We start from the raw sequence: 134,112 nt of genomic DNA on the forward strand, positions 1-134,112 counted from the left end.
CAGCACGCATTGAAGTGACGGGTGTTCGCATTAATCTGACACCATCCGTTAACAGACTTTAATCAGACATACATAGCCGGATGTAAGTAAGCGACTAAAATTAAAAGCAAGAAAGTCGTACCATTCGTCGTCAATCCGACAAGAGAATAAGATGACAGAACGTTACAAGCAGCAGTAGACATCCTGCTGGATATTGAGGAGTTACTCGAACAAGTAGAGGCCAAATGGCATACGCCAAGCTGATTGAGAGGGGAAGCTGCTGACCTTCAAAGAGCTAAGAACACCAGCAAAGAAGCGATGGAAGAGGAAAAGAAGCAGATGAAGGCCATATGAGATAAGGAGGGAAAGGAAAAGGAAAATGAGAGGAAATAACAGGATATCCAAATGAATGAATTCGAACTAGATCAAGGCCCAGAAAAAGGTTTAGAGCCATGGGTCATTCTGGCTGGATCCATGGGGATGAAAAGAAGAATGTGAACTCCTAAACAAACCGAGGAGATGGTAGCAGACCTTTGAAATCAGGGAGGGAAGAAAAGAAACTCCTACGACCCTTTTCAGCCCTCCCCTTAAATATACTCTTTCAATCTTGCCACAAATATGTGTGTGTGCGTGCGTGTGTGTGTGTGTGTGTGTGTGTGTGTGTGTGTGTGTGTATGTGTGTGTGTGTGTATGCAATGGAGTGTTGTCCCCATAAGCGCTTTTGTGCCCATACAACTGTTCTGTCCATATAAACCCATTTGTTCCCGTAAAGCCACTTTCTCTATAAGCCCGTTTTGTCCCAGTAAACTCTTGTATGTCCTTATATACACTTTCCCACAATATAAACATGTGGGGAAATTTAACATAGGATTTGTCATACTTACCTATAGTAACACTTACTGAAGTCCCCCGATAACCTCTTCCATGTTAAATACCCTGGTCCCCCAAGAGGTTCTTTGTCCCCCATTTCGCTCATGTTACTACTGCTATGGCGCGAATAACGTCATATAGTGCCGAGCGGCCTTCCATAACTGATATAACCCACATGACCATGATATCGCTCCCAAGGAGATATGGAATAAGTTCAAGGAATTGGTCATGGGGTTGATAATTTATATTTTGTTCAACTGATTGCACAATAAAGTTGTAACAAGTTATGCGATGAGCTCGAAGGCTTATACATCTGCGTATTGTGGTGTTTGAATATTTTATAGGCGAATGAACACGGGTAAACAGAAGTAAACCACCAACCTTGAATGCGTGAGCATAATTTCATAAGACTGAACAGGGGACCTGAGAGGTACAGTGCGAGTGCGTCACTGTTGTAAATATACCCCATAGAATTTGACTGCTGAGTCTTAACAGGCCCTACCAATTATTTTGGTCAAAATCAGCCACTTTTAGCCCCTCCCAATCTCTAAATTAATCTGATATAAATTCGACTTTAAGACTCTTATTCTGAATTCGTGAGGAAGCGAAATAAATGTTTTGCATACACTAATGAAAGTTACCCAGTCTTTTCTCTGCCTTCATCAGTATGTATGTATGTATGTATGTATGTATGTATGTTGTTGTTGTTCTAGGGTTTAACGCCATTTTCAGTACAAGATAGGCTATACATGGCGGCCAGTATAAGTGGTGGAGGAAGAACCCTGGAAAACCCAGGGAAGAACCACCGATCCACGAGAAGCTACTGGCGCGCTAGCCGAGCCTTGGACTCGAACTCTGTATGTATGTATGTATGTATGTATGTATGTATGTATGTATGTATGCATGCATGCATGCATGCATGCATGCATGCATGCATGTATGTATGTATGTCTTGTTGCCTTTCTGCAAGGAAACCTAATAGTAGTTTTTGAATGAATCAGATAGGATGGACATTCATACTGGCGAAGAAATCGTTTATTTATGCACTTAAGCGCTCTACATTCTTAGGTGTGCCCATCGCTCTACTTTTTGAACTGTCTGATAAACAAATATCATGTTAGAAACTAGGACTCATCGGCCGCGTACTAAACACATGATTCACTAGGATGTTATTAGAGGGTTCCGAACAGAATCAATCTCTGTCGTTTGTGTTCCAAAGGGGCGTACTATTTACACGCTTTCCGTCTCCAGTTTGACGCTTGCCATCTCCAGTTAGGGAGAGAGAGAGATGAATCATTTCTTATATTAGTGGTGCAAGTTGAATGCTCTTCACATATAAATACATGACGCTTGACTTGAAATGTGATTTTCAATATTAACACTGTCAATATTAAAATAGCATATTCGCTTCTCAAAAATAGGGGAAAACCGCGAATCGGCATAGCATAGTCACGAGCTTGCAGTCATGCCCTCAGCCTAATTGGCATTTCTTTACTTTCATGCACTAGCATACAACTTTGATACCTTTCTTTAGGCTGACTGAAAAAACAGTTGGTCCGAATGTGACGTTCGTACCATACTTATCGAAAACCCTACAAGAATGATCGTTAGGTTTTTTATTTATAAATACTCATATGTTTATTGATTCAAGATCAAAAACTGCACTAGTGTGAACGAAATACAGTTTGTTATCCTCAGCTATGTTATATTTTACTAAGTAAACTCTTTTCCATGTAATAATTTTATTTGCATAATTCACCTATCAGATAATGTATAAAATTGATTTCTGGTACCAAGGGGCAAGGTGATGGGCACTTCCCCCCTTCCCATTTCACCTCTAAATATGTTTTGTCATACTTCCGTAAAACTTAATAGCTGACCACTACATCCCCCCCCAACTCGAAAATAGCTCTCTGGCTAGTAACAATTGGTTGGTTTTGGTTGTTCAAAAGGCATTATAAATTAACTTCGGATCAAGTTATAAACAATAGAGCTGGATGGTACTAAATGCAGAAAGGACCCGTAATTAAACAGTTTCAATTACCAGTTGTTTCCCCTTTTATCCTTTACTCTCTCCTTTTTTACGTACTCTCTGTCTCTGCGTGAATATACAGCTAGTCATTAGTTTGAACCTGTCTGGCTGTTTGTCTCAATGGAGGTATGTCGAGCTGCCTTCTAAACATGTATCTTATAGTTATTCTGACTGAATCAGGAAGGAATGACATTCAGACATTCATACCGGCGAATAAATCACATATTTATACATTAGTCTGTTCTACTTCCATAGGTGTGTCAGTCATTGGATTTCTAACTTGTGTGATAACACAACGCGTGTTAAAAAATAGGCTCATCTTGTGACAAGTAGTTAATAGGGACGGAATTCCAAAGTGGCTAGCTGAAATGGTTCTTCTTAGCCTCCTAAACATGTCTAATTTGGTCCCTAGAGGCTGGACTATTACGGGGTCACTGAATATCGGTGTGACCGTTTTAGTTGGATATATTATTTATAGACTGGTACGGTTCTTTTTATGGTATCAATACATCAAGAAGGTTTTCAAAGACGTTCCTGGACCGAAGGACACTCACTGGCTTTATGGGAATCTTCACCTGGTATACATCTCTCTCTCTCTCTCTCTCTCTCTCTCTCTCTCTCAGCTTGAGGCGGAACTTTGTAGCGATAATGATTATTCCAAGATGCCGCCAAAGTTATGTATTTTGCATTGGAGTGCTCATTGAATATTTTTTGCCTGGGGTGACATATTTATAAAGGAAAAAAAATGTATTCTATAAAACAGCAAGAAGCTGAAGTACACAATCAAGCTAACATCGACTTACCGCTTTAACACAGCGTAACATATTTGCGAACACACGGTAGCATTTAATTGGTCAGCCAGTGCAGTAGGCTGGTTGCTGACTCCTAGTCAAATTGCAGAACTGCTGAGATGAAGTAAGAGTAAAAACAAAAGTGATCACTGATTTGAAATGCTATCATTGTATTTCAATTTGAAAAGATCGAAAAAATTAACCCGTCAACTAAAGATATGTGATATTTGCGACATAGAGAAAAAAGAGGAGTAAGTGAAAAAGCGGTAAACAACAAAAGCGATGTAAGAATCGCGCATACAACCCTGAGATCTGATCTTGGATACTCTGCGACATTTTCGTAGATAGCAAAATTCACGAGCGATTAAAAATGTAACACTGAATGAATTGCATACAGAAAACTATGCATGAAAAGGCAGTACTCGCTTGACACACAATGAACGGGTTTTAACGTCAGTATTTAATAATTATCAGGCTACTTCATAACGCATTAAACTATATTATTACTACGGCTTGAGAACAAAAAACAAAAGCACTTGTCATAGAGAAATCTTTACAGAATGATGTCACATGGGAACACATTGTTGCATGATTATACAGCTAGTCAATTTAAAAATGTTTTCGAATAATGAGAATATGGATTGTAATACATTCTTTCAGAATATCAACATAAATTAAACACAAAATTTTAAATGCTATAACCAGTTATCAAAACGCCAAGCAAAAATAACAGTATCGGACCAGCTGTGCTAAAAGACGGAGATAAATTATGCCAGGTGTGACCAACACACATAAGAATACCAAAGACAAATAAAACTAGCCACTCAAAAATTATATTGAAGGACATATATTGTGGCATTTTGTAGGAGAAAATAAGACCAAGATGCTTGCTGATATTGCAACATTTTTGTAATGAGAAGAGAACAAAATCTACGTCATCACCAAGAATGGGTAGATTGGATTGTTGGATAACTGTAAGCAGATAATGATGGGTTTTGGAAAAGATAATTTAAAAATAATTAGAACAAAAACACAATAAAGAAGAAAGAAAATAACCGTTACAAATATTGTCGAAAAATAGCCTTATTACCTTGACAGCTTATTTCAAATGGAACAATTGACGAGTTAAAAACTTTCAATGGTGTGTATGAGACCATGATTGTACAGGGCAATAACACCATCAAATTTCATCAGTTAAAAATAGAAGTAGTAATTACGTGATTAATATCAGATGTTACATAGGTTGGAGGTCTGGTTGGGGAGTCAGAGCACAACATGGGAAAAGTATATAATACCAAAAGGTGCAAGTTAGTGAGATTATTTGGTGAAAGCAAACTGTAATGGAGGATATGTTGAGATCAGGATAAACAATCAGAAAGTAATTACTTGTGGGTATTGACAAATTTTAAAAATGGGATCTATAAAAAAAAAAACAAGGAGAAGATGAATTTCATACTAATTTTGTTTGTACTGAATAAATAGAGCCATAATAAATGACTGTAAAATTATAGATTCTGCAGAAACAAACCTGAAAGAAGATAATTACACCCCTTCTTATTCGCATTTCAGTGTTTAGGGGAATTGATAAAATGGAGAAGAAAAAAAAATGAAATACATGTTTAACCAGATGGTTCATTTTAATGCAGTTCTAAAGGAATGGGGGGGGGTATAATTAAGATTTAAATTTGTTAGTTTGCTGGCCACGCATAATTAAATAAGATAATAAGTAGGGCATTTCTAAATTTTGTTGTTGTAACTCCATCTAGATTTAGCGATTACACGCGTAAATAAAGACCCACCGTTACTTTGACTTTATTGACCGCACTTTTTTGTGCAGCATTTGAAATAGTCTCTTAATTACCTTCTGAAATTTTTATTTCGTTTTTGATGTGTAATAGTTTAATACCATCCAATGAATTACCTAGAATTAATAAAACGGATGAATGGCAAAATTGTTTGTCTCATCGTTCAAGCAATAGATTTTCGGTACACGCCGTTCAAATATAAAATTGACATACATAAATAATGGTTCATAGCTCACCTATAAAATATCAATTTAATATATATATATATATATATATATATATATATATATATATATATATATATATATATATATATATATATATATATATATATATATATATATATAATCACATAAGACTCCTCCGGCCAGTTGTATTTGATAGAAGCAAATGCAGTTATTGTGGAACAAAGGATTTGTTACATTTTAGTCTCATGTATGATAAACAAATATACCGACACTTTTGCAACAAGTACTTGAAACATTTTCATTTTTGCACCAAATAAATTTATATGACAGTCAGGAAAGATTATTATATAATCAAATGAGTACTACAATATATTTTATTATGATTTTACAAAATTCCATCAATCACTAAATGTCTTGATGATCTTGTGAGAGATTTCAAATGAAGTTAATGAACACCAGCACACAGACAGCCCAGCATATACCGTCAGAACTACATCTTTACATTAAATTCATGCACAAAACTAAGAGCCTGTTGTAAAGAGAAGAGATTCATAAGGATGTTCCACCAGCTTTGCAAACATGTGCGGGAACAGTATACAACTACTTTTGTTGTTAAAATATTATTTATAAAAGTAGATAAGAAACATTTGAATTTCGGCCACTTTCTAACATAATTTTGAAACTTAAATTGTCGAAAATAAAACAGGGCATCGTTGTCAATAAACTGATATGAAGTTACTGCAAATAACAAGTGTAATTTGATATACAGGCTTCCAAGGAATATGCAACTCTTGATTACCAATGTACCATTCTACGATTTTCATCTATGTGTGACGACCTTGATGAAAAAGACTGGGATCAAGAAATTACGATAACTCAAATTAATGAGGACAAATACATTTGTTTAAGAGAGGCTTTATATTTAATCATTTTAAAAAGTATATTGAACAAATTCATTGCACAGAAAGCTACCAGGTCTTACAGAATTTCTGGTTTTCGTTACAAACGTTAGAACAACTTGCAAACAAACTCTCAATAAAGGCAAATACACTGAAACCATTAAACATTGAAATTATATGGAATATAAATGCTTGAGAAAGGTATTTACCCGTAAAAAGTACGTCAAAATCCCACTAAGGTATTATAAATAATACTGCATATCCGACACGCTGAAGGTGTGCATTAAAATTTAATTACAACCGAGCCCCCCGGTCAGTAATGCTGACACACTAGATCCAAAGACTGAATAGCTAACAATTTTGTGAAATATAAAATCAATTCAAGTTGTTTCCTAAATATAATTTTTCAATATCAATTATAAGTTAGACGTAAAGCTTTAGTACAATTTTAACACAATGACTAGCCTGGTTAACCAAATGTCACTTTATGCTGAATTCATCAAATGAAGGTTAAAGTCCTATTGTGAGAGAGTACATGTTCAGTACGTTGGCTCTGGTATTCATCTGCTATTAATCTTCTTCCTTCCTCCTTCCTTCCTCGTTTTCCGTCTGTATTTTGTGTATGTTGTGTGCACCCTGCGGGTTTACTCGGCATCTTTCGCCGGTCGTCCTCCACCTTACTCCTTCTTTTCTTCTTATTTTCCCTGTGTCCTCACTGCGTGTACCCTGGCAATTTCTCAGTGCAGTTTCTCGCAAACACCATGCGATATGCGTGAAGAAATATAAGGGACGTACACTCTCGTCTCCCTACCCTACTCTTCAGAATTTGCACTCTCAGATTTCCCAGGCCTTAAGCACGTACTAATTCCACTTATTTTAAACATACTTTGCTCTCTACGTACCATTAGTATTACTCAATGACTTTTTTGTAACACACGCACACATGATCGAAATGTTAATATGTTCGGACACAGCAATCAACCCATCGCTAATAAGTGATCATTCCTATTGCATGCGTCCTAAGCAGTATATAATTATACATATAAATATATATGTACATTAATCCAATCTATATTCTTATAAAGGTATGTATACTTCATAATTTTATTCTAATACATTCAACTATGCGTTATGATTCAATACTCTAATACATTCAAGTATACGATACGATTCAATATTCTAATAACGTGAACTTTCTATATGTTATAATTCAATATTCTAATAAAACGAACCATTTATAAACTAAAAGACAATGCCTCCGCCAAGATACCGTCTTCCTTTTAGAAGCTTGTTTTAACCAGTTCAAATTCCCTGCTTTTTACGAGTTAAGTCTCGGAGTGGCTTGCAGCTAAAACTCCAGGTTAAACACAAGCTTTCCGCTCAGCTTTCCGCTATAACACGTCTGTCTCTACCTTACCACAGTTAGCTACATTCTGCCCTTCAGTACATGGATTTTTTTTTCGGTTGAAGGAAAAAAATAACCACCAATAGATAAATGTTTTTCATGCCTCCAATGATCAGGTCTAAGGTATGTATTTGTTTATGTATATACACAGGTGGTGCTTCGCCATACCTGGGATATATATATAATTATCTGACTCCGAAATTATATCAGACTTTGACATTTTACATTTATATACTTCATGAAGTTTCTATCGATGTAATTTCAAATCTATTCTATTTTCTTCCATTATACGATGTTCAAAATTATATATAAATTATATTACTGGCAAAATTCACTTTCCCAAGGCACCAATTCCATGAAAATCGTAGACTACACTGTATGCACGCTCTGCACAAATTGTATGCAAAACCTTGACCCTGTTACGTTCCTCAACATGATAGCTGAAGTGTTTACGCTGGTATTATGTTATCTATGAAACGTGCCAATAGTTGCATCTCATCCTTAGCCAGTCACACAGTATTGAACATTAACAGCATATAATGCCCGATTCGAGGAGTGGCACAGGGGGGTCACTCGTCTGTCGTTTGGTCCATCGGTACATACATTCTCAACTTCCAATCTCTGATTCCTCTTAACACACCCATCCAACATTTCGATTCGAGTGCATGTTGAGATGAAACTACTTTGTATTACAAAACTAGCTCGCTATGGTAATTTCTGGAGTTTAAACTCAACATTGCCAAAAACGTTACTGCGTTATAAATTAGATAACTAACCATCGTTTGCCACCAAAATTACACTACCGGTGCTTATTGGAAAAGACGCGTCGGACACTCAAAACTGTATTACAGCGACTCACTGTTTATTCAAAACTAAAACATATAGCTGGACCCCGCCCCCTCATCCCATAACGAAAACCTTTGACCGCTTGATGTGGACATTAGCTCCGAGCATCTAGAAAAAGCGATCTGTTAAAGAGCTAATACATATTCAGCTAAAATTCTGACTGCGAAGGTGTCACTAAATGGGGGGGGGGGGGGCGGACTAAAAATAAACATTTCCTGTAGTCAATTTTAGTTATAGTTCTGTGGTTAAAGTCATATCCTAACAACGTTGAAAATGCAGTGGCTTCCATCCCTTGGTCCCCTCTCAGAGCTCTCTCACCTTTTCGCTTTGCCATGCACATCCCAATGACAATATGTCTGGAACTGCCACTGCAATAGTAAATCTATGTCAATAATGCACGAAGTATTGTAGAAGCCAATGTTGTTGTGTTTTTTTAAATATTCACAAATTTACAATCGAATTACAGTATACCTCATTATAAATCTTAGTGGGGTAAGGTGTCATAAAAAAAAGTATAATTTTTTTTTAAAGAGAATGATGCATTGTACCTCGCGACCATGGATGTTAGTATGTAGGGCCAGTTGATAATGTAAACCTATTTTATCACCTGATTACTGTGGCATTTAGGATTATAAACCCAGACATTAATTTTTGTCCAGTTGCAGTTAAGTAGTAATACAGCATGTCACAAATGACGCCATGCAAAGGAAAATGTCTTAGAACAACGGAGTTTGTTTCAAAGACATTTAATTTATTGTTTCTTTTTATTGAAGACAGTCAGCCGTGTGACAGATGGAGGTTTAATTTATAAAAAGAATTTAATGGAATTTATGAGAATCTGAAAAGAATACCTTCATTTGAAATGAGCAGTCATGTAAGTTCTTTCGTGTACGAATAAATTAACGTTTTATGTGTTTAAAAATAATTAATTCGTAGACGGAAATTTTCGTCCAAAATTAAATTTAACAACTATAATATCGCCACCTTAGCAATAAAGGTGAACGTGCTAACACTAGAAAGTAGTAATATACACACATATAAATCTCTTTAACATCCTCATTGCAGTTGCGAAAAATGGATGTCTGTTTCCAGAATCACCTTGGGAACGGTTTTCTAAACGTTTCTGAAAGACATAGATTTGAAAGCATTCTAAAATTTTCAAGATAAACAGGAATTAAGACCTACACTATTTAAGGTCATTCAGCGGTTTGGGCAAATAAAATAAATGTATGGTAGGCACTATGAAACAAACCTTTTAGAATATGTCCTCTTTACAGCTCCCAGATGACAGTGAGAAGCGTTTGATGTTATCCTACAGTTTTAGCAAGAGTTTTCCAAAGATGTACAAGTTTTGGGTTGGACCTTTTCGAGTTAATTTGGTCCTAAATCATCCTGATACCGTCCGTCTCGTGCTGAAGTCAGTCGGTAGGTAATACGTAGGGGTTGGGGTCAGGAAGGATATCCTTTTTACTTGAATGTAGCGCCAAACAAAAAATGTTGACATGTGTACAGCGTATACAGTTTTTTTTAAGTATCCGGTAGGTGGTATAACCAATCTGTTTCAGTACGTCTTATTTCCAGCTACCGGAGGACAGCGAGAAACGATTGCTCTTTGTATACGGTTTTACAAAGAGTTTTCCTAGACTGTACCGGTTTTGGAGTGGACCCTTTCGAGCTAATTTGGTGGTGAACCATCCTGACACCGTAAGAGTAGTCCTCAAAACAGCTGGTAGGTCGGATTAATTGAATTATTGTTTGACGGAACATCAATAAATAAATGAATAAATGAAATAATAATAATAACAAGGCAGTTGTAGTAAAGTGTATTGCCCATAAACACACCACGGCTGCCGAACTGGCATGATCTGGGCAGGTTTCGAATGACACCTTCCTGGTCTAACTTATAAAACTTATCTCATCTTCATTATCTACTCAAAATTTGGAACACTTCAGCTATTTATGCAAAACAGAAACATTCCTAGGCCATTTGTTGCCTTAGTAATATGTCGAAAAAGATGTTTTTCCCCCAACATGTCTTCGCGAAAAATGATACTACAATATTCGGACTACCTCGAGTATTTATACCATGTAATCACAAAACACATTCGAAACTTCTCCGTCAGTTCTACGCGGAGGTGGTCTGAATGCAAAAAGAGGTAAATGGATAGCCTGAATACTTTGGATTAGTAGTTATCGGCATATATTCGAGGATCCATATGACTGACCGAAAAGTCTCGAATGCCGACCCAATTCAGAGCTTCGCTTCTCTGTAAAACTAATTAAAACTCAAATGATAGCTTAGGATCTCAATGTTAAGCTCGAAATTACCAACTTGTTTCAAAACTTAGGTTTAATTTAATTAACATATTTTGTTAACTATCAGACAGCATGCAAAATTTAAGCTGAAATATTACTCAAAAAGACATTTTATAAAATCAAGAATTTGCCTCGTAGTCACGAAAATCAATTAGTTATAAAGTTGAACTCGTGCTCAAATTTAAAAACGTTTAATATTCTAAATCATATTTATTGTACCCATACATACAAGTGAAATTTCAATTAGATTGATAATGTCAGATTTAAAGTATATTGATAAATACCAATTATGACTTGTCAGTTTTGAGTCAGAACGTTGTCCAGTAGTCACAAAATATGAGTTTAATTTTTGTGTTTGGTTTTGAGTCTGAGTTCGTTTTAATGTCCTCAGTTATGTGACTTCAATGTCTGGTCACGAGTGTGGTAGACTAATTAATGAGGCACTGCGGCTTCTCCTTGTCCCCAATGTATGGAACACGTGCTTGGCCATGAGCACAGAAACTTAACCCATGCTCTAATTTTCATTACGTTGATCTTCTATAGTTAATATTAAATTTGGATAAAATTCGCAAAAATAGGGGTATTATCTTTCTGCTAGTATCTATACTTATTTTTTTAAGTTTTAACACTACTAAACGATTCTAAATATGAAAGTTTTTTTTATTTTAATCTGAGTTCATTTTATTTGTCTTCCGTTGCGTGACTGGGCTGGTTACCAGTGTGGGAGACTTTCTAATAAGCCACTGAGGCTACTACATTTCCTCAATTTCGGGAACACGCGCTTGATCTTGAGACTGACAGACTAATCGCTGAAACACCGCTTCTACACCGTTAGGTTGTAAAATAGAGCCTGGACACGTTCCATCGTCTATACTTTTATCACCAAATAGACATATAACGTTTCGGATGGAGTGCATGATTGTTATTTGAGACGTTTTTTTTTTTTTTGTCAACATTAACTAGATGTATGGCTTTAGAACACCGGAGATGAGTTTATTTCTTGACCACATTGACAGCCCAAAGTTTGTTGTTGTTGTTGTAGTTGTTGTAGGGTTTAACGCCATTTTTCAGCACACGATAGGCTATACATGGCGGCCAGTATTAATAGTGGAGGAAGAACCCGGGAAAACCCCGGAAAGAACCACTGACCCACGAGAAGCTACTGGCAATCTGTCTCAGATACCCACATTGGCTGAATCCGAGACTCTAACCCACGCAGACAGAGGTGAGATGACAATGATCCATAACGGAGAGCGCTTTAGACCACCCGGCCACTCGGGACCCCCGAAAGTTTGTAGTAAATTAACTTTAAAAGCTGACAATGCTTCAGCTCAGTCGCCTTAAAATTTTAACTATTGTCCGCGATAGAAACAGCTTTTGGTATGTTCTGATAAAACCAGTTGATGTGACGAAAGCATATGATACGACGAAGTTTATACACAAGTATTTGTCATGTCGATGGACTAGATATAACGTATACGCGTATATAGAAGCAAATGATTTGACCGTATTGCTCACGAGGGAATATTATGTTGCCTTCTGGGTCTTGCGTCTACACGTGCAACGTAACAGCTTTAAACCGGTTCTTTTGACTTACATCAATCATGCAGAGCATAGCACAGGACGGGAAATCTCTTAAAACCTTTTATGCAGCAGCGTTAATGTAATTGCTTGCTTCCGAAGTTTATTTGGTGCTAATGACGCTTTTTACCCGGTAGATTACTTTCTCTTTGTTAGATATCCCATATGCCCTTAATCCTTTGCACAGATCCCCACCCCTCTTCTCATTTTTTGTGTTGCATTTGGCTCTTATGCGAATCTGTAAGAAATAAGAGGTTGAAAAACATATTTCAGTTGCCCGGTAACACTGGTGAAGACTTCGTGGAAAGTAACATGAAGACCATCCGTGAGTTTCCGAGGTATTTACGCATGTGGAATGGCCCATTTAATGCCTTGTTAATCTCCGTTCACCCGGAAATCGTGCGTAAAATTCTTCACACTTCCGGTGAGTTAATTAGTGAACAAAGTCTATTTTTAGAGACTAGTGCTATTTATGTTTTCCTTGCAGGTTACAGTTACAGTAAGTATTTATATTCTTGAAACATGGGATAAGAAATCTGGATAACGACTGGACAAATCTCTCGATTTATACCCCAGCGATTCCTATATAGATTCCACTTGCACGTTAGACAGCGTGCCCTACCTTGGTCAATACGTATTTATGGGCTTTCCGGTTGCCAGTAGCCCATGATTGCTGACACCCATGTTTTAGAAAGTATCCAGCCTAAGCAGCTTTTTACTTAAACTTAGTAGACATCTAACGACAGCAAGAAAATCGAAAAGGACGGTCCAACATATTAGTAATACCGTTCAGTTTCCAAGAATAATGACTTATTGAAAAGGTGGTGTCATCAATTCGCATCCTTGTTACTATGGAAAATAAGCGTAACATTTCAAATAAAGGTAATTCCACAATTTAAGCCTATCCTAAAGATCCATCTGCATTCGAAGACTAAGTCCTAAAACGGCACGTGGTTCAGATAAGATGGTAATAATAGTTCCGAAAGATACGGAATAAATATTATCACCAGTTTTTGGATTCATCTACCGGCAGTCTATTGGCGCATCAGAGTTGCCATCCCGCTGTTAAATTTTTAGTATTGTACTTATCTTCAAGAGTGACGATAAATCCAAACCAGCGAATTATCGCACAGTTATCACTAACAGATGTTAAATAGAAAGTGTTGGAATACGACATGATCTTCCAGATGGCGGATCACCTGGACAACCGGAACATCCCGCATGCAATTCTGAATTGATTTAGAGTCTCACGGCCTCGCGAAACACAGTTTCTTATAATCACTGATGGCAATGCCTGAAACTGTAAAAAAAAAATAAAGAAAGAAAGTACTCAAGTTGATTTGACCTCACTTGATTTATACACAGTTTCATACTAGTGATTGTCACACAATGTATCCTATTATGGAATCACCCCACCCACCACCACTCAGTAGTGGATATATTCATTTATGTACAGTTGAAGGAAGAGGTTGTACTGGATAGTAAAGCATCACCAACCTCTTTTGTAGCGTTTGGGTGTACTATTGCTGATAACTTAAACGCAACTCTTCACCTCTTGTTTGATGACTGCATAGTGTATCAGTCAACCAATAACTGTAATAATCATCTGCAGAAAGATCCCGACGCATGGGCTTATTCATTTTAGCAGCAGGAAATGTGTCATTATTTATATCTTCAAAATATCGGAGCATCAGAATGCCGACACGACGGAGTACCAAGCTGATTATGCTGTGCACATCCATCCATAGCTTAGAGTAGAACTTTGGTCAACGTGAGCTGGATTTATCTTTCCTTCGGACAGTCTGCTAATGGAAACAACTGTCTGAAAATTCATTGACCACTCCGAGTTTGGATACCTTCGAATCTGGTATCCAGCAGGTAGCACCGGAACAAACGACTTTGTCAAAATTGTACAGTGTACATGCGTATTTTTTTCTATGTTTTAGTTGTTTACTTATATACCAAATCGTCCACCATGCACACAGACACAACGTTTGTCCTCGACAGTTGATGTTTATGAAGCGGATGTGTACCGAATACTGAAGCTGAAGTTGCTGAACCCTTCGTTTGTTTTAAAATGGTTATACAACTTCTAATTGATACAATCTGCATTCTATATGATGACTGGACCAAGCTAACATTGAATACTAAACCCGAGGCTATCGTTTTACGCCTCCTGCCATTGTTATTTAATCATGACATTTTATCAATTGCTGTCACGTAGACCCTCAGTAAAGTGTGTCTGGTGGGATGTAATTAATTCCGTTTATATTTCTTTCTTTTAAGAAGGAATATATCATTCTCAGCAACAATACTTGTTTTATCTTGTGGATGACCATAACTTAATGGATTCTCTTACATAAGAATATGGCTTTAAACTTTAGTGGACTCGTTGTAGCTTAGTAGTTTAGCAAGCATTTGATTCGTGAAGTGTGTTCATTCGATATCCACTATCGGATGGACGATATAGCTGCCTTAATGTGCCCTTGGGTAAGGTGTTTTCACTCACTTTGCCTCGGCATGATATATCCTTGAATGCAAACACAACTTTTCAAACCAAAAGCAATAGTTATCTTGACGCAAAATACGATGCACTGCTATTGATTATGCCCTGTGAAACAATCTCTAGCAACAACATCAGGTCAGGAAGAACAGCATAATCGTGCTGATACATTGGATCAAATTTCGTTTGCTTTATTTACAGATAATAAAGTGTTATCTAGACATTCGGCTATTTCTTGTTACTACGTTCGAATCCAAGGGCAAATACATTAGTTTTATGTATTTTTAATCGTCAATGTATTATGCATATGAATATTAAAACATATATTTCTAGATTTTTTGTTGATGCTGCGAGCGTGGCCTGTTCCGATTGGTACATACTAGCCTGGTACCCTTCACCGTGTATTATCATCAGGAATGAAATGAATGTTTGAGGATAGTACACCAGGCGATTTCCATATGCCGAAAGACTGTTTTGACAATAAATATACTACCTTATATGATATGTGGATAAAGGGGTTTAACATCTTTGTATGGCGCGGAGGATTTATTGTACCTCCGCAAGTGCAGGATGTTGGTAGGTGCTCGATTAACACCATACACAAATCAGTTAAACTAATGAAGGCAATGACTCCCGACCACTTCTTAAATGTTACGATAGCGACGGCGGCAATTGTCACTCCTCCAACGGTTATGGGACAGCTGATAAAAGTGACCCGCCAGCAAAATCACTAACGGTGGGCATAGCGGACTGTTGTTAATTTTAAATCATATATCTAGGGATAAACATTTTATTTTGCTTATTGTATATCTGTCAGCTGATAGTTAAATGCAGACACTTTACTTTTTGGAAAAATTAGAAAGCCAATTGAATTGTGCATGCATTTGAGTGTAAATTACGTTTATGTAGTGAGTGGTTTTTAGACAACAGGTAGATCTCGGTAGCGGTACTAGTAATGTCATAGCAAAAAGCGATCTACTTGTCGGTCTGGTGTACATCGAGTCGTTTGACACTTTTCCACTCACTTTGGATGATGTGGACAGGTCCGTGTTTTCTACAATTCTAAAGCATGAGAACTATGCGATAGTTGCCGTCACACACACACACACACACACACACACACACACACACACATATATATATATATATATATATATATATATATATATATATATATATATATATATATATATATATATATATATATATATATATATATATACGTGTATCCAAGCATACTATCGAGGGGTAAACACTTCTTTCTTTGTTTGGCATTTAGATATAGGTATCTGTTTACAATTATTAGTATTCCACATACCTTGCTTTTGTGTAGTAACTACTGTTTGTCAAGCAGTTCGACGTTGATGCATCCTTTTTCTCGGGGAAGACAGCATGATCCATGCGCTTTGTGCGATATCTGCAGTTGCAGTTGCTGGCGACATGGGTTCTGTTCCTGTTTTATATGGCATACCTTTCAGTTTAAAGCTTTCCCCTTATTGATAAATTTGCATTCATGAACATTGCGCTCATTGAGCCATAATTACTATATGAAAATACTAATTAGCAAGGTATCTTCATCAAATTTCAATTAATTATGAATAGATGCAAATTTCAATAAAATATCTTTTAAAGAACCTAAGCCGACCGGTCTTACTGGTGCGTACCGGTTTGGACTTCCATGGCTTGGTCGTGGCCTGCTGATTGCAGAAGGAGAGAGGTGGGCGCAGTCTCGACGTCTTTTGACTCCAGCCTTTCACTTTGATATCCTGAAACCTTACATAGACGTATACAACGATGCTGCAAACATATTGCTGGTAGGTAATGTCAAGAAAAAGCTGTTGAGTTCCAGCGTAATTTACATAAGTCAGTGAGGTCAGTGTACATTAATTGATTTTACTTAGACCAAAAAAAGACGTTTCTTCACACACACACACACACACACACACACACACACACCATTCTCACGAAGCACACTATAAAGGTACACATTATTCTGGCAAAAGAGTGTATTAAAGTACAGAAACATTTTCATTACAAAATTATCTTTATATATCCTCACGGAAATGTAATTCAGAAAATCTAACATTATACAATTAGATAATATGGGATTCGTTGACGTTTGATAAGGTGTTCTTTTTCCCTTGTCTACTTAGAACATCTAAATGAGATTTCTACCACGAAGATCTGATTGATGCACTTGACTATTGAAATGAATCTTCTGCAAGATAAGAATATTTCTGTAATATATAAAGTACCTTTTCGTCAACAAATTGCTCTTTATAGAAGGCACGTGTTGTTGCTTTACATTATGCAACTGAAGTAACGTTTTGGTTGTTTTTCTTCCCCGCACAAGGTTCTGTGTTTCTGTAGACTAACGTGACACTCCACCATGGAGAATATTAATAACTGCTGAGAAATATTTTTGAATTGGGTCAGGAGGATAAAAATCGAAAAGGAATTTTTCTGACTGCGCCACCTGAATGTAAACCATTTGAATATACCTACCCCTAGTATAATGAACTACCTGTATTTTGGAACGAATACATAGTATTAACTGATCTGGGTGAAAGGTGTATCTTTACGAATATTTACTGATTATCCTAGAATCATAAAGCCAGATAATTCTAAGTATATATATATATATATATATATATATATATATATATATATATATATATATATATATATATATATATATATATATATATAATGTTATAACACCATTACAACAGAAGCAGGTCGCTAATTTTTTTTTTTATACCTCCTTTGAAATATTCTTATACATCGTGGGAGGAAACATCTTGATAAGTTGCAAATTATATATAGAATATAAAATCTTTCCCAATGCGGATCTTGGAGAGACCTATCTTGTGTAATGGAAAAATTATAAAGGAATCAAGCGTGACAAAAATACGGACCAGCAAATATGAGATTCAGGTCAGCGTTTTTTTTTTTTTTATCTGCCGATGGTTTTCAAGGTTGACGACACAAAATAAACTCTTTTCGTTGTCTAGACTCTTTAGTTGTTTTAGTATGAACATATTTATAACACGATAGAACTTTAACTTGACACAAATTGTTTTTCTTCTGAGCCTGGACTGCAATACTAATTGATTACACTTCGCGCGCTAACCATTCGCAATTGTTTGTCAAATGATTTTTAACATTGTGTTCTTACTTTTCATTTTACATGAATGATATGCTGTATTATTCTTTCTTCAAGAACTGGATTTGCTAAATTTAAAATTCGTTGCCCTTTTGGTAAAATAGAGAATATATTATTATTTTTAGAAGACATTGAATATGATATTATTTCCATGCTCGCCGTAAATAAATAAACTGCGTGCATATATTTGACAAGTTACGTTATGAAGCTGGTAAATCAATTTTGCCATAAACGTCTTTACTGACAAATAAACCGTTGCCATTTCGAACTGAAAATGTGAAAAAACAATCGTGCCATTGTCTTACAGGACTAAGCATGAGGTAAGATTGTGTCTCTCATTAAATGATTTGTTAGCTGCAGAGTAATGGTACAAATGATTCTGGCGTGATATCCATGACAACTATGTAAATAACTATATGACGTGTCAATACGGATTACATTATGTTGATCCAACGTGATATTAATATGTTCTGAGGACATGATTTATCAAGTCTGAGCTCCCTGAATGCGACTTTTTGTTGCACCATTATGGCTTTAATAGAAGCCAGGGAAACTTTGTCGTGCCATGAGGTAAAACAACACTTAAAAACACACACATACACATACACACACGAATCGCATAGATGATATAATTTGTTATGCACATACACATACACACACGAATCGTATAGATGGTATAATTGGCTACACACATACACATCCACACGAATCGTATAGATGTCATAACTGGCTATACACATACGCAGACACACACATGAATCGTATATATGTCATAAATGGCTGTACACATACACATACATGAATCGTATAGATGACATAATTTGTTATGCACATACACATACACACACGAATCGTATATATGGCATAATTGGCTCTACACATACACATACACACACAAGAATCGTATAGATGGCATAAGGGGCTCTACACATACACATACACACACACACACACGAATCGTATAGATGTAATAATTGGCTATATAGATACATATGCATATACCCGAATCGTATAGATGTCATAATTGGTTACACACATACACAAAAGCGAATCGTATAGATGTCATAATTGGCTACACACATGCACAAACACGAATCGTATAGATGTCATAATTGGCTACACACATACACATACATGAACCGTATAAATGTCATAATTGGTTACACACATACACAAACACGAATCGTATAAATGACATAATTGGCTATACACATACACATACACAGACATGAATCGTATAGCTGACATAATTGGCTGTACACATACACATACATGAATCGTATAGATGTCACAATTGTCTCTACACATAAACACACACATACACACGAATCGTATAGATTACATAATTGGCGATACGCATATTCACACGCACACGAATCATATAGATGTCATAATTGGCTATACACATACATACACACACGAATCGTATATATGTCATAATTGGCTATGCACACACACACACACTCACACACACACACACACACACACACACACACGAATCGTATAGATGACACAATTGGCTATACACATACATACACACACGAATCATATAGATGTCAGAATTATCTATGCTTATACACATACACACACGATTCATATAGATGTCATAATTGGCTATACACATACACACACACCAATCGTATAGATGTCATAATTGGGTATACACATACGTACACACACACGATTTGTATAGATGTCATAATTGGCTATACACATACACATACACACACGAATCGTATAGATGTCATAATTGGGTATACACATACATGCACACACACGAATCATATGGACGACATAATTGGCTATACACATACATACACACACAAGAATCGTACAGATAACATAGCTGGCTATATACATACACACACGCACACACACACACGCGAATCGTATAGATGACATAATTGGCTATGTACATGGCTACATATTTTGTCATGTCAACACAACTGCTGATCCTTTCGTCACCAATCATCTTTTTAAAGATATTTTTCTTAATAGCTTAAGATGACTGGAATAAATAATTGATCCAGACTTGTGTATTTACATATTAAATAAAAAGAGGAACATTTTATCATAAGTATTATCTGATAAAAATGAATAAGATTTGATATGCTTTCACCAAATATTTTTGTTTAGCAAAATACCAACTGTTGGTAAGTAATTCCTTAATTCCAAAGTAGATTAAGACAAAAAGTTCTTGCATAATAGATAATGCCGTGTTACCAATGTTTTTTTAAATTTATTATTGTGCTCAGGAAAAGCTTCATCCGGTCGCCATGTCTGGTAAATCGTTTGAGGTCTTCCAGGTTGTAAGTCTCTGTACACTGGACGTCATTCTGAGATGTGCATTCTCCTTCTCTACGGACTGCCAGAGAAAAGGGTATGTAGCACATAGATATGACACCTCACAGTCTCTTCAAACATGACACATAGTTAGAAAAGACACCTAAGTCTCCTAAAACACGACACATTTATATCTCTTCAGACATTATATATATATATATATATATATATATATATATATATATATATATATATATATATATATATATATATATATATATATATATATATATATGTGTGTGTGTGTGTGTGTGTGTGTGCGTGTGTGTGCGTGCGTGCGTGCGTGCGTGTAAGGATGCTACTCGTATATTTTTATAACACCTGATCATCCATTAAATTAATTATATGCCAATTTGGAATTGTATTAGTCAGTGTAAATCATGATTTCTTGGTGAATATTATCAAAGATTCCCCGAAGTCAATTATAAATATTTTCCTTTTATCCATATATTTGAACGTTGACTTTTGTTTTACATTTCGGACGTGGATAACATGCTATGTTATTTTTCAATAAAAGACAGAAGGGCACCTTTGCATATGTATTGTTTCGTCATAGCAATACTTAGTTCTTGCTGGGATCCAACCGTTTACCGTTATTCGGTCTTAATCGTTGCCGTTGGAGTCTTTATCACCTGTCAACATAGTGGCTTCATGTTTTAACGAGCTATAAAAACCTTACATCATTTCCACCTAGAGTATGCGTCTGACTTGGTTTAATCATTTTGTTAGATGGTAGATTCTTACTAAGGAAGAAATTTCGCCCCTACCAACAAGACGTTCGTTTTCAAGCCATGTGCCATAATTCCCGACGAAAACCCAAGGAAAAATTTCACGCTTTTACATGTTTGCACATATAGGAATCAAATATAATACCAATTTTGTCCATGATTACACAGAAGGGGTATAATATGTTTGTCTTTTGGAGATGTAATTTTTTTTCTTTTTCATTGATATTCAGACAGCATTGGAATATATCCATTCTTATATTTAAAGTTTTAAGGAACATGTATGTGCATCTTATATGCTAAAAGTTTTCTCCGTTAACTTTACATTGTCAGAATTTTGACGTATATTTTCATACTACAAGAAACGTGCGTCTAAAATTTGCATCGAGTGTTAGGAACTACTTTTAATTGTAAACAATGTACGCTCATGTCGCTGAAGCAGGAGCTTACAGTTTACTAGATTAGTCTGTGAATAAACTCAACAAGCTGTTATGTATCCATTTGAAAGTAAAGATGATAAAGTTGACAATGTGGATGAGTTCACTTAGTCACAAAATAAACTTTCAAACAAGGAAACAAATGAACGTTATATCCGCAATGTCACAACGAATGTTAGACATGCTCTATTCAAATGTGAGACACGCACTATTCAAACTACCATTCTGATCATTAAACAGTTATTTACGAGAAACGTTCATAATTATTCGCGTATCGAATGATTTAGACAATGATCAGTGCTCTCTAAATAGCATAGGAAGACATAATACGGTCAAAAGTTATCCCCTCTCCCTCAGACACGTCCCATTTTACAAGTCAGTCGAAACAATGAATTCGAAAGAAAACGCAACTGAAGAAGATAGGTTTCGGTTGAAGACGATGAGCCTCAAAGGCAATAACTCAATATGACCAAAACCAAGTCTTATTGGCGAAATTGATTGTCACACCGGAGTTACTTTGCAATATGGTCAGTTTTTCCTTGCTAAGACTATACTTGGATTTATACTAGCGATATAAGTGATGTAGGCCATGCAAATAGCTCCAATAAAGAACATGCAAGTAACATAAACATATGTAGTCTTTAGATGATAATAACAATGGCAATACATATATCCATCATTCTGTGTCTTGAATTCCTCAGAATGTAATTTTCGAGCTCTTTGTTCTAATCAGAATTACATGGGTTCCAAACATTGATCCCCACATAGAAATGGTATTGTAATTTTGAGAACATTCCAAGAGAAATCACTGCACACAAAACGAAATGAATCTGATATTCACCAACAAACAATATTTAACCCTTTGTCTTCTTGAGAATTTCAATAAAAAGAATTCATACTTTTCACACATTATGTTTCCAGTCTTATGTACAGTAACTAAGAAAGATTGAAAACAACAAGCTTTGAAACATTTAACAAATAATTTATTTCCCTGGAAAAACACTGAAAAAAATGAAAAAATTAGAACTTACGGCTTTAAGAAATCAAATCCAGAAATAATCCAAGAAGAATCCACGAATTAAAGTTTAGAAATCAAAGTAGTGAAATGTTCTAATGAATTCAAGTTCGAATCTGGACGTAATGGCCAAAGATGAAGCTTACAGGGACTGAAAGAAGGAAAAATGTTTTCGAACAATGACCGTTTTCGTATGTTTTGACCAAATTTTTTAACATCTCTCGCGTTGGAGATAGGAAAAAAAAAACTACAGATTTGAAAGTCAAGTGATCAACGGTTCAAGTCACATTAACTCTACGTGCGAAACTGGTTTACGCACTTGTGATTAGTCCCTGTAATTGGTTATATTTGACAACTGGGTCAAAAGAATTCAATTTTTCGAGTACAAATACAAAGCAAAACGATTTTCACAAAACTGCTTAAATTTTCTACCGCGTTTTTTGACAAACTTTTGTGTGTATATATATATATATATATATATATATATATATATATATATATATATATATATATATATACTGTGAAGTCAATAGTTGAATGGGCTGGGTCATGGAACTAAAGAAAAAGTAATGGTGCTTAAAGGTACGTTTGTTCGCTGAGTGATGGCACATGGTTTGAAAATCGGCGTCCCTCTTATCTAACCATGTGTCATGTATGAAGTGACTGTCAGATGTCTTATCTAACCATGTGTCATGTGTCATGTATGAAGTGACTGTCAGATGTCTTATCTAACCATGTGTCATGTGTCATGTATGAAGCGATTGTCAGATGTCTTATTTAACCATGTGTCATGTATGAAGTGACTGTCAAATGTCTTATCTAACCATGTGTAATGTAGGAAGTGACTGTCGGATGTCTTATCTAACCATGTGACATGTATGAAGTGACTGTTAGATGTCTTATCTAACCAGGTGTCATGTGTCATGCATGAAGCGATTTTCAGATGTCTTATTTAACCATGTGTAATGTAGGAAGTGACCGTCAGATGTTTTATCTAACCATGTGTCATGTGTCATGTATGAAGTGACTGTCGGATGTCTTATCTAACCATGTGTCATGTATGAAGTGACTGTCGGATGTCTTATCTAACCATGTGTCATGTATGAAGTGACTGTCGGATGCCTTGTTTAACCATGTGTCATGTATGAAGTGACTATCAGATGTCTTATCTAACCACATGGCATCATGAAGAGACTGTCATATCTCTTTTATATGCGTCATGCATAAAAGGACTGTCAGATGCTATCCACTCTCAGATGCACACGCGAGGTGCAAATGGGGCAGGGTTTTATCGCTCGTTCAAACCAGAAATCAACGTGTCAACCAATGACTGTGATTTCACTGGCGGCAATCAAAGCCAACTACAATTAAGAGTGTAGATTCCATTATTGGCTACTCAGTCGTAAGTCTTGTAAGTTGGGTAATCTTACAAGATAACAGGGAGAAGGCAGATTAAATATCAATAGAACGGTTTATTGTGTTATTTCACACTATACTCAGTAGTCAATAAATATAAATTCTATATTATATCGCAGTCAGTCTCAAACATTTACATTATTTAAGACATAGCAAAAACGTCAAGACTAGAATCGATATATGAAAACAAGATCAGAGGTATCGGAAAAATGGCATATTTTTAAACATATCAAAACGGGCGTGACGGGATAAATTTAGTACACATATATAGGCAGTTTATTGAAAATCCCTTACTGTATGTTTTTTTTTGTACATATGGATATACACACTTGCATATGTATCATTACACATATATACGATCACTCATTGCAATTATCGGAACAAAACAAACACACACGCATACCACAAAATCAGGTTATCATATACAGCTCGCGTAATTTTCACGAAACCTCCGTTGATTGGCCTACTCTCTTTCTCTCTCTTAATGTATATATATATATATATATATATATATATATATATATATATATATATATATATATATATATATATATATATATATATATATATATAATTCCAGAGATACACATCCCTACGTGCAGGCTGTAAATGACTTGTCCGATACGTGGTCTTACAGGGGAAGGTATGTCTCTAGATTACCTTCGTTTTCTAACTTTTACCTTTTAGTCCTCCTCTTTCGTCATGTAGGTTATCCACAGGATGCAGATATCACAATATAATGCAATACGTTTCTGTAAATCAAGGGTGAAATTTCTACAATTTTAATTATATCATTACGCATTTACAACTTTCACATCCATGCCAACTATCTTAATTTCAAACAATCATATTTTATGATTCAATCGAATCTTTCAAAGTTTGTGTGCATATTATAATATCCAAAAATAATGTGGGTTGTACTTGGAAATTTGTCTGATGTGCCGGCGTTTTTCATGTATATATATGTATGTATATATAAGTATGTATATATATGTATGTGTGTGTGTGTGCGTATATATATATATACTTTACTTTTCAAAACCAGGAAACCGTACCTTTACCCAGACATAATATTTTATCTGACGTCAAGAGGACGGAGATTCAAAAGGAATTGTGACTTGGTGCATTCCGTAGCTGAGGATGTTATAAAAAATAGAAGGGCTGCACTGGTAAGACAACTTTGTACACACAGCCACCTCCACCCTATATATATATATATATATATATATATATATATATATATATATATATATATATATATATATATATATATATATATATACATCAGGCTGCTTGTGACACTTTCTATATACTACCGTTTGTGGAATATCAGATATGTCTAGTTATTTCAAAGATCACTGGTCAAGGTCAGGGTCACCATTTAGAAGGACAACTGTGTCACAAGTTTGTGTGAATGTTTAAGTCGTTGTGTTTCTTATAATTTTTCTTTCGCTTCTGATGTGTATTACATTAAATCGAGTTACTTGTGACTTACATTTGATGCCACTTTTATATGACCATGCATGACTACATATGTACGAAAATCATTTCGTAGGAGAAACAAGGACCATCAGCAACCTCAGCTAGGAAGTACCTTGATTTCTTGGATATTCTACTGACAGCAAAAGATGAAAATGGTAAAGGGATGACCCAGCTCGAAATCAGGAATGAAGTGGATACGTTTTTATTTGAAGGTGTATAATTTTTTTGCACAATTTAAACTTTTGCAGATATTTTCACATACTGTCTTATTTTGCACTTATGAGATGTATTTTACTTTTCCTTCCATCTATGTTCTTACTGCTTCTTGCCTAAAATTATATTAATCAAATAGAGTATTGGCACAAATACGCAATTTCAGCAAAACGGAGTATAAGGAATAGCTAATAAAACAGAAATCCGATAATAGGGAAGAAAGGTCTGCAAAAAGTTTTAGCTGTTTAATTTTGTAAAGGAATTACTTTGCTCCTCATTTGCCTGTTTTCCAAGTAAGGGTTATTTCTTCTTTTATTTATTTATTTATTTATTTATTTATTTATTTATTTATTTTCTTGCTTATGCGCACCAAGAAAAGGAAATAGTCCAAGAGTAAAAATCTAATAACATGTCTAAGTTAATGATCGCTGGATTGAAATATTAGTCTCAGGCATGAACAGTTTTCTTCTGGCCTTAAATTTATATTACTGTTTTTCAGGTCATGACACAACAGCCAGCGCCATCTCCTGGATCCTATATTCACTGGCCAAATATCAGGACATACAAGAAAAAGTTCTGGCGGAGTTGGACAGTGTCCTCGAGGGCAGGGATACAGATGATTTGCAATGGTTGGTCTGGGGTTTTGTGATGTCTGCCGATATGTGTGATTAGAAATTATACGCTAACAGATGGAGAGAACACGGTGTGTATGTAAGATACGGTTCATCATGGCGAAATGCATAATGGGTACTGAAATTCATTGAAACCACCAAACGAAAAAATTATGTCAACCTGGAATAAAAGTGAATACTTAGTTATTAGATATTCCTAAAGTAAGCAATCGACGCCACCATCTTTTTCTTTTGCTGCTGGTTATCAAGATAGCAATACTTTGCTATTATCACTAGTGTGATTTTAGTTTTTGACAACGATAACTAAAAATAATAACTAAAAATAATAGAACTTTTGACAAGTCAAATACGTTGTTTAATGGAGATGTTAAATTTGATACTGATCGTTCCTAAGAGATGGCCGGTATATATATATATATATATATATATATATATATATATATATATATATATATATATATATATATATATATATATATATATTACTGCTCAGTAAAATAATGTACTGAGCAAACAAAACAAAAAATAATTAAAAGAAATCCAAAAGAATAATCATGTAATTCATACCGTTCTCTAAACTCTTCACTAAATGCGAGCCCATTACTTTGTTTTGCGAACATAAAATCCCAGTGAGGAAGCCACTCCATTGCATTACTGTTGAGCTCGGGTGACATGTTGAATCAATCAGAATTTGTAATTTTATTAAAAGTAGTAATACGTTTGCTGCCAGAGATTTACCATTTGTTTATGTTTTCTGTATTTGAATTTGCAGTTGCAAAGAAATTCAGTCATGATAAATGCAGAAATGCTTTCAAACATCCAAAACTTGGCAAATAAATGCATTTCAGATCTGATATTTTCTTTATTATCTTTGGTTCGAACCCTACACGTTCAGCTAGTGAACCAATTGGTTTGTAGCTGATAGGTATCACATTGCAATTTGTCGATCACATAGCATAATACTGGCCGCCATGTATAGCCTATCGTGCGCTGAAAAATGGCGTTAAACCCTACAACATCACATAGCACGTTTAGATGACAAAAGGGAAATACACGTGTATTATTAACCCAATTGATCATCAAGCTTTCTTTTGAATTCGGCAACACTTCACAGGAAATAGAGGGATGCAGCAATTTTAAGTTCACCCCCGTCGTCACAGCACCCCATCTCTTCCATGATTTACATCAAGCATTAGTTTGACTCAAATCTTGAAAGTAGACATATACACATATTTACTATCATTTCTTTTAATTATAGTTTTCATCTAAATGTTTGTACAACTTAGGTTGATTTCAGTCAGTAGTTAGCCCTCTTTTTGTAAGATTAGCATTCAGTGTTCAGATTTTTGCTGATGCTATCTATATTTGAATTAAACAGGAATGATCTAAACAAACTGGAATACTTGACAATGGTCATTAAAGAGGGCATGCGCGATCACTGTCCAGTTCCCTTCATTCAGAGACAGTTTACCAAGGACTTCGAATTGGAAGGAAAAACTTTTCCCGCAGGAACCAGTGTATCTATCCATATGTTTGGGCTGCACCACAATGAAACAGTGTGGGAGAAGCCACTGGAATTCATTCCAGAGAGGTTTTCCAAGGAAAATACTGCAAAGATGGACTCCTACCAATTTGTGCCATTTTCAGCCGGGCCGAGGTAAGGATGCGGATATAATGAATAGTCCGTGTATGAAGAAACTGTTTCTCTTAATTCTTATATTGTCATTTGCCTAATTGAAAACTATATTTATCATTGCTACTATTTTATAAGACATGCAGTTAATAGCATACAACAAATTTATATTGGACATTATTTTGGTACGTGTGGAAAATTCTTTATAAACGATTGTTTCATAGTTTTGTAAAATCCGACTTTGAATTGTCCATTTCTGAGAAATAGGCCAATATTATATATATTGCGTACTTAGTAAGTTCCTATTGTGCTGACTGGATTTTAAAGTAGATTAATATAATCTGGTGATTTGTTTCGTGTCTGCATTTAACTATATCCTGCTCTTCAATTTTGCAAGTTGTGAATTTCTGTGATTTCCACTTGTGATAAGACAACAATATCATTCATTCTCAGGAATTGTATTGGACAGCATTTTGCCATGAATGAAGAAAAGGTCATCCTTGCCAAACTAGTTCACAGGTATTGTAGTTCTTTTCTAAATTTACTTTTGTAATTAACAAGTACAAAACTTATTTATCAACGAATGAATAAAATGACAAGAACACACTGGCGTACACACACACATGAAGGCATAATAAGCACTTGTAGTAATGGAAGATCATTTTGAAATTGCTTACATACCAGGGCAATCTTATAGGAAAGAATTGTCATATGCTTTCTTTCATTCTTTCTTTCCATGTAGACTAAGCTTTTAACACCTGCATTTATCTATATTTTGTACCCTGTCTTTATGTTCTGAATTCCTTTTATCTACAGAAGAATTTTCAGAGCTTAAGCCAAGAAACATTTCATTTCTCAACATTGTCTGCGCAATTAAACAAAAAAACTCTCAGATATGACGTTTAATACACTGTATTCAACAAGATGCTCTCGCTGTCAGTTTGGCACAACGTGTCTGTGGAGTCAAGAGTTTTCTTCTTGTGGACTGCTCTTAACTCCGATGAAAGGAAAAAAAAACTACTTTAAATTATTGAAGCAAATTATTCCCTATCTTTTAGTGTTTTGCATTTTGCATGTCTGGAGTAATAGGTCATTCGAAAACATTACTGTGTACACTTTGGAGCAAAGGTTGAGACAAAAATGACTGTATTTTGTGGATGCTCTGACCATTGAAATATCTGATTTGGATCACTGATAGGCCATTTTTACAACTTCACTGTGATTGTGTAACATCACTGATCTGGATAAAGTTTAAACGTGCCTTACCTCCTCCCCGAGTGGACTAGACCCTACAATTATTTTAATGAAAGATCAAACCGACAGAAGTGTATTTTCGCCCGCAGACAAAGAAATTAGTTCGCCGGTATTTTTTTTCAAGGTGGATTGGTAACTTAAGGTCATCAAACTATATGATTGATGTCAAAAGTTCATGTTTCCGGTCACAAGCATCAGATCATTCTTGTTGGCATTAAAACAAGACGTTGTAACATTTCTTTACTTGTAGTCAAGATGGCGTCAGACATGCGCAGCGCAAATCCGTAATATAGTATTTCCATATGATTTCAGATACAAATTTGAACTAGATCCAGACCATACGCCGAGAAAGAAAGTGGCAGCTGTGATGAGGTCCGATAATGGAATCATGCTTCGTATAGCCAAGAGATAATCATACTTATTGAACAAAACTGCTTATTTTCACATAAGTGCAATGCATATGGGTCAAGGTTTGCCTTATCCGAATTTGTTTTAATTTTATTTCTCCATTATTGAAGATTTTCATGTTTGCTTTCACAAGTTGGAATTTTCTATTCTTGGATTTTTTTAATTTCAGTTATGCATAATAATAAATCCTGTATTTAAGCACGATATAGTTTTCATGTCTTCCAAATCTTTTAAGAATTGCGACAATCAACAATCAAAGCGCCTCCAAATGTCTTAATGTATAAAATATGGTCTTATGCCATTTAAAATGGAAAAGAAAACACATTTGTTCAAATATGAACAGCACGTATAATCTAAACATTCAGTTTCAAAATGGTCAGACGAATCAGTTTTGAAATCCTATCTGTGAAATTCAGTATGAAAACCTGGCTGTGAAATTCGCTTTTAAAATTGAACGTATTTGATACCTTTATGTCAATGGATTCATACAATCACTTTTGTCGATAATTATCCGTAATCATACTTCTTTTCTTATTATTTAAAGATCTTTATTGTAAATCTTTAAGCTTCTACTAAGCTTTCCAGGTATTTTTTATTGTCCGTTTTATAGATTATCGTTTTAATGCATGGAAGGATTAAACAATTTTAAGACAGTTGAATAAATACAATTTTACATCTGACCACAGTTGTTATTATTATACGCTTTTGAAACTATCGACAAGTATTTTAAGACAGTTAAACGTATTTTTCACAGAAAAGATTGTCTTTTATGACCCGTTGTCAGCACAATGCACTTACCTACTACACCACTTACTTCTTTACTAAAAACTGTAGGTGCCTGATGCAAACTTGATATTAAAATGAGTAAAAACCATGACAGTAATATGTTCTAATACACGGTTACTTAGATAAACATATAATAAGAGACAAGTTTTGTAACTGGACTCGGGAAAACCACTCGTCCTTGGCCGGCTCAGAATTGGCAACTTACATTCGATACGAGTATTTCAAATGTCTTGGCCGATTCACACTAACTTTCACACAATGCATGCTGTTGTAATCTAGGACAACATTTTTCTTACGAAAAATAATTGAATACATAACTAAAATAAACGCTTGCATGCATCGTTCCTTTAGAATGACAATGTATCAATAAAGCTTCAGACCTGGAAATACTGATAACCTGACCTGACAGTAGCATTGCCTGACCAGATGAAAACGTTTTGTAATTCCCTTTCTCTGACTATAAAGAAGAAATTTGATCCACATGAAAACGACGTCTAGATTACTGAAGAGTGTCTCTGTAAATGCAAACATCATTAAGAAATTAAGGTCCAGGTGTGAAACTACAGCATTATCTGTTCATAATATTTGCCCATGTTACATGGACGCTTACATCTAATACCTGTGTTAAAAAAGGAAGTCGTTTCCTTTGCAACATGTTATAGACTGGTAACAAATAAGCAGATTAAGCGTGGGTTCTTTATAAATGACACACGACAAATATTAAGCTATGTTGAACTTCGGCGCTTGTTGTTGTTGTTGTAGGGTTTAACGCCATTTTTCAGCACGGTGGTTCTTTCGGGGAAAACCCCGGCAAAAAACAGCGACCCACGACAAGCTGCTGGCAAGCATTCTCAAGTACCCACATTGGCCGAGACCGAGACTAGAAACCACGCAGACACAGGTGAGATGGCAGTGATCCGTAACGGTGAGCGCTTTATTCTCAAGGTGCGAATCTGCATCTACTGGCCCAGAGACAAATACGTTGTAAAATAATAATCAGCCCTGAGAATTTTGTACCTGCCCAGAAGTAAGGACGAATTTTTTTTCTTCCCTGACCCAAGTAGTAGCAGTAATAGTAGTAGTAGTTGATGTTGTTGCTGCTGTATCAGCATCGGCATCATTACGTAGGTAGACAGCACCAGTAGTACTAGGAACAGCAGTAGTTGATGCCGTCGTAGTGTTGTCTGCAGCAGATGCAGCCACAGGGCAGAACTAGTACGTGCAATAAAACTAGCAGCACCGGGTGTAGTAGTAGTAGTAGTTGTAGCAGAAGTTGTAACTAAAATAGGGTCTTGCAGCAGTTTCTTGTTTAGTATAGTAACATATATGAAAACTCCTTTAGTAGTAGTAGTAGCAGTTACGCAGCGATAGTGGTGTGGTGTTTTGGTGGTTACCGAGCGTACTAAAACAAGAAAAAACCTACCACCAGTGAGATATTGGCCAAGGGAAGTACATCGGTTTAGCAAACACAGTGAGACCTTAGTTGTCTCCTTGACCTTTACCCACGTCGTTTTCCTACAGAACATATATCACTAAATAAAGGGATATTAAATCCAATTAAATCCAATAATAGAGAAGGAGATCGTAGACTGTTTAGCGGAAGATTGATCGACTTAAATTTAGTAGGAAGAAAAACTACATTGTTCGTTTGCTAGATTGAAAATCGATGAACAAAAGCTGTAAAACCACATGAATAGGCATAGGTTACTCGCGAACTTACAAGCAGATCCCCACCTGGTTCGTATTTCTTTTCATACACTAGGTATAGCTAAATCGCGAACTTAAAACCAGATCCACACCTGGTTCGTATTTCTTTTCATACATTAGGCATAGCTTGATCACGAACTTACAACCAGCTCCCCACCTGGTTCGTATTTCTTTTCATACATTAGGCATAGCTAAATCGCGAACTTAAAACCAGATCCACACCTGGTTCGTATTTCTTTTCATACACTAGCCATATCTTAAATGCGAACTTAAAACCAGATCCCCACCTGGTTTTTATTTCTTTTTGTACACTAGCCATAGCTTAAATGCGAACTTACAACCAGATCCTCACCTGGTTCTTATTTCTTTTCATGCACTAGGTATAGCTAAATCGCGAACTTAAAACCAGATCCCCACCTGGTTCGTATTTCTTTTCATACACTAGGTATAGCTCAATCACGAACTTACAAGCAGATCCCCACCTGGTTCGTATTTCTTTTCATACACTAGGTATAGCTAAATCCCGAACTTACAACCAGATCCGCACCTGGTTCTTATTTCTTTTCATACACTAGTCATAGCTTGATTACGAACTTACAACCAGATCCCCACCTAGTTCGTATTTCTTTTCATACACTAGGCATATCTCAATCACGAACTTACAAGCAGATCCCCACCTGGTTAGTATTTCTTTTCATACACTAAGCATACTATCTTGATACTTTTAGGCTGACTAAACAAGGAGTTCGTCAATATTTGACGTTCGCATCATCCACATTAAAAGCCTAAATAACAATCGCTAGTGTTCTGTTTAAAAAAAGTCCTCACTTGTTTATGAACTCAGTCAAAATCAGCACCACAGTGAACGAAACAGGAACAGTTTATCATTGTCCGCTATGTTATCTTTCTCTAAATACACTTTGTTCCAAATCATAATGTTATGTACATGATTCACCTAATGGATAAATGATTTCTGATAACACAAATGTATAGGTTTAGTTCTTTCCAAAAGCAATGACAAGTTCATTTATGTTCAAGTTATAAACAGCCCAGCAAGGCGGTAATAAATGAAAAAAGTAAGATAATACAACAGTTTAAATTACTTCATCTTTCTACCTAAAATAGGTCCTATATCGTTTCCTCCGTCCTTACATCCATACCATCAATCACAAACTCTCTCTCTCTCTCTCTCTCTCTCTCTCTCTCTCTCTCTCTCTCTCTCTCAATATAAACCCATACCAATTGGTATGCAACATTACGGTTTTTTTTGGGGGGGGGGGGGGGGGGGCGCAATCCGCTGAACCGGGCTGTGCCAGTTGCTTGACACACTTTTTCAAGATTTTTAAGTCCAACGGCGCACAGGAAGGACAAAGATGAAATTTTAAAGTGTTAACGTGACACTGTGTTTAATTGTATAACTAGACGATGTGTTCATTACCCACTGAATAAGTAACGCTTGAGATATATACATTTACAACTAATTTCCAAATATAGAGCAATGCACTTAATCCTGGATCACCTATTGTATATACCGGTACTAATGGATGTAAAGAATGACATCTATTTTCTGAATCGTGTTACCGAGGTGTAATAGTTATCAAGCAGGAAAACAAGCGACGGGGTGAATGATGTCACATAATGCCTAGTTGCCATGTACAACCGACTTAACCCACTTGACCAAGTCCTCTTCGTAAAGCCAGAGGAATGGTGAAGGGCTCGACACTTCATATTATGATCAGCTGATTGCTCTAGACGGCTTTGATATACGAAAATTCTTACACTCCTTGTTGAGAAGTACAGTCAGTTATAGCAATGGCGCGTACAAAGCAAACGGCAAGGACAAAGCAGATTGAAAATCTTTGAAGAGAGGTAGAAAGGGACATTTGTTTTGTTCATACTAACATCTATTTATAATTTAGATTTTTGCATTTACCATAACATTTCAATTATTCTGCACCGCTGCATATCATTAATCCCGGCTGGGATTATATGCGACAGCGCAGAGTGAGTTTGAATTCACTTAGTCTTTGGAGCAAACATTTTTGTTTGCACTTTATGTTACATGTATTTTGCATTATTGTAGTATCACTATAAGATTTAGAGAAAAAGTAATAGGGGTTGACCGGCTCTAATTCACACAATCACACAGAGAAGTTTTTGAATTCGCATTTATAGTATCGTGTAACCCACGCACATAATTCAAAACAAAAAAGGGGAAACAAAATGGATCCAGATGAAGGTCAAACTGAACCAGTCAGATCCAAGATCAGACAGTATTTTCATACTGAGTATGAAGATAATAGGATGATAGTTAACCACCCGGCTGGGTGTCAGACCATTGACTTCGAAGGCGCCACCAACTCGCCAAGACAAAGTGAAGTTTTGATGGCACTTCACCATATGGGGATAGATATAGGGAAGATTGAAGCCCTACAAAACGGAGGTCTTAATAAATTTGTGATCTACCCAAAAGGAGGAATACCCTTATTAAAAGAGGAAGAAATAAGTGTAAAGGGGATGACAGCCCAAGTTTACAAAGCAGCCCCCTTTATAAGAACCATGGAGCCACGATTGACGGAAATCAACGTGATGGGACTCCCCATGGAGGTAGATAGCCAAGAATTGGTGGATAAAATCAAAAAGAAGACGGGAGTGAGCGTGGTCACACACAAAATGGCGACTGTGTGGGGTTTCGCCCCAATCAAGTCAGGAAATAGACTCCTATACGTAAGCAGAGAAGATGCCAAGAAGATCCCGATCTTCTTCTATGTTTTGGGCTTCCGTCTGAAAACATGGTACAGGGGGAGCGAACAAGATCGAGTTTGCCCCCTGTGCCACCAAAAAGGACACGGACCTAGAGACTGCCAAGGGGGAATGGAGAGACCCAAACAACAAGAAGAAACATATGCCAGTAAAGCATCAGGACAAGGGCAGAAAACCACACCCCTGCAGCCAAAACAACAACAACAACAACAACAACTACAAAAGCAACAGGAAGAGATCCTCAATCTGATAAGACAGGTTAGAGAGGAAAAAGAAAAAGAAAGAGAAGAGGAAATACAAGTTCTACCCGAGCTAGAAATCACAAAAATAGATGGGCACAAGACTTTGGAGTGGGAGAATTACCTGAGCCCAAACAAAACGTCAAAAGCGGGTCTACTAAATGAAGAAGAGATAACTACACAAAATAGATTTGCCATCCTAGAGAACATACACATAGAAGATAGTCCACAGACCGATACCCCCCTGACATCGACGCCCATGCCCAAGAGGAAGAGGGCGAAAAGAAACTCGGAAGCCATATCACCACAGGAAAAGTCAATACAACGTAAAAAAAATAAACAGGGAAAGAAAACTGTAGAAGCCGAAATAGAGAAAATTCAAGAAGAAGAAGACTCAGAAATTGAAAGTGAGGGAGATGATATGGGGCGAAACGAATCGGAACTGGAAACGGAAAATGACACGGAAATGGAGAAAGATAACGTAATATCAACAACAGAATCGATACAAACTTTGAACACAGAGTCAGAGAGTACAATTCAAACAACAGTGACAAGTGCAGGGGAAACACAAAATAGTACAATTACATCAGAGGGGGGTGGGGAAACCAGTGCCCCTCCTACAGACTGTTCACAAACAAGTTTATAACACAAAAATCATAATAATTTGTAAAAGAATAGAATAATTTAGAACAATAAAAAAAAAGGAAAAAAAAAGCGACACCCTGGGAAGAGACAAGAATGGAAGGAAAAAACTTACAGTTATTGTCTATAAATACAAATGGTATAAATAGGGAAAAATCTTTAAATTCCCTAAAGATCTAAACTATGATGTATTGTTAATACAAGAGACGCATAACGGTTTTAAAGACAATATAAAAATAATAATGGAAAGTTACCTAAATGGAATCTTATTAATTAGTGATTACGAACACACAGATGTTAAAGGAGGGGTGGCAGTTTTAATCAAAAATAAAAAAGGTTTGACATGGGAAAGAATAGAAGTAGATAAGGTTTTTAACGGTAGGATGATACATATTACAATAGAGGATGTGCACATAATTAATATATACATGCCAGCAAATAGGGAACATAAAAAATTATTCTTAGAGAATCTAAATAAATATATAGAGAAATATGCAACAGGAAATATAATTATAGGGGGCGATTTTAACTGGGTGGGAGAAAATATAGATAGGGAGGGAGATCTAGCACCAAACGACATTAGGATCAAACCGGATATGGACTTTTTTATCAAAAAATATAAATTAACGGATGTGTACCGAGTACAGAACTTACTAAGGAAAGAATATACTTATAATTATAAAATAAATAAAGGAAGCCGCTTAGACAAATTTTACTGTAACAACTATGATGTAAATGTTTACAAAGAAACGAATATCACAGATTTTAAAATATCCGATCATAAACTTATTAATATAACTGTAATTTTTAAAAATAGAATAAAATGGGGGCATGGAAGATGGATGATAAATAATTCAATTTTAAAAGATACAGATTTTATACAAAGGGTAAAGAAAGAGATAGCAGATTTTAAGAATAGGGAATATGTTGATATAATATTAGAATGGGAAAAACTTAAAGTCAAACTAAAAAAAACTAGCGATTGAACACTGTAATTTAAAAAATAGGAAACTGAAAACAGAAAGAGAAGCGATCAGATACCAACTACAAAAAACAAATGCTAAGGATATAGAGACCAATTTAAAAAACAGATTGGAAGAAATAAATAAAATAGAAAGTAGGGGTAGAGAAATTAGGGCAGGGAAATTTACGGGGATATATAAAAAAGCAGAGGGATTATATAAAAGAGAAGAGAAAAGAATGGGGGGAGATAAATTTATGGAGAATTTCAAAATCAACACAACAACAACAACAACAATAATGGAAAAACAGGAAGTTATGGATCATATTTAAAAACTATTATGCAACACTGTATACGTCTCAAAAAATATCAGAGAATGAAATTGATGATTACTTACAAGATATACCATGTGAAAAAATTAATGATAATTTTAAACAAATATGTGATGATTTTATATCACAAGAAGAAATTTTAGACAGTATAAATACAATGAATAAGGGAAAATCTCCAGGGGGAGATGGACTCTCTGCAGAATTCTATATGACATTTTGCGGAGAGCTGTTGCCCATTCTTGAATGGTTATATAACAATATATTTTTAAGAAATAATGAAATGTCGGAAACGATGAAAGAAGGGGTCATCATTTTAATATATAAAGGCAAAGGGGATAGGGAAGAACTAAAAAATTGGAGGCCCATCTCCCTCCTTAATACGGATTACAAAATATTAAGTAGAATCCTAAGCAATAGGCTAAAAAAGGGGATAGGTGGAATAATAAATGTAAACCAAACATGTGGGCCCAAAAATAGGGACATACAAAATAACATATTAAGTATAACTGCAATTTTAGAACATGTACAAAATAAGGGACAGAATGTTGCTATGGTACTTTTTGATCAAGAAAAAGCCTTTGATAGAATAGAGCATAACTATATACAGAAAGTCCTGGAAAAATTTGGCTTCGGAGAACCTTTCCGGAAATGGACAAAAATTTTATATAATAACATAACTTCAAGAGTTCAAAATAACGGAGCCATGCCAGAACAATTTGACATTAAAAGATCGGTGCGGCAAGGATGCCCACTATCAATGCTATTATACGTGATAGCAATCGAAATGCTCAGTATCAGTGTAAAACTAAATAAAGGAATTAAAGGTATAAATGTTCCAAATATCAAAGAGGAAGTGAAAATGTTACAACATGCAGATGATTGCACTAACTTTTTAGAGGACCCGAAATCCTTTGAGAACCTTATAAAGGAATATGAAAAATTTGGAAGAGCATCGGGGTCAAAAATAAATCATGATAAAACAGAAATTTTAGAGATAGGCAACTGGCGCGGTAGGCTTTCCAGCATACCAGCCCATATGTTTAAAGATACTGTTAAAGCACTTGGTGTGTACTTTGGCAAAAATGAAGAAAAGGAAAACTGTAAAAAAATGGAAGGTGAGATAAAAAGAAATATCGATATCTGGGCACTTATGCCGTTATGTTTAATGGAACGGGCACAGGTGGCCAAAACATATATGTATACAAACTTGAATTATATTATGAAGTCTACTAACATAAGTAACATAATTTTAAATAATATAGATAAACTTATAATTAAATATATATGGGATTTTAAATTACATTATGTTATAAAAGAAACATTATACAAGGCGAAAGAATCAGGGGGAATAGGGTTACCAAGCCCCATAATTTTAAAAGTTACCAATATTTTAAATAGATTTAAACGACTGAGTGACGAACCTCAATTACCATGGGAGGGGATATATATATATTGGTTTGGTTTCGTTTTGCGGAACAGGGAGGGAATATATAAAAATAACAAATTAATGAAACTTTTAGAAACACCTAGAAAATATAAGAGTATAAGAGATCTATTAATGAAATATAGGGACACAAAAGAATTTTGGGACCAGGACGAAAAACTCTCATATAAATGGATTCGGAATGACATAACCAAAAATATACAAAGTAAAGTTGAACGTGAAAATTTATATGTGAACTGGAAAAAGGCATGGGGGCACTGGTCACAATTAGGATCTTTAAAAATACAAAGCCTCGCCTTCAAATACATGCATGATGCGTGGTTGACGGGAGAGGTTGCAGCGAGACGGCACATGGTCGGAGTACCGCCTAAATGTCCGCTGTGTAAAATAGGAATGTACAATAAAAAAACACGTAATGTTATATTGTAAGGAAACAGAAGTTGATAGGAAAAAAATAATTGATGAAATTAACTTAAAGAGTAAATTTAAACCACAATGTATATTATATCTTGATGGTGATTTGAGCAAAGCAACTTTATATAAAATTTCAAGTTTTATTGTTAATAATATTAAGAATTGTGGCCCAATCAAATTTTAACCTAGGGAATACCTCAAGAGGGAAAGTACAGATAATGATGCCATGGGGCTATGTCACATGGCGCTACGCGAAGTGAACAGGCCCATGGCAGAATCTGGAAAGGAACCCCTCTTGAAAAAATAAATTTTAACTGAATTTCTATCTCTTCTATCACTAACAGCAACAAAAAATCTATGTGAATTGAAATTGGATTTTAAACTTAAATTTAAATTTAAAACTAATCTAAAATTTAAAAAAAGGAAATGTATAAAATCAGAATTTTGGTTTGCAACTCAAATCAATATTAGGGAAATAAAAAAAAATTTTTATATAATTTTTTTTTGTTCTTTTTATTTTCTTTTTTTTTTTTTTTTTTTTTTTCTCTCTCTACGATTGAACCAATTTTGAGATATTTCTAATTAAAAGATAGACCTGTTCCATGTGGGAGAAGCATAATAATTAAAAAAAATGTGAACCCTTCATGGAGCTCAGCCTAATCTTATTAAGAAAGGTGATTTAACACATACATAAGAATCAATAAGATTCAAAAAATAAGGGGATATCACCGTTCTTCAAAATTCAAAACGTATAAAAAGAATTTCCGTTGTATATGAATATGGAATATAATAGGAAAACTTATACACTACAAGAATTTGATCCAACAAGCTATCCCAACAAAAACACATTATAGCATACATAACCCATAGCACAAACATGTAACAAACATGGGATGTAGGAGACCCTAGCAAGGTCACAGAGAAAACGAAAAAGAGGAAGTTTAACCGAGAGGATAATCTAAATCACTCTCGGAGATACTCCTCTATAGATACACTAGGGATTGAATAAATACCCTAACTCCTAAATTCACGTTACAAAAACGATGAAATAATACATTACAACATATCTGGGGGAATACAAAAACACATAAATAATTTATGTAATTAGGAAAGGGGGGGCATCTGTCTGGTGCCCCAAAAAAAAAAAAAAAATGATATACGAGCATTGTGATGTTGGATTAGTTTTAAATGTAAAGGAACCGGAGTTACTCGAAGGAAACCACAACATTTAATGGGCGAGAACTATACCATAAGTCGGAACAAGGGACCTGAGAGGTGCAATGCGAGTACGTTACTATTGCAAAAAGACCCCATATAATCTGATTACTAAGTATTAACAGACCCAGAAAATTATTCTGTTCGGAATAAGCCAGTTGTAACCCTTATAATTTAATCGTATATGAATTCTTCTAATTTTCCATTCTATATTTTCTTACGTTGCGGGCCGAATGTCTGCATGCTCGCATGTAAGTTTCTCAGTTATTAGTTTGTCTCTGTATGTATGTGTGTGTGTGTCTTTTTGATTTTTTTACACAGAAACCTATTGTGTTTCTTTCTAGTTATGTAATTATATAGCCATCCATATAGTAATAAGGAGAGAACCACTTTGGAGTTATGCGGGAAATTCTATATTAACATCGTCCATAGGTGCACTATGGGGTAAAATGTATGAGGTAATAACTGGAATTTAACCTAAAACAAGTTATTTGTTTAGCAGCGGTATCTTTCTTGTCGAGAGATCTGTGTGGCCCTGAAAAGGGCCGTTAGGGTCTTTAACTAAATAAGAGGGTTAACACATACCACAACTCTTCACTGATACTTTATCTCAAGCAACGCCTGAAAGCTGGACAGTAGATTAAGACCATCTTCAGACAACTTTGTCTCTCCATAAACACCCTTCACTTCATTATGGATTCTTCGTAATCTACATGAAGGCTAACGATACCATCACACCTTGGTTGGGTTGTCTTGAAATGAAATGATACAATGGCTGACTGACTATTTAGATTTGAGACGCTATCGCCCAAAAGGGCATGCCCGTCTAGTTAATGTCCAATACGGACTATTTAATTAATCCTGGGGGAAGGAATTTGAGCCTCATCTCCCAGGCATTACTGTGCTCTTAGAGCACTATTTAAGTATGCCGTCTGGTCATGGGACTAACACCTAAAGGTTAAAGTCCCTAACGACCTGATTGTAAGGCATGCATGAGTGGGAATTAATCCAACACGCACTCATGTTCAATGATAATTCTTCAGTCGGTTCAACTGAGCCAGTGTCTACCAAAATCAGTATGTGACGCCAGTTGCAATTGGTTGCTACTATAACATCACATCGGGAAACTTAGGTTTAGATGGGTGGAAATTTTTCCACATCTCCGTCATGGTACAGGAAGTCCGGGAGAAGCAAAAGAGGAAAGGTACCCGGCAGAAGGCGCAAACGCACATAGCCCTGAAACGACAGCCCGTAACTAACCAAATCGAGTCCAGTTATTTTCATGGATAATACAACTACCAATAATGTGTATCCAACTGTGCAATTAATCGAATCAGATAAGTCAAAAAATTACAAAATTGATTCATTCATAAAGTTGGAATTTAGTGTGCAAAGTGTGCATACAATTTTCATAAATACCAATAAGATAAGTCGAAATGACTCACACATAGTTTGTATCACGCATAGTAGAAACCAAAGAATAATTGTTTTTGATGGCGGTAGCAAAAGGATCAAACGAGAATATTAAAATAGAGATATTATCAAAAACGGTTTTCCAGCCAAAATGAAAACCGTATACGTTGAATTAATATGGCAGTAATTTTTGTTTCTTCAATACCTGCTTTTCGAAGGCATCATCCGGAAAATGGAAGGCTGCTCTGGTATACGACGGCTACTCATATCTGCTTCTCTGATGGCAACTCAACACTGACTCGGGACAGTCTCGTGTCTGGTGCCTTTCCATTAAACTCCTTTGGTGCAACGTCATTTCATCAGGCAGCCTTGTCTGTTTTTCACTGGTTAACTGCCACTTGGTTTCTGGTGGGTCCTGACACTGGTTACCTCCCTTTTTGGGGTACCTCGTGTTTCTGGCCTTCCTCCATTTATCCGTTTGTGGCTGTCAGGTGAATTCTTAGTGTCAGCAGCTGTTGTAGTGGTCCTGTGTGCAGCACGCTTTGCCTGCTTTTCCCGCCTGCACCCTTTCACGAGCCCCTGTTACTCCGGTCCTGCTAGGTCGAGTTTCCTCTGACCCTTGTCACCCCATTTTTGATATTTGGATATTTATGTTGGGGTGTAGGGTCAGAGTCCATTCCCTATCGAAAAGTTGGATTTCAACAATAAACAATTTCTAGTCTTGCTGTCGGAAAACAAATCGAACATATAAATAAAAGTCGCTTTTTTGTAGAAAAATGAAAAAACTTAAACTTCTCAAAATATTTATTGTCCAAACAACGACCGAAAATCTGTAAATGTTGCAGCAATTTGAAGAAAACCAGATTCACTAAGTAGAGAGCACATGTCAATGTGGTGGTCACGTGACACCAACAAAAACATTGCTGACACGTGCTCGGTACTTCTTGAAAATGATTTTCTCCACCCTGCTGCGATACTGACAGGTTCAGCGACGTACGTACGTCTCGTCTGTCAGCGGATTAAAGACGTGACGAATGCTATGCTCACGATTTTTGAGAAAATAAATCATATTCCTATCGATTTCATGCAGCTATCTCGGTGAAAGGTCGTTCAAGTTTGATGGGCCGGCTAGTAAGCGGCTGCCCCATACCGACACCAAATGGTCCTGGCGAATTCCAACTTTTCGATAGGGAATGGACTCTGACCCTACATCCCAACCTAAATGTCCAAATACCAAAAATGGGGGGGGGGGGGGCAACGGGCAGAGGAAGCTCGGACTACAGTCCTGCCTTCTCCGTGTCTACCTCCTGAATGATAACGATACAATGGTTTGTTGTTTGTTTATTTGGATTAACAACGTGTTCGCCTATTCGGGCATGTACATCGGTTTAATGCCTGCACCGCAGGCTGCTGATTGGACATAGAACACAATTAATTTTATAATATGTTCTCTTCATTTGTTTCTTAGTACTGACCTTTCAACTGTGTGACAATCAATGCACATCATATGTTAATCTAAAATACCTTCAAAGATGACTTCACAGTGAAGTTCTCGTCAAAGGTTGACCTGCTCTTTTTTGAGATGCTGGACCGTCAGCAGAGCAACATGTAAACAGAACACAGATTTCACTTCCGGATCATCACCAAGGCCTTATTACTCACTGTGCACTGTAGCGAAAATACACACAGACAACAACACCCTGAGCTCATATTATCAAGAATAAAGAATTACATTTAAATCCCTACCAAAAATGCATAAATAAAACTCTTATACCACCACCAAAATGAGAGAGGAAAAAATGTTCTAAAAACAGACTAGAACTACATTTGTGGGTACTGAACTGGAAGTACTAATTGTGACCCGATTCCAATTATTCCTGGAAGAAGGAATTAGAGCCACATCCCCCAGGCGTTAATGTGTGTCTGTTTTACTGATCCAGGTGTCTGTCAAAGCAGTACGTGACACCCGTTGCGATTGGTCGCTACTGTGACATCACATCGGGACACCTGGGTTTGACGGATGGAAATTGTTCCACATCTCCGTCATGGTACAGGGAGTCCGGGAGAAGCAAGGGAGAAAAGGTACCTGGCAGAAGGCGCAAACGCACAGAGCCCTGAAACGCCAGCCCGTACTTAACCAAATTTAGTCCAGTTATTTAAATGGACAATACAAAATTCCAATAATGTGTTAGCCACCTGTGCAATTAGTCAAATCAATAACAGTTATAAATTTCCCTTTGTCATTTTATTTAAAATTGGAATTTTGTGTACAAAGTATACAGAAATAAACGCTAAACAATACTAATCAGCTAAGTCAAACTGACTCATAATATTTTGTATCAAACTTAAATTTCAAAATAGTAGAATAAACAAATTTTGATGGCGGTATCAAAATGGTAAAATTAAGGTCGAAAATAGAGATATTATCAAAAGTAGTTTCCCAGCCGAAATGAAAACAGTGTAATTCACTTTGGCAATTTTGGCAGGTAGCTCAATATTGTCCATATGCTAAAACCGGGGGTCGTCAGAAGTAAGGCAGCACCTGGTTTACAGCGCTACTATCGTCAGTCCACCACGAGTCAGCCGGCACCATTCTTCAAGTGCCACCCAAAAACTTGTTTGAGGGTCCACCCGACCATTGGACTGCTAACATCACAGCTGGTAATTTGCTTGCATACTGAAGAGTAAAGTTTCCTTTTAACTGCAGCAGTACCCTCCTCTAATATTCAATAGGAGGAGACTCGATAATATGCAGATATCACCGGACTTCTATATTTCTTCTTCCACAATGCTGTGGATCTCCGTGGCCGCACATGCAGTATGTTATCCCATGCACTCATATACCACTCCGTTAAGATACCAGCCAGGATTCTGATGTTTACTCCCTCGGTGTCGCCAAAGTGAACTACTCTCATTCCTTCAGGCAAGCGGCTTCCCCCAGTGAAGTAATTCAGCAGCAGTCTTCGCTAACCACGGCTACAACATAGTCCTTCCAGGGCTGGTGGCTCAATCTTCTCCATTCCAAACAGCAATTCATGATCGCACGTGGTCACTAGAGTCTGCTGTTCATCGATATTCACTGGTCGACGTATCCAACCTAAATGCTGATACATGGGGACCATGGCGCCTGGATATAACGCTCAGGATCAGATCGATTGAAATGTTCCACCAATCAGAACCCGCGTAACATAATTCAATCAGGGCTTGTTACCACTTTTCCATAAAGAAGACAGGGGACACGCGACGTCACTTTCAATGTATATGCCTTTGAGCGTTCCTGCGATTTAATTGGGGAACAATTTAAGTGCAATACCTATGGCAGCAAAAATGTGGACAAGTTATTAGGGTGAACCTGCTGTGGATAATTGGTATAATCGAAGTGATAGTACAATGACTACTACTACTACTACTGCTACCTATATCTGTTAGAAAGGAGATACAACTCAACGATTGGGAGAGAGAAAAAAAGCAAATAAAACTTGAATCCCTCCATGACACAATGTGTAAGTGTTGTGTAGATTGGAATATCTTATCCATACTAAAACAAAAATAATCAAGACAAAGAGACTCCTACGTTTTCTTTTTAGTAATATCTTCTTGAAATCAGAATCACAATGACGTTTCATATCACATCACAAAACCATAGTTTCTTCTTTGTTTTCACTGTCTGTCTCTTTTCGTGAATTTCTTCACTGGTATTAGTAACTCCTTTCTTCCATCAGTATGTTATATCCGTCTTGCTTTCTTGATTTTCTTGATGCGTATCGGTTCTTCTTTTATTTCCATTTCTAAAGAGTTCCTCGATGTTCTCTTTTGTCATGGGAACCTTCTGTCCTACTTCTTGACATCAATAACAGGCATCTTTCTTCTATCTATGTATTTCCTTTTTGTTGATGTTGTGGGCATTTTGAAGTCCAATGCCTTTTCTCTTGACCGACAAAGCAAATATCTTGACTTTTTTCTCGAGTGGAGTAGTCCGTAATCTTATTGGAAGTGTTCTTTCGAATGATTCTCTGTAAGTCTCTGACGCGAAAGGCAATCTGTTTTTTACCTTCCATTTTTACAACATGAAACTAATGAATATATTCTCTATGGGCGAGAAGTTCTCTGTATGAACGGACAGTGTGTATAAATCTAAGTCAAATCATATTTTTGAATGAAGATGAAACCCCAAAGTATTGCAATGACCATATCTAGAGTCATATATAGGCAAAATATTGTAAGGAACATGTCTGGAGTCACATATAGTCTAAATATGGTAATTACCATGGCTAGAGTCACATACAGTCTAAATATGGTAATGACCATGTCTGGAGTCTGGAGCCACATATAGTCTAAATATGGTAATGACCATGTCTGGAGCCACATATAGTCTAAATATGGTAATGACCATGGCTAGAGTCACATATAGTCTAAATGTGGTAATGACCATGGTTAGAGTCACGTACAGTCTAAATATGGTAATGACCATGTCTAGAGTCATATATAATCTAACTCAGTGCTGTCCAACCGTTTTGACACCATGGGCCACTGATAAATGTTTTTTCTTGAAGCAGAGAGTCGCAGCAGAAAACTGAAATACAACGACTATATAGCTGCTTGAGCTCTGGCGGGCTTTTTAAAATCAGCCAGCGGGCCGCGGGTTGGACAGTACTGAATTCTAACTGATGTAATGACTACGCATAGAGTCACATACATTCTAAATATTGTAATGACCATGGCTAGAATCACATACAGTCTAAATATGGTAATGACCATATAAGCTAAATATTGTAATGAACATGTATGAAGCCACATATAGTCTAAATATTGTAATGATCATGGCTAGAATCACATACAGTCTAAATATGGAGATGACCATGGCTAGAGTCACAGATAGGCTAACTGTTATAATGACCATGGCTAGAGTCATATATAATCTAAATAATGTAAAGACCATGCATAGTCTAACATATAGTCTTAATATTGTAATGACCCTGGCTAGAGTCACATACAGTCTAAATATGGTAATGACCACGGCTAGAGTCACATACAGTCTAAATATAGTCATGACCACGGCTAGAGTCACATATAGTCTAAATATAGTCATGACCCCGGCTAGAGTTACATGTAGTCTAAATATTGTAATGACCACGGCTAGAGTCACATATAATCTAAATATTGTAATGACCACGGCTAGAATCACAATGATTCTGATACTATTTTAGTCTATTCCTTTTTTAATTTTTCTTTGATAAATATGGTACATTTGAAACGATTAAGAATTATAATATTTCACTTAAAAAGCATATAAGTTATTATAATCTCTAATTTCTATGGGCTGGCAATATATCGACCAATCCTAGCAAACGTGTTTAACCTATTTTCTAGATACAGATTAATTCGGTAAAACATCATTGAAAAATTAGTTGTGAAGTTTTCAGAATGTACTGTTTAACTTACCTGCTACACGTGTTATATTCCTATTTTTCTAATACGAGTAATTAATGTCAAATACATACATAGTCATGAAGAGAAGTATCCATATATTCTCCTTGTATCATATGTCCGTCATTTTGGATTAGCACGAGAGTTTCGTATTTGGAGATTCTACTCTTCAGCATTTGTATTTATTCTTCCCGTTGGTTGTATGATACCGATAAAAAAAAGTAATTTTCATGTGTTAGTGATAATACGGTTGCAATACGGTTGTGTAGATGTATGTAATTCATGCTTTGATGCGACAACAGCGGCTGTTTGCATCAAGTGCATTACCCACGTCTATATGAATCGGTTAGGGGTCCCACCGCCGTCACAGTTTATAATTAATAGAGGCCTACTAGAGACTATTTCCTAGGGCCCACAAATACTGTCCGCGACCCAGCTTATTCGTTTCATTGACAAGCCATACAGTGCTAATATACTTGTGTAAGTTATATATTTACAATGTCGACACTGTATACCACACAAACTGTATTGTTTACAATGCTATACACAGCTCACCATACAAGACTGATTGATTACATGGTTTGCTGTGCCTGCAGCGAATGTTTGAATTGTGCGACGTGGTGTCCGGGGAAGATTATAATAGAGGTATGCTATCATTGTTTGTTAGACAATTGACGAATACAGTAGGCGTCAGAATTGTTTAAAAAATACCACATTACAATTTCAAATAAACAAGAATATTAGATTTATTTCAAAAACAGATTGTAACATTTGTCTCCCATCACACCTAACAGCCCCCCCCCCCTCCGGTCCTGTATACTATATTAAAGTTACAGAAAACTGTTTATACACAATAACTATAGCTCGTATCTATTTATGTATTTGTTAAATTGTTTCGACATAATATTGATGATATAACCCCTGTTCCATCACCACCTTTCACCCATACTTATGACCTGTACTGACACAAAACTCTCCCGTTCTGTGTGCGAGTATATGTAGGACCCTTAAGGATAGATATGGTTCTTACAGTAAAATCACTATGTCATATCTATTGAGAATTTTAACTTAGGATTTCCTCTATCACTCGATTGTGGCCACAACCCTCCCGCCTATTAACCTATGTGTAACTTTATAATGATCATTTGACCCCAAGTGCCAACATATAACTACTTCTATCTAAATAAGACAGTGGGACAATTCTGTCGGCAAAGAAATCGGCGTTGTAAGTATCCAACCGTTCTACTTGCATAAGTGTGGTAGTCATTATACTTCTTGAGCTGCCTGAGAACGAATGCTAGCTAATATGTGGCTCACACGGACGTTATCATAGGGAAGGAGTTAAAAACTGACTAGCCAAAATGGTTCTTATCTGCACCCTGAATATCTCTGATTTGTTCCATGGAGGATGGACTGTATCGGGGTCAGTGGTTCTGAATATAGGTGTGGCCGTTTTGCTGGGATATATTCTTTACAGAGTTGTACGGTTCTTCGTCTGGTTTCAGTACATAGAGAAGGTTTTCAAGGATGTTCCTGGACCAAAAGATACCCACTGGTTGTATGGGAACCTTCACCTGGTACACATCTCTCTCTCTCTCTCTCTCTCTCTCTCTCTCTCTCTCAAACTACTTTTGGCCACAGGGGCTCGTATCGTTGCTTACAAATGACCTGTCATACATGTATTATAGGGTATATTTCGAGCTCGTTGACATGAGATCGACATTTTCTTTATTGAAGCCGACTACTGTGTACCCAAAAACGACATGGGAAGCAGTTAATCGGGCTTCTTGCATCAAGTTTCACTATTAGAAAAGCCTATAATATGAGTTCTTCTTGCTGAACAGTGATTGTATTATGCCTATATACGCAGGGTGTAAATCCGACCGTGTTGTGGCATATTCCGACCTCTGGTATGTGTAATTCCGACCAACATATATTGACCGTACATATACAAGTTTCATCTATAAAATGCAAAGATTTTGTTTATCTTGACAGATTTAAAAGTTTAATTGGTTTTGTGGGGTTTTTTTTAGATAGAGAGATAACAGATAGAAAGCGATATTGTTATATAGATACTTGTGGATGTTGTTATAGAGGTAATTGTGGAGAGAAGTAACATTTTATTTTTATTTAGACTTATACATTTAACTTTTAATTTATTGTTTATAATTACATATATATTCCTGTATTTTTTCTTCAAAGTTCAATACAAACTAATTATAATTCTACATTTTCTTTAAGCTTGTGTTCTTTTTCGGAATTGTCGTCTTATGATAAAGAACCTGGGGGTAAATCCGACCACTATACAGAACATTGCATACTATTGTTATGTGTCATAAAACTGGTGCAATTTTTACTTTTTTTTAGCGAGACAAAGTATTATTTTTGGCTACGATAAAATAATTTTTATGTTATTGAAAGCTATACAAATCTTGGATGATTTATGCCTGACTAGGGTCCTGAATAAAAGAAAATTCATGAATGCCGTTTATGAACTCGCGCAGAAGAGAGAATACTGAGGCGATTGCGTCATTTTGTCACACGATGCCCTTGTCTCCTGGAAACATCTTTACTAATTTGCATACGCATGTGCACAAATAAAAACAAAGAACACAGCAAGTAATTTGCATATATTTGCTGTAAACAGCAGGACGTACATCCACGGTTAGAATTACCCTACTGGTCGGAATATGACCATGTTACCCTTCATCATCATCATCATTTAAATTATAGACGTTTCCGCCCACATGACATGTACGTCTGGTTAATGTCCATAAGCGGACTATTTAATTGATCCCGGGGGAAGGAATTAGAGCCTCATCCCCCAGGCATTACTGTGCATAAAAGGCACTATTTAAATGAGCCGTCAGGTATTGGGTCAGTATGACTGGCTTTATAGACCCTAGCGACCTGAATGTAAGGCTATACTCGAGTGGGGATAGACCCAGCACACACTCGAGTTAATTTAATGTCCGGCAGTGGCGAGGAGGAAGGTTCGGTCAGGGAAGAGCCAGCTCACTAGGAAGGCACCTTGGTTTATCCAGGGTATAACTTTTTTGACTCCCTTACCAAAAGGTTAATGAATTGTCGTCTTGACGGATTTTTCGATATATATTCTGTGCCGTTGTTTTCTTTTTAGCTAGATATTATATAGTAAACGTATGACAGGTCATTTGTAAGCAACGATACGAGCCCCTGTGCTTTTGGCTTGATGCAAAGCTACATATCGAAAATAGTGTTCTAGGATGGCATCATATTTCAACGCTTTGTAGTTAAACCTTGAACTATTTTAAATAGGCAATACTGTTATTAAACTCAGCTCACGTTAACTATATTAAGGCTGAAAACTGCATTTAAAGACTGTCAAACTTCGAAGCATATCGGCGTACCGTATTCTTGAGGTACTAGTCTGACTATACCTCCCCGTTTTTTTGTAATCCTCTACCGATTCAAATAACGGTAATCTTTAATGTGATAAAAAGTGCACATAACTTAGTCAATTCATTTATTGATTTATAGTTTCTAATCTGAATTGACCAGAATAGCCCTAACAGAGGCATTTTCTGCGCCTTTCATGCTTAACGACCTTTCCATACTAACATGGCGCCATGTTCGGTACACTATGAGCAAGTTGATTTCCTCAGACAACATTATGTCGTAGTTCATCCTATTTGGCAACTGCCGGATTATTCCGTAAATTGCCATAATGCTGAGAGTTTAGAGTTATATCCTTTGGACACGTTTGCATAGAAACTACACCGCTTGTGAAATCGACGTGAAAGGCCAATTTCTAATGTCATTCTTTTCCTTTGCTTGAGTCGACATTGTAAATATCGGAAGCAGACGCTGTATTCATGAATATACCCCTTTGCTGAAAATGGACTTGTCCAGATTACTGGAAATGACTGGCAAACAGGTCGTCTTTTACACTGAAAACTTCCGTTTGCAATTAAACGCGAAGACGGTAACGGTGTTACGGTCCCATCTGGGCATAATCAGGTTTGAAATTATAAATCAATAAATGAACCAAGTTCTGTGCATCTTTTATCTCATTTGCGCTAATCGTCTTTTCAATCGGTAGGGCGTACAAACAAACGCGAGGTATATTCCGACTAGAAGTCATGGATATGACATCACTATGATATAATATTTATTTTATTAAAATATCTTTAGTAGTTTAAGTTTTCCTCCAGAAAATTCACAAAATTACGTAATTACTAATTCCCACGCCGTACTGTGATCTTAAGGCAGTGGCATATAGCCTGATATGTGATACACCGTCTAGTTACGATATTAAATCTCTCCAGCTGTCACAAAGTTATGGTCTAGACAAGAAATTTATGATGAAATGATAATATTTTAACACAATATTCAAAAACCTTGAAAGAGGTATGTGAAACACTGTTAGATTATCATGGATATTAGCACATTCAGTTTCATCACTCTAAATATGGGTTTTTAGTTCAAGACTTGGCAAGAAATATATGCGTATTGGCATGTCACCATAAATTTGTGGCTAAGATTATGAAAGTCGCAAAAAGTCAGTATGTAAGATTATACAGTGCTGGATATTACTTTCTTAATGGTTTAAGTTACATCTAAGACGTCACAATAAGGTTTAATTTAACACTGAGATGACCATTACCTTAACTTTATTGATAGGATTTTGATTACCATTTCTTGAACAAACTTCTTAACTACAGCACAACCATGACAAGTAACACTGATCTTTCAAATTGAATCAAAAAGTGGTATGTGACACGTCCTTAGTGGTATGTGACATGGTCTTAGTGATGTGTGACATGGCCTTGGTGATATGTGACACGTCCTTAGTGATATGTGACATGGCCTTTGTGATATGTGACATGGCCTTAGTGGTATATGACATGGCCTTAGTGGTATGTGACACGTCCTTAGTGGTATGTGACATGGCCTTGGTGATATGTGACATGGCCTTAGTGAATTTATGAGCTACAAGCTTGATACAAAAATAGATAATGTTGATTTATGACCTAGACCTTGATGAAAATAACATAAATAAAAATAATAGATTCATATCTTATGATTTAAACATACCATATGTTTAAGTAATCTGCCTTTAGAGTTACAGACCTAATAAAAAAGTGAGTAAACATCACTTGTGACTTTGATCTTGCTGATAGGACCATGCTATTGATACACATGATAAGTAGATGTGATACACCCTCAAGCTATCACCTTACAGGGGTAAATATTTCATTCCATGATCCTTAACAAAAGCTTCTGTGTTCTAGTTTGGACACAAAACATGATATTGACCTGAGAACTGAGACCTGGCCTTACAGATAGGTCTATAAAAATGTTATGATATACAGCAATACACAGTTTTAGGTCTATAACATTATTTACAATTTTGCAGGTTACAGCTCCAAACAAATATGGTAATTTCCATCTCTGACCATACACATATTGTAAGCGGGGGTGTCACGCTTAATTTAGTTTTCATTATCTAGAGGTTGACCGCCCTCGAAATTATTGCCCGGTTCGAGTAAATATAAATATAAGTGGTGAAACTTATAGGTGGAATAGATAGAGATCTGAGAAGATATATAGAACAAACCAACACGAGCCTCCGTACATGTAAATAAACAATTTAATCATTTACATAAAACAACTTTGAGAATTAATTACATCAGGAATATACTCTGTTTTAGATATAAAACTTTCACCGAATTACAACAAAACACAGATATATTTAAATAAAATAGCCTATCTTTTTTACTGACAGATTTAGTTTATCATAGGATCAAGTGAACAATCGAAGTCAATGCCTTGTACGTTTGCATAACCCGTTTCTCCGGTTCACTCTACTTCCACTGTAGCTGTTCCTTCGACTTTTGTCGGTCTTGCCTCTTTCGGTCCTCACTCTGTGCGTAGCACGTAGATTCAGAGATACGTCACAGGATACGTCTCATAATACGTCTCAGAATTAACACGTCGTACCATACGTCGCAGAAATAATACGTCGGACCATACGTTGCAGAATTAGTACATGGCACCATACGTCGCAGAAGCTATTTTCTCCCTTTTAAAAAATACAAATAGAGAGAACGTAAATTTTCTGTTGTTTATGATAACAGGGGCTTTTGCATTATCCCCCCCCCCCCGTTATCAGATCTTACTATCGGTGCTAAACATATGCTAAGGCTATCAGTCGGCTCCACATGTCCTATAATGACCCTAGTTAGTCTAATGACTAATTCATCACGCAGTAACATCACACATTAACACCACACGAGGCATAACGGTTACCAAGCCAGCCTCAGTTTGCACAAGTGAATAAAGGAAATACATTTCATGGCTTCTATGTCATGTTCGGCGAATACGCATTCAGCCTTAACCATACATGAAATCTTCTAAATTCTGTGAATTCACACGGATTCTCGTGACTCATATTGACTAATGTAATGCATGAAATTCTTAGAGAACCTAGACGATAAATGCAAACAATTGATCAAACTTACCTAAAGAAGATTAATATCGACTTCCTATGCATAAACTCAACACAGTTATACTTCATAAAGCAAATTGATATACGAATGTAGAAATTAAATTCATGCAAATATAAGTAAATAAATTCAGCAAAGCAGTATATGTGACATCAGCAAATTATATGGATTTGTCACAAATGCCTTTGAGCTTTCGGCGTTCCTCGCTTGTACCGCCAAATTTGTTCGTCGGTTTTTCTCGACAACAGTTTTAAGAGAGAATTTCTCTCCAAATTCTATCGGGGTATTCTTGACTTGTTTTCTCTTGCAGAAAAGCTTGGACTGATTAAAATTTTCGATGTGGCGATATTAAAACTAGGATGTTTAGTGTGGGAAACACGCCCCTTATTTGGCGTAACCAATCAGAATCAAATATATCTGCCGCCTTTTTCCAGAGGCGCCAAAGTCGGGGACAACTTGACCTTGTACGTTGTGATTACGGGTTACTGGAAATTCTCAATTTGTGACAGTTTTACCATGAAATCAAAGTTTACCGTGTCCCTAATAGTCCGTCTGGCTGCTGTACAAACAAATGCTTAATTAAGAATGAAATTCTCCCTCGAAAAGACATTACCGATCATGGCAATATGGCGATTTGATACGCGCTTGTCCCCATCAATCTAATTAATTGTTCTCTTGTCTCAAACTAGCATGTTCTTCATAGATCGCCAGAAATTTGCCCCTTCACACATATATATTTGTTGTACATATATGTAAAAGTTTACCAATTTTCATAACACTGGTTCTATCAAATTCAGAGTTATAAACAGCACACCAAATGTAACCCTAATCTGTGACCTTAACATTTAAGAACACGCTTTCTTAACCTTCAAGAACATACTCACTAGTTCCAATGTGTACAACACACTCACTAGTTCCAATGTGTACAACACACTCACTAGTTCCAATGTGCACAACACACTCACTAGTTCCAATGTGCACAACACACTAGTTCCAATGTGCACAACACACTCAGCAGCAGGGAGAGCGAACAGACCTAAGGGTTCCGACAAAAAATAAACCCTCCAGAGAAATCTAATCCGGAGAAAGGCTCTATTTACCGAATAAAGGCTTCCTGAAAGAGTTACATCGCTATTGACCCTCAATCCGAAAATAAACCCTTAGTTCGAAGATCTAGCTGCAGAATAATATGTTCATGATTTTTTTTATTTATTGATTATGTTTTTGTCGACCAACCGGAGATAGACGCCCTCCCTGCTGCTGTCGTGTTTAAATGGATTTTAAGATTCTCACTGTTAAAAGATTCTATCTAGGCCGACTCGATATCTGGTTCGTGGATCACATAAATTTACTGTCACAAATCCATACGGTGTAGATTGAGCTCGCCCAAAGAAATTTTTGAATTTATTTATATCCATGTCGCCGCTACACCACGTTTGATGAATATTTCTTAGCGTATGTGTATCTACACCGTTGAAGATCGCCAACATGTTGCAATTATCTCTGATTACCTTAGGTATTTGTGTATATCTATGAGTTACATAAATGACGTCAGTATTTTTATGACGTCCACGAGAGAATATTCTAGCAGGGTTCGATTGTTTATCTAACATAACATCATCGTAGACCACCAAATTATTTATCGAACCATCTAGAACGTCAATCGAAGGAGCTTCTTCTACATCAGTGATAAAATCAATTATATTCTCACCGTTATTCAACAACGCTGCGTTCTCATTAAATTCTTTAAGTACGTGATAGCATCGTTGATCATCTACGGATGGTGCAACTAAATATAATTTATCCCATTTCAACCACCTCATAATCAGATTCAGCAATAACTGTGTTTTACCTGACCCTGATGGTCCTATTATAATCATTCTAATCGAATTGGGTAACGCAGCATGATGTTTGACTGGAACAGATTTCTTTGTAGCCGAAAAGTCAATTACATTCATGGTATAATTATATCATGGATTTATATTGTGTGCGGTGTAGAGCACGAACTCCAACGGTGGGATGTAGCGACTGTCGTTACAAAAAATAATAGATCGGCTGTTACTGCCAGATGCGAAATATGTGGCTCAAAAAAATTTAGATTTTCTTCATCGGGCGAAAAACCGGTTAAAGTAAAAACCATTTAAAAAAAGAAGAAAATACGGAGGTGATATTACCTCAAGATTATCGTCGTTACCGGGATTCTTTTGGTCCAAATATTCAGGAGAAAAACATCTACCAGGATATAACTATTGCGGACCAGGTACCAGACTCGATATCAGATTAAATGATCAAGATCAACCGAATCCTTGTGAGGATCCTGTAAATGCAATCGATCGAGCATGTTATATTCATGATATCGCATATCGAAGTAAGGATCTACAACAGCGGCATCTAGCTGACATCAAATTGCTTCATGCGATAAATTCGATAAAAAATAAAACCATCAAAGAAAGATTAGCCAGCTGGGCGATAAATGCCGCTGTGCACATTAGTTCTAGGTGGCAATTAGTACTATATGGAACAGATTTATTATTCTCCTGTTGGATTTTGGAAAGGTAAATCAGCAATCAAGAAACTAGCAAAAGCTGCTAAGGTAAAACCATCAGTAGCTGCTACGTGGTTATCTAAACAGGCTATATGGCAGATTTATCTACCACCACCCAAACGAATAGAATACGCACATTTTGATGTCAGCGTTCCAAATGAGGTTCATCAGGCTGATATAATGTTTCTACCTCGATATCAGATTAAATGATCAAGATCAACCGAATCCTTGTGAGGATCCTGTAAATGCAATCGATCGAGCATGTTATATTCATGATATCGCATATCGAAGTAAGGATCTACAACAGCGGCATCTAGCTGACATCGAATTGCTTCATGCGATAAATTCGATAAAAAATAAAACCATCAAAGAAAGATTAGCCAGCTGGGCGATAAATGCCGCTATGCACATTAGTTCTAGGTGGCAATTAGTATTATATGGAACAGATTTATTATTCTCCTGTTGGATTTTGGAAAGGTAAGTCAGCAATCAAGAAACTAGCAAAAGCTGCTAAGGTAAAACCATCAGTAGCTGCTACGTGGTTATCTAAACGGGCTATATGGCAGATTTATATACCACCACCCAAACGAATAGAATACGCACATTTTGATGTCAGCGTTCCAAATGAGGTTCATCAGGCTGATATAATGTTTCTACCACACGATACCGTTAATGATAAAACCTATAAATACGTATTAACCGTGGTAGATATCGCTAGCAGATACAAAGAAGCTGAGCCGCTGATAACGAAAACAGCAACTGAGGTAGCTAACGCATTTGAGAAAATATATCAACGAGGTCCGTTAACGTGGCCAAGATTGCTTCAAGTTGATCCTGGACGAGAATTCCTTGGTGTTGTTACTCATTTGATGAACAAAAAGAATGTTGCAATAAGACGCGGTAAAGTCAACATCCACAACGATCAGGCTATTGCTGAGCGATTTAACAAAACACTAGCCGAAAAATTATTTGGCTATCAATACGCGAGAGAATTCATTCAGGATAAAAGATCCAGCGACTGGGTCGTCAGGTTACCGAGTGTTATCTCAGCAATAAATAACGAGATAACAAGAACGATAAACATGAAACCAGCAATAGCTATACAAAAAATTTTTATACCGATCCGTAGAAATGATTTTTCAATTCGACCGGTACTTGGTGATGTTATCGTTAGGTATCTATATAAATACGGTGAGGCTGAGTGAGGCAGAAAAAGAGCAACAGATCCTATTTGGAGTGTAACGACACACAAGATAGTATCTGTAACAAGATCATCAGGTAGACCAGCAATTTATATGCTTGATGTTTTCGCTCCTCAACGTGGTTTTACACGAGAAGAATTACAGGTAATACCGGCCGATACTCAATTACTTCCTCAGTCACTCAAATAATCTATGCCGCGTCTATTACACTCTAAACAGGCTAGAGTGACATTTTTTCTGTTATGACCCAGATTATTGTTTATTCTGTCCACGGTAAACCGTCTTGAATCATTCTTTTGATACGTCCACGTCATAATACAATTACAACCTGAACAGTGGTTACCCTGTTTTTCTTTTAACGATAAAATGAAATCCACATCCAGATCGAATTCATGATTATTTTTTTATCAGTTTGTTTATAGCTGAATAATTTTTTTTAAATCACGTATTCGCTGGTTTCGTCGTTAATAACCGATCTATCTAAGGTGATTCTGCCCAACTGAGATATTTTCCTCACTCTAGATACAGCTAAATACACTAGATTGGACCATCCTATGTTGTCATCTACAATCCAAACTCGACAATCTGAGATAGTTAATCCCTGTGAAGAATGAATAGTCATAGCATATCCTAACGTCCACGGTGATTTTTCTGCACCTAGCATGTCGTCGACGAAATCAATATCAACGACGACGATATCATTCAATACAAGATTCTGTTTACCCCGTCCTGGTATATCGACGTCAATATTTTGTAATCTGGTATCAATTGGTCTATAACATAGCGGAACAGGCATCGATGGGAATTTTTCTTGATGTATCTTGAATAGTTTTTGTTGAAGTACGTCTCTGATTATGTTTCTGCTAGCTACTATCAAATCATTTGGCGTCCACATTGATAAGAAATCCTTCATTGATGTTTCCGGAATTACCTCTCTCATTACGTCACATTGAATCCTATTTGATTTTCATCGAATTAATTTTTTGAATTCACTCAATCTGCCATCAAGTGATCTGTAATCAGTATCAACCTCCTCGTAATAGTCCACGAAACTCTTTAGCCACTCCTGAGGAGATTCACCATCAATAGGATTTGGTTGACCGTGATCGCCGCCCCATAATCACGGCAGTATTTTTTGTTAATAGCCACTCTAGAAACATTTTCAATGTACCAGCAAATACTGTGCAAATCTCATCCCATATAATTTTTTTATTCACATATTTTTCTCCCATCCTAGACGGACTCCACGCACCACCGTTATATTTGAAAAAAACTATTATACGTACACGAATTTACTCCTCGTTGTTTCATCTCCCGCGCTAATCGATGCGTTGGTGTTAGAACAATTACATCAGAGTTTTTAAATAATTCAATCATTCTGGTCGTTTTTCCTGATCCTCCTGGTCCGTTTATGTAGACCATCTTGTATCTTGCAGCAGGATCATACACAGATGGTGCTGTCGATGTTTCTGATACGCTATCTGAATAATATTTTTCTTCATCAGCTACGTCAGCGTCTTCGCAATAATGTAAGATATATTCGTCTTTCACTCGCCATGTTCCCCATGATCCATCTCCGGTTAGTTTTTCTAACTCTGGTAGGTATTTTTTGTCAATATAAAACGAATCTGTAGCTACTCTAACCGTGGTATCAGGGAATCTGTTTATCATCGATAAAAGATTTATACTGGCATACGCCAACATCGATGATCTTAAATGAACGTACTGTGGTGATTCTCCCTCAAGATAATTAAACACGGTACCTAATTTCGTTCCATCCGCGACGTAAACATCCTCTCTGTTACAAAATATGCCTCTCTCAGCGGTATATGCTATTATAAAATCTAACTCAGCCTCATCCATGATCAATCTACAATTACGTCGCTGATGATCATAAGCACCACCCTGGGTGAATTTGCCGATTATTTTTCTACCTAAATCTTTTGCGTCATCGTGTTCGGTTGGTAACCAAACATCAAATTGTTTCTGATATGAAATAATCGCTTCGCTGACCGTCAACGACGTTAACGTAGCAGAATCTAACATATATCTCAATAACACTATCGGAACCCAATGTTGCTCTGATAGGTGTCTTCCAAACCAAACGTAACATATTTTGTGTAACCCTGAAGAAAACTTGAACGATGTAACCTTAGCGAATCCTGTTAGGGGGAAATCCGGTAACGGACCGTTAATTGATATCCTCGTCATCTCGTCGCATGGATGACCAAACTGAGTGAAGTATTTGCTACATTCTCCCGTCCCTAAGAAACTACCTGGATAACACGCTATGATGTCAAACGAAACCATATCAATAAAATTATATTTTGTGTTCCATAATCCACCATGACCATACTCAACGCAACTCTGCTGAATATCTTTAAGAAAATCTTTTCTGGTTGGTTTCCACGAATTTTTCTCTCTTGCTGCATGAGCAACAACAGACGGGATCGTGAAGCAGTTAACAAGTAATTCTTTATTTACTGAGTATTTTTCTGCTATCTCCGTCATCGAATTATGTAAAGATTCACTTCGATAAGTATCTCCGTTGGGTCTGACGAATTGATCGTATCGATCATCGCTGGAAAATAACCAAACAGATACAGGATCTGATTTACTTATTTTATGAATAAAATCGAACATATTTCCCGCAGCGGTAGAATAGAATCTAATAACACGATCCCGAGGGAAAATAGTTACTGCACTACTCCAAGCATGAGAATTGTGATCAATTATTTCGATAGGAGATCCTTTGGATTTGTACGCGGATGAGTATAATATTTCACCTGATATCGTTTTCACTGTTATAGGGAATTTTAATTTCGCTGATAATACAGCAACGTCACTTATTGATGCACCATCAGCAACTGATTCTGCCCAGTCATTTATTTTTTCTTTTCTTAAATCTGTTAGGCCGTTTCCGCGTTTGATATTTGTAAAATGCTCTATCACTCGTTCAGCTACGCAGTTTATCTTCACTGACATTTTCATCTTAGCGAGATTCTCAGCAACGGGTTTATTGAGTTTGTAAATTCCATAAACAACAGCCGCTACATGACATGCTTATACATAATACGGTTTATCAATTCCTGTCAATAATCCTGGCTTGGAATTATTGCTCACCGTCACAGATTTTTTTCCATTGATCACAGGATCACGTTTATCACGTGTAATCCAAACATCATTCTCGTTATTTACAATGAACTTTATTCTGAATATATATTTATCACTACCGAGCGAGTTAATTATTTTTTTAGCTCTTGTATCGTTCATCGTATTATCAATATCAGCTGCTTTCCATGTCGACCATACATGAGCTGCTCCATCATCGTAAAATTCTTTCTTAGCCTGATCTAGTTCAGGAATGATATATTCTATTTCGTCGAGATCAAATATCATTTGTTATATTTTAAACAAGTATATCTTTAAATAAATATGAATAATTGCAAATGGTTGATGGTTGGTTCGTTTACTTGCTGTGATAGATCATGCAGAAAAGAGTACTGTGGAATACATTTAGCTTATATACGACGAGGTGGAATTGGTCCGACAAGATGCATCAGATGCAACATTGGAATACGAGGAAAAACCAGAATATTTGCAGAATGTGGCGGAAAAAGATACAGAGAATTAAAACGGCATTATGATAAAAAATCACCTAATAGCAATATCGCTATCAAGTGTGAGGAGGATTATTTGAGTAGGTTCTCAGACAAACTTTGATTTAGACAAATGGAATATATATAATGAATTCTCAATACAAGAGACATCCGATTCATGATAGCTACGAGGCATCGGCTGATGGTACGATCAGAAATTGCAGATTGAAAAAATCAATTGGTAACATTAATAAAAACGGTTATCTCATGATCAACATCAATAGTAAATTAAATTATTATAATCACAGATTTGTGTTTGAGTGTTTTCATGCGTCAATAAAATACGGCCTGGTAATCGATCACATCGATGGAAACAAACTCAACAACTCCGTAGAAAATCTGCAAGCAATTACCCAGAGTGAGAATCTGAGGAAGGGAAATGCTGGTGGACGCAGAGTTTCTAAAGCTGTAAAATCAATCGATACAGAGACAGACGAAGAGATATATTTTTCATCAATGAACTTGGCTACAAAATATTTTAGCGTCAATTTGAATTCGGTGCGGAGATGTGCAGAAGGAACACATAATTCAACATTCTCATATCGATCTGGTAGCTGGATCAAATTTTCTTATTATCCACTCATATTAGATAAGTAAAATCATTTATAAAATATGAATCAAGAAAATATCAACGAGATAATAAAGTCTATTGAGGCATTAAAAATCAAAGAGATACAATTATCAGACGATTTAGATTCTGATAAGATCACCACGGAGTTTGATACCATCATGCAACACAAACAAGAGAACAGATACACACTGTCGTCTGAATATAGACTCATAAAAAAAATACAATCTGCGATGTACAGATCGCTCATTAACATTGATGAAGCTGGTATAGGTGATTTTGCTCCGTTGGCACGTGTCGTTGAAAAGATTCGATCATCGTTATCTGATGAATACGAGTCAAAAAAAAAACAATAGATACACGCGCACGACAACTGCGGAGATTGATAGATATTGAAAAATTGTAGATATTTTCTGTAGATATTTTATTTTTTCTGTAGATATTTTTTTCTGTTATTTTCAGTGAATTTTGACTGTTTTGGTCGATTTTTTGACTGTTTTGGTCGATTTTTTGGTCATTTTGGTCATTGTGGTCGATTTCACTCATTAGATAGGTTGAGTAGGATACCCGATTCTTTAATTGATTTCAATTAGAGATGATACAAGAGTCAATAAAAACCATTGATTTTTGACAATTTTGCTTGTTTTTTGACTGTTTTCTGAGTTGATTTTGCTTGTTTTTGGTCGATTTTGGTTGATTTTTACTGGTTTTTATTGACTCTTGTATCATCTCTAATTGAAATCAATTAGAGAAACGACCATGTTGGGTAACTCATCCAATGGGTAAAATGGGCAAAACAGTCAAAAAATCGACCAAAATAGTCAAAAATCGACCAAAACAGTCAAAAAATCGACCAAAACAGTCAAATCTCACTGAAAATAAGAAAAAAAATCTACAGATTATAAAAAATATTTTTTATTTTTATGATTTTATCAACAGATTTATACTCAGCGTTTCTCCGCGTCTATCTAGCAGATGTCCAGATTGATCAGTCAGGGAAATATTTACATGCTGTAACAATCTATTGTGACACCTAAGATAAACAGGATTGATTGGTTCTTGTACCAGCAAAAACCCTGGTGGATCCTTTGGCGAAAATGAATACAAGACGAATCCTTGTTTCGCCTGATCAGAAACAGATGCATCAGCGATGTAGCTATTTTCGACGATATCACAATTGAGATTGACCGCGATGGTGGTGGTTTTATTAACTATCTCAGGTGAGAGATGTCTACCGGTACCATCCTCAGCGTTATCGTGCTTGAGAATAGATGGTGGTTGTAGCAGTGATTTTTTTCTCAACGCAGTGTGTAATTCAGAAAACTTTTCATCAACGGTTTTAGTGAGAGATGTCTCTAATTCATCTACGTTGTAATTGGGTAGTCTGATCTCGGTTATTTTATATATATCTAAAAAATTCTCTTCCTGTTTTTTCAGAGCGCGTATCATTGAGGTTAATTTGTTATTCAATCTTTTCACATCGTTTTTTAAATCATTTAATATTTATATTTGCTTAATGAGTTCATCGCACGTAGTTACCTCAAAAATACACTCATCAAAATAATTCCTTATCAATTGTAAATGTTTTTTATACGCTAGATTAATTTTAGTGTTCAAAGCAACGTAATCATCGAAATTAAAATGTATTGTTTTTATTGGGTTTTTTTCCTACTGATAAAAAATAATCACTACTATCACTAATAATCCACATCGTATCGTCTTTTCCTCTGATGATGAAATCTGAAACCGATATTCCATAGCCATAAACAATGTGAAAAAGGTTTACATACTCAGAGTAGTACTCATGATAACGCATCTTATCTGATGTGTAATCAGATTTTTTAGGTTCTGGTGGTATCGGTGGTGCTGGTGGTTTGATCTCGGGCCAACCTAATACGGTTCTTATTGAACTAGCGTAGATATCAACCTGATAATTCGAGCTTATTTCTATAATCGATTTTGATGTTGGTTCGTGTACAGTTATCTTTATTCCTGGATCGGATCCTGTTATATTTTTTATTCTGTGTATCAGCTCATCATTAATCTGATCGATCTGGTAACTACCCGCTGGTAATCCAACCACATTCCAATCAGGAGTACCATCATCTTTGTTTTTATAAGCAAAAACAAAGGAATTGTTTGAATGCAGTCCACCAAATGATTTTGATCTGATATTTGGCCAGCTGTAATAAACGCGTAACTGAGCTAGTGCTATCTCGTCGATAGAGATATGAGTAGGAAAAATGATACTGTATTCGGGTTTAGTTGAACTAGCTGATATCATCGTTGTTCTTGTCACCGTCGTGTTCGTCGCGATCTGTTGCAGTAACTCGGTCATTATTTATATTGATGTCTTTAATCGCTTGATTGTAAATCTTAGATATCAGCGCGAATTCTACGTCGGATATAACGCCGTCGTTGAGACTCTCTGATAACAACAAAGATAATTTGGAGTACGCTGCCGATGCTGTATTTAGTTTATCTTTATATGTGGTTAATTTTGTGGTGGTACACGAGGATATTTTTTTTGTTATGATACCGAATACACCAGCTAACGTGGTGGTTGTCGAAACAATAACCGTGATGACAACAGGAGCGGTCATCGTTAACGCAGACAGGATTATTCCAACACCGGTTATTACCGCTGATACAGAATAAACAGCAACATCGATGATAACCAACTTGCGTTGGTATTTTTTTATCTTTACCTGATAGACGTCGATGATACTCTTCAACGACATCTGCCATGCACGAGCTTGACTGTATCTATATTCCATTATATCTATCTATCAAAAACTAAATGAAGAAGGTACCTCAGAGAGAAACTCTATGCACCACCATCTAGGTATTGGCACTGTTGGTGGTTCATATTTTTTCTTCTCATCACCAGCAGCAGTAGGTTCGAATCTGAATGTTTCCTCAACATCTTTTATTTAGCAGGATATTTAGCGTGCCGAGAGCTCTTTCTGCGCCGTGACGCCATCTGTATTTATCGCAGGTGATTCTAAATCTCTCCGTGGAAAAAATGTTTATCCTGTATGCGCCGGTAACAGGTGCCTTGTACTTGAAAAGGGTACTTTTTGCATGTTCCCATATGAATACTCCTGATGCAATAACAGGCGTTAGATTGATGAATAAATCCTTCATCGCTGATGGGATCTTGCTAAGATCGATTTTACCTTCGATTGAGGTATTGACGACAGCGAGTTTTCTATTGATTTTATCTGTTTCATCTGAGTCGACCTTTCGGAGCATCTGGCCGGATATGATATCGATATCCCCGCGATTTCTCCCGATGGCGTTAGAATTTTTCCTGGTGTCTTCTTTAACAACGTTAAAATCAACCACGTGAGCGTCGTATTCGTTTCGTTTGATTATATCACCTATCTTTACGTTGCTAGTTTTTAGTTTTCCGTATTCATCCTGAAAAACAGCAACCTCACCAGGATCTGCTTCTGCCAGCGACAGAATATTGTTAAAGTCGTCCTTTTTTGCGTGTCTCGATAAATCACCGGTATCAAATTTTTCTCTCTCCAGTATTTTTCTTATTGTTCTTGTTAACAGAGATCTACCGTAGATGTCAACCATTATATTGTTGTCGTTGATCTAATTTATTTGATGTATACTCGTGTACTGTTTTATGATAGGGTTTTCTTGACCTGGATGTCGCAGTAAGAATATTGATTGCCTCATCACCACATATCGGAGGATCGGTTAGTGTTTGTGTTGGTAGCGTAGAGTACCACGTTGGAGTATTTAGCTGAGCTACATATTTTAAAAACTCTACAGGTGGGGCTAACCCGTATGAGTCAGCATAGATAATCTCACGTGGATTTATCGCGTACGCTACCCAATGAGTACCTGGTCCGGTGTTGTTGTCGAGGTTTATAATCCCCGTTTCGTATTCATTTGGACGAGCTGGTAATTGATCTCGCATAAATACGCCTCTGAAAAATTTTATTTATTGTTTTTTAACAGCGTTAATTAGATCGTAATTCGACATCGGTGTTATCTTCTGTACCACACCGCGGGAGTTCCTGGCAGAGGAACCCCTTTCCCGTAGTACCATGGGGGTGTCCCTGGTAATCGGAGTCCTCGTCCTTTTTTTTTTGTTGTATTTGCCACCGGTGATTTTATCAATGACCTTCGAACCCACAGCACCAGCAGCACCAAGTGCTACAGCCTTTGCGATAGCTGGTGCGGCCGCGGCGGCTAATGCGGGTAACGCAGCTGCCTTTGCTGCAATCAATGCTGGTAACGCGAATAACAACGGGAAAAATCCACCTACCTTAACCATATCCTTTATAGCAGCTGGAGATAACGCAATTTGTACTCCGTTGTTAGATGATTTAGCTTTATTAAAATGCTTTTGTTGCGTTTTTGTTATCGATATTTTATTTGGACCACCTTGAATCTGATTATGTTTCAGTGTTAATTTTGTCCCACATTTTTTCGTTAATCCTGATTGTAGCTTTTTTATCTGACCCGAAGTCAGAGTCACACTGACATGTTCGTACGACATTTATAAATTTAGATTGAATCTAAATCACATTTTCTCTACAGGAGCGTCGATGATCCTCATTTTGCCTTCGATACCCTCGAGCATCATGGTTCTATCGCTGAGTATAACAGCAATAGCTCTGAATGCAGCAGCAGCTGCGTTAACTATTCTAGCCTTAAAATGAATATCAACGACAGATTGTTTTATCAAATCCATGTGTTCCAGTGAAAAATAATAGATCGGATAGAATTTTCTAAAATCTAGCTGAAATATTTGCAATCCGGTATCAATATTTTGATCTCGACCCATGTAGCTCCACAAACGATGATAACCACGCGCCACTGAATTATTTGCGTAATCTAGTTGAATCTCTTCAACAGGTTCTTGATGTCCATTTACCCTCAGTGATACATCACTGGCTCTAAAATGATAAAAAATCATATGAGTTCGAGTTTGATCACCTAATCGTTCAGCTAGTTGAAGAGCCACAAAAGATATGTCTTGGCGCAGACACACCCTGCTGTGATGCTATATGCCAGGTGAAATTGCCGTTGATGTTATTCTGGATGATATCTGTGAACGTCGTCAGCCACGACATCACTGATTTACCACCTTGATTCATAAACGATAACAAATTTCTCTCTTCTTCTATCGATGGTGTCATCGAAGGCATCCACAGAGTTAGTTTTTCTAATACAACCTTACCAGCATCACCTGCTCCTCCAGTCCTCCAGATAGCGTCGTTGCTGTCGGCTTTTCGATAAAAGACAACAGTGTGTTTAGCTCCAAATATGACCTTTCTGAAATCCCTACAAAAACCAAATATATGCGACAGCGGGATAGCGCATGAAAATCTTTTACTGTTACCCTCCAACATAGCTGTACGAGCGGCAAATCCGAGATTGTACCCAGGGTTTTAATTTATAATCATATCCTCAACATCAGCAACAGCGTTACCAGCTTTAAGGTTTGGCTGTCTCACGAGAAAATGCACATTCTCAGCAGTATCTGAATTATCCTTGGTGAATATCATGCTAGGACCAGCCGATCTGGTGAAATCATCTGAGTATCTCGTTAGGCCTATGACTGTGATTGCCACATCGACGTTGTCGTTAACACTGGACAACAAATTTTTACAAAAGTCATGTTACTGAAATAAAATTAGTCAATTCTTATCAATTTTTATGTGCTGAACACGAATATGACAGTCAAATTGCAAAATTGGCTCTAGTTTTTTTGTAATCTGCAAGAAATTAATGTTTACATAACGAAATGCATTCCAATAGTAAAAGGTCAACTGTAATAGCCTACCTATAAAAAATCAAGTCATTGACTACATCTTAGATTTCTTCGCCTGTCTCTTGTACAGCTGTTCGGGAGCATCTCTGAGGAGTGTCCAGCAGTAGTCAGCCAGCATTGTAGTGGACCATTTTCCCTGGTATCTTTGTTCCATTGTTGCGATATCTTGATGAAAACGTTCGCCGTGTTCATCACTAACAATACCACAGTTGCTAGGAAAGAAATCCAAATGGGAATGAAGGAAGTGAATCTTTAGAGACATATTGCAGCCAAGTTTCTTATACTTCATCAACATGTCTTCTACTAGTTCCTTATAGTTTTCTGCCCTAACATTTCCGAGGAAGTTTGTAGAAACTAGGCGAAAAGCATTCCATGCTTGTTTCGCGTCACCTTCCAGCAAGTTGTTGAACCGGTCATCTTTGAAAAGCTCTCGAATCTGAGGACCCACAAAAACTCCCTCTTTAATCTTTGCTTCGCTGAGTCGAGGGAATTTTTCATGCAGGTATCGGAATGCTGGCAAAGTCCGGTCAATGGCTTTCACGAAGTTCTTCATCAAACCTAGTTTGATGTGAAGGGGTGGTAGCAAGATTTTCTGAGCCTCAACCAGAGCTGGGTGTTGGATATTCTTCTCTCCAATGGCTACATTCTGCCTGTGAGTCCATTCCTTCCTCATGTAGTGCATTTCCCTTGCTCGGCTATCCCACTCGCATAAGAAACACATGTATTTTGTATATCCTTGCTGCAGTCCCATTAAAAGGGCAACTACCTTCAAATCACCACAGAGGTGCCAGCTGTACTTGTTATACTCAATGGAATTCAGTAGCTGCCTTAAGTTATCGTATGTCTCTTTCATGTGGACAGCATACGCTACTGGAATAGATGGAAGAATGTTTCCATTGTGCAAAAGCACAGCCTTGAGACTCAGTTTCGAAGAGTCCACAAATAGTCTCCATTCTTGTGGGTCATGAGTGATTTTTAAAGCATTCATGAGGCCCTCAATATCGGAACAGAATATCAGATTACTTTCCTTTCTGAAGAAAGGCTCCAATTGCTGGTGGCGCTTTCGATATGCAGTAATTGTGACATCTTCTTCTAGAAGATTCCATTGTTGGAGTCTTGATCCTAGCAATTCTGCCTTGTTCTTTGATAAGTCCAAATCACGAATCAGGTCATTTAGTTCTTCCTGTGTTATTCTGTGTGGGGTTGATGATGCACCACAGTGAAAATCTGGATCACTGCATGCTGATGGACCAGGAGAAGAACAGGTCGACTCACCTTTGTCTTCGTCAGATGAATCAAGAGAATATTCTGCTGGAGGTTCTGGAATAGGAAGTCCCTCACCATGTGGAACTGGTCTCAATGCAGACGGAATGTTTGGGTAGACTATTCTCGACTTCTTTCGCTTCGTTATTCCGCCGGAAAGAGGAGGAACCAAGCAGAAGTAACAGTCATTTAGGTGGTTGCTGGGCTCTCTCCACACCATTGGGACTGCAAACGGCATTGATGACCTTTTGCAATTCAACCACTGTGAAAGCTGTGTTGTACATGTAGCACAGCATATATGCGGAGCCCAAGGCTTGTCTTGGTCACCAACCTTGCATCCGAAGTAAAGATGATATGCCTTCTTCACTTGAGAATTGATACTTTTCTTCTGGTTGGCAAATGTCACTTCCCCACAAATATAGCAAAAATTGTCCGCGGTATTAACACACTTTCGAGGCATTACTGTTCTTTATTGTACGTAAATGGATAAAATAATAAGTTTTATGTAACAGTAGCTTGAACTGTCTCGCACAACGTCTAAAATATTTTAAATGCTGAACCTATCTGATTGGGCTTTATATAGTACACTGCTTACGTCAGCTTCAGCAGCCGCCTGGCATTAGTATAATAGGCCTACACATGTATAGTACACTGCTGACGTCAACTTACTTCAGCAGCCGCATGGCATTAGTATTGCATTGCATCAGAAAATGATGCAATCAACTGTGGATGATGTGAGCATGATGGTATTATGCAATGTTACATCATTATTCCGGATGTTGCTGCAGTCCTACCGGAGAAATTTACACAGTGAAACATAGAAAATGAGGTATATGAATATCTTCAAAACGAGAGCCAATACAAATTTTTCACGGTTATATTCGTGTTCGGCACACCAAAATACTACAGATTAGGGCCTTTTCAAGTCAGTAATGATTTCACTGTTGACCAGTGTAATTGATTCGATTTCTCTACCATCGATCATGTATGCGGCGCTCTTGAATAGCGCTATAATACCGTTATTGACTAATCCAACATTGATAGCTGCTCCGTAATTAGTATCATCGTTTTTCACAATCTTGCCAACAACCTCAATAAATGCCTCGTACGGTAGAAAATATCTTGTTGTATCCTGTACCTGTAATTCAGTTCTACTGGGACTGTTTGGTGTTATCGCGTCGTATGAATAATACTGATAATCTCGCACTGAGTCGTCTCTCTCCGCTGGTTCATCCAATTTGAATGCTTCATTAGATGCACGCGAGAACATATTTATTAATAAAATATTTTTATCGTCTAAAACGAAGACGACCTCCAAATGCAGAGGTACTAGTTACTTGTTGTGGTTGTTGTACCTGTTCTAACGCTAGCGACGTTAGTTTTTGATTAGCCACGTCATTTATAATCTTGCTGATGTCGCCAGGCAACTCAGCAGTAACAGGTAATTTATCAATTGGCTTTGGTTTCCCTTTTACTAATCGCATTATTCTATCTTTAATGGCGTCTTATGCTTTGCTGGTAGCAGTACCAACAGTGCCTATAACCTTATCGCGAACAACCCCTATGGCTTTCGACGATAGCTGCTTAGCTAACGGACCAACCTTAGGTGCTATTCGAGTAAAAAATTTAATGATTGAATCACCTATCCCCGATCCGTATTTGAGTTTATACACAGGTAACCTTGAATTCATGATACGAGCCTGTATCGCTCTCTGATGACTCTTATGCACGATCATTTTATTTATAATCCAATTATTCAATCGCCGTGATGATCATCTACGAGCTCATCAATAAGATCGCGGTAAATAGCTACGTCAATGGTTTTTCCTTGAAATAATCTTCGACAGATATCTGTTGCTTCATTAACTATTTCATGTGAGTTATTTCCGGCTCGTTTTCCACCAATAAGAACCTCCAATCGGGATACATCATTAACGACACTATCAGGACAGGTAGAATTATATCCGCTACCGGTATGGGGAAAAGGTGAAAGACCCAGTTTTTCTATTCTCATTTTTCTTCCTGTTGCTTTCTCATAAAAATCTTTATATTCTGGATCAGAAGAATCGATTTCTTTATTTTTATGTACAGAATATACAGTTAATGGCCACATATCTTCTGATATCGATTTATCAAAATGTTTTGGTTTTATGTACATATCTTTCATGTTGTAGCGAGAAGCAATTGTGATTGCGTTTTCTTTATCACTTTGCTGAATTCTTTGAATAGTTAAATCAGTAAGTAAATCTTTATAACGATCCAAGACCGACAATTCACCAACGGGAGAAGTAGAGGGAGTACTTCGACTAGATGAAGCTATCTTAGTACCAGGACCACCTGTAGCACCAGACGGGGGTGAAGAAGATTTTTGTTTTATCGCGTTAACTTTTTTGAGAAAATCTTTAAAATCCGGATCATCAGGTTTCATTTTTTTATCTGTATAAACATAATAAATTACTGGATTCCATAAATGTTCTGGCACTAAATCAACATATCCTGATTTCAAATAAATGTTTCTATTTTTATAACTAAGAGCCGCTATATCAGCTGCAGTATCTTCACTGAAACGAATTGTATTAATAGCAGCTTCTGAAAACATTTCGGAGTAATCTTCGGGTATTTCCCGAGGTACAGGATCAGATTGATATATTTTCACAGGAACCTTTTCTTCTTTTTTCTTTTCCTCCTCTGGTTTTTCTTTTTCTATTTTCTGTTTCTTTTCTAATTTTTTCTGTTCTTTTTCTAATTGTTTTTGTTCTTTTTCTTTTCCTTTTCTATCCTCCTTTATTTTTTTTCTCAAATCCTTTAATTCTTTTTTGTTGTTCCTTCTGTTCCCTTTCTTGTTGTTCTTGATATCCCTTCTCTTCCTTCTGTTCACTTTCTCTACGTCTAAATCCTTCAATATACGCAAGACAATTTTCATCAGTTACATCTATTTTGCTAATATTTTGTTTCGCCTTGAATAATAAACCTATCCATTCTTTTCGGGTTTCAACAAAATGCTCAGGACGTAAATAAGGCCTCCTAGATAAAAATTTTTCACTTGCGGCTCGACCAAATTTATATGCATCGTCAGCATCTTTTAATGGTTCTCCTATCCCCCATTCATCTATTCCTTGATCAGTAAATCTTTTTGCAAATAGAACAGGACGTTGTATTTTTTTATCCCTAACCGCTACCGGTACAACAGCTGCAGCAGCAGCAGGTTGCGGTCGAGTTTGTTCTTCAATTTTTTTTCAACACGGGGAGGATACCGTGTTTTCTCACCTCAAGATCCTTTACATCACCTAGAAGAACCTTTTCCGTGGTTTCAGTCACTGGTTTAAATAATTCCTGAGTCGCTTCTGCAAATCCCTCCCTTGCATCTCGAATAGCTCGTATTTTTTGTTTAACCGATTTTTGCACTGGTAGATACTCTTCTATTGCTTTTAATCGCTCTCGCATTATTCTTGAACTAAGTGATTCTCCAACATCCATATTATTTTATTTTCATTTTGTATCTTGAAATCGAGATTATATCCATTTTTAATAAAAATATTATATCCATTAACAATCTGAGAATCTTAAAATCCATTTAAACACGACAGCAGCAGGGAGGGCGTCTATCTCCGGTTGGTCGACAAAAACATAATCAATAAATAAAAAAAATCATGAACATATTATTCTGCAGCTAGATCTTCGAACTAAGGGTTTATTTTCGGATTGAGGGTCAATAGCGATGTAACTCTTTCAGGAAGCCTTTATTCGGTAAATAGAGCCTTTCTCCGGATTAGATTTCTCTGGAGGGTTTATTTTTTGTCGGAATCCTTAGGTCTGTTCGCCCTCCCTGCTGCTCACACTCACTAGTTCCAATGTGCAGAACACACTCACTAGTTCCAATGTGCACAACACACTCACTAGTTCCAATGTGCACAACACACTAGTTCCAATGTGCACAACACACTCCCTAGTTCCAATGTGCACAACACACTCACTAGTTCCAATGTGCACAACACACTCACTAGTTCCAGTGTGTACAACACACTCACTAGTTCCATTGTGTACAACACACTCACTAGTTCCATTGTGTACAACACACTCACTAGTTCCAATGTGCACAACACACTAGTTCCAATGTGTACCACACACTTCCAGTTCCAATGTGTACAACACACTCACTAGTTCCAATGTGTACAACACACTTCCAGTTCCAATGTGTACAACACACTCACTAGCTACAATGTGTACAACACACTCACTAGTTCCAATGTGTACCACACACTTCCAGTTCCAATGTGTACAACACACTCACTAGTTACAATGTGTACAACACACTCACTAGTTACAATGTGTACGTTTACAAAACATCATCCATCCAATAGGTAAGCTTTGCAAGCAGAATACTTTTGGAAGTTTTTTGTACAAAATTACACATCAGTGCACTCTGATTCCACATCTTCTCCAAGAAGCAGATGGAGTGTCATAGGTACAGATGTTTTACTGGATGATTGGTTGTGTAAACATCAAATTCAGTGTGTGAGAGGTCGCGGATTCGAACCCAACCTGAGTCATACCAAAGACTTATAAAAATGGTACCTACAGTTGCCTCGCTTGGCGCTCAGCATTCGGAGGTTAGTGTTAGGATTGGTCGACCTAGTGCCAGGATATTTGTGAACGGGTGGGAAATGATGCTACATGTCTGCGGCATGATGCCACAGTGTTAGACATCACCATAAACTGTCACACTACAGACATCATATTGATATGACTAAAATGTTTTTAAAGCTACATTGAAAATCTAAAACACACACACTCAAATTCAGTGTAAACTGCTTATCACCACGTTCTAATCTATACATCTAAGAGTATGGTCTGATCCAGGGGCAAATCTTTCAAGAAATATATATATATATATATATATATATATATATATATATATATATATATATATATATATATATATATATATATATATATAATGAAAGAATACAAATCATATGGCGAATAACAGTCCTTTCAAGTGCACTGGATCCAGCAAGATATCACGTTTGTCAGGGATTATTTAAGATAAATATACTAAACTGACTAAGAACAGTGCAAAACTAGTATCTAGTCAGCCTGAGCCTAGATAGTCATGTAAAGTTTTATAAAGACAACGGTTTGATTGTTTTATTTGTTTGTCTTGTCTATGGTTTGTATTTGCCTTTGAAAAAGACTCATTAAGAGTCGGAAGCGCTTAGGCTTGCTAGATACTAGTTTTGCACTGTTCGTAGTCAGTTTATTATTATTATTATAATATATATATATATATATATATATATATATATATATATATATATATATATATATATATATATATATATATATATATATTTTTTTTTTTTTTTCTAGGATGGAGATCTTAACATCTTAAATGTTTCAATCTAGGGTTAAGTTCCCATGCTCAGGGGTTACAAACCAGGGTATGTGCTGGATAAATGTCTTATATTGTTTCTCGCACCCTTCGAAACTATATATATATATATATATATATATATATATATATATATATATATATATATATATATATATATATATATATATATATATATATATGAATGCAAATCATATGGCGAATAATAACAATCCTTTCAAGTGCACTGGATCTAGCAAGGGATCGCGTGTGTAAGGGATTGATTAAGATAAATGCAATAAACTGACAACGTACAGTGCGAAACTAGTATATAGCTAGCCTGAGCGCTTTCGACTCTTTACCGAATCATTTTCAAAGGCAAATACAAAACACAGACAATACCAAAAAATAAAACATAAAAACGGTTATATTTGCGAAACTTTACATGGCTGATTCTATGAGAATTCAACCTTTTAACTATATTATGTATCAAGTAGTTTATTTCTGCTTGTTGCTGATACTGGTAAACATTTGTATTGACCTTGAAATTGATGAGTCATAACGACATATGTTATTTTATGTAAATTGATGTAAGCGCAGATTATATCCAGGATATTTCAGTGTTATAGTAGTCATAGACTATTAAGCAAATTTAGAGAATTATTTAAATGAAAATGTATCGGCTGCGAAAGATAATTTTTTTGTGAATGGTTTTTTCTTCTAGTCTTCTTGGTTTAAACCGCTTGGTTTCAATGTACTAAGGCGGCGTATCAAGTAAAAGGAAAAGGAATCTTACTGGATTATTATATATATATAGTTTAATGCTTGTATAAACGGTATGTTCATGACTAAAATAAACTATCAGTTATTTGGATTGTGATTGCTTTTCTTCCAGAAAGTGAGTATATGTCAATGCACATTATTTTTCTTTCTGATTCCATCAGATGGAATGAAAGTATGCACGAACAATTAGAAGTAAGACTCAACATATAGTTTCAGTGCACGTGACTAGTTCATAATGCTAATTTAAAAATTGATGATGCTTTTCCATCAGGATCTGCCAAAGTTACGTTGTTTCGTCTCTCGGAAGCCATCTACTGCTGAAAATCATGCACATGATGGTTGCAAACCTGATGTCTATCGGGTTAGCACAAAGAAGTATCGGCATTGTTTCAATGGAACAAATTACTCTATAAATGTGTCATTTAATTTCATTCTAAACAATGCAGGGCGCAGTTAATTGTGTAGATGTGTCTATATACTTGTTCGTATGATATATATGTTATTTTATGTTTACAATGTTTTTATTTAATATCTATATTTTTATTTAGATATATGGACCATGTAGGCTGAAATAAAGAATTTTTATCTTATCTAATCAAGTCTAGTGTAAACTTTGCTTTTTCACTATTTGTAACACCACATATAATAATGTTGTGAGCTTTTTCAAATACACTACTTCAATATCTACGTTATTTAAATGTCAGATTAGAGTACATTGTGTATAAAAAGGTTTTAATTTATTTTAAATGCACTACTTTAATGTTAAATCTATCTAAATGTCAGATACATGTACAGTCTGTATACAAAACGGTTGTGGTCCCGTTTATATTCACTACTTTCATGTCAAATCTATTTAAATGTCTGATACAAGTTCAGCGCATATACAAACGGTTTGCGTTTCTATTTTGTTCACCACTTTAGTGTTAAGTCCCTTTATATGTCAGATGAAAGTTCAGTGTGTTAGAAAGCATTGTTAGTTTCTCTCCCAGTGGTAACATTTACAGCAGTGACTTTAAGTTGAATTGGTTGCAGTTTAATTTATGATAGTTCTTTATGATGCAGGGTTTAGTATATGTGCCAACTAAGCTATATGTGTCATAAACTAAGGGTTAGATTGTGATTTGAGGATTGTATCAGGTTTGTGCAATATTAGCAAATAAGTTACAACCAGAGCAACAATTTTTATATTTATTTCATTGGATTTTAATTTGTTCGGCCTTTTAGAAATATAAGTCGAAGTCCACCTTGAATTCTAGTATGTTATACATTTCCATTGTTGCTGTACCATCCTTCATTATTTTCTTTGGACTTTGATTTAGTGAGAGCCATTACGTTTCACGGGTAGAAGAATTTATTGTTGTCTTGTGCGTCTCTTTACCATACAGGTTCTTCAGGTATTTTAATTATTTCAAAGCCATATATCACACATTTTTTATATCCTGCTGCGCAACTGCACCATCCATGTTACACGTGTCAGACTCACTATAAATCACAGGCACTTGATTCCGCAGTAAACTACTGTGTACACTCACAAATTAATTGGTGAGTGTACACATTAGTTTACCCCGGAATCAAGTGCGAGTGCTATAAATACACCCATGTGAGGTTTCGAAATGTAATTTCATCCATTCATTTGAACATTATTTGTTCTATATAGTTGCTGTGAATATTTATCTGAACATATTCAATACATATAGATTTTGTGTGCATCTACATTAACTATTTATTTTTATCCAAAGTTGGGTACCTTATTTAATATTAGCTAATTGGTTACCGCCACCAGCTGTCCGTTATTATGTGTACTTCTCAAATCGAGCCAGCTGCAGTGGTGATCAGTGTAAAAATTGCTAGCCTAACGATTACAATTCCTGTCCCCTGTGTGTTTTGTTGTTCTTCTAAGAATATTTTGTTGCTTCTGTAAAATGTTGTCTCGGTTTAAACCTTTGAGGAAAAAATATATTGGGTAATTATTCTCCAGTAGTTATTATCTTTTCTACCGTGGAGAACTAATTTTAGCAATATCTCTCAGGCATGAAAAAGACTGGTCGCTGTTTGCTTGACCTATGGTGGAAACAGCACTGCTTGTTATCGGTGTAATAAAGTGACATCAGTGGGGTAGGTTGTTTATCTTTTTCTTGATTGTTTAGGTTGTTTATCTTTTGTAACAAGGTAATCGTGTTTATCTGCCTGCCATCTGACTAGTCTGAAGATGTTGTAACAAGATAACCGGGTGGGAATTTGGATCTACAATAGAACACTTTTGATGGTGATACAAATACAATGTTTAATGACGAATGACTGGAACGAGAAAAGAAATAGAATTAATACTTGTGTATAATATCCAAAATTGGATCAGTTAACATAATCCTAACGAACTAAATAACAAAAATACAAATACATGACCTTATACAGTACAAGGACAAGGGGTGAATGATTCAGTGATTTCACAACGAAAGAATGGTGTTTTTTACTCAGGTAGTAAAACTAGTATTTTACTCATATAGTAAAAATGTGTTCACTCAGATAGTGAAAACGATGAAAACAAAGGGACATATGTACGAAATACAGTCCCAAAACCACACTGGGTATTACAAACCCCAAAGATTAGCCCACGGCTTAAAGATTACATGTATGGAGTTACACACTCCGTCACCAGCATACTTGACTACCAGTCACACTGGTCAATCAAGCAGTCAGTATTCCAGGTTGGTCAATCAAGCAATCAGCACCCACCAATCTGGGTCGGCAACGCCCAATCACCTGCTACTCGACCATCAACACTGTTTACTCAGCTCTACGGCTGCTATGGTTCAGCTTCACAGCTGTTATGGTCAGCTTCTATGGTTAGCTCTGCAGCTGGTACCCTGTCGACTCCGATGACCCTGATCATTCTGATCCATCTGGTCAGCTATATATCTGCTACTCCGACCACTCTGGTCACTCTGATCAGCTATACAGTTGCGACTCCGATCACTCTGTTCAGCTGAAAATACATCTAACACCGTGTACTGTGCATGACACGGGCATATACGATAAAACGTAATGACGTCATATACGGTAAACTACACAGGTTACATTGTCAGCACGATACTTAAAAAACAATGCACAAGTTAAGAAGTGAACTTGTGCTCGACAAGAATCCTACGGTACTAAACGTTTCTTAAAAATGCAACTTTATATATTGCTAATATAAATCTCTTGCTAAGTCACAAACAGGACATGAAAATATTTGCATGATAATACGTGAGCCAAAGCTATATTGAAAAATATACAAAAATAAACGTGGTAGTACAATAGTTATAACTTATACACAAGAAATTAATAACTCACATACCTATACAGCTGAACATGTGCACGTTCTTAAAGTATACCGCTCACTGACAAGACGTTTCGTAATTTAAAAATTTAGTCTTACGGTGAGGCATTTATACACAGACGATGCCACAATGCATCGTCTGTGCGCTGGAAGTATTCGGTTCTTCCCATTCAATGTACTTCGCACGTGCAGCATAAGATGAACTGAACTCGCTATTTCGAAATCTTTGTAGAATATACATAAATCATCCTCGGGTATTGTTGTACACAAAAAGAACGAAACCCGAGTACATGTATTTAATAAATAAAAGGATTTATACAATTCCATGACAATGCTGTAATTTTGATTTTTCTAGTATTAGTTGGACTTTTTTCATTTTTGGCTTAATGTGTAAATACGTTACTACAATATTAAAAAAGGTTTCAAATTAATAACCTATGTAAATAGGTAACTTGAACAACTTCCCGCAACCATTTTCATGATTAAAAATGAAATGGAAATGTTGGGAGTAAATCGTCAATGGGCATATTACTGTATATCGATTTGATGAGAACTAATGATACACTGGCTTTATGTAAACATACTATAGACTTGTTTTATTGTGTAATATATCTTTGAAGTACATGAGTCTTATTCGCAGGAAACACGGATTGTTACTTTTCTGGAAAGGTATTGACTACCGAGGCGGGTGAGAGCCTCGTAAAGATTGTCCAAGGGACGTGTAGTTGAGTCTGTGTGATACACGTAACCAGATATGTAAGCAGACAGATCAGCCATAATTTTTCAGAATTAGGCCATTCTATTTCTTTGATATTGCAATAGGCATAGGATATTTCATTGGAAATGAAGCAGATCTCTGTTAACATCGTTGAACACTGGGCTAGGTCAGTAGTTCTGAATTTCCAATTCAAGTTCAATGTCAACAATTGATTAATATTTAAAATATAAAGCTTAAAATCTTTGGAATAAAATTTTTGTGTGCAGATTTCATTACGTTTTTTTAAATTCCCTGACAAAATGCTATCTTTATATATTATTATCCTCATTAAAGACTAAATCATTTAAAAGTAAGCACCAAAGGGTTTTTGATTGGGTAGCAAAAGAAATCACGTTGACGATACAATCATGGATGCCTGCTTATTCCGCTGCTTTTATGTAACAAATGTTATATATGAAATATGTTCGCTTGTGCACATTGCCCAGAGTCATTTTGACAGTCTTGATTAGCGTAATATTATAAGTTTATGTATCAACATTTATTTTGTTTTTCTTCATATGTGGGGGGGGGGGGGTAGCGGATCATGAGATTCACCAGTTTGACCTTTGTATTTTCAAAGGGAAAAAAGCGAAAAACGATATGCTTAAGGGGGAGGGGTCGTGAAACACGTTTCATTGAGTACAGTTAGATGGTTAAAACTATTCTTTAGATACGTTTAAATACAGAATTTTTCGTGGCCTTCGCCTATTTGGACCACAGCGGAAACTCAGTACCACAGATCCCTGGCCTACTTTCTTCAGTACCCCCACCCCGCATATTTCTGCATCCGCCGTTAAAAGTTAAAACGGAAAAACTAGATACAGTATACCTCATTAATTCGGGGTGGGGTGGGTTTGTCAGTAAAACAAATTTTAAGAGAATGATGCATTGTATCCCGGCGACCTTGAATGTTAGCATGTGGTTCTAGTGATATGGTAAGAACATTGATCACGTGATTACCGTTACATTTAGGATCATAAAACCATACTTTTTTTTTGCTTATTACATTAGTGTAGTAAACATCATGATGCCACAAATGTCACCTTGCAATGCAAAATCTCTGAGGACAACCGACTGTGCTTCAAAGGCATTTTCACTTATATTTTATTAATCATGTGAGAATTGGAGTTTTATAAAATGCTGTCAGGCATTATGTGCACCTCAGGTTTACGTCACTAATACTGAAGCGAAAGGCATACCGAGTTCGACCGATTGACGAAAATAAAATACCGCAATGCTTACCATTTGAAAAGAGGCAATTGTCGCCTGAATATTCTGTTCAAACTAATATTAATTTTGGACACACAGGCGATACCACCCCCGTGTTTTCGTGACTCGCAATATGTCGACCTATTCTGTGCACAGTTTTGAAAAGATGTAATATTTATTCATCGGGCTTTTAAATGAAATCCATTACTTTGGACAGTCTCTGTCAGTAGTTCAGTCGAGTAATTAGGTCAGGGTTATAGCTAGTTTTACAAAATTCAACGTAACAATGCCAATAAATGGCAAGCGATATTAAGCCAACTAAGCCGATCTTGTAAAAGAATTAGTAAAGTTCAACATTTTTTTTAAATAAAAAGCTATTATGTTGAAGAAGAATAACAATGCATAGGGAGTAATGTGTTTACAACGTCTTGTCTATGGGGAAAAATTATAAAAGAATTTAAAAACAGACTACACTGGTCAACAGTGAAATCATTACTGACTTGAAAAGGCCCTAATCTGTAGTATTTTGGTGTGCCGAACACGAATATAACCGTGAAAAATTTGTATTGGCTCTCGTTTTGAAGATATTCATATACCTCATTTTCTATGTTTCACTGTGTAAATTTCTCCAGTAGGACTGCAGCAACATCCGGAATAATGATGTAACATTGCATAATACCATCATGCTCACATCATCCACAGTTGATTGCATCATTTTCTGATGCAATGCAATACTAATGCCATGCGGCTGCTGAAGTAAGTTGACGTCCGCAGTGTACTATACATGTGTAGGCCTATTATACTAATGCCAGGCGGCTGCTGAAGCTGACGTAAGCAGTGTACTATATAAAGCCCAATCAGATAGGTTCAGCATTTAAAATATTTTAGACGTTGTGCGAGACAGTTCAAGCTACTGTTACATAAAACTTATTATTTTATCCATTTACGTACAATAAAGAACAGTAATGCCTCGAAAGTGTGTTAATACCGCGGACAATTTTTGCTATATTTGTGGGGAAGTGACATTTGCCAACCAGAAGAAAAGTATCAATTCTCAAGTGAAGAAGGCATATCATCTTTACTTCGGATGCAAGGTTGGTGACCAAGACAAGCCTTGGGCTCCGCATATATGCTGTGCTACATGTACAACACAGCTTTCACAGTGGTTGAATTGCAAAAGGTCATCAATGCCGTTTGCAGTCCCAATGGTGTGGAGAGAGCCAAGCAACCACCTAAATGACTGTTACTTCTGCTTGGTTCCTCCTCTTTCCGGCGGAATAACGAAGCGAAAGAAGTCGAGAATAGTCTACCCAAACATTCCGTCTGCACTGAGACCAGTTCCACATGGTGAGGGACTTCCTATTCCAGAACCTCCAGCAGAATATTCTCTTGATTCATCTGACGAAGACAAAGGTGAGTCGACCTGTTCTTCTCCTGGTCCATCAGCATGCAGTGATCCAGATTTTCACTGTGGTGCATCATCAACCCCAGACAGAATAACACAGGAAGAACTAAATGACCTGATTCGTGATTTGGACTTATCAAAGAACAAGGCAGAATTGCTAGGATCAAGACTCCAACAATGGAATCTTCTAGAAGAAGATGTCACAATTACTGCATATCGAAAGCGCCACCAGCAATTGGAGCCTTTCTTCAGAAAGGAAAGTAATCTGATATTCTGTTCCGATATTGAGGGCCTCATGAATGCTTTAAAAATCACTCATGACCCACAAGAATGGAGACTATTTGTGGACTCTTCGAAACTGAGTCTCAAGGCTGTGCGTTTGCACAATGGAAACATTCTTCCATCTATTCCAGTAGCGTATGCTGTCCACATGAAAGAGACATACGATAACTTAAGGCAGCTACTGAATTCCATTGAGTATAACAAGTACAGCTGGCACCTCTGTGGTGATTTGAAGGTAGTTGCCCTTTTAATGGGACTGCAGCAAGGATATACAAAATACATGTGTTTCTTATGCGAGTGGGATAGCCGAGCAAGGGAAATGCACTACATGAGGAAGGAATGGACTCACAGGCAGAATGTAGCCATTGGAGAGAAGAATATCCAACACCCAGCTCTGGTTGAGGCTCAGAAAATCTTGCTACCACCCCTTCACATCAAACTAGGTTTGATGAAGAACTTCGTGAAAGCCATTGACCGGACTTTGCCAGCATTCCGATACCTGCATGAAAAATTCCCTCGACTCAGCGAAGCAAAGATTAAAGAGGGAGTTTTTGTGGGTCCTCAGATTCGAGAGCTTTTCAAAGATGACCGGTTCAACAACTTGCTGGAAGGTGACGCGAAACAAGCATGGAATGCTTTTCGCCTAGTTTCTACAAACTTCCTCGGAAATGTTAGGGCAGAAAACTATAAGGAACTAGTAGAAGACATGTTGATGAAGTATAAGAAACTTGGCTGCAATATGTCTCTAAAGATTCACTTCCTTCATTCCCATTTGGATTTCTTTCCTAGCAACTGTGGTATTGTTAGTGATGAACACGGCGAACGTTTTCATCAAGATATCGCAACAATGGAACAAAGATACCAGGGAAAATGGTCCACTACAATGCTGGCTGACTACTGCTGGACACTCCTCAGAGATGCTCCCGAACAGCTGTACAAGAGACAGGCGAAGAAATCTAAGATGTAGTCAATGACTTGATTTTTTATAGGTAGGCTATTACAGTTGACCTTTTACTATTGGAATGCATTTCGTTATGTAAACATTAATTTCTTGCAGATTACAAAAAAACTAGAGCCAATTTTGCAATTTGACTGTCATATTCGTGTTCAGCACATAAAAATTGATAAGAATTGACTAATTTTATTTCAGTAACATGACTTTTGTAAAAATTTGTTGTCCAGTGCTATAAGCCAATTAATTTCTTGAGAATCAAGTTCTAGCGGCAAGTTGACACGTTGGGTAGCAATCAGTTTTGTACGTGCCAAATTGGAAACTTGGGTTAAAATGCAGAATTCTTTTAAGGTATACATTACAGCTTTTAAACAATGTATTTGTACGATTCTAAAAGTTACATAGCAAATAGGATTTTCTGGGTTACATGTTCAAAACGGTCATGGAGTCGGTCTTCATGTTGACATTTAGAAATCACATTTTCATATGCATTTCGACTCGAAATGTGGGATGCTGTTGTACGCTTTATCAATATAACTTTTATTAATTAAAGTACGACCGTTCTTTCTTGATACAAAATGGATTTTTTACCCCAAAGAACACGTGATCCAGTGTGTACAGAAATGATGCATCGTTGCGCAGAATTACTTTATGCGCAGAATTGGCCGACATGGTGGGTATATGTGCTTTTATTTTAAATAAAATATCTGATTGTCTTAGAATTACTTCCTTTGAAATTGGCAGAATTGTGAGATATGGCATACATGCTTTTTTTTTTTGCTTTATTTATTTGATAAAATAAAAACAACAACGAGATAAAGCAATGAACACACATGCTTTTTTGTTTTTTGTTTTTTCTTCTTCTTTTGTTTTGCTTTATTTGATGAAATAAAAACGACATAAAGCAATGAACACACATGCTTTGTTTAATGAAATAAAAACAACAACATAAAGCAGATTCGAGTATGATTGATTGAAATTTTTATCCAGAATTAAATTAAACAACAAGAACTTTGCCACTATGGCAACCAATCTGAGCCTAATCAGAGTAGACAGTAGTCGTAAACACCAGTCTGAACTTAATAAAAGTGACATCAGTAGTAGACACCTATAGTAGTCGACATCAATAGCAGACACCTAATCTGAACTTAATAAGAGTAGAAAGTAGTATACGACACCAATAGTTGACACCTAATGTGACATTAATAAGAGTAGTTAATAGTAGTAGAAACCAGTTTTAACTTAATAACAGTAAGATATACCAATCTTAATAACTGTCGGTAATGTATTTACTACAACTGCGAAAGAATATGTCTGCTTACAGAATCATTTTGCGGAAGGTTTTCTAAATCTTTTTGAACAAGATGGATTTCAAGGAATAATAAAAATTTCGAGATGAACAAGGGTTAACTACTATTTAATGTCATTCAATCAGTTTAGGTTAATAAAATAAATGTAAAGTAGGGATTTTCAAAAAGAAATCGTTTAAAACGTGTCCTCTTTACAGCTTCCAGAGGACAACGAGGAGCGCTTGATGTTATTCTACAGTTTTTGCAAGAGTTTTCCAAAGATGTTCAAGTTTTGGGTCGGACCTTTTCGACCCATATTGACTGTAAACCACCCTGACACCGTTAGACTTGTTCTCAAAACATCTGGTAGGTAAGACAAAATTATGGTTCAGAAAGGATTTCTTTTCTCACTCAATTGTATCGCAAAATGTCAAATGTTAACATGTAGATTTTATAGCTTACACCATTACTATTTTTGGAACCTATTCGTTGGGTCGTCTGACTTGTGTATTATAATGTGTCCTACTTCAAGCTACCAGATGGTAGCCAGAAACGATATATGTTTGCCGACGGTTTTAATCTCGAGTTTTATTAGGCTGTCCAAGTTTTGGAGTGGACTCTTATCCAGCGTTTTTGGTCGTAAAACAATCTTGACAGCATAAGAGTTGTCCTCAAAACAACTAGTGTGTTCCATTGATTACAATAGTATTGGACAGTACATCGATAAATGAAAAGGTACATCGTGCAGAGGCAATTGTAGTAAATGGTATTGCCTATGGATACCACGGCCTTCGATCTTACCTGGTTTGGGTATGATTCGATCCGAACTCTTCTGCTCTGGCTTTTATAAAACTTTCTCACTCTGAGTACCCACTCAATATTCGGACCACCTCGGCTATTTCTGAGAAACCAAATCGTGCCTCGGCTATGTGTCGGCTTAGTAATTTGCACAAAAATTATGCATTTGTTTCCCCGATTTTTTAAAATTCTTTTAAAAGCCGCAATATATTCGGACCAGTTAGGATATTTCTGCTACATGATCATAAAACATAATCACGACTTCTCGCTCATTCTTTCACAGAGGTGGTTCAAATGCAAATGAAATTTGTTAGTTAGTCTTAACGCTTTGGAGCGGAAGTTATTGGCATGCGTTTGATATGTGATCAATATGACTGACAGATAAGTTTCGAACGGCTACTCAGTTTGAACTTTTTCCCCTCTGCAAAACTTTTGTTAAGTCAAATTTATGTTTAAATGTTTACTAAAAGTTAAGAAATTTCATGAAAGATGGAATTGGCTTCGCCTTCATGAAGCTCTCTTACCTTCAAAATTGTAATCGTGCTAAAAACTATGACTTTAAAATTGTAATCGTACTAAAAACTATGACTTTAATATTTTATATCTGGTCACCGGTCTCCCTATATACAAGCCAGATTTAAATTATATTGATAAATTGCATGTATGACTTGTCAGTCTCTGTCCGAGCCTGGCCGAATTGACACAAAGTATTCATAGCACAAAAACTGAACTCATGATCTGATTTTTAAAACGTTGATCTTTAGTTAACCTTAGAATCAAGTAAGACTCGTAATTTTGGGCATTATCTTATTGTTACTAACTTTACTTAAATATCAAGTTTTAACAATATTGTAAGATTCTTATGAGTTTCGAGTCTGAATTAATTTAAATTTGCTCTGTTATGTCACTTCAAGGCCTAGCCACGATTGTGGCAGACTAACCAATGAGCCACCGTGGTTTCTACTTGTCGCTTGGACACGAGTCTTGCATACTAACCATTGAGCCACCGCGGCTGCTATGCCGTTTGGTTGTACAATAGGTTCGGTCACATTCCATCTCTTAAAGATCCACCGCGACATAAAAAATAGAACATTTGGAATGGATTACAGCAATGTTATTTTAGACATTTTCGTTATGAACATTAACTAGGTTCCTGTCTGGCCCGCGAACCTTTCATAACTCGTGCCTTATCGTATGCCCTCGTATTCGTTATCTTTGCAACTTGGCCCGTCACGCGGAAAGGTAGGACAACCCTGTTCTAACACAACCAGAAGAATCTACAAAAAGCTAAATGATAAGATAGTACTCTATACACGAAAATGTATGTCACGTGGGTGGACAATATATGAAATCGAAGCTCAGATGGAGGCAAAACGGTTCAATCAATTTCCTCCGTGTACGCTTATATTTCATATATTGCCCATTCACGTGACATAACTATTTGTATATAAACGCATGTCCTGTCGTATGGCTTTTTGTCATATCTTTTGGTTGTGTTGGACCAGAGTTGGCCAACCTTTGCGCGCCAGGGCCAGGTTGCAGTTTTGTCATCTAGATCTTGAGGGTTTTCGTTCATACACACACGCACACGCGCGCGCGCGCGCGCGTGTGTGTGTGCGTCTGATAGCACATATATAAACAGACATTACAACATAAATTTGAACTTCTCCCAGGAAGGCAGGAACACATTTCATGGTATCGCGACAAAGTAAGGAACAAACAAAATGCCTCTTATTACAGCTTTGAACAGTATATTCTTGACCCAGAGTTAAATTGCAAGTTTAAGAAATTTCGAAAATATGTAGAATTTAAGCAATTCTGTTGCTTAAAAATTCACTATTGATTTTACAATGGAGAACACTCTTTACATCCCTTGTAAAGATGATTCCCCGGACGAGCCTTGGTTAAATATCCATGCACATTCAAAGATTAAATCCCAAGAATTAACATGGTTCATTTTAGATGAAAATATTAACTTGAAGAAAAGCACTCAAGTCAATATAACGTTACTAATTTTCTCAAAAGCCTTTGACAAAGCTGCACACCAATGATTGTCACACAAGCTGTCTTAATTTGGAGTCATAGAAAACACTGAATGAGGGATTGATGCAAGGATGAAGGCAAAACTTTCAACAGAAGTGTGAATCGTCAGCAGACGCTTCTGTAATATTTTGGTTTATCACACGGTACAGGTCATGTCCAACTCTGCTCTTGATCTGCACAAATAGCAATGCTGACAACTTACATACAAACTGTCTACCTATTGGCTGGTGACTTCTCAGTGTACTAGTTAATCAGCAACTACAATAATGGCCTGTTCCTACTGTTCCTACAGAAAGACCTTCACGCTTTAGTTACCTGGCAGATGGAGTTTAACATCACGAAATGTATCATCATACAGATCTCCAAAACATCATGCATCAGAATGCCTACGCCACAAAGGACCAAGTTCTTGCTGTTGTGTACGTGTATCAAAAACTTGAAGTAGAACGTTGAGAGAACTCGAAGAAGAGCCTGAATATAAACAACATCACCAACAAAGCTTCATGTATGCTCGGATTCTTTATGTGTAATTGAAGGCACTGTCAATCTAAAATGATAGAGAGGGGGTATTTCAGATTAGCAAAAACCAAAACTGACATACGCATCAACCATCTGGAGCCATTAACATAAGGTTTAGGTTAACCAGGTCAAATACGTTCAGAGAAATGCAGCTTGATTTGTGTTAAATAAGCTGTTCAACATGCACGACTTTCATTGCATTTCCACTATGCTTAAAAACTTGCAATCGCAATCATTATAACAACGGCGCAGGTACGTGATCGTTATATTTGAAGACATCCAGACATTTTATCAATAACAACTGAGACTTGAGTAGTACCCGATACCACTGGTGTGAGTCTCTTCAATATGAGCTATGTATATTGTGTCAGTTAGTTTATCACCTGACACAGAGAACGGTCCTCACTAAAACTGCCATGTCAGGCTCTTTAATACAACACGCTGCTGACGTGATTTAACATCTCGACCCAAGTCTATGTGACAGCTCAAAGTATGCTATTTTTTCCTAATATTTGCTTAACACACTTGTCACATTATATGAAAATGATTTCTTCCCCATGTGCTGAAATGCAATAAAGGCTTACTGCTGATGTCAACACCAAGAACAAACGAAAATAAAATGGCGTTTGTTACGAGTGTTGACATAATATGTGGCTTTATTCCGTATATATATATATATATATATATATATATATATATATATATATATATATATATATATATATATAATTACTAATTAGCAACGTATATTTATCAGATTCTAACAAAACATGCGTATATGATGATTTTAATACAATATATTTCAAAGAACCTAAGCCGACCGGTTTTGACGGTGTGTACCGGTTTGGACTCCCATGGCTTGGACGTGGTCTCCTAATTGCAGAGGGAGAGAAATGGGCGCAATCTCGACGTCTTTTGACTCCAGCTTTTCACTTTGATATCCTTAAGCCATACATAGATGTGTACAACGATGCCGCAGATATCTTGCTGGTAGGTAAAGACCTTTATCGACAAAAATTTTAACAATATTTTGAAAGAAAAAATGGTCTGAAATTATTTTAAAGTGTTAATACGCATACACTGGTACTAGTTATCCTTATGGAATGGTAATTCAGAAAGCTTGATACTTCTGAAATTTACATAATGGTGATTTGCTGATATTTTGCTAAGGTTTGTGCTTTTACTCTTAGAATATCTGAAGGGAAGTTCTACGAAGAATATTTGATTCTTACACTGTACTATATATATAAAGTGTTAATACGCATACACTGGTACTAGTTATCCTTATGGAATGGTAATTCAGAAAGCTTGATACTTCTGAAATTTACATAATGGTGATTTGCTGATATTTTGCTAAGGTTTGTGCTTTTACTCTTAGAATATCTGAATGGGAGTTCTACGAAGAATATTTGATTCTTACACTTTACTATATATATATATATATATATATATATATATATATATATATATATATATATATATATATATATATATATATATATAACCAGTTTAAAGTGACATTATGCCCTGGAGACTATTCATAACTGTCAAGGAATAGTTTTATAGGACAAAAACATTTTGGTCAGATGGTTTAAAATCGACATGTATTTCCGACTTCACCATCTGATTGCAGACCCTTGAGTATAGCCATAGTATGGAAAACTACCTATATACGCCTTACTTACCCATTTTTGGTTAAATTTGTTTCTTACTTAGCTCGGGTTGTATTTTTAACAGTCTGTATACTTACTATTATTCTTCGAGTTTTGGTAAAGGGATGCATCTTAACAAGTGCTACACCCTCAGTCCAAATATCGGTCACTGACTTATCTTTTATGCTTCTCTGATTTTGGTAAACTTGTGTGTTTCAAGTTTTCTCAATCTTTGTTTCTGCTAGAATCATCAGACTGGATGATTATATGAATCTCTATGTTAGGACCACACTTTTAGAACAAAAAGAAAGTCACTGCGACCTACAATTCACTCTTTACTGCCTTAGGTTCAATATATGCTTATAGCTAATTACTATTTAGTTGCTTTGGCACATCATGTAAACACCATTATACCTTGATCAAGGAAACATGGCGAGTAGATGCAGTTTCATTAGTACGATACCGTGATCACAAAATTAGGCGACTATGACCCATATTTCACGCTTAACTGATTTATGTTTTTTAAGTTTACTTACCAAACTCTCTTCATGCTAGAATCACAAAGCTAGATGATTGTATGCTGCTCTGTTTGTGCCTCAACCTTACAACAATACAATGTCAATCTGAGCTACATTTCGAAATCTGCTGGGTTAGGTTGAGTTTTGCTTACAACTCATGACTAAATAGATTTTTGACATACTGTATAAATAATACTATACACACACACACACACACACACATATATATATATATATATATATATATATATATATATATATATATATATATATATATATATATATATATATATAGAGAGAGAGAGAGAGAGAGAGAGAGAGAGAGAGAGAGAGAGAGAGAGATCTGATTTATTGTTCATTATATTATCACTGGTGTACGTGATATCTGTATAAGATATAAGATTGATGACGATGTTTCTCTTATTGTTAACATATTTTAGAAGATTACTTAAAAATTTACTTACAAATTATAATTATGGTAATTTATAACGCGGGAATATGGCCACGAATCCCAACAATTTAATACCTTTTATTTTGTACGGTCAATATTGACTTACTGTATGATCTGCTAAACGAGACAGTGTACTCTTTTATTGCTATATTCTTTGATAGCTCCAGATTTTCCGATATAAGACTACTTTAATTGGAAATTCATTTACCAGACCTAATGCATTCAAATGATGTTTTCCTATATTACCAAATTCTAAACTTTGTGTGAGCTTCATGCATGATAAAATCGCACTTACGACGAGAGAGAAAGCGAGGGATTTGTGTTGGGAGCATGAATCACGTAGTGGATGCTTCATTGTAAAAACTGGCTGCATATCGTGTTTTCTTGTAAATCTGGACAATGGCATAGCAAGGAATATAAAACTAGGATAGCTCCAGAGTGGTCGGCCTGTAATGTAATCAGGCTGTGTACATCTTTAACTAAAGGTAGAGGACAAATATTTAAATAATGCATCAGTTAGGATCAATGCTGACTGCAGTTAAATATGGCTACGGGTTATTCTTTTTCATTTGGTGCAGAGAGACGAAATGGAGTGAGAAATAAATGGCACACCGACTTTCCATTCGGCTCATAATGAAATAAGTCTAATAAGATAAGACGATAGACGTGGCAGCCTCAGCCTAAAAACTAGTTCACGGCTTGAAATATGAATAATGTAGCACTCAGTAACGTGAAAACCATTATATGCCCTAGAACGATTCGTGTTTGTATTTCAAGATTTTTAAAAATATAAAAAATTGGGGGGGGGGGGGGTATTTAAACCATTTAAATCTTTGCATTTTTCTTATTTTATGAAAATAATGTATTAAATCTGAATAAACCACCATTGCCTCTTAATAAACACATAGGGGTATTGCAATTGTCTTTCAACGATTACTGTCTCGTACAACATACAATTGGAACAAATCTTAATTTGCCTTCTTTTTAACATGTGTCGAATATATAACAGAGTATCCTAAATCAATCTGTTTAGCTATCTTCCACTGTCCACGATTGTTCTTCCATTTCACTCCATCTTGTGTCTCGTTTGAAAGGCAACATATGACCTCCTGATGACCCTGGACTGCACTCCAAGATGATAAGACTTCGCATTTATTTATATCTGTGTCTGTGTGTCTCTGTGTGTGTATGTTAAAAGTGTGCATGCATTTGACACATTACTTTATGGGGTTGGTAAATAAATTTGGACATACGCAAACCTCTTAACCGGTAAGTAAACCATTGTGTTACTAACGTGAAAACTAAGCAAGATTGTATATTTCTAGATTTTAACACTTTTTTAAATTAAAAGATTTGAAAGCTCAAGATTAATGCTATAAAATGTGTTTGGTGTGACATCCGTAAAGCTTCTATTGTGACATGTAAGCTGAGTAATTCTCCTGGTGTGACAGGTGTGTAAGATGTGCAATGCTTCTGGTGTGACATCCATGTAAGCTGTGTAAAAGCGTATTTATGATGTATCAAAACGGTTTTAAAACTTTTACTAAGGCCTTATAGAAATGCGTTTACAGAACATTTGACAAGTATGCGCTCACTGTACAATGCTTCTGTAGCATCATCATGGCTTCCATAAAAAGCCAAGATCAAATTTACCCTTCCAATATTCAAAACAAGACACACAAATACACGCACGCACAGACCTATAACTAGCACAATTGACAGGTTATGCACATGACTACCTATGGCGTCATTACAACACAGCTACTCATTTCTTCGTCACCAATTTTCTTGTTAATATTTTACAATGACAAATAGTTGTCAGTCGATTGATACAAACTTGAACACTTTATTATCATAGCTATTATTAATTAAAAATCAACGAAGATGTCTTGTGTTGACCTTTTATTTGTTGAGCAAAATACATAATGTGGGCTGGTAATTATTTGATAGACTGGGAAGCAACCTATGAACTAAACTTGGCATTATAGATAATGCCATGTTACCAATGGGTTTTCTTTTATTGTGCTCAGCAAAAGCTTCATCCGGTCGCCATGTCTGGTAAATCGTTTGAGGTCTTCCAGGTTGTAAGTCTCTGCACATTGGATGTCATTCTGAGATGTGCATTCTCCTACTCTACAGACTGCCAGAAAAAGGGGTAAGCAACACATATATATGACACCTTACAGTCTCTTGACACACACACTGGTATAAGAACGACAAAGAGTCCTTTCAGATGCACTCGATCCAGAAGGGGATCACGTGTGTCATAAATTAATTAAGATCAATGTAATTAAGATGACAACTATCAGTGAAAAGCTTTTGTAACTACCTTAAGTGATTTCGGCTCGCACTGAGTATTTCTCGAATGCAAATACAAAACAGAAAAATAACAAGTTCAAGTAATAACTGAGAAGAAGAAAATATTCATGATTTTAATTTTAACATGAATTATACGGAATTAGAACTATTTTAGTCCAACCGACATGGTAATGTACAGTATATATATATATACACCATACTTCACTACTGGGAACGTCAAGTTCAGGCCCAGCAGTTAATTTTCTTACGTATCAGGTACATCAGGCTCCGATCCCCACCTTTAACATCCTTCAGTACATGAACCATCAAGCTTTTAATTTCCTTCACTAACAAGAAACGTGAAGCTTACCCCCACCACTAACATATATCCCCACCAGGAACATGAAGCTCAGATTCCGATTTGTAACAGTCCTCCACTTCTAACACCCTTCACTCTGAGTCCGCCACTTCGAACACCCTTCGCGTTGTCATCCACTTCTAACGTCCTTCGCTCTCAGTTCTCCACTTCTAATATCCTTCACTCTCTCTTCCACTTCTAACATCCATCACTCTCTGTCCTCCACTTCTAATCACTCTCAGTCCTCCACTTCTAACACCCTTCGTTCTCATTCCTCCACCTCTAACACCCATCACTCTCTGTCCTCCACTTCTAATCACTCTCAGTCCTCCACTTTAACACCCTTCACTCTCAGTCCTCCACTTCTAACACCTTTTACTCCTCTGAACATTATGCTCAGACCACCACTTCTGGCATCCTTCAGTAGTCAGAACGTCAAGATCAGACCCTCACTTCTAATTTCCTTCACTGCCAGAAACTTAAAACTCGGGCCACAATTTTTTTTTGAGCTCTCATTCCAAACGAATCCTTATTTATGCAATATTTTAGTCCTTGCTCATTTTAGAACTGGTGGTTATGCTTGATATCCATTTTGGACTAGAAGGAATTATAATAGTTTCACCTGTCTATTTCCAGTGCAGTTGTATAAAGATAATATTACATTTAGCATACCATCTAACGTGGTATTGTGATATCCCAAACTCATATTTAAATACAGTTCATAATTAAACAATCAGCTGGAACTGTCTAATGGGTTATACATGTATCTCATTCTTCTATCATGCCAAGACATTATATAAAATGAATGTATGAATCAGTAGGAATGGTATTATGATGGCTAATATGCAAGGGATACTTTAAAAGTTCTGAATATTCGTGCGCAGTACATTAATGCTGTTTGTTACTGATCAGTGCTGATTAATTATTAAATGTATTTCAAGTTTTCGTATGTTGCTCATACACTGGAAAACTGGACTTAAAACCACATCTCGGCTTTAAATTGTCTGCCCCATGTCGAATCTTTGAAAACTGGATTCAGCCAAAACTCGCTTGGAACTAAAACAAAACTGTATGGAGGATGTGGGAAAGATTGGATGCTGTACTCTTTCGAGAAGTCTGTCTCGTAGGGGGTATGCATTTGTGTGTTGTCGTGGATCAGGTGGATACCTTAGGTACCGATGCACGGATGGTTTGTCCAGGAATGTTCCACAACTTTGGTAACCCTTTAGAAGCATACAAATATCCAATGACACGATCATGGTTAGGCACCAGTACTTGAATGACCGGACCTTTTGCGTCAAAAAATAATTCGTGTAAAACTCTCTTGACAGTCCGACTACGTCATGCAATTTATGGTCTCTGCTCGTTTTCTAATCTGCTGTATTTTTCTCATTAGTCGGGTTCAAAAACGTAAATCCATGTTTCATCACCTGTAATAATCTCATTCAAACGTCCCTGGCCACTCTTACGACGAATAGCTGTTTGGCGATTTCACCCCGAATATGTTTTTGATCAATGGTCAACAAATGAGGGATCCATCCTGCACTAAGTTTTCTGAGCATCAAATGGTTCTTCGTCTGATTAAACAGATGATGAATTTATGTCCATACTAATGGAAATATCTTCTGCTGTGTATCAATCATCGACGTATATTGGCCCCTTCACAGCAGCCACTTCCAGTTCACCGAGACACCTGTCTTCCAGGACATGGGTCATCTTCCGTGGATTCCCAACCATCTTTAAAACGATAAAACTGCCTCAGAATTTTTATTCAAGTTGGCCTTGATGACAGTCGGAGACAACCTTAAATACGCTTGGATTTTACAGAATATTCTTTGTACAGTAGCAGAATTGTTCTCGACATTGATACGTCACTGTCATATACTTATATAACGTCACACGCATGTATCTGCAGGTGTCCAGAATGCTGCACGTGCAACTTCAGATCAGTTTATAGAACATTATTTTGTCAATCGATCGGCATTAAATTATTGAGAGGTTCAAAAAATAACAAATATTATAAGAAAATATTCAGAACTTTTCTAATACTTCTCGTATACTATCACTTTCGTTAATATTAAGGAAATTTTTAATTTATTCATACGCGAGAACAATTCTTTTTTTAAAATATTGTGTATGTGTGTTTGTGTGTGTTTGAAAACCTTCTTACACGTTGGTCCATAAACTGCAAAAAAACAAATCCAAAGCTGTCACAAGATTTATCCACGTTATAAAGTATTCCTTCGCGAAAGTCTTCGAAAAAAAATCAATTATCATTGACTTTATAAGTAAATAGATATGTGTCATTTTGCAGCCAGTGAGGTCATAGTCTTAAAACATTAATTTTCTTGCAATTTAAACCCTCTTATCTCCTCAGATTTGATTGAAACAAATTGTTTCTGAATACCTTTCTGAAAGTGGGAATTTTTTAATGGAATGCTATGAAAAGATGTGTTAATTTTGGTATAAATAACGACCTAAGTATAGTCATTCTTCCAGTTCTACTTAACGGTCGGCTAGATAAAAAAATACACCAGTTTCTTTATTTCTACATTTTTTTCATACAGTTAGTTCAGTTCAACTGTCTTATTCAAGTTGACAACAATTTGTTTTGCTAAAATAAACCTTCCTCTAAAAATGTATGAAGTTGTCTCCCTTCTAGACCAATCCCAATACAGTGGCATTTCATTGCTTGGTTGGAGACTGGAGAATTTGAACCTTGTTCTACTAAGTGAAGTGATTTTTAAGTGTTTTCTGCTACCAATGAAGTATCAGAACTGTTTCATTTTGAATCATGTTTTGGTCTTCCTTTAAAATTGTCACTCTTTATATCTTCTTTTTCTAAATAATAAGCCCATTATTTCAACCCATAAAACAAAACCGATGAGGAGATAAATATTACCTTGTCGATAAATATGTCTTATCTTTAAAAGAATATTGTGACAAGACACCATTTTATACAGCTCATAATTGCGCATGTTCATTGAATCTTTTGACCCATTTGCTCAAATGTTTCAAAACTTTTAACAAGACACCCACAACAACATAAAGTACCATATAGAACTATTGATCAAACAATCAAATGCTTTCTCAAAATGTCAATAAGACCAAATATATTTCTGTTTTCAGTGAATTTTACATTATATGCATAATAATGTAGTCTCCTCTATTATGTATGTACCAGAGAGAAAACCCGATTCTGTTTGTGCGAATTAAATTTTGTGAAAGCATTTTACTCAGTGTGCACTACATGCAGATAATATATTATGTCTTGTATTGAATAAGGAAGGAGTCTCTAATATTATTGGGTAAAATCTAATGAATACCTTGTTGATGACATGCAAAAGATGATTTTGAAGGCTTGCATTAAGGGAATCATATGTGTCTGGTGTGTGTATATATATATATATATATATATATATATATATATATATATATATATATATATATATATATATATATATATATATATATATATATATATATATATCTGTGTGTGTGTGTGTGTAGGAATTTACCCTTATCAGCATATCGTCAAAATTTAGTTATGATGTTCATACTTTAGATTAGTCATGATGTTCATACTTTAGATTAGTCATCATGTTCATACTTTAGATTAGTCATAATGTTCATACTTTAGATTAGTCATGATGTTCACAATTTAGATTAGTCATCATGTTCATACTTTAGATTAGTCATGATGTTCACACTTTAGGTTACTCATGATGTTTATACTTTAGATTAGTCATCATGTTCATACTTTAGATTAGTCATCATGTTCATACTTTAGATTAGTCATGATGTTCATACTTTAGATTAGTCATCATGTTCATACTTTAGATTAGTCATCATGTTCACACTTTAGATTAGTCATCATGTTCATACTTTAGATTAGTCATCATGTTCATACTTTAGATTAGTCATGATGTTCACACTTTAGATTAGTCATCATGTTCAGACTTTAGATTAGTCATCATGTTCACGCTTTCGATTAGTCATGATGTTCACACTTTAGATTAGTCATGATGTTCATACTTTAGATTAGTCATTATGTTCATACTTTAGACTAGTCATCATGTTCACACTTTCGATTAGTCATGATGTTCATACTTTAGATTAGTCATGATGTTTATACTTTAGATTAGTCATAATGTTCAGACTTTAGATTAGTCATCATGTTCAGACTTTAGATTAGTCATCATGTTCAGACTTTAGATTAATCATCATGTTCATACTTTAGATTAGTCATCATGTTCACACTTTAGATTAGTCATGATGTTCAGACTTTAGATTAGTCATCATGTTCAGACTTTAGATTAGTCATCATGTTCATACTTTAGATTAGTCATCATGTTCACACTTTAGATTAGTCATCATGTTCATACTTTAGATTAGTCATCATGTTCATACTTTAGATTAGTCATGATGTTCACACTTTAGATTAGTCATCATGTTCAGACTTTAGATTAGTCATCATGTTCACGCTTTCGATTAGTCATGATGTTCACACTTTAGATTAGTCATGATGTTCATACTTTAGATTAGTCATTATGTTCATACTTTAGACTAGTCATCATGTTCACACTTTCGATTAGTCATGATGTTCATACTTTAGATTAGTCATGATGTTTATACTTTAGATTAGTCATAATGTTCAGACTTTAGATTAGTCATGATGTTCAGACCTTAGATTAGTCATCATGTTCAGACTTTAGATTAATCATCATGTTCATACTTTAGATTAGTCATCATGTTCACACTTTAGATTAGTCATGATGTTCAGACTTTAGATTAGTCATCATGTTCACACTTTAGATTAGTCATCATGTTCATACTTTAGATTAGTCCTGATGTTCACACTTTATATTAGTCATGATGTTTATACTTTAGATTAGTCATATTGTTCATACTTTAGATAAGTCATGATTTTCATTCATTAGATTAGTCATAATGTTCATACTTTAGATTAGTCATCATGTTCATACTTTAGATTAGTCATCATGTTCATACTTTAGATTAGTCATCATGTTCATACTTTAGATTCGTCATCATGTTCACACTTTAGATTAGTCATAATGTTCATACTTTAGATTAGTCATGATGTTCACACTTTAGATTAGTCATGATGTTCATACTTTAGATTAGTCATAATGTTCATACTTTAGATTAGTCATGATGTTTATACTTTAGATTAGTCATAATGTTCATACTTTATATTAGTCATCATGTTCATACTTTAGATTAGTCATGATGTTTATACTTTAGATTAGTCATAATGTTCATACTTTAGATTAGTCATCATGTTCATACTTTAGTCATCATGTTCATATTTTAGATTAGTCATCATGTTCACACTTTAGATTAGTCATAATGTTCATACTTTAGATTAGTCATCATGTTCATACTTTAGATTAGTCATTATGTTTATACTTTAGATTAGTCATCATGTTCATACTTTAGATTAGTCATAATGTTCATACTTTAGATTAGTCATGATGTTTATACTTTAGTCATAATGTTCATACTTTAGATTAGTCATGATGTTTATACTTTAGATTAGTCATAATGTTCATACTTTAGATTAGTCATCATGTTCATACTTTAGTCATCATGTTCATATTTTCGATTAGTCATCATGTTCACACTTTAGATTAGTCATAATGTTCATACTTTAGATTAGTCATCATGTTCATACTTTAGATTAGTCATTATGTTCAGACTTTAGATTAGTCATCATGTTCATACTTTAGATTAGTCATAATGTTCATACTTTAGATTAGTCATGATGTTCACAATTTAGATTAGTCATCATGTTCATACTTTAGATTAGTCATGATGTTCACACTTTAGATTACTCATGATGTTTATACTTTAGATTAGTCATCATGTTCATACTTTAGATTAGTCATCATGTTCATACTTTAGATTAGTCATCATGTTCATACTTTAGATTAGTCATGATGTTCACGCTTTCGATTAGTCATGATGTTCACACTTTAGATTAGTCATGATGTTCATACTTTAGATTAGTCATTATGTTCATACTTTAGACTAGTCATCATGTTCACACTTTCGATTAGTCATGATGTTCATACTTTAGATTAGTCATATTGTTCATACTTTAGATTAGTCATGATTTTCATTCTTTAGATTAGTCATAATGTTCATACTTTAGATTAGTCATCATGTTCATACTTTAGATTAGTCATCATGTTCATACTTTAGATTAGTCATCATGTTCACACTTTAGATTAGTCATAATGTTCATACTTTAGATTAGTCATGATGTTCACACTTTAGATTAGTCATGATGTTCATACTTTAGATTAGTCATAATGTTCATACTTTAGATTAGTCATGATGTTTATACTTTAGATTAGTCATAATGTTCATACTTTAGATTAGTCATCATGTTCATACTTTAGATTAGTCATGATGTTCACACTTTAGATTAGTCATGATGTTCATACTTTAGATTAGTCATAATGTTCATACTTTAGATTAGTCATGATGTTTATACTTTAGATTAGTCATCATCTTCAGACTTTAGATTAGTCATCATGTTCATACTTTAGATTAGTCATGATGTTTATACTTTGGTCATAATGTTCATACTTTAGATTAGTCATGATGTTTATACTTTAGATTAGTCATAATGTTCATACTTTAGATTAGTCATCATGTTCATACTTTAGTCATCATGTTCATATTTTAGATTAGTCATCATGTTCACACTTTAGATTAGTCATAATGTTCATACTTTAGATTAGTCATCATGTTCATACTTTAGATTAGTCATTATGTTTATACTTTAGATTAGTCATCATGTTCATACTTTAGATTAGTCATAATGTTCATACTTTAGATTAGTCATGATGTTTATACTTTAGTCATAATGTTCATACTTTAGATTAGTCATGATGTTTATACTTTAGATTAGTCATAATGTTCATACTTTAGATTAGTCATCATGTTCATACTTTAGTCATCATGTTCATATTTTCGATTAGTCATCATGTTCACACTTTAGATTAGTCATAATGTTCATGCTTTAGATTAGTCATCATGTTCATACTTTAGATTAGTCATTATGTTCAGACTTTAGATTAGTCATCATGTTCATACTTTAGATTAGTCATCATGTTCACACTTTAGATTAGTCATCATGTTCATACTTTAGATTAGTCATAATGTTCATACTTTAGATTAGTCATGATGTTTATACTTTAGATTAGTCATAATGTTTATACTTTAGATTAGTCATAATGTTCATACTTTAGATTAGTCATCATGTTCATACTTTAGTCATCATGTTCATACTTTAGATTAGTCATGATGTTTATACTTTAGATTAGTCATAATGTTCATACTTTAGATTAGTCATCATGTTCATACTTTAGTCATCATGTTCATATTTTCGATTAGTCATCATGTTCACACTTTAGATTAGTCATAATGTTCATACTTTAGATTAGTCATCATGTTCACACTTTAGATTAGTCATCATGTTCATACTTTAGATTAGTCATAATGTTCATACTTTAGATTAGTCATAATGTTCATACTTTAGATTAGTCATGATGTTTATACTTTAGATTAGTCATAATGTTTATACTTTAGATTAGTCATAATGTTCATACTTTAGATTAGTCATCATGTTCATACTTTAGTCATCATGTTCATATTTTAGATTAGTCATCATGTTCAGACTTTAGATTAGTCATCATGTTCATACTTTAGATTAGTCATCATGTTCACACTTTAGATTAGTCATCATGTTCATACTTTAGATTAGTCATAATGTTCATACTTTAGATTAGTCATGATGTTTATACTTTAGATTAGTCATAATGTTCATACTGTTCATACTTTAGTCATCATGTTCATACTTTAGATTAGTCATCATGTTCATACTTTAGATTAGTCATGATGTTCACACTTTAGATTAGTCATCATGTTCACACTTTAGATTAGTCATGATGTTCATACTTTAGATTAGTCATAATGTTAATACTTTAGATTAGTCATAAATTCTGCTTTGTACATCCTGTGAACACTAAACAAATATGTTGAAAACATGAATGATGGCAACGAATTTAAATTTAAAAATTTCGTTTATTTCCAATATGTATGTGATGTCGCAACAAAAATTACAGCTCAACAAAAGTAAATAAATAATAAAGTTCTCACTTTTGTAATAAAATCATGATTAATGTTCATTACAATATATATATATATATATATATATATATATATATATATATATATATATATATATATATATATATATATATATATATATATATATATATATATATTGTATGTCTGTGAGGTGGAGTGAGGTACAGAATTTCAACTTTTCATGTACACTATATCCGTATTTAACAATTTGCCATGTCACACGCTGCAGCACAATCGGAAATATCTTTTCCAATGATGATGTATCCTCAGGTTGACTATTTGCTTTATAAGTGAAAACTGGAATACATATCAAATCCCAAATAAATATGTTTTTATGGTTGGATGATTAAATAAAGATAAGTGAAGCTAACATACACCAGATGTTGAAATAATGTTCCACTTTGCTTGCAATCCCCGTGGATTTCAAATACAAATAAAATGCATTCCAGATCAACACATTCCAGATCAAACACCCATGACAACAGATTACACAGAATTGTTTATCAGTTAAAGTAGAGTGACAATTTGCTACAGCTGGATCCCATGCCATGATTTTCAGCAAATATTGCCTGCTTTCTGTGCACCAGCGTCTTGACTTCCTTTATATTCTTCTCAAAAGATAGTAAAATATTTCTATCTACGCACACACCGGCACACACATGCACATATAGACAGATCTCTACAGTGTCACAATATCATTTTAATGAACAGGATGGTGAGTTAGATGACTTGTTCTTATGAGGAATTGAAACCAGGCCATAACTTTTAGAAATCATAATTAACTTACAAATGCAGTAATTTAATCACTAATGACAGTCTTTCTTGTCTGTCAAACCCATTCCATCTTTCTTTGCTTGGTAATTAAAGTATTCCTTCAAGAATTAGAATATTAACAGTTTTTCCATTAACAAATAAAGAAATATTGAGAAGAGCTTTAGAAGAATTGGAGATCAACTCATATTTGTGTTTTATTAAGTTATCTACCAGACTTAGATTAAAGTAACAACTTAAAATATATCTTTTTAACAATCTATAAATTATGAAATTATGAAATTATCCTTTTACCATTTCAAATTGAATCATAATATATATATATATATATATATATACATATATATATATATATATATATATATATATATATATATATATATATATATATATATATATATATATGCCTGTGTGTGTGGCTGTCAGTCTGTCTGTCTGTCTGTATTACTATAAAAAAATAACAGTAAATTTGCTATCCCAGAATACACTAATCTGTGATGCTGAATTATTTTTTTCTAAAATTTGACTGAAATATTTGCTATATTTAAGCTCAAATAGCCGTGTAAGTGTATTCATATGCAGTCCCACTAACAACTAGAAAACAAAATGGAACAGTAATCTTCATATTTTTTTCTTTCTCTTTCAATGGGATTCTCTTGCCAGTATTAGTATTCTCTTTCAGTCCAACATGTGAAACAAAATGTGAAACAACATGTGAAGCACCGTTTGCACTTTGGGGATCATGTGTACACTGCGCTTTGTTCAGTTTCGATACAGGCCATGTATTACATGTTTATACACAACCGCCATAAGAAAGAAGCTTATATGGGTATACTGTTAATCTTCCGTCTGTCAGTTTATTTCTTATTTTGCTTCCGCACATTAACTCAAGTTCTCTATCTATCATTAGCAAACCTTGTTACTGGCTTGCATTTTTGAGCAAAATTGAAACTAGTCTATTTTGGGCTTAAAATCAAAGGTCAGATTGCGACTGAGGTAGGAAAACTGTTTTCACACCACAACTATTTTTTGTACTAAACGCTTTGACCAAACCTTGTAAACAACATGTGTTGAAATAAGAATGAAACCTATTGACTTGAAAGTCAAATGACAAAAACTTAAAGTCATAGTAACTCTAAGAGCAAAAACGGTTTGCGCACGATATCTTGAGTTCTTTAGCACCTACTTGAATCAATCCTTGTGGGTGGCTATATTTGAGAGGCTGATAATTACTGGATCAAGACGTTGAAAGTCTTGGTGTCAAGGACAGATATAAGAAGAAACTATTTCCACAACATGTTCTTTACCACTTACCATTATAAAGCTTTGTAGATATGTATTTGAGCCACTGAAGAACACACCAACTGAGTTTGGGGCATACAGGTCTCTGGTCAAGGTTGGAAGGACCTTAAAAAGGAAACGGGTTTCAGAAACTTATTCCCATGCCACATATCATTATCAAGTTTGTGCAGAGCATGTATTTGAGACAAAAAAGAAATCAGTCTGCCTTGAAGTAAATAGTTCAAAGGCTAAGGTCACCAAAACTGAAAAAGAGATGTGCTCTGCGCACAATGACCAGACACGGCAGACATATAATGGTAATATTGTTCGCTGAGGGTAAAGGCACGTGATTTTGGAATTCCATGTCTCGCTGGTTAAAGAAGGATTTCTTCCTTGAAAAGGAGCTACATGTACCAAAAGGAACATGAATAAACAGAGATGGGACTAATCTAACAGATGACAAGTTTGAAGAGACTGTCAGATGTCTCCATTTGTCAAATGCAAACAAGAGGTGTGCATGAGGTAATGTTCGATCGCCAATTACAACCAGAAACCAATGTGTCAGCCAGTGACATAATACGGGCAGCCGAATAAAAATATACATGTTCGTCCCAGTATCTGCCACTCAGTCGTAAGCCCTGTAAGTTTGTTAAGTTGAGCAGGCAACAATTTGATTAAATAATAGTCACTCAGGAGAATGATTCTTATCATAGTTCTCACCTTTTTCAACAAGTGATGAATATTCATGAAATAAAATATGAAAAATGATCACTTAAGCTTTCACAAAATCTAAGCCCCTAGCTAAACGACAAAGAATAGATCTAATATTAAAAGACAAGATCAACCTTATACGTAAATATATATATATATATATATATATATATATATATATATATATATATATATATATATATATGTGTGTGTGTGTGTGTGTGTGTGTGTGTGTGTGTGTGTGTGTGATGTGATTTTGATTTTTAACGTAGCTTTAACAATTTTTCAGTCATATCGCTATGATGTCTGCAATGTGCCAGTTTATAGTGATGTCTAGAACTGGGGCATCATGCCGCAGACATGTAGCATGATGTCCCACCCAGTCACATTATCCTGACACCTGGCCGACCAGTCCTAACACTAACCTCTTAATGCTGAACGCTAAGCGAGGCAGCTGTTAGTACCATTTTTGTAAGTCTCTGGTATGACTCGGTTGGGGATCGAACCTATGACCTCCCGCATCCGAGGCGGACGCTCTAACCACTAGGCCACCGGAGCGGTACATACATACATATATATATATATATATATATATATATATATATATATATATATATATATATATATATATATATATATATATATATATATACATACATACATACATACATACATACATACATACATACATATATATATATATATATATATATATATATATATATATATATATATATATATATATATATATATATATATATATATAATTGCAGAGATACACATCCCTATGTTCAGGCTGTACACGACTTATCGGATACATGGTCTTACAGGGGAAGGTATGTCTCTAGATTCCTATCGCTTTCTTAACTTTCATCGTTTAGTCCTTCTCTTTCATCATTTAGCTTATCCAAAAGATGCAACTATCACAATTTAGTGTTCTGCATTTATACAAATTAAAGGCAACATTGGTGCGAAGTTAAATCCTTTATTTTGCCTATAAATTACTACATGTGCATACCAAATATTTTAGTTTGAACCAATCATACTTTATCATATCCAAAGTTACTAAGGTCTTATGCATTATTATTTCAAAATAATGTGGGTTGTTCATGGAAATGTGTGCAATGTGCTGAAATTTGCATGCTACCTATTTAAAATGAACAGTCGCAAAATATTGATGGGTATATATTAATTATGTTCATCCTTTTAAATTAGGAAACCGTACCTTTACCCAGACATCATATTTTATCTGACGTCAAGAGGACGGAGGTTCAAAAAGAATTGTGACTTGGTCCATTCCGTTGCTGAAGATGTCATCAAAAACAGGCAGACTGCTCTGGTAAGAATACCTTGCTGATTTGTATATATATATATATATATATATATATATATATATATATATATATATATATATATATATATATACATATATATATATATATATATATATATATATATATATATATATATATATATATATATATATATATAAAACCAATTCTGCTTGTGACACTTTCTACATCTCACAGCAAGGTACTTACACCACCAACTTTTCTCATCTTTTTTATTACATTAGATTTCAAAAACGATTGGTTTGTAACTCGAATTTTTAAATCCATTTTCTTTAATGACCATACATGATCATAAATGTACACAAATCATTTTATAGACCAACCAAGAGCCATCAGCAATGTCAACAAAGAAGTATCTTGATTTCTTGGACATTCTACTGACAGCAAAAGATGAAAATGGCAAAGGGATGACCCAGCTCGAAATCAGGAATGAAGTGGATACGTTTTTGTTTGAAGGTATGAGATCTTTATTTTAATATCTCTGGTTATTTTCACATAATTTTACACTAAGAGGGTGTCATTTACTTTCCATCTTTTACCTAGTTATCAAAAAAACGGCTAAGAAAACAAAAATAAATTTGAGTATTGCACAAAATAAGCATTTTGAGCAAGACTGAATAAACAGTTCCTAATAAAACAAGAATCGGATGACTTGCAAGAAAGGTCTACAATATGGTTTTTACTTTTCTTTATTTATTTCTTTATTTTGTACTTTTTATTTATTTTCTTGCTAATGTGCACCAAACACAATGAAATATTTCAAGAGTAAAAATGTATAATGATGTCTAATGTCAGGCTTGTGCAGTGGAAATAACATTCTCGATACGAATAATTTTTGACATTTCATAAATATTTGTAACTTTTGTAGGCCATGACACAACTGCCAGCGCCATCTCTTGGATCCTGTATTCACTGGCCAAATATCAGGACATACAAGAAAAAGTTCTGGCGGAGTTGGACAGTGTCCTCGAGGGCAGGGATACGGATGATCTGCAATGGTTGGTCTGAGTTGTGTGATGTCTTCCAATATTTGATTATAAATTATTTGCAGATAGATGGAGAAAACACGTTCAGTGCATAAGATACCTTGATTCATGGCAAATAAAGGTGTAATGAGCACTGAATCTTACGATTTGACGTCAACGAGAAAGAACAATATTTTACAGCTAAAGACTTTTGTTTAGTTTAATACATAGGCTATGAAATATGATGCTGGACTACGAAGATCACTATATTTCACAACTCAACAAAACAATGTATTTAGTGAAAGAAAAATCTTTCCTGCTTACATATCGTTCTCTAAAGATATGCCCATGCAAGCATAATACATTGCCTTATGGTGCTGGAATCACTTCAAGGAAACCTATCCATTGTATTACTCTGTTGAGCATGTGCAATCGGAATTCGTAAGTGCATGAAAGTAGTAATACGTCTTGCTGACGTAGAATTGTCATTTGTGTTTTCTGCATTTGAATTGACAGATGCAAAGGAAATTGAGTCAAGCTAAATGCAGATTTTGCTACCAAACATCCATAACTTAGCAAATGAAGGCAGATTTCAGTTCTAATATCTAAATATTATCTTTGGTTCTAATCCTAGATGTTTAATTCTTGCCCTCACTTGTTTACTGTTAGATATCGTACTGACTTGTGCATTACTTAACACATTCAAATGAAAAATAGGAAAAACAATTTTATTAATAATAAAATTCTTCATATGTTGTTTTTTAAATTTTTTTTAACTTTGCTTAACAGGATAATTGAGTGGAATGCAGCAATTTTTAAATTATCCCCATCATCATAGCAGCCCCAGCCCTTCTATGACTTATGTCAAGCACTGTTTTTTTCTCATATTTTTGAATTGAATATAAACATATTTTTAACTAACATTTGTTTTAATTGTAGCTTAAATGTGGTTTCTGCAACTTATGATGAGTTCGATTAGTAGTTATCCCTCATTTTTCAAGATTAGAATTCATTGTTAAGATTTGTGCTGATGCTATCTATATTTGAATTCAACAGGAATGATCTAAACAATCTGGAATACTTGACAATGGTCATTAAAGAGGGCATGCGCGATCACTGTCCAGTTCCCTTCATTCAGAGACAGTTTACCAAGGACTTCGAATTGGAAGGAAAAACCTTTCCCGCAGGAACGTCTGTAACTATCCAAATGTTTGGGCTGCACCACAATGAAACAGTGTGGGAGAAGCCAATGGAATTCATTCCAGAAAGGTTCTCCAAGGAAAATATCGCTAAGATGGATTCCTACCAGTTTCTGCCATTTTCTGCTGGGCCAAGGTAAAGACACTGCGTTTTTTTACAATGAAAGCTTAAGTTATATAAGCTTAGTACATTTATAAAATGTGTCTCTTACTTTCTTTTATTCTCATCTGCCTAATTAAAAATGGTATTTATCTTTGCTACTATTTCAGAGCACATGGATCCAACATAAGCTACAAATGTACATTGGCAATAATTTTCATACGTTTGGAAATTCCTCATGAACAATTGTTTTTTAATACTCCTACTAGAATCGTCTAGTTACGAGGAATAGGCAGATAGTATGTATATTGCATTATTAGTGAGATTTCTTTGTGATGGTTGCATTTTAAAGTAGATTAATATAACGTGGCAAGAAGGTGCAGTCAGTTTCGTGCCTATAATTAACGCTACTGTATCTCGTTCTTCGAGAAGAAAATTGTGCAAATTGTGAATTACTGTTGTTTATCCTTTTATTCTCAGGAATTGTATTGGGCAGCATTTTGCTATGAATGAAGAAAAGGTCATCCTTGCCAAACTAGTTCACAGGTATCGTAGTTTTTGAAAGTTACTTTCATAATCAACATAATACAGAACTTATGAATGAACAATTGAAGAAAAACAAATGCGTGCACACACTCCCTCTGTACCTCTCTCACACACACACGCACACACACACAAACAAGCACATTGGAAATCATAAGTACATGTAGTAATGGGAGAGCAAATTCAAGATAATTTTATGTGATGTCCGTTTTACAGGAAGAATTTGTAATCTTTCTTTCATTTTTTCCATTTAAACTGTACAAAAAAAATGCCGGCTTCCTAACTTTAACATAGATTGATCCATTGACACACCTCCAAATTTGCATAGGTGAATCTGTGTTATCTGACTGACTATTTTTTCGTATACGATTTTTCGAATTTTCTTATTTTTGGACAGATTACATCCGGATTATCGAGACAAGTTTTATAGTAATTTTACACTTTGGTCCCAGATTTTGAATGCAGATTTCTTGATTAACAGTGCAAATTAACATTTAGAAATTCCGTTCCCGTTGAATTATGTCTGGATAGCGAGGTTTCTGAATAAATGGAATCCGGATTAACGAGGTTCCTCTGTACTTGTCTCCAGGGCTGCAGACAGGATAGGACAATAAGGACAAAATTCAGAGAGCCCACAACGGTCAGGGGGCCCACCACCACCATCATAATTTGTAATTCATACTGCAGAATGTTTCCAAGGGCCCACAAATCCTGTCCGCTGCCTTGGAAATTACTGTGAATATACTACATTCAAGATGGTCATTTTGCTGGGGCTATCCAAGGAGTCAAGAGTTGTCTTCTTGTGGATTGCTCTTGATGTTAATTCACAAACTTTGATTAAGGTAGCAAAATATTATCTGGATTTTAAAGATTAGCATCACATGTTGCCAGAATGATAATATACATCTCTCGAAAAAATGGCAGTAAAAGTTGAGACAAGAATGGCATGCTATATTTTGGCTATGCTCTCACCATGAACATATTTCACTTTGAACATTGATAAGCTGTGTTGTCAACTTGATTGTGGTTGAACAATGTCACTGATCTGACCAATTTTTTCTTGAGTCAACCTGGCCCTAGGAAACATTTTCCTCAAGTCAACTTGGCCCTAAAACATTCTCATGAAAGATCAAATGGTCAGTGGTGTATTTTGGCACCCAGACCATAAAACTGGTTCATCTTTAATTTCTCTTAGGTATATTGGTAACCTGGGTTCTTATTAAAGGATGGGATTTCTGTTTTTGATTCAAGTTGAGTCAAGGTTATCAGACTATATGAATGATGATGGAAGCTCATGTTTCTGGTCACAAGTGTCAAGTCATTGTTGTAGGCATTTAAACAAGGTGTTTTAGCGTTTCTCAAGACACCAGGCACACACAATGTAAAACTGTAATATAGTATCTTCATATGATTTCAGATACAAATTTGAACTAGATCCAGACCATACGCCGAGAAAGAAAGTGGCAGCTGTGATGAGGTCCGATAATGGAATCATGCTTCGTATATCCAAGAGATAATCTAATGCTTTGAGGATTTGGCTATTCTCAAACAGAGCTGTTTTACTAATCGCAATGACGTAACATAAACATAATACAGTTTATATATGGGTGCAAAGTTTGCGATTTTTGTCATCATTGAAAACTTTGCATGTCTAACTTACACAATTTCAACTTTTTGTATTCTTGGAATTTTTCAGTTTATTTATGGATATCATTAAAATCTAGATTTGTGCGAGGCATGGTTTTAGTGATTTTTAAACGTATTTTAAAAGTTGTGACAGTGAAAGCATGCATAATTTTATCCATGTTCAAAAGATGGTTTTATACCATTTAACACATTAACCCCTGGTGATGAGTTTACGTGGCAGGAGGTAGTAGCCTACTGCCGAGCTCCGTAGCATCAAGGTCATGTATGATACACTAAAGTGGGTGGTATTATAGAAAGGTAGACAGATCTTGCTCTACAATGATACCAAATAATCTGGAATTTTTGTTGCACTACAAAATAAAGAGGAAAAAGCCTCAGTTTTTGGACCCAATTTTTTTCCACCCAACATTCGCTCATATTCGGAATCCGATTTTGTGTCAGGATTTTAGACTTTTTTGTCTCAGATCTAAGGCAGACTGGTATGAACTGCAAACAGACAGATGAACCTTTGCAAAAAGTAGGATAAGATGGGCATTTGGAATAAAGAGTGGTCTCGATACGAAAACAATCGGTCTGTTAAGTAAAAAAGAAAGAAGAAAAAAGAACTCCAACTTGTACCCTTCTTCTCATGCACAAGCCAAATAGCCAATGAAAAATGATGTTTCTAACACAACTAGGCATTATGTTATTGGAAGATCACATGGAAGTTGATGTCTTAGGATGCATTCAGAAATAGCTTTCAAAATTGTTTCGAATTTCAGGCAAAAACGACAAAAACCTCCAGGGGTTAATGTGTTAAAATGGAAATAACACAATTAAAGTAAAAAAGAAACATATAAAATCAGGCAAAAATTTCATGATGTACAAATATAATGTTATGCCATTTCAAATGGAAATAACAGTAGATTCGTTGCAAAAGAATCACATGTATATGAAATTTCAGTTTTTTATGTAATGCATTTGCTTTGCATAGCTTTTGGGAATTGTATTGTAATATATTACTTACCAAGAATATTTGAATGCTGTGTTCCTCATTTATACAGTTGATTCTCAACAGGAATGATCAAAAGTGTGAAACAAGACAATATTGAGGGTGTTTTTCTTTATAATGTCATAAGTGAGTATAATCAGCATTTAATGGATATTGTTATGACCCTATGGTCCGAAACTAAGTAACTGAAAGAAGCAAAACCAGCAAGTTGAGTAAAAATTAACAAATAATTTAATTCTCTAAATTAATTCTCTAAATTAACAATTTAGTAGGAATGTACAATATTGTGAATTAATTCCCAAATAATCCTAAATGTTATATCACCAGTCCTACAGTATACAGACCTCTGATTGAATTCCAGTCTTGAATGTACTAATATACCGTTAGTCTTGGTTAGTTTCATGTACCAACAGTCTTAATGTATCAAAATGTCTTTGAATGAGTCCACAATAATCCCAAAATAGTACTTTAGCCCAAACAGTAAATGACCATTTTGTAATTCCACTTATTAATATAAAGTACTAATTCAATGATTCTTCTCAGATTATATCTGAAAACAATTAAAAGTGATTTAATAGAATTAAACTAAAATAGGAATGAGAATAATTTGTTCATCATAACCTTAAGTAAAAACCGAAAGACAATAAAATGACCATGATGTGGGTCAAAAGCTTTCTCCTTGAACATTCGAAGATTTTGTAAATAAGACTATACCTTGAAATCAGATGTCAGTAAACAACTATTCATAACTTACAAGCATTAACAAAAGTTAGCTATATAAACATGATGTTTACAAATCACCATGACCCTAAAGTACAACTTACAATCATGGATAAATGTTAGGCACACAATATAGATATATATTACAATATTCTTTTCATCTTTGCAAATGATTATTATATAACTTGATTCCAAGAGAAAAAATGAAACATACATGTATATGTCAGATAAGACAGTGAGTGATCTTGAAAATAAATAAAATATGTCACAAAGGGATATTGTGAGATTATTGTGTTTTAAAGATATGACGAGTTCATCTTGAATGTAATCTAAAGAAGAGAAGAATCGTGTCTAATTGTATAATTACGCGTAGTAGGTGTTTAACAATGTCCATGACAACAAATGTAATTAATTATGTACTGTCTTAAGAATGAAGGTTGTATCAAGCTTATGACACCATAAACTCTATAATGATGTAAACCAAGGTGTCATCATTTTAATTTGAAAATGATAGATCGGACAAATGAAAAATTAGCAGAGTAAAGAATTGCATAGAAGAAAACGGTTTAAAAATAATACTGCAAATATTTTAGAAGATACCTATTAAAAATAGATCTGACATTTTCATAACAAATGACCTATATGCTTGGGATGGCATATATATATATATATATATGCAATAAACTGATAACACTGCAATACAAGCTTTAACTAGCCTAAATGCTTTCAATTCTGAATGAGTCTTTTTCCAAAGCAAATACAAAACACAAGCAAGACTAACAGAAAACACAAAAAGTGTTGAGGTTACAAAATTTTACATGACTTTCTACAGGATTAAAAAGTTTGAAAGTTTGATGGTTCAACTAGTTGGCTTCAATTTGATGCTAATGCTGAACATATTTTATATTGACCTAGAAATTGATAAGTCATATCACCATCTGTTTTAATGTAAATTTGTATAACCACAAATTATATCACGGATATTTCATTATTTAGTAGTAAATATAGGCTATTGGGTGACTGATAAACAATTTGAAAGAATTATTGAAATGAAAATGTGCCAGCTGCAAAGATGTAATGATGTTATTTGTGCATGGCTTCTTTATCTAGTCTTCTTGGTTTAAACTGTTTGGTTTCAATGTTCTACAGTGGCAAATCCACAGGGGTCAGATTTACTAGTGTGGTCTTGGTTTGTTATTGGCATTAGCTTCACCCTGACTAGGATGTCTGAGGTTTTGTTGTTTCTGGTAGGCTACTACTGGTTTGTTTGGAAGGATTAACTTTAATGTGTAACACGATTCCATGATGGGCCAGTTTTTCCGGATGATAAGCCAACGTAATGTTTGCAGTACTAGCCAACATCTCAGAATAATACTATCTAAAAGAACTGTAGATGGATGTGAATGAAAATGAGATATATTTAATAACAGAAGGCAAACTCCTTATGGCAAATGCTTTCTTTTACTGAAAAATTGACGATGCTTGTACTATGCACAAACAATCATGATAGTAGATACATGTGATTGACTGAAGATGTGAATTTCAGTTCTAATAAAATATTATGGGCTCTAGTTATTTTAATGTCATTTTGGTACGATATTCATAAATGCATGATCTGTGACTTTCAAGACCAGTTATAGATAAATGCAGGCAATAGTTCATACTTTACTTCATCTATTTTATTTTTATCCAATCAAATTCATACAATTCCTTTACCTTTATCCAATTGAAATCACGATCTGAGTCAATTCAAGTAAATGTCCTTCTGCTTGAATAAGACACCTTTGTACATCTCGAAGTGTAACCTCCTTCCTTGTGCTTGTATAAGAAATTGTACATCTCAGAGTGTAACCTCCTTCCTTGTGCTTGAATAAGAAATATTTGTACATCCCAAAGTGTAACCTCCTTCCTTGTGCTTGTATAAGAAATCTTTGTACATCTCAAAGTGTAACCTCCTTCCTTGTACTTGAATAAGAAATCTTTGTACATCCCAAAGTGTAAACTCCTTCCTTGTGCTTGTATAAGAAATCTTTGTACATCTCAAAGTGTAACCTACTTCCTTGTGCTTGAATAAGAAATCTTTGTACATCTCAAAGGGTAACCTCCTTCCTTGTGCTTGAATAAGAAATCTTTGTACATCTCAAAGTGTAACCTACTTCCTTGTGCTTGAATAAGAAATCTTTGTACATCTCAAAGGGTAACCTCCTTCCTTGTGCTTGAATAAGAAATCTTTGTACATCTCAAAGTTTAATTTTGTTCCTTGTGCCTGAATGCAAAGTCTTTGTACATCTAGAAGTTTAACTTTGTTCCTTATGCTTGAATAATAAATCTCCTTATGCTTGAATAATAAATCTTTGTATGATATATAATGTGTTTGTAATTATAATGTCACTTCATGCCTGATCAATTGGTATAATTCTGAATACTGGTTTTCTTTGATGTTACAGCAATGAAAAGTTATTGTCTTGAACTGTGTTTTTTTAAACATATGTATTACATGTACGTATCATTTAGCTTATGTCAATAAAAAAGTCTTTTTACATCTCGAAGTGTAACATTGTTCCTTGTGCTTGAATAAGAAATCTTTGACATTTGGAAGTGTAACTCTGTTTTCATTAAGTACATCTCAATTCTTTTACAAGCTTTCTTTATATCTTTGCAAGTTATGAATAAATAAAGCTTTGACATTAGCTAAAAAACTCTCAACTCATCCTTGAAAAGTACAGGAACTTTTTAACTCATTTGTGCGATGGTAACTGGTATAATAAAATTTGAGGCTACCCTTCATGCCACTGTAAAATGTGCACGTCTCAACAATGACACTGAATAAATCTGTATCTGTCGAGTGTAGTCTCATTTGATCACCATGGTTACAGTAAAATTCAAATAATAGCATGTACTAATACTGCAAATCATCCATAAACAGATTTCTTTAGTTTTCTTTTTTTCATTCTAACCAGTACTATAAGGCATCATCAGTAATTATTCTCCTTCAAATTATTGTTTTGACATTATAAAATAAAATATTGGTATTTACAATTTCTTTAATGTTTTATGAATTTACAGAATACTGTGGTGTTCATTAATTTGATAAAGTTTCTTCTGAAATCAGTGTTAGCTTTTGCCACAGGTTTGTATTTGGTTTTATGTCGAATTTTAAAACCAGATAATTGTTTTTTAAACCAAGACAACCCGTTGTATCTTTATCAATTTTAAGAACCAATTCTATGTCAGATTTTGCATTTTTGTAAATGAATGATGTATTTTTGCATGCATTTCAGTGCATACAATGCTTTTTGTAAAGACCGCTCCGGTGGCCTAGTGGTATGAGCGTCCGCCTCGAATGCAGGAGGTTGCGGGTTTGAACCCCTACCGAGTCATAACAAAGACTTATAAAAATGGTAATAACAGTTACCTCGCTCAGCACTCAACATTAAGAAGCTAGTGTTAGGACTGGTCGACATGGTGTCATGATAATGTGACTGGGTGGGACATGAGGCTACAAGCATGCAACATGATGCACCAGTGCTAGATATCACTATAAACTGCCCCACTGCAGACATCATAGCGATATGGCTGAATACCTGTTAAAGCTACGTTAAGATAGATACATCAATCATACAGCTACTATCACATTGTTAAGATAGGTACATCAATCATGCAACTACTATCACATTGTTAAGATAGATACATCAATCATGCAACTACTATCACATTGTTAAGATAGGTACAGCAATCATGCAACTACTATCACATTGTTAAGATAGGTACATCAATCATGCAACTACTATCACATTGTTAAGATAGGTACATCAATCATGCAACTATTATCCCATTGTTAAGATAGGTACATCAATCATGCAACAACTATCACATTGTTAAAATAGATACATCAATCATGCAACTTCTATCACATTGTTAAGATAGGGACATCAGACCACACAGCTTCTATCACATTGTTAAGATAGGGACATCAGACCATGCAAGTCCTGTCAAGATAGGTACATCAGTCATGCACCTACTATCACAGTGTTAAGACAGATACACCATACCATGCAACTCTTACCAAGATGTTAAGATACGGACTACAAGACACACAACTCCTATCACAGTGGTAAGATACGGGCATCACATCGTTCAGCTCCTACCAAAGTGTTAAAGTAGGGACACCAAGCCATATAGCCCCTATCCAAGTGTTAAGGTACATAGCAATGTATGTATTATGTGTTCCTTTGGCAGACGGACTTTGGTGTAGTGACAACAGTGGACCGAACATAAGCGTCACTGAAGCGGGTTACTAAGTGTTTAGTACAATCAAAACAGCCAGGCACATTGTATCAGGGTTTCGTTTGTAACTTAAATCATTCCCAAAGAGATGTAAACCAGTAGCTTACAGAGCAATAGACTACATTATTATTGTTTAAAATTCGTTGTCATATTGCGAAACTAGTGTACTAAGAGTTAAGAACAAACACATTCTAAATCTATTGAGCTCATATAGAAAGATAAAAAAAGTTTAATTTAACAAGGATACGTAATATTTTTAGAAATAAATTTTGCCAAAGGCATATTATACCAAAGTTGTGTCGGACGCACAAATGGGGCTCAAGGAAAATATTTCCAAAATGCAAGAAATTGAAACGGTCAATGCTATAGCTACAGTTAATAAGGTTATAGAGAAAAAGGATATCAACAATTGTTGCAAAGAATTACGAAAATAATGTACATTTCAATTAAGTAGATATCGTTTCTTATAAGGGGATATTTTCTAATTAATAATTAATAAAGATATATTTTGTCTAATATAAGCTGCTGGTGATTTGAAATGATAAATGACTCCTCCACCTTCGAATATTATCCCTTAGCTTCATATACAGTTTTGCAAAATGTTATATTTGATATTTGCAGTCCTCATTTCTCTTCATTCATCCATAAAGCAAAGGGGAAAAAATAGAGATCTTTGATTTCAATTTGGTTTTCTGTACCCAATGAAAAATGCCAGACTTATTTGTCACCATTCTTTTTTCTTCTCATTCTTCTTACAGCGACTGTATAAATTTTATGTCTATATCCTTTTTTATCGTGTAGAAGGGTTTGTTATCCTTGTGTCGCTTGAAAATACAATTCGAAGCAATGTTTGAATGAGTAGTACTCTATGCCATTTCCCAGTTGGATACAGAACAATTTAAGTCAGATTGTCTCGCCTTGTCACCTTCAGAATTTACGCAAGAAAAACTATTGCCCATTTTTTTTCTGGTTTATTATGTAGAGTTGTGACAGTATGCTCCTTATTAAAATATTATATTTTTAAACAAAATAATCATTCAAATACAACCAAAAGGAAATGGATGGTTTGATCGTTCTTGAATAATGCCACACATATAGGCAAAGCAAGCAGAATCAAAAGAAATAATGCAGTTGGTAATTATGGAAAGTAAAACTCTTCATCGATTTTAGTGGTAAATTTTGGATACCCAACTCGAACAAAATGTACTGGGGAATCAGAGTTTTCATTTACACATTATGCTCTACAAAGGTCATGCAAAATTTTACTCGTTGAAGATTAATCCTTTAAGTACTCCTTAGAAACATCATCAGATACCATCCAAATACAATCTGAATATATAGACTTGATTTAATAGATATCCAGTGAAAATATAAAAGACATTACGAAAATTGAAAATGAATTTTATACATATGTAACTTTTAACGAAATAGGTTAACCATCATACATCAGATTGATTCGAATATATAATAGTACTCATGCGTAAAATAACACACTCATGCAGTTTAGATATTTGAAGTTGGAAAAGCCACATAAAATGACACTTCTGGTCAGGGTTTACCAAGAGTCATTTAAAAGTAGACTTCAAACATGACTTAGACAACGCATATCGATATAAACATCAAGATGCTGTCATATGCGAATGGGTTCTATCTCCCGAGCGAATAAAATACATGTATTCTGATAGAAGTCACTCATTTTCCCCTATTTCCGAGGTCTTCTAGACAACAATAGTTGTCAACTATAAGTTCAAATAACACGCCAAGACTATAAATAATTTTACTTTCACCAATGAATGACCACAAATATCACAATTTCACAATTGTATGGCTTCCGAACCAAGACTTTGAGTCACTTTCCACATGTGACTTTAGACTACATTGCCATGTTGCCAACAATAAACGGCGTCTCCAGATAAGGGAACCACATTTTGATTATTCCATTGCACAAAATATCATTCCCTATCACAAATATTTCACATGGGAATAAACAACCAATCAACACACTTCAATTTAAATAAGAACTACTTGTCTCCATGCCTATTTTATGCTGCTCTGATCTGACCTCAACTACGAAACAAATTCATGCCAATCATAAAATCACATCCATACTGCACACTATGACGTTTGCCTACAAAAATTAGCTAATTACTCCGGCTGAGGAATATTTTCCCAACAACGACTTTCCATAATCAAACTCTAATCACTAAAATCTAATAAATCATTAACATGGAGACGTAAATGCAAATGGCGCATACCCTAGATTTATTATAAAACCTATTATACTCATCAAGTGAAAGGAAACTGGACTCGAGAACGTCCATAACATCAAAGACAAGGAACCCCTAAGACAGCTCAAAAGAGAGACAGAAGTGAAGATACATTGTATTACAATCAATAACAAAATGCACTGGTCCACAAAGTGAACAAATTTTTTCTTTTTAAAAATGACAAAATGAAGACAATTCTGAAGAAGAAAAGAGAAAAGAAACAAAAGAAAACCCCAATCCAGAAAAGAAATTCAAAGTAAAACATGCAGAAAAAAGAGCACCAGAACCGACGACAGTGAAGAAATTATATAAATAAAAGACAGTAACTGAAGAATAATTTTTCCCCTTTGTGAATATTTTGATGTTTAATATTTGGTAACTGTATATGAAACGGAAATGGCTATCGTTAAACCTTCCTCTACTATTGATGTTTAAGTTATCTGGATTTATTTTTAACAAAATGCTCATTTTGATAAAGCAAACTTTGGTGTTGACAATTTTTTCTCCAATAGTCTTAACTCTCTCTCTCTCATAAACATAGTGAGAGACTGTTGAGGACCTTGGCATATGGCCACATTTCGAGAATCAAAAGAAGGAATGAAAGTATATGTTAGAAAATTTTATACATGCTTAACCACAGATTAGGATATACGTGTGTCACTTTATTTCTCCCTGAATGGCTCTTTAACTACTCGTGCTTTACTATCATTATGAGTACCAATTACACATAGTCAGAGAGTACCTTCGGTCTTCTGTTAATGTTCATAGCTTGCAACAACATGAGAACACTTTTATCTGAAATCTTGGGAACTAGTTGATCTCCGGACAAAACAACAGACAAAATTATATAAAACTTCAAAACTTCTTCCACTGTTTCACAACCTAATGACAACTCTGAATATCTGATCATTTTAACGAAGCATTTGTGAGAACCATATTTACACAATCAAAAGTGCTAGGATGAATCATATCCTCAAACTTGATCATCAAAATTAATGTATAAATTGTTTTTATGTATTCTATTACCTGTAGTCAGTTTAAAATATCTTCGTGCATATGTGCTCAACCTATCAGATTGAAGTAAGTATGACCCCCTCCCGATCAAGAAGATGAAAGATTGAAGATTTACTCAAAATAGTTTGGTTACAAGTTCAATCATATTAGATCATAAACTTAATTAGTTTCATGTTTGTAAGATATGTATTCCTCCCTTAAACTCCATGCCAATATTATGGGTCCAAATAGTTCACAAATTTAGAACAATTTGAACAGGTGTCCATGAACAGCACCTTCCCTGTTTTGAATAGTCCTCTAAGAATATCTAGGTTTTTTATTATCCTTAGGGCCAGTCATTCACAACGTTTGATCAGTAATCTTCCCCAGAACAAAAATTACTCAGCAAAACTGATTTTTCTGAGCCACAGTGATCCAGGTCTTTGATTTGTTTTTGCTCCAAAATCAAAAAACATCATACATCTTATAAGCGTAATGGCCCCCAAAATTTGCACACAGTACTTGGTCTAGAACTAATGTCATTAGTCAAAAAACATTTATCTAATTTCACTCACATTGACCTTGACCTTTCATCATTTGACACCCAAATCAATAGACTTCCTTCTTACCCAACTTGCAAGTCATGCACAAACTTAAGGTCATGGCTGAGAGCTGAAAGTATGGTGCAGAAGCCATTTTCCAACCACAGTCGCCTTGACCTTTGATGCCCAAATCAACTGTCTAATTGGTCACTCCATGTTTATCATCAATTGATAAGCTGGAATTGCTTTGCAATAATGGCAAAACTAAAATTATATAAATTTAATACATCTTTCAAAGTAAATGAAATGCATTTAATCTACAGAATCTAAAGAATCCTTCCAATTTCTTTAACCCAAGGATTTCATCCTTTTGATAATTATGAACATTATTTAATACAAAGTAAACCCTTACACAGGATATAAATTTCCAGACAAAAATGATTTTATTGTAAGTTATCATGAGAACAAAGTCATATCACAATATGATCACATCCATAACAAGTGACAAGTGATCAAGGTATGCAATCTATTTTAATGTAAATTCTTAAGCAAAATGTATCACATAATGTGGTGTTTTGCCTGCTTCCACACATTCTTTAATTTAGTATATCCACCCACCCCACCTCTGACATGCAAAATGCACTACTGGACATGTGATACCCATGCAGGTGAGGCAGCTACTGAATTTATTTTAGTTGTAAATTCCTAAAAACTTTTTCAAACAGATGCTCTGTTGAATGGACATATTTGAAAAGTATCAATCTTCTTCGATATTTTGCTAATAAACTGAGAGCAAATTAATCAATACAACTTTATTACATATTTTATTTATGAAGAAATATATTTTTAAATTTCTTGAATTTTTTGTACTTGATCACAGGCTTTGATTACAGATACCTGCTCTCTAGATTATGTTTAAAATCTACACAGAGTGCAGCAACCATTTGTGCAAATTTATATCAAGACAACCCCTTCAACCGAGCTTTTTGCCTCATGCTGGTAGTCTTTCTAAGAAGGCAATTAAAAGAAGTCATTAGAAAGTACTCTAAGAAATTGGTACAAGGAATAAGTTGAACTAAGTACTTTTGTTATTATCAATGCAACTGACATGCTTAAGCATGAAGTAATATGAACACTGTTCTTGTGCATTTTGTTGAATATTATCTGCAGGAAAAAAAGTTTTCAAACCCTGCCAAGCTTATCAGTATAGATTTATTTACGCATTACTAAAGAACAAACACAAACATGTAATAAAGATACTTAGAAGAAAGGTTCTAATGAGGGTGTTGCATTGTGTCTGGCATACACCTTTCTATACTAAATTTAGATAAAGTATCAATGATAGTTATCGAACATAGTTTAACAGCAGCCCTCTTCAAGAAATGGTCTAATAAATTCATTCCAAAATATTTTTTTCATATGTAAAATACCAGGTTTCATCATCATATCTGATTCTATACAGAATAGTGTTTCCTAATATTTAGTTCAACATGTAATTGCAAGTCCTAACCATCTAAGTAACTTAGTATAGTTTTACAACACAGTATCTCCATAAAAAATATGTACCTTTATAAAAAGGATTGCCTACGACTCGAATTAATTTCAAGGGTTAAGAACAATCAGTGCTGTAAACTACATCACTATGACCTGAATTTTTAAAAATGATAAAGTACTCTTAAATAAAGATTCCATTATAGTTTTATTACTGAATTATTCACAGCCTGGGAAATGAACAAGGCATGCATTTTAACAAACCTATGCAATCCTATGAAATATATACTTAAGAGTGAACTATTTAGGATGTGAAAATACCTTTCGGGCATGTAAATTAGGTTTGCAATGAATAACTCACCACCTAGTGAAAGTCACATTGAATGGAAGGCCAGAACCATTTTCATTTGCATCTCTAAAACTGCTGAACAGATATTATAAAAGGTCTTCTGGTGAAAACTCCATCTTGACAGGACTACTCCAGAGACGCAATAACTAGATTAACTTGTTGGCCACCATGGTGGTCATAATGTGTGTTACATTGTTATCATTTTCACTTATGACTTACTAGACATTATAAGAAGTCATCTGGTAAATCACCATATTGAAACACGTTTCTGTTTATGAGTAGTACTAACTAGATTTTTAGATGGCTGCCATGGTGGCCATATTGGGTGCTGAATTGCCACCATTTTTATTTAGGACCAATGGGGCACGTAAGAAGTCTTTTGATGAAATCTCAATGTTGATATTGCAATCCATTGATCAGGAGTAGCCATACCAGTGTTTTAATACTGGATGTCAGATCTGCACCATTTTCAGTTAGGACCAACTAGACCTCATAAAAAGGTATTATGGTGTCCATCCCCCACCCCATGTCAGTATGACTTTTCGTTTAGAAGGAATAGCTATGCAGTATTTTCAAGATAGCTACTATGGTGTCTACAGGCCTGTCTGATAACGGTTGTTACGTCCCATGACTTATTAACTCCCCAATTTACCCATGATGCAATGCTCTTCCAGCGAGCAAATCTATATGCTGCGATGGAGACCAACAAAGCATAGAATTAAAGCTATCCAACAGTATATAATGTGTATGTATCTTATTAATAACGTCTTCATTTGATATCAATTTATAAGGTTCTCATCAGTCTAAATTGATCTATGCCAATAAAAATGTGTTAAAGTGCAAAATAATTTTTTTAATCAGTATCGCTTGCGAATTTACAGATTTTCATATCCTTGCCTCTACCCATGTCGTTTTGCGATGGTACCACATATTTCAATGATAATATAACAGATGTAAATCATAGAATTCAAGCTATACAACAGTATATAATATGTGTAGATATGTTATTAATTACCTTTTCATTTGTCCATTCTCCTAATGCTTTCCTATACGAACATTACCGATCTTCATATCCTTGATACATGCCTCTAGCCATGCCGTTTTGCGATGGTGCCACACATTTCGATGCTAATACTATAGACGAGAAGAATAGAGTCCAAGCTATACAACAGTATATAATATGTGTATGTATCTTGTTAAGTATATCATCATTTGTCTGTCCGTGCGTTTAATTTATTCATACACGAACATTATTTGTCTAGGCAGAAAAGTCATACGAATCGTAAACAACGACCGATCTGGACAAATTTGGTATAAATTGATACGTTTGTCATCACTCTAAAGCTATCTGTGCCAATATAAATTTGTACAAATGCAAAATTAAAAGGTTTGTATTTTTTATACAATATCGCTTGCGAATTTACCGATTTTCATATCCGGGCTACATGCATCTACCCATGTAGTTTTCTGATGATAAGCATATTTTTATGCTAATACTATAGATGTGAAGCATAGAATTCAAGCTATAAAACAGTATATAACGTGTAGGTATCTTATTAAGTACGTCTTCATTTGTCTGTTCATACGCCTAACGCCTTCCTATACGAACGCTACCGATTTTCCTATCCTTGATACATGCATCTACCCATGCCGTTTTATGATGGTGCCACATATCTCGATGCTAATACTATGGCTGTGAAGCATAAAATTCAAGCTATACAACAGTATATAATATGTGTATGTATCTTATTAGGTACGTCTTCATTTGTCTGTCCGTGTGCCTAACTATTCAAATGTATTCTGTATAGGCAAATATGTCATACAAATCGTATAAAACCACCGATTTTGAAAAATTTGATGACAATTTATATGGTTATCGTCATTTTAAATCGTGCTATGCCAATAGAAATGTGTTAAACTGCAACATAAAAGAGTTGGTATTTTTCACTCAGTATCGTTTAGGGTCAGCAACTAGCTAGTTGATGCACCCATAATGGGAGTATTGCTCGCTGAAAATAGGGATTGTAAATTCATGCAGAGTTTCTAATTTCAATGTATCAAAGAGCTCTTCATGGGAGCCTATTGTCAGGGGCAGTAACAACCCTTATCGAACAGGTCTATATGCAAGGTCTGATCATCCACATTTTCATTTAGCACCAACAACAGAGATGTTCAGATTTACGAAATTTCTACCATAGAAGTTGATTGGAACCATTTTAATTTAGAAGACAAGATTTAAACAGGTTTTCTTTCAGCAATGTTTGTCATATTTGAAGGCAAAATGTCATAATTGGCAGATGCATGAAAAGCCTTATGTTGTCGTCTGGTTGATATGTTTCTAGAACATCATTTAAAGATCATTATTCTTGACAGTAATGGTGGCAATGTTTTAAAGCCAATGGAATCCTTATTATCAGAATGCATTGTTACATTAATGAAATTCTGTACGGCATTTTAAAAATAAAAAACGTTGTTTGGCTTATTTTCTATTTTATAGAATGGTAGCTTTATTTGATTGATAATCATCATTAATGGTATAAATTCACAGGGCCTCCATGGCAGTATGCTGTAAATGTGGTCTAATTCTGATATTTTTAATATAAAACAAAAGGAAAAAGTCATCAATAGGTTTTTATTATAGCTAGATGACATAAACAATGTGTATACAGTGGATAAATACAAAATGAATAGTATAAAATCCTGAAATGAATTGATATGGACCACTCCAGGGTTGATAAAAAAAAGTGAGCATTTTTCATGGATTTCCTCAAAATGGTGTTCAGAAAAACATTTTTCCTTGAACAATTATTCAACAGTATAAAAAAAATCTCCATGTCAAGTTTGCTTTCTTAATTCAGCTATGGGGCACATGACGAGAACAATTTAAACATCTACAACCAGAATCATAATACAGCTGCACTGAACTTGAAATAGTTATTTCAATAAGCATCATGACCATAGGATAGATGGCTGTTAAATATGGTCTTGAGAACATTTTTGAATATATGGAAAAAGATAACCATGGCATAATGTCCTTACATCTCCATTCCATGTTTAATAGTATATAACTGAAATTTCAGCGCAGAAACCATGTCTTCTTTCAGTCACATTAACTTTCTTTCTTATCCCAAGATATCACAGAGTTTGGTCCAGGTCCGTGATGTAGAACTAATTTTATTGTGTGGAAACTATTTTCTTTATCCAGTCACAGAAACCCTGACCTACAACCCAAAATCAACTGGTTTCCTCCTTACTTGAAGTGCAAGCTATCCACAAAGTATGGTAAACATTGATGGTTGCAAATTGGAGTTCTTGAGGAAACCATTTCTCTTCTTTCAAATCTTGACCTTTGACTTTCTGAACTTTATATCAATTGGCTTCTTCCTTACCCCAAGTGCAAGCTCAAAGTTTGGTATCTGTAGATGGTGCACAACTCAAGTTATTGTGGAAACAATATTAGTAACATAGTGAAGGAGGGTTGTCTTTGAAAAAACATAGCAGGCATAGGCAATATGATGTATGTGCTTTATGGATATTTGCCTGTTCCTGCAATTTTAACTTTCTCTTATATCCTGATGAAATGCACAAACAAAAATGGAACATGATTCCAAAAATGTACTAGTGCAAAAAGAATTATTCTCATGAATTTGATCAAAACCAATGTGGCTAAAATTTGAAGTGCACATGAAAGCCCACTGCTCATGCAAAAAACAAAATCTACTCTTGACTACAATGGTTTGCTTAAATCATGATTTTAGCAGAAAGACTTTAGCCAGAAAATTAATAAAGTTTTGATGATTGCATGACCATTGTGACAAACTTGTGTTTAGATTAAAATTATGACACATCAAATTTTGTAACCTGCAACAGTTACCACAAGTAATGCTTTTCTTTGCATTTTGCTGTAGGTTTTCAATTTCCTGTGCAAAAAAGTCAACACAATATGTAAGAAACATTTTTGTACCTGCATCTGACACAAATTCTTCACAGAATCATAAATGAAAAACAGTTGAGGTAATTGGTTCCATTTCACTACTGATCTAAAGCCCTGTACAATTACTTAAGAGGATAACTATCATATATATATATATATATATATATATATATATATATATATATACACACACACACACGCAGTAGTCCCCATCTTGAATGGCCTCCCTGACCAGCGGCCAACCACTCCTTACGGCCAGAATCTGTTGGCACCGACGAGTTTGTGTTCAAAAGTACCCCTCACAAAAGGCCACCTGGCTAATGCGACCATTTTATTTTAATATGTATCCAGAACCAGTATTTTATTCATAACATGTGTTAAGTAATCCGATTTCTGTTTCCCAATCTCAGATTTTCGTTAATGAAAGAAGTGTTGACTAATGTACATGTACCACTACGGTTAATATTATATCATTTACGCCTCACGAGAAGCTACATTTATTCCATAAAGCCGAGAAAAACTCAAATTTTAATCCATACAAAAGGCTAAGTATATGTAATCGAATTAGCCTTACTGCTGTGTTATCATAAGATGTCTGGTTTAGTCACTCTGATAATTGTTAAGGTTACAATTATTGAACAGTAGTAACAGCTGAAAAGTGGCAGTATCAATGTACAGCAGGAAAATGGTTTAATAGCCTTTATGGCTTCCCTCAGTAAGATGTTGAGCTTGTTCACTTTGATAATTAGTGGCTATTACTACTGACAATAATTGTGAAAATTACAAATCCTAATGGCCACAAGGTCAAATCTGCATGATCTTAATGGTACATATCGAAGCTGTTTTGGCTTCTCTCACTTACTGTAAAGCAATGTATAAAAACAATAGGGTACCAGACTGCGACTAATGAATCACATGACAAGATCACTTCCTTTAAAAACACACGGCAATTTGTTTAGATGCATAAAAAATTGTTTTATCAGTATTGTCGTTGGCAACACATCAATTTCATAATACACATACTTCAAAAATATGGATTTGGACCAGTTTTTATACAGTGGGTTCAAACACTATACAACGACATTGAATCTATTTTACAAACAAACGGGCTAGAACAAAACCCTTCCCAATAAGCAGATCAGTAAGACAGGGCTGTCCCCTGTCTCTGTTGTTATATGTACTTGGTACTGAAGTACTTCAATTAGCAATAAAATAAAATGAAAATATAAAAGGAATAAACATACCCAATTAAAAAAAGAATGCAAAACATTCCAGCATGCAGATGACTGCACTAATTTTATTACAACACATCAGTCCTATCAATATCTAATAAAACAATATGACCTTTTTGGACTTGCTTCAGGATCTAAAATAAATCATGCAAAAACAGAAATTGTACTGATAGGAAAATGGAAAAATAATCATCCAGGAATTCCACCAGAAAAAAATTAGACAACATGCAAAAGTTTTAGGAGTATATTTATGGCAAAACAATTAAAGCCTAAATTTAGAACAAATTAAAAATAGGATCATAAAGCACACAGACACCTGGAAAAACAGATACATCAATATAGTAGAAAAAACACATATTGCTAAAACATACCTATATAATTCTATATGGTATGAGTTCGATGTAATTGACGTTGAAATATACTACATTAAAAAAATTGAAAAGTTAATATACAACTTTATATGGAGTAACAGAATACAAAAATTATCTAAAAATACACTCCAGAAAGGAAAACACCAAGGGGGACTAGATGTCCCTAACCTAAAAATAAAACAAACAACAAACTATATAGAGATTTAAAAATTTAAATAATGAACCAAAATATTACTGGCAAGCCATCTATTTATATTGGTTTGGTTTCTTAATGTCCCACAGACAAGATATATACCAAAATAATAAACTTACCAAAATCATCAACCCACCAATTAATGCATATAGACGAGCAAATGCATTAAAAGAATATAGAAATAATAAGGAAATATGGGTAAAAAAGGATAAGGAGGAAATTTACAATCTTATAAGAGATACAGAATTACACTACCACCAAACAAAATAGAAATACAGAAACCCCACAAAATATGAAAAGATGTTTGGAAAAATTTCAAAAACATTAAAGGACCCAAGAATAAAGCCAAAATATTTGAATATATTCATAATGCATGGTGGACTTGAGAAAAAGCCATTTTAAGAAAAATAATAAAAAATAATCCCCCATGTCCAATATGCAAAACACAGTTTGATAATAAAAGACATATTATATTATTCTGTAAAAAATTAGAAATACAGAGAGAAAATATAAAACAAAAAATAATGAATAAAATAGGCTATTTTGAAGATTCCATCTTACTATATACAAATTTAGTTAATGATAAAGATTTATATAAAGAAGTAATCAACTTCATAATTTTATCAATCGAAACCAGGAAAAGTAAAATATGGCTTACTGAAAATGAATAAATAAATATATACAAAATAACAGAATATGGGAAAGCTGTCAAAAGATGAGCTATCTAAAAAGAACCCAAATCTGTATATTCACAACTAGAATATGGGAAAACCGTTGAAAGACAAGCTATCTAAAAAGAACCCATAACTGAAATTTCACAGCCATATTCATGGGAAAGCTTAGGCTATCTAAAAAGAACCCATGAGTAAACACCTTTGCCACCTTAACTTCAAATAACACTCTACTGTAATAGAACTTTCCTAATGTACTCTATTCCAAATTTAATTTATCCAAAATGGAATTGATCACAAAGAAGAAACAGAAACAGAGCTCTTTAGGTGATTAAGCCATTGATAAGCTGTGTACTTTAAAAGGAGATCACAGGAAGAGCCTTGTAACTGTATTTTAGAACTTATCTGAAGGATCCAACAAGTACAACACAAAATCCAAAATGCAATAAAAGGAAAATATTCTAAAAAAAAGTTTAGTAATAAGAACAAGAAAAAGGCGTGTGACTGAATAGACACATTTTCCATCATGTTTGAAATCACAAACATATAGGAAGTGCTAAGGTACCTCAATACTGAAACTTCCAATATTAGGATGTTTTCAATCACGTCCACACCTTTACAAATTTCAATCCGTTTTTCTTATCAAGCTCAGTACCTTATAAGCATTATGATGCTATAATACTACAACACTTAAACCAAAAACAATGTAGTATAACTTGTGGTGTAGCTTTCAATTTGCCGAAACTATACCAACAAATCCTTTTCTTTGATCTAAAGAATACTAGATTTTGAAATTATTAGACCCAAAAAATGCAACACAAAATCCAAAACACAATAAATGAAAACTTTTCCTTAAAAAATTCTTAATAATAAGAACAAGAAAAAGGCGCGTGACTGAATGTTTTCAATCACTTCCGTGCCTTTACAAATTTAAATCCGTTTTTCTTATCAAGCTCGGTACTTTATAAGCATTATGATGCTATAACACTACAACACTTAAACCAAGAACAATGCAGTATAACTTGCAGTGTAGCTTTCAATTTGCCGAAACTATACCAATAAATCCTTTTCTTTGATCTAAAGAATACAGGATTTTGAAATTATTAGTTTTGCTCGAAGAAACAACACTTCCTTTCAATTCACTATAGCCAAGTATAACTTTCAGTTTGCCGAAACAAATAGTATCCAAACTCTGCACATAACAGCACTGAATGAAGCTCATACTCCAAATAATTTAGAAAGAATATCCCAAATAGAATTAATAATCCTCTTTATATAACCTCATATATAGATATGATATTATTCAATGACAAAAAGCAATGATGCAAATCGGAATAAAATATGTTTTAATCACGTTCACGTGATGTTGATTTTCAGTTCCTACAGAAGTGCTTAGGTCCTTCCACAACAGAACTAAAGACTTAAACACACTAACTACATGTTTTCTATCGCGTCCATGTGATAGAGATTTTCGATCCATTTTGGAATGCTAAGGTATTTCAGAGGTAACTATGAAATGACTTGAAACATACACCAGAAAATTATACAACTTTACTAAATCATAATTGTAACTAACAAAAGAATAACTCTCATGATAATTATGCCATCATAAATGTGCACTCTAAAGAGAAATTACTAGAGAGAGATGTAGGACTAACACAGAAAACTTCAATCCCTATATCAGGTGCTAAGGCATTTTCAAGTAAAAGCTTAAAGCACAAAACAATGTTTTCCATCACATCTGCGTGATGGAAGATTTCAATCCTCTTTCAGGCACTAAGGTGCAACAATACAAAAATAACTGGACAACAATATGCCACGGCATATAGAAAAACTAGATAACAAATAACAAAATGCAACTCTTACACTCATGGTACAAAGACACTATGCATATAGACACTTTATTATTTTTAACACATATTTTTAGATACGATTCAAAATTATACACAGACAGGATTACATAAGAAAACAAACCACAGAAGATCTGACCTAGATAGAACCATCCATACACGACAAAGGGGACAAAATACAACAGAATACACATAAGCACACATCACATTGGACTAAAATGACTATGGCAGAGTCACTACTCAATATTAAAACAACTGGGGAAAGGGAAGGAAAACTACCCTGGGACTTAAATAGACCCCAGGGTGGATAGTACTCCCCTAGGTTCAAAGTAAGGAAGGATAGAAACCAGGCCCCATGCCAGCCCAGGTACAGGGAAGGGAGTACAACCGACCAGACTTTAATGGGATAATTTAAACTCTATCATATGGTGAAAAAAACTTAGACTAACCCTGACCAAATTTTTATATTTATTCTTCTTGGAGACAAACAAACTTATAACACCTTATGGGTGGACAGGGATACACAAAGTATAAAACATCATTAGAAAACCAGGTTGTCACTTCTAAGTCTTAACCAATTAAGATGAGACTTTGTTGGGATGAGACTAAGAAGTGTAACATAGTAGGCAACATGAATAAGTTACTGCCAAAAGATCAACATTCATTGAGGAAAAGAACAATTCTCAGTTTAGAAGAGAAAGTGAAAGTAATTTAACTGACCGGGGGGGGGGGGGGGGGTGGTGTCGAGGATCCTTGCAGAAAACTAATGTTGGAAAGACACAGATAAACAATATTGTGAAAGATAAGGAAACAATTCTGCAGAAGTGGGAAAGTGAAATGGACAGAGAAAGGAAGATTGTTTGAGCCAGGAGATGTTTGTATCCTGATTTGAATGACAAGAAAAAGCAACAATTTTGTCAGTTGAATTGGGATATGACGACTTTACCACAAGTAATGGATGGTTGCACAGATTTCAAGTGCGACACAATATTAAGTGTTCTGTCCTTAGTGGAAAATCAGCTGATGTTAATAATGAAGTTGTCGAAGATTGGAACAAAAGACTAAACTATATATTGAGGGGATATGACAGCAAGGATATTTTTAATTGTGACGAGACTGGGGTTTTTTTACCAACAAAGTGACATATGATGTGACCTGTAACATAATTATAAAGACAGTTTTAAAACTATATCAATGGTTATTCATAAAATTCTTTTGAAAATGATGAAACAGTTTGTTTTACATTTATTTCACAACATGCATGTGGTTTTTTAATGAAATAATTAAATGTTTTAGAATTAAATGTACTTGTGACTTTCTTCATATTTATTTACTATTTGCATTTGTCATCCCCTCCAGAAAGGCCACCCTCATTATAAGGCCACTTCCCTGATGCAATAGGGGTGGCCTTATAAGAGGGGGACTACTGTATATGGTATGTAATGATATGTATATCCTATGTAATTATCCAGGTGATAGTACTAAACTGCATAGACTCAGATCTACTATCACATAATGTGCCAGATCTGGGTCGATGCAGTTTGTTTTAGTAATCAGCAGAACAAAAACACAGACCCTGCAGTGCCAGCACATTATGCAACTTGAAATGAGACTATCAGCAAAGTCACAGCACTCCACTTCAAAAAATGAATCCTTTGAAGTCAAATTGATGGATGTCAGTGCCAAGATATCCATGTAATGTGATGCTGATGTCAATGTCAGGCTCATGACAAGCTGGCCATAGAGAATTAGCATAAAATACATGTGTGTATTGGGATATGTACTGCATCATGGCCTCAGTATTATGATGCATTCAGTATGGCAACATCAAAAGGTCATACACTTAACATGGCGTGTTTAGGGTTAGTCATATATGCATACAGCAAACACTTCCATAATATTGCAATTAACCTTATACAACTAGCCTATTAGGCACATAACTAACTCTGTTAGAATTTTATACAGAATATAATTCAAAGTCTAATTATTACAATTATTCTTCATTCATATAAGTCGTCACTTGCAAAATTGTATGCCCTATGTAATTAACCTACTGATCAAAATTAGGAATAGTAAACACTGTCAAAATGGTACATTTTATAAATTCATTAACAATTAATTAAAGTAATTAATTACAAATAATAATAATCATAATAATAATAACATATTTTATGGAGGATAACTCAAATGTTTTGAATACAGATTTACATAGTATTATCACTCACATAAAGACTAAGTATCCTCATGAATGCTTGGTTTATCTCTTTCTCTGGCAAAACATTAAACAAACCTGTACAGATATCACTAAAATACATTATGGAAACAGTAAACAAGCTCATAGACAGACATCACTCAAATACTGTAGGGATGCATTAATACTTGCCCATTGATAGACATCACTAAAATACATTAAGGAAGCAGTAAACACACGAAAACAGACACCACTAAAATAAAATATTAGCAGTAAAGACACCCACATAGACATCAATAAAATACATTAAGGGAGCAATAAACACACATCACATAAACAGCACTAAAACATAGTAAGGAAGCAAGAGACTTCAACTACGATATATACATAAGTTATTTTAACTGTTTAATAAATATTTTGAAATATAGCAATGGAGGTGGCATTAATTGAGAACCAGGCTGGTGTACCAACCTATTCTCTGCAATGGAATCATTTATATATTTAGGAACAGTATTACTTAAATCTTTAAACATTATCTTTGACTTTATGGCAAAGGATTCTCTAACAGCAAATCTCTTAACAGTATTCTTTTAAACTGCAATATTTATCACTGATTCATCTATTTACCTCTTCAGGCTCTCTTGAGGCTTCTAAAATTTGTATTAACATCATAAACCACACAAACTTGTAATAAAAAACCAAGTCTGGACCATCAAGATGTTAGTCATACCTTTTGTAATGTATCAAACAGATTTGTGACCAATACTAATTCAGCGTGCATTCAATTATATTAAAAAAATTTGTGTGAGTGTTCTAACAGTGATATAGTAATGTCATTTCAGGTGTGCAAGGAACAGCTTATATTCAGCATTTCCACCATCATGAAACATTGACAGCCAGGTCAGTAGGCTGACAACTAAATACTTAAAACCAAACTGCCTTTGAAAACGATTACCGTAGTTACTACACCTGAACAAACTTGGCACTGTATATATTCAGTCTTGATTCTAAAACATTCAACAAACAGAGTAATAATTTTTTTAAAACTAATAAAAACTACATGTGTCTATGCTGCATGCTGTGAATTCATTTGTTTCTGTGAGTATGAATATTCACGTTTTGGGATTTTTAATTTCATGGTGTACAGCAGCCTAAAAAGTGACACAAATTGAAAGCTCATAAAAAAATTTAGTGAATCTGCAGCAATCTACAAAGAATTTCATCAATTATTGTTGTATATTGTTGGCACAAATCAAAGAAAATCTGTATACCCTCTCCTTATACATACATATTTGTGCTTCCTTTAAAGATAACAATACATTTAATAATGACATATTAACAACAATACATTTAATAATGCCATTAATTAACAACAATACATTTAATAATGCCATATTAATTATGCACATTTAATAATGCCATTAATTATGCACAATACATTTAATAATGACATATTAATTATGCACAATACATTTAATAATGACATATTAATTATGCACAATACATTTAATAATGATATATTAATTAACAACAATACATTTAATAATGCTATTAATTATGCACAATACATTTAATAATGACATATTAATTGTGCACAATACATTTAATAATGCCATTAATTAACAACAATACATTTAATAATGACATTAATTATGCACAATGAGAAAAAAAATCAAACCAAATAATTAATTTTCAAAATGGAGATCAAAATCCCATATAAGTCATAAAAACAAGTGATATATATATATATATATACACACACACACACACACACACACACACACACACATATACATACAAAACAAACATATCACTTTATAAGCATGATTGAAAAATATGTATATAAAATAAGGAACCTTTTATAAAAACATGGATCCATAACTACTCTGAACCAATAAAAAAATTTACACAAAAATATATCCTGAAATTCTACAGTGTTTTCATAGATTACTGGAACTTAAATTCCCAAACTTTTATCTTACTAAAGGCAAATCTTGCCAACCACACATTTCATGTCATATGCAGACATGCACACATTTAATCATATTTTCTCCAATGATAAGCCCAAGTTCATTAGTAAGCCACCACATCCTCCTTTATGTTGGAAAAGCAACATTCTATGATAAGCTTGCCCCCAATTATTAAATGAATTTATGCAGTTGGCTTTCTAGGCATACCATGGGATAATTAAGTAAGCCCACAACTGCCCTACAGCCAGACAGATACCACCTTTGTTTAATAATTTTATTTGAAAAATGCAGGGTGTGTGAAAAGTATGGATTTTAAATTGATTAAAATGTCAGGCATGAATCTAACATACATTCAGTGATAAAGATTTACAGTTATAATGTTTATGCATTGTTACAAAGTGAAGAAATTAGTTGTAAATACTGGTTTTATGTCCTTTTAAGTACAAACCCGAGATATTTAGAAGCAGGAATCTAGCACTGATTACTATAAACATTAAAAATT

At 35.2% G+C, this 134,112-nt stretch overlaps 2 protein-coding genes across 9 annotated transcripts; both read left to right on the top strand.

Moving 5' to 3' along the window:
• Positions 1-3,111: 3,111 nt before the first annotated feature.
• On the top strand, positions 3,112-30,619 carry LOC149781826 (cytochrome P450 4F6-like). 7 transcript variants are annotated; one of them, XM_089936001.1, is made up of 11 exons: positions 3,112-3,459; positions 12,986-13,136; positions 16,848-17,029; positions 20,637-20,761; positions 24,898-24,960; positions 25,363-25,486; positions 25,873-26,011; positions 26,512-26,641; positions 28,023-28,301; positions 28,731-28,796; positions 29,844-30,619. In XM_089936001.1, the coding sequence occupies exons 1-11, from the start codon at positions 3,250-3,252 to the stop codon at positions 29,941-29,943; spliced, it is 1,569 nt and encodes a 522-aa protein (XP_089792127.1). In that variant the 5' UTR covers positions 3,112-3,249; the 3' UTR covers positions 29,944-30,619. The 7 variants fall into 7 exon arrangements, with proteins under 7 accessions (XP_089792127.1, XP_089792129.1, XP_089792128.1 ...); XM_089936003.1 differs by lacking the exon at positions 12,986-13,136 and adding an exon at positions 10,397-10,544 and having other exon boundaries at positions 3,119-3,459; XM_089936002.1 differs by lacking the exon at positions 12,986-13,136 and adding an exon at positions 10,093-10,240 and having other exon boundaries at positions 3,121-3,459.
• A 17,901-nt stretch (positions 30,620-48,520) lies between these two features.
• Positions 48,521-113,818, top strand: LOC149781827 (cytochrome P450 4F4-like). Of its 2 annotated transcripts, none has more exons than XM_089936009.1 (11): positions 48,521-48,859; positions 84,390-84,537; positions 88,340-88,521; positions 92,183-92,307; positions 104,526-104,588; positions 104,968-105,091; positions 105,422-105,560; positions 105,973-106,102; positions 107,126-107,404; positions 107,849-107,914; positions 108,501-109,225. In XM_089936009.1, exons 1-11 carry the CDS (start codon positions 48,644-48,646, stop codon positions 108,523-108,525), a joined length of 1,497 nt encoding a protein of 498 aa, XP_089792135.1. In that variant the 5' UTR covers positions 48,521-48,643; the 3' UTR covers positions 108,526-109,225. The 2 variants fall into 2 exon arrangements, with proteins under 2 accessions (XP_089792135.1, XP_089792134.1); XM_089936008.1 differs by lacking the exon at positions 108,501-109,225 and adding an exon at positions 109,329-113,818 and having other exon boundaries at positions 48,526-48,859.
• Positions 113,819-134,112: the final 20,294 nt, after the last annotated feature.

The sequence above is a fragment of the Sinohyriopsis cumingii genome, chromosome 15 (assembly GCF_028554795.1).
Source record: "Sinohyriopsis cumingii isolate HCF-2022 chromosome 15, ASM2855479v2, whole genome shotgun sequence".
NCBI classification, from domain to species: Eukaryota; Metazoa; Mollusca; class Bivalvia; order Unionida; family Unionidae; genus Sinohyriopsis; species Sinohyriopsis cumingii.

Excerpts from the sequence above, each read along its gene's own strand:
- LOC149781826 (XM_089936001.1), top strand. The coding sequence starts at position 3,250 with ATGGTTCTTCTTAGCCTCCTAAACATGTCTAATTTGGTCCCTAGAGGC. Across the intron at positions 17,030-20,636 it reads ATGCTGCAAACATATTGCTG|GAAAAGCTTCATCCGGTCGC; the intron begins GTAGGTAATGTC and ends TATTGTGCTCAG. Across the intron at positions 20,762-24,897 it reads ACGGACTGCCAGAGAAAAGG|AGATACACATCCCTACGTGC; the intron begins GTATGTAGCACA and ends ATATAATTCCAG.
- LOC149781827 (XM_089936008.1), top strand. The coding sequence starts at position 48,644 with ATGGTTCTTATCTGCACCCTGAATATCTCTGATTTGTTCCATGGAGGA. Across the intron at positions 105,092-105,421 it reads AAAACAGGCAGACTGCTCTG|ACCAACCAAGAGCCATCAGC; the intron begins GTAAGAATACCT and ends ATCATTTTATAG. Across the intron at positions 106,103-107,125 it reads GATACGGATGATCTGCAATG|GAATGATCTAAACAATCTGG; the intron begins GTTGGTCTGAGT and ends TGAATTCAACAG.